The following is a 144,179-nucleotide window of genomic DNA, read 5'->3' on the forward strand; positions in this document are numbered from 1 at the left end:
CTACATTCACATGCAATTTTATAACACGGAACGAGAGGTGATGTCATTATCGCGTGGGTAGAACTGACATAAAATCGATAGAATTACCAAAAATGATGGAAAATACATGTAAATTGAGGGAATATACACCAAAATGCAGGGAAATTGAGAAATACTGGCGTGTCTTCTGGTTGGCGCAGAACAATTTGTACATGAGAACAAGTATGCGACTTCAAGAGGAATCCAAGAAATCATCGATGTGGAAGCGAAGAGAACCAGGGAAACAGTCACTTTTTTCTGTCGAGGCAGCATTCTACTGTATGTCTATTGCGGTAACTATGATACACGCAAGTTGACAACTGTTTTTGACGCTTTTCAGGAAAAAAGAGAACCATCTGTCTCTAAACTTACGTGCATCTGCGTTATATGATAACACAGAGTGGACAGGGTGATCGATTGAGATGGAGCTGTAACGAAATACTATTTAATGGCAGACTGATGATGCATTCTAGAGAGGGAGGGAGATGCTGGCACAGATCATTTGAACTTTTTTTCTGCTGTTCTGTCAGGATGCTTCAGTCATGTGACATAGCCTGCGTTCAACTCATGGACAACCACGTCTTCTGTGTGCGACTTAGAGCACTATCTACTTTTGATCGTTAACAGCAAACCTCTCGGTCATCAGAGGACTTCCACCTCATTTGTGATGAAACGTAATCATCCTGTTTCGACACATTCTTCTAAACGAATGAAGATTTACACGATGTACTCCATTCCACTGTCGCATATTGGGTATAAAATCGTGACTTCAGTTTCATAACTAAGATGATTCTAAGTTAGTGATAGGTGTTTGTGGAGCACTGCAATCCCCATGTATTCACTTGCTTGGCAGATGTGCTATTTACAGAGTTAGTGGCAGCATGTCGTGTAATATCACATGTCAGACGCCGCTGCTACCACAGCATCCACATATTATACCTCGGTGCCTCTGACAACAGTACTTCAGACTGTAACATTGTTTTTTTCTGGCAGTGTATATTCACACTTTTGTGTTGGAGTTCGCATATAGAGAATTCAACTCACACGTCGGCAAACGTGCGTGTGCGTCAGCCCTACCCCTCAGACAATGAAATAAAATAGTAATATTCAAAATCCATGTAGTGTGATTCTAGATTCAGGATCCTTTGATAATGAACAGCAAGCATACCGGTGTATTCACTGTTTCGTATAAACTTTATTTCGAGTTCTTTTAATTTTCAATTCAGCTCGTTAACAAAGATTTCGAGGGAAGAGAGAAATTATAGTGATATTCCTGAAGTACTAAGGAAACGAAATTAGGAAATGAATTTTTTCACCGGTCTTTCTGAGTGAAGTTGTTAATTTACTCCAAATAGGAGCAACTCTTCAAGTTTTAGGCGTTTCTTTCTTCTCCCATATACAGGGTGTTACAAAAAGGTACGGCCAAACTTTCAGGAAACATTCATCACGCACAAATAAAGAAAAGATGTTATGTGGGCATGTGATCGGAAACGCTTAATTTCCATGTTAGAGCTCATTTTAGTTTCGTCCACCTACGCTCAATGGAGCACGTTATCATGAATTCATACGGGATACTCTACCTGTGCTGCTAGAACATGTGCCTTTACAAGTACGACACAACATGTGGTTCATGCCCGATGGAGCTCCTGAACATTTCAGTCGAAGTGTTCGTACGCTTCTCAACAACAGATTCGGTGACCGATGGATTGGTAGAGGCGGACCAAATCCATGGCCTCCACGCTCTCCTGACCTCAACCCTCTTGACTTTCATTTATGGGGGCATTTGAAAGCTCTTGTCTACGCAACCCCGGTACCAAATGTAGAGACTCTTCGTGCTCGTATTGTGGACGGCTGTGATACAATACGCCATTCTCCAGGGCTGCATCAGCGCATCAGGGATTCCATGCGACGGAGGATGGATGCATGTATCCTCGCTAACGGAGGACATTTTGAACATTTCCTGTAACAAAGTGTTTGAAGTCACGCTGGTACGTTCTGTTGCTGTGTGTTTCCATTCCATGATTAATGTGATCTGAAGAGAAGTAATAAAAGGAGCTCTAACATGGAAAGTAAGCGTTTCCGGACACATGTCCACGTAACATATTTTCTTTCTTTGTGTGTGAGGAATGTTTCCTGAATGTTTGGCCGCACCTTTTTGTAACACCCTGTAAAGGCACAGGAAGACAGTGAGGGCCGCTTTTCCAGCTGCCGGTACTTAGCTAGAATGAGGTACTTCTGTTGTTTTCGCCCCACCTGGTCACAGAGCGAGTCCGACCATCTCGCGGTATGGTCAGAGACTGAGGCGGCAGCTATGCTGTAAGATTCCACAGTGACCTCTTTAGCATCTGATTCGGCGTCTTATGGTTCATTATCCTCTCTCTGATTGAAGCGAATGTCATCCAACATCCTCCACTAGCACACCACCACCCAGTAGTTCAAGGAAATTTGCGTCGAGCTATGTAGTTCCAGAGCACTTGAGCTAAGTTCGCAATTCGTGCAATCTTTCACAGTAACGCTCAGCGTCTGTGAAGGCTGCTATTTGTTGAATATCATGACCCTATAACCTCGAATACAGCTATTTTTTTCTGTTAAAGATGGTACACGTGTCTCGTGATGTGATAATTGTGACAAAAACGTTTGTGATTCGTGGTACCACTCAGTTAGCAACCGTTCCGACGTCGACTTCATCGACATCTCTTTCACTCTCGCAGTTGTAATGGAGATTTAGGGATATAAATTGATGTTCTTCATATACACAAGCGAAACTAAAGCCAATCTCTTTTATCACACTCTTTTTGTGAACTTCGTCCTATGTGGAGGCGGTTAACTCCAATCATAACTTATAAAAGGAAAAAGTGGTGCGCATTATGATAAAGTTATTGCGTCTCTCTGATAATTATAGAACTGCCTATTACACTTTGCAGTCACAGAACTCCGTCGCGTAAAACTAGCTTCTTGTGTTATTCTTTTCTCAGTGGGACTTTTCTCCCGCAATACGTACGCCAAGTACGAATTATGGAAAAGCCGCGCAGGGTAGCCGGGCGGTCTAGGGCGTTTTGCCACGGTTCGCAGGGCTCTCCCCGTCGGAGGTTCGAGTCATCCCTCGGGCATATGTGTGTGTGTGTGTGTGTGTGTGTGTGTGTGTGTGTGTGTGCGTGTGTGTGTTGCCCTTAACGTAAGTTAGTTTAAGTTAGATTAAGTAGAGCATAAGCCTAGGAACCGATGACCTCAGCAGTTTGGTCCCATAGTCCATACCACAAATTTACAATTATAAAAAGTTCGAGGTTTGTTATGACGTGCGGTCATGATTTTTCTCAGATAAAAGTTAAAGATTCACATCCCAACAGACCATTCAGTTTCGTAGCTTCATATTTTTCTGGACGGAGTAAATTGTCACTCAAGGTGTTATCGGAAACGTTTCAAGCTCCTACCTTAGTAGAGATTTCAGAGAGAGTTTCAAGGGGGAAGTAGATGTTTCGTAAACAGGAAAACGCCTTAAAACTAGCCATGGATAATTGGATTCAGTTACTTCCTGAGATGTCCAATTGTGTCACAGACGTACCGTAGAGTTGTTTTATTTTTTTGAATGTATGCGTTAGTTGGTTAATGATAGCTTCGTAGAAGCATCCGGAAACAGCGGCGTGTCACGAATTGCCCGATCAGCGGCTTCTTCAAACTCTGGACTGGTGCTAAAAAGAAGTCATTCCACAAAATTGTCTGTGAGATGTATTTGACTCCATTACCTTGCAATCGAATTACAACAGCGTGTGTGTGTGTGTGTGTGTGTGTGTGTGTGTGTGTGTGTGTGTGTGTGAATTCCTAAGGGTTCAAACTGCTGAGATTATCGGTCCCTAGACTTACACACTACTTAAAACTAACTTATGCTAAGAACAACACAAACATCCATGCCCGAGGGAGGACTCGAACCTCGGGCAGGATGGAATGAACATTTGCAACGAGTCGATAACGACTCCCTAAAATTATATTGGTTCCTAAAGGACCTCCAAAGTGCACTAAACAGTATTAAGGACTGTAGAAAGCTATACCAAAGAAATGCGGCCTACTGCAAAGATAATGAGAGTAAATGATTAGCTGGATATGAGTTGATATGCAGTATCTAGAAACATGTTATTTCTAATCATTTCATTAGCGTTATTCAAGGGAAACAAAGAGCAGCGTAGTTCCAGAAGACTGCACGAGAGTGTTTCGGACAGAAGTTACAAAGCTCTGTTTATCTTGAAACGCATGCAATATCCTTCAGTTGTTCCACAAAAAAACACAGAACCATTGTAAGGCGCGAATAGCCACAGCAGCGCTTGTTTCACCTCGCAAATAACAGTGTATCGAACAAAGTTTTCTCGCCAAAGCAGCAGTCACACCTGGATCTGTTTTCGTATCTGTAAACCTTTATATGCCAGTCTCCATCAAGAGGGTTAGAAGAAACAATGTTCGTAAGAGCTCAGGAATTAAAGCATGTGAGTGATACTTGTAATTTACTTTTGAGTACATTTTTCCTTTGCAAAATAGTAGTGTGTTCTAAGCTTCTGTGTGCATTTTGAATGTTTTGTGTTATGGATAAATTACTGCAGAGTGTTTGATGAAAACTATATTGAGAATCAACCGTTTATCTTGAAGTTGTTTCAGTTTTTCGTAAACATTGTAAAACAAATGTTATGATACCGTCAACTGAAACAAGGATAAAATAAAAATGTAACATCTCAGTTGCTCGCTCCCTGCTACCTACAAAATTCATCTCACTTTCAAACTCAAATATGTTAAATTTAGAATGAGTAATAGAGAACTATGCTAGTAAAATGGAGTTACACTATTTTAAAACTGTTAGAATGAGAAGTAAGAAACGTTAGCTGGCCAATCGCTCAGCAAAAACTGAATGAAGTAACGAAATACATAATTGATTCTGCTATCAGAAATCCGACGGTTTGTTGGTATGTATGTGGAGGTATGTGGCGTTAGATGTCTACGCACTGATCATGTAACTCGCGTAAATAAGAGGCCGTAGATTTGCGACACAGATGTAATCCACAGGGTTTACATCAGGCGAATTTGGTGGAATTTGGTGGCCGAGACATCAACACGAGTTCACAAATTATGCCTCTCAAACCACTGAAGCGCGGTTCTGGCTCCGAGATACGGACGATTATAGTACTGGAAGATGACATCGCCGTCGGGGATGCACGAAGGGATGCAGGTGGTTCGCAACAGTCAGTGTGTCTTCGACGGGCGCAGGAGATTGTCTCCCGTCTGCTTCCACTAGTCTGCGTTCGTGATGCGCTGCGCTTTTCGAGCCGACGTTCACCCCGATCACAGCGTTTGTGGAGATGACCGTCGACCTAGTCCAGCAATAATGTGATTCACCCGAAGAGACAACACGTTTCCATTGATCGACGGTCGAATCCCGACGGTCCTGTGGTCTCTGCAATCGTAATCGGTGATACCTTTGGACCAAGATGTGAACATGTTGGAGTGGTCTGCTGGGGAACTCCATGCTGAAGAGTGTACGGTGAATGGTGCGCTCCGAAACACTTGTGCGTGCACCAGCATTGTACTCTTCCGGAAGAGATGGCACAGATCACAATCTATCCTACTTTGCAGAGCCGACAAGCCTCCGAACACCACGTTCCGTGACTAGTCGTGGACGTCCAATAATTTAGCGCCTAGTGGTACCTTCACTGTCCTTCTACTTCTTTCCATACATGCACACGACAGTAGCACGTAAAAATTGGGTCACTTCGCCGATTTCGAGATACTCGTTCACAGGCTCTGCTTAATAATAATCTGTCCTTTGTCAAAGTCGCTTATCTCAATGGATTTCTCCACGTGCATCCCATATCTTCGATAGAGTTATCCTCTGTCCGTGTCTGATCCGCTTACACACTTTTGTTACCGTGTCACATGCCAACAACACCAGAACGCAGCATCCAACGTCGGGGTGGGCAGTGGTCATTATGTTTTGGCTAACCAGTTTAATTGAGGCGAGGAAGCTCTATGATCGCTTTGGTGCGAATGCACACTACGTTCGAGCTCATACGGAAATCGGTGAAATGCCGCGAATAATGAGTATATTGGGCTAGGAGCGGTACAGTAGTAACGTGCGGATGGGTTGAGAATTTTGGTGTGACGGGAGGCGTGCTGTGCAGCTATCGTGACCACTGAGTCCAGATGTCTCAGCGGTCAGCTATTTGCCGAGTAAGCGGGAGACCCGGTGGCACAAGATTTCAACTATTCCCATTTATTTAATCAATGCCACTGTTTGTAATTCCATTGTGTCTTAATACCGACAGAGTTGTAACGGCTCCCAGCTTCCGTACCGGTCTTCGGACACTTCAGGTATGATTACGGTCCTGCCACTAGGTTATAGCATGTTGTCGACATTACATGTACTGATATTGAATGCTTCTTATTTTCTGTAGATTCTTCACAATCACAAAGTGATGCTATAGATGACAGCGAACAGTAGATACGACTTGTGATAACTACGGTTATCTACCGATGACAGAATCAGGCGTAATGTTGTACAGATACTCTCGCTATGTCATCCTGCTTGCGCACGATAGGACTACTGTGTAATAAAAGCATATAACAGGGAGTCACAACTCCTATAGTCAGTACTTTTACCCATAAAGCCTGTTGAGTACACACTAACAAGTGGAGTCTCCGACTTTGACCTCGGTTTCCGAAGTAAAGGAAAAAATAGAATCACATGTGATGGATCATTCGAGTATGTACGTCTCACCGTGAAAAACTGCAAAGTGTAGTAACATTTTACTCTCTACTGTTAGCTTATTTGATAGGTTACGTGTTTTGCCAATCTCTGTGTAACTGGCGTTACGTACAGACAAGCTGCTGCTTTAGCCTTTCGAGGAGCAACTCAGCACTAGGTATCCCAACCGGAATGTCAGCCAATGTGTAAAACTCGTTGATATCACACAGCACTCACAGTATTTCATTACAAATCAAAAGACGAGCGCCATCTTTTTAAAACTGATTAATGAAAAATAATAACACCGTATCCTCGCTGTTTGATGTTGTCTGAATGACCGTACTACTCCTTGTTTAAATAATATCACAAGTCTCACAACTAAAATAAAGGGGGTTTCCTGTGGTATTCGCAGAATGCAAAATAGTCGTTTCTGGATTTATATTTTTGTTTCCAGTTCTGCTCGGAAACATACCTTGCAGCATTATTCCACAAATATGAGAATCGAGAAGCCATATCTTAGAACAGTGTTGTAGCTGGCACTGAAGCGAGCAGAAGGAACGTATGCACCGCTGAAAACGCTAAGCGCGATCATACTAGGGGCGACTTCCTCATACATAGAATGGCCAATGATGTTACGATGAAACACATATTTTATTTTATCAAATAAATTATCTGTCGTACGCTATGGTGTTATTACACCTTTTTGTGCCTCTCTATGAGACCTACCTGGAAATAAAAATAGTACAACTTGTTTTGTGAACAAACTACTGAGACGAAGTCTGCACAAATTTGCGGACACATTATATTCACTATCCTCCGCATACAGCTATGATTTAGTAAGCATCGAAGGTCAAGAACCCAAAGGAAGACTCCGTTTGAAATTCATCACGCTCTGGCGTGCTCTGAATCCACGTATTTCTTGTCGTGCCACTCAGTTCTCGAAGAAGTGCTGCACAGGTTCTTGAAATTCACGTAACTTGAGACTAAGTGTACCGCTAGTACTAACAAAAGTGGAGACTGCAGGAGGAGGAAGCTGCCTCATGATGCCTTCCACTGACAGACTCCTCTACTCAGACGTTACCTACTTAGCTACACTGCCAGGAAAAGGTTCAGTAATCTCAAGGACAAGATCATTTTATTGACGGGGAGATGATGGGCAGTTCATCATTGTAGAAGCATATGATAACAATTTGGGACCAAATGAAACACTCATGTCACAGTAAAGAGTGGCCAGACAGTCGCAGTAATACACAGTTCTCGAATGAAAATGATCACAAAGGAGCCGAATGCTATCCTGCGATCCATTGTCCCAATAATCTTGCACCTTTTGTTGCAATTTAGCTATGGTTTTTGCAGTTCCTGTAGAATGATTAAATTCACTCTTCATCGTGTTCAACTGGTGACAGATCTGGTGGTCTCGCTGTTTTAGTACCCCACGATGAGTACATTTCGCTGCAGCAGCCGATGTCAACATGCATTATCCTGCTGAAGCGCATCCAAGAAACAGCACCAGCACATGGATAGCAGCCTGTGCTATGTAGGCGGCACTAGTTACTTAACCCTGTTGAAACACCAAATTCGACCGCAAGTTGTAACTGATGGCCTCCCACGCCACGAAGACTAGGGTGGTAGAGGGAGAGTTCCGTCTCCTAAATGTAACTTGAGAATAGCTTCAGTTATTCGTTTGTCAATGGATCTTCGTTTCCCGCAATGCATTCGTCATTTACGAATTTCGAAAAGTACGAGTTTTGTTATGATGTGTAATTGCCCTTTTTCTCGGACAAAAGCAGAACATTCAGTTTCGTAGGTTCATTTTTTTCTGGAGGCGGTAAATTGTTGTGCAAGGTATTATGGGGAAACGTTGCAGTTCTTATCTGTGTCACTGAGAATTCAGAGGAGGGTAATTCGTAGAGGATACTAGCTATGTCATAAATGAGAAAACACTTTACAAGTGGCTGTTGAGAAACGGCATCCGTTATTTGTTTAGAAGTTCAGCTGTGTCACAGACGTATCGTAAACTTCGATAGAAATTCTGTGATGTATATTTGCCTCTTTTGGTTTCCAAATCCATTACAGTAACCATTTCCCCAAATCTTAATCAAAGAAAGTTTCCCGCCTTCTAGGAAAACACGTGCCTTACATCAAGTCAATTGCAGTGTTTTCTGCTGTGCTACGAAGAGCTACAGATTTCGTCCACCATCACTGCAAAAAGGTCCATCTCTCCTATATTGTTGAAACATATACCATTTCAGGACACATAATTGGTCATTTCTTAATCAACATTGCTGAGTTAGCTTCCAGACGTACCAAACGCATATTAACAGAATTAAATGAGGTATACTTATGCTGACTAGATCATGTAGACTGCAGCAACGTTTGTTGATACAGTCCGTTGTACCATAGCTACACCACCGCTTTTCCTACGCAGTACGTTCAAGAAAATTCTGATTTTTGTTATTTGACTTTCTACACTCAAATCATCTATAAATGTACTAACAATCTTCAAATGTTGTCAGGAATTATTAGAATGTGGGAACTGTGGAGTGCAAGTGGTAACTTTAACCAATGATCTGCTTACTACGTAATCTTTACGTGTGTAAAAACGTTCGTCAGTTTTAAGCGAGGATCATAATACATCGCTAAAACAGTTATTGTGCAATACCACGGTAAGAAAAGAACTTGTATTTTAAGAGGAAGGGACAATAACTAAAGCGTTGTCTGAGACAATGTTTTAAACAACGCCGGCCGAAGTGGCCGTGCGGTTAAAGGCGCTGCAGAGTACTTATCAATATTAAAGATTGCAAGGACAGTTGTACCAAAGAGAAGCAGCTAACTAGATGTCGCACACGTTTACTTCGGGTTACTCCACTGTTCCTCCGATGTTTTAATACCCGACAATGTATTACGGGCAAATAAAATTTTTCTCATATTTGATATTGTTGATATCTAAGATACTGTGCGTGTTACAAGCTACCATCGATGAAATTTCAATTTCTGCCAAGTATATTTAGTTTATTCAAAGATAATGAGAATAAGTGATTACCTGGCTATCAGTGGATATGCAGTGCCTGGAAACGGATTATTTATAATCATTTCATTAGCCCTATTCAAGCGAGACAAACAGTAGCATAATTTCAGAAGCTTTCATGAGGGTGTTTGTGGACAGAAGCCGTGGAATTCTGTTTATCTTGTAATGCATGCAAGATCCATTAGTCGTTCCACAAGAAACGCAGAACCACTGTAAGGGGTGAAGAGCCCCAGGAGCGCTTGTTTCGCTTCCGAAATAACAGTATAACAGATAAATTTTTTTCTGCAAAATAGCTGTCATAACTGGATAAGTTCTCATATCCGTAAACGTATTTGCACCGGACTACAACGAGTGGCTCTGAACAGAAAAATAGTGGTAAGTTGTCGACTTGAAGAGCTCAGAAATTAAAGTATCTCAGTTACACTTGTGACTTATTTTTGAATTTACTTTCCCTGTGGGGAATAGTTGTCAAAGAGCTACTTCAGTTATTTCACAGCACAAAGTCAATGCAATGTGTTCTGGGCTTGTGTGTACATTTAGAATGTTTTGCCGACTTAACAAATTACTGCACATTATTTGATTAAAACAATAAGTAGAATCAGCTCTTGAAGGCCAGATAAGATCGAAAATGCCGTGAAGACAGACTAGGCTGCTTGTGGCAAGACGCAACTTAGAAAATCAGAAAGAAGGATTATAACGGGACATACCTTCTCCGAATTCACTCGGATGTCCAACACTCATCGATCCAGGATTCCCGGTGAGTACAGCGAATGTTAGACTACAATCGTTACCATCAATATTGTACAATAGAGTAACCGTCTGCAGCATTTATGAGCTCAACGGACCAGAGATTAGTAACCCCCTTAATCCTGCACCTGAATCGTTAGTTGAACTTGAATAACATAAAGTTGTTTTCGTATGCTACCAAAAACGTGAGAACTATAGGAGAAATACCCGCATTTTCGCCAGCCGTTGTGGCCGAGCGGTTCTAGGCGCTTCAGTCCAGAACCGTGAAGCTGCTAAGGTCGCAGGTTCGAATACTGCCTCGGGCATGGATGTATGTGATGTCCTTAGGTTAGTTAGGTTTCAGTAGTTCTAAGTCTAGGGGACTGATGGCCTCAGATGTTAAGTCCCATAGTGCTTAAAGCCATTTGAACCCGCATTTTCCATGCCCAAGGCCTGTATCCAACACTCAACAACTGACTAATCTATTTAACTGAAAGGCTGAAATACTTGATAAAAAACTTGATAAAAAAACTAATTTGGGGCCCAAGCTGCTAACCATCTATACGAAAGTCCACAATAGACTAAAACTACTACCCAGCAGAAAATAGTGACTAAAACTCGTAAATACATTCATTACATACAAGACATTAATCCATCCCATTGTCACCAGTGTAAATGTTGTATGCACCTTTGGTTCTCCTAATGTAGCAGCTTTTTCCAAAATCTTTCACTTAATCTGTTTAATAATTCAGTATACATATACGACTAGTAAATCAAATCAAATAACTAACACTGCATTAAAATGGCAAGCATTAATAACAAATGACAATTATTGCAGCTCTTTTCGTCTTGTACAGTGAAGGAGTCTTGTAAATAGGGCAGCCTTGGGGCTTTCAAAAGGTTGGCGAAAGGGAAGAGTTACTTGGTGGAACCACACAGGTCATAAGCATGTTTCAGCTGAAAGCCAGACTCTCATGCATGTAAACGGACAGGAGAGCCGTCTGCGAACAGAGTGCGGTAGCAATGACCAGCGAGTATGGCTAGTCCATAATAAAGCTTCATTGTGCATGACGCAAAAAGAATCGCTTTTAGCAAAGATAGAGATCTGAAGGATGGAACATGAGGCTAGAATCATGGGGCCAGCACTTAGGCCCGAGTAGGCTAACTGGAATGTTTGTTCAGAATTTGCAAGGAGATCTGTGATTGTCTCATGGTAATTATTTTGACAGCGTGGTACAGTTCCCACGCACGTGTACATCAATGGTTTCTCATGGCGATAATTAGAAATCTGTTGATTAGGGGGGGGGGGGGGGGGAGGGATATTTTGTACCATCTTCCCCGTTCCAAGGGAGAAACATACTTCATTGGTTAAAGAAGTGCAATCTGTAAGAGTAGTAAATTTGTTGACATCTTTAATAAATCATCATTAGTCAGAACTCACAAGGTCTATTGCAACTGGCTGGCAGCACCAGCTAAGTTTTATAGAGGAGAGTAAGAACATACTTCTCATCACGGCGTCATGGAAGACACTTCTCCACAGGTCACCACAGAGAGCTGCAGAACGTGACGTCTCCAACTTAAAGCAGAACTCAAATGCTGGGTCTGAACGTAGAATTCTGACAGCACCCATTTGCTCTCAAGCACCATCAGATTGGTAAGCATTTGCATCTGCCAAATATGGCAGGCGTGAAGTCATTTATGTTGCAAAATGTTTTTGTTTTACTGATCTAATTTTCATAGCCAGCAGCTGCACCCACCATGAACTTAGGCGAGAGTATTGGTGTTTGTTCATACTTGGTGTTTACTTAACTCATTAACTTTTTCCGCAGTCAGTGGTCACATTCGCGACACAGTTTTAAATCGTTTCTATTATGTATCCACACACCTGCGTCAGGGCTTTACTACGTATTTTCAACGCCTTGTTTCCTCAATAATTGCTTGTATTCTAGATTCAACGGACAAAATTTTTTTGATACCCTTTAGCAATTAATCAGATTGTTATAGTGACCCTTAGTTTCCTTTTTTAGGTTGATGGATCCCATTACTATCATGTCCATGTGAGATGCAGTACCCATACTCTCAAGATTAATTGGGCCAAACCTGGTAATTTCATTAGAAGTGACGTTATTCACTGTGCGACCTTGTTTTCTTTCAGTTCGCATGCTCTTTTGGGGAATTTACCATCACTATAGGTCCTTGTGGATAGAACCTGTAGCATCTCAGGAGTATACGAAATCACTCAACCAGCATCTCACATAATGTAATAGTGTCGAGGGTGCGGACACTATTATATGCCATGATGGCCAATTCAGGATGACGTGCAGGACGTTCGGTGCAAACTATCAGTTCGTCAGCAGTCATAGAGTCAGAATTGCTTCAACAGCCAATACATTATTTATTCAGTGAGATGCTCTACAGTGGCCGTTGGCCGTGACTCAACGGCAGCAGTGGTTACCTCACCAAAGTCCAGGGCGGCTCACAGTATGTCTCGGTGCTGACAGCAATCGAAGACAAGACACTGCCGTGGTCAGAGCGACGAGTATTTTCACTTCAAAAAATATGTGTGAATTCCAAAGGGACCAAACCGCCATGGCCATCGGTCCCTAGACTTATACACTACTTCAACTAACTTATGCTAAGAACAACACACACACCCATGCCCGAGGGAGGACTCGAACCTCTGGCGGGAGGGGCCGCGCAGTCCGTGACAAGGCGCCTCAAACGGCGCGGCCACTCCGTCAGACTATTTTCACTTGCTCGGCCCGATCTTGTCATGGCAGGGTGCCACTTTTGGTCATGTAGTCGACCAAAGTTGCTCAGCGTTGGGCCGCGGCATGAGGTATTTCAGTTCACCACAGCATTAAGGTGGGGCATTGCACCACGCTGTGTCAACAATACTGCAGCCCTAGCTTTCAGTGACAGTTGGGTGCCCACCTGGCCATGGGTTGTAAAGTCCGTACAGAGGGTGTTGGCAAACAATACGTTTTACCATATATCCCAAATGCTTGAACGACATCCACACCACCTTTTTTTCCTGTAGGTGACTATCTTCTCCATAGCGTAGCTTGTACCACCTTATCAAGTTTCCTCACCTCCTTAAGCATCATAAAAACCATCGCCTACCATACATCTCTCATAAAACTGAGTTCTAATACCCTATATTGTGCCCAATCCATGAGATCCCTCGACTGCCGCCTCGTCTATATCCTGTCACATGTGTATTTTAATTCTCGCTCTCTCTCATTTAACAAGACAATCCCTAATATCTACCCACTCCACCAACTGTAACCTACATTACATGCTTATCCCAGATGAAGACCCAAAGCAACATCCTTTCTCTCTGTCGGAAATCCTCGCATCTGTATCCCAACTATTACTTCTTTCCCCATGCGTAACCCACACCCTTTCTCTTACACCATTCCTTACCATACAGTTACCGGGAGATCCCATCACCAACATCACCAACAATGAGAAGAGAAACGCGCATTACAGACATATAGTCATAGATATCATCACTGTTTCACCAACATAAAATTTATTTTCTTAGTGTACCTACAGAAGAATGGTAATCTAGCCGTTGCCTAACCGCTCCCAGTAGGACGAATGTAGGGCGAAAGTCACACTTTTTTAAATGGGACATTACGTATAGGAATCGAATGAACTGGGTCCTGGCTGTTTCGTTCACGCTCTGTATCTTTGACTTTTTATAGGTTTCTGATTACTGTTACTATTGTAGTCAGAGTTCATTCTAATTGTGGGTCACAGTCAAGCATTTGTGTCGTGGATTTTGGCTAATCACACTTAGGATTTCTAGCGTTTAAAACACTTCTGGTTAATTTTTTTCTCTACATCTGATAGGTTCGTTAAAGATCATAATCGATAAAGTTAGTGCTTAGACGGATGTATGAGTCGAAATGTCAAATTCGTCCTTCGTTCGTTCATGTCATTACTGTCGCAGCTCTCAGTTTTTTTAGTCTTCTTTGTGTTCCAGCAAACTTGTCCAGCCTCTACTCTTTCGGTCAGTCCTGTGTTCAGTCATGTTCCTCATTGCCTTAGGCGCATCTTCAATTTGCTTCCCACACATCTATGTTTAGATCTCATATATTCAGATGGTCAGTTTGTCGTTTTACACAAACGGAGGATTTGTTTGTTTTGTCAGTGTTGTGAGCTTGGCTACCGTTTAGAGCACACTTTGTTACCAGTTTTCACCAGGTTGGCTAAAAGTCTCTATTGTTTACTGAGAGTTAAGAATTACATGATTTCATTGGGATCGTCGCCAATTTATACTACGATTGCTGTTTTCTCGTGTATACAGTTTTGTCAACTAGTTGATTTGCAAGTGATACTGCGTAAGATCGTTTCTCAGACATTTTGCTTCTAAAATGTGTAGTCATTCGTTATTTCCTATGTCGTTCCACTCCTCTGCGTCTCACATGTTTTTTTCCGACGACCTTTTATTGCTACTCTGCCAATCAGTTTCTCCTATGTTCGTTGTCAGTTGCCTATACACGTATTGTTAACGTCTGATTTACGAAGTAGTAACGCTGCTGTGGAACCCTGCTCATGATGTGTTGATCTGATATGCTGAAGGACTAATGATACTTGTCTTCCAGACGGGCCATTATTTTTGCTGTTGTGGGGATCCCTGACCAGTAAGACGCTTAAGCCTTGCTCTCTAAAATCACGATAATCTTACTTTGCTCACCTGTTTCGGCCTAATAGCGCGCATCAGGGCGTTTTGTCGTGGCCGCAACGTGAGAAATGCGTATGTTACAAACAAATAACGACATTACACACACTAAACACACAAAGATTCTAGTATCGACGCAATTTAATCCACCACATCCTGTGTCCGTGGACCACACCCGAGCGTGTTGGCGCTGTGACGAAGACATGTTTAAAGCTGCCTGACGCAATCACAACTTTCAGTACTGATTTTCTTTCGCATATTCTCAATCTCAGGCGTTCTGTAAAGATATATTCTGTACCTATCAGTCGATCTCTGCAAGTATGAGTGTCTCTAACACGCTCAGTATGATGCTAATAAGGAAAATTACTCATCGCAACCCCCTCAGATTTAGTGGTAAAATGACCCAGTGGATAGCCTGTCAAAAGCTGAACACAGATCAAGCATAAAAACAGAAAGAAGATGTACTGAACTGTGAAAAAAAAGAAGCAAAATAGAAACAGTGAAGGATCCAAGCTCAAGATGTGCAACATGGAGCGACTTCTAGTATCCACAGCGTCGTGGTTATGTGGTCACGGTGATGGACTGCGATGGGGAGATCCGTGTTCAGACCTCCCACGTGCACACTACTCTTTCTTCTCACAAAATTATGAACAGTCCGCCCTGTCATTGACGTGCCTGTTGGCTGTAATCAAATTTGTGTCTGAGTCGTGGTGTAGCGTCCATTTGCAACAGCGATGTGCAAGGAAGGCTCTGGACCCAGTACCTCCTATTTGTTCAGCGCAAGTATGACGTGTTATGACTCTTACGTTCCGTTTTGTAAGTTTTGACCCTCCAGTTCCTTTGTTGCAACATAGTTCAAATCCGTTTATTTGTTGTTTTCATTTCTGTGAGAGGTCTATGCAGCGCCTGGCCTGCTCTCACAATTCATCACATTTACTTGCTACGGTAATATATTCTTACCACAAGACTCACATTCTGTAACCAGTGTGTAGTATGACAGTTGCCAGCACTGTAGAAGGAGAACAGACACGTCCGTGACCGGACGGACAGTTCATAATATTGTTAAAAAGAAAAGAAAAGAGGGACGCTAGGAGGATTTGAGCACGGATCTCCTGCTTTGCAGTCCAACACCGTGACCACATTACCACGAGTTCGCTTCTTTTTCCACGGTTCAGTACACCTTCTTCCTCTTTTCTACTGGACCATCTTACCACTAAATCTGAGGAGTGTGTGATGGGAAGCTTCCCTTGTAAGAGGAAACACTTTGACGTGCCGGTTACAGGTGTACGCGGCGCGTTGTCTACTCGGAAACGTGCAGTTTGTCTGCCCAACGGACTGGGAATGGGAAACTGATGTCGGCCTGGGCTGGTGTGTTAAGACGCTATTACAACTGAGTAGTACTTAAGTATAACTGAAAGCAGAGTCTGTTGCTAATTCACAGACCTCGCGTTATAAACGTACGCCTCTTTTCTGGTTCGTTTTACTAGGCTTTGTGGTATTTACAGCATTTTCAGAAGTTTAGCATGGACTTGTCTGTGCTGACTCAGTACGTTTGTTGCTTGGTGACATGTATAACTTCCGAAGCATGGTATAGAATCAGGTTTATACAAATCCACCTGAATATTAGGGCATTTTAGTCATCACATTCCCATTTAGTGAGCATCTTGCAATACTTTTCAATTCACATAGAATTTTTTTGTGTAAATATTTCACATGAAGTCATTCATTATACGAGGGCTATTCGGAAAGTGAGGAACGATCGGTCGCGAAATAGAAACCACTGTGAAAATCCGACGAGGCTTTTCACAGACGTTTTGGGCAGAGTCTCTAGTGTGCCCATCGATCGCATCAAGACACTCTTTTCAGTTGTGAGCGCACTGTGAGCGAGTAAAGGTGCCTAGAACAACGATGTCTCCCGTCAAGTAGGAGGGCCCGCTGAGAGGCTTCGCCTTGCTGAATGCAGCCCACCTAACACAACTGCCATGCACGTCCCTCTTCTTAGCCGCACTCTACAGGAGCAGCGAAGACGCTCCTGCAGCCTTTTCAATGGGAAGTGTTCGATCACCCACAACACAGCCCCAATTGTCTCGTCCTGAGTGTCATCTCTGTTCACATGAAACTCTGGATACGAAGACAACACTTGGGCGCAGGCTACGTGCTATAGACCAGCGTAGAGAATTATCGGAAAGCACAGGCGGCTGCCTTCTAAGACGACGGTGTTGGAAATTTGGTATAACGCTCCGACAAATGTCTGAGTCGGAGCGGCGACTATGTAGAGAAGTACCTGGAAGGTGTAGCTAAATGTGCAAAGAAAACAGTTTTGATTTTCACTGTGGTTTCCATTTCGCGGCCGATCATTCCTTACTTTCCGAACAATCCTCGTACCACGTCTTTTACACACGGATGCTGAGTACATCATTGCGGCCATAATTATGCTTTAGATACAGTTACATATTTTGTTATTCAAAGATTTCAAAGCTTATTCGTGATCCCTTGCCGCTGATTTAAAATGTTGGTATCTTTGCGGCCGAGTTCCACTTAAGAAGTGGCATCGAACAATCTCAGGTAATATTCTTCATGTCTCCAGGAAGAGATACCAATTTTTCTGAACTACTACTGCAATCGACATTTATATTTCAAAACTGCGATGAGCGGTACACAATGTCTATTTATTTATTTATTTTTCAGACCAGAAGGTAAGTCAGCAGTTGGACTTGCAGACGGAGCCGGCAGATCGTCACTTCATATAAAACATGATAGCTTTGTGTCTTTGAATATTCAAATTTCTAAACAGAAATATTCTAACAGGCTGGGCCAGACATACCCTACCCACAGCACGTAACTTGGCAACAAGTTCGGTTGTTCATGTAAGTTCATGTGCTCGTCACAAAAAAGTATATTCGTGTAATCTATCAAATATCTACTTATGCCCATTATTATTATGTTGCGTAAAGTAAGGAACTTCTGTTCGCCTATCATTATATTGCTTTCAGAAAATGTAGTCAGACAGCGTTATTATATGATTTCATGTGTTAAGGCTTTATGTAGAAGAGGGTATTCTATTCAGGTCATGTTTCAAGATACATTCTTACATATAATTCGAAGTTGCAAAGAAGGCAGGAAGTTTACAGTGTAGCTCGCATCCGGATATCCAAATTTAGGTTATTGTGTTACTAGGTTATTGCGTATTACCTAAGGCAAATGCCAGAATTGTTCCCTTGAAAAAAAAAAAAAAAAACCACGGCGTATTTAGTTCCACAGTCGCAGAGTATGTTCCGTATCTAATGAACTTATCGTCTGAAATGACGACGTACACTGAGGTAACAATAGTCAAGAAATACCTCCTAATACAATACCTCCTAATACAATGCCCGGCGTAGTATAGCATCTCGATGTGACATGGACTGAAGCCCCTGCAGAAACACTGAGTCATGCTGGCCATATAGCCGTCCACAGTTGCGAAGATGTTGCCGATGCAGAGTGTTGTGTACGAACTGAGTTATTGATTATGCCCTATAAATATTCGATGGTACTCCTGTCGGGAGATCTGGGTGGCCAAATCACTTGCTCGCATTGTCCAGAATGTTCTTCAAAACCAATTGCGAATGAATGTGGCCTGGTGACATGAAGCATTGTCGTCCACAAAAATTTCATAGTTGTTTGGGAACATTAAGTACATGAATGGCTAAAAATGGTCTAAGTAGGCGAACGTAACCATTTCAGCTGGACCAGAAGACCCAGTCCATTCCATGTTAACACAACTCATACTATTACTGAGGCACCAACCGCTTACACAGTGCCTTGTTGACAACTTGTGGGGTGTGCGCCACACTCGAACCCTACCATCAGCTTTTATCAACTGAAATCGGAACTCATCTGACTTGGCCACGTTTTTCCAGGCGCCTAGGGTCCAATCGCTACGGTCAGGAGCGCAGGGGCGGTGCTGCAGGCGATGTCGGGCTGTTAGGAGAGGCACTCGCGACTGTCGTCTGCTGTCATAGCCCATTCACGCCAGCTTTCACCGCACTCTCCTAACGGATACGTTCATCTTACGTCCCACAGTGATTTCTGCGTTATTTCACGCAGTGTTACCTGTCTGCTAGCACTGACAACTCTAAGCAATCGCTGCTGCTCTCGGTCTTTAAGTGAAGGCCATCGGCCACTGCATTGTCCGTGGTGAATTGTATTACTTGAAATTTGGTATTCTCGGCGCACTGTTGAAACTCTGGATCTCGGAAAATTGAATTCCCTAACGCCTTCCGAAATGGAATGTCCCATGCGTCTACTCCAATTACCATTCCGCGTTCAAAGTCTGTTAGTTCCCGTCGTTCGGCCATAATCACGTCGGAGACATTTTCATGTGAATCATGTGAATGGAAATGACAGTTCCGCCAATGCACTGTCGTTTTGTACCTTGTGTATGCGATACTACCGCCCTCTGTATGTATGCAGATCACTATCTCGTGCCTTTTGATACCCCACTGTAACGTGGTGCAGGAGGCCTGCGACCGCGAAGTCAATTGAGAGCACCTTCTCTGGCACTGCTGAATGGGTCGTTTGAAATGAACAGCTAACTTCTTGTTCAAAAAAATTTATATCGATATGTTTCGGGCGCAGCGCATCCTCGGATGGTGGGACAAAGTGCCTTCATGTAAAGTATGACGTCACGTGTGTACGTACACGTCATCAGTGTTAAACTCACTTGAGCACTGGCAGTGAGCATGTACACGGCGTTTCTGAAATCAGAACTGCTCGATTAGCAGATACAATCTTTATTCACAAAGTCGCTCGTGCGGCGTTACGGTGGCATTGACCTGGCAAAAGTGAGCAAAGGCGGCAGGCGCAGGTGTGCTGGACAGCAAGGCAGCATGCTGGCATGGTGGTCGGTTAGACACGTGGCGCGCTGGCTCGCAGGCGTCGAACCCAAGACTCCTGGAAGGCACCCAGATACTGGTTGAAGTCACCCTGGAGGTGGCTCACTTTTAGTGGTTATCCCTCGAGCCCCATGATCAGCATGTCTAACAGCGGCTCGTATAACAGCAGCAAGTAATACTGCATGCATAGATATAGGGTGCGGCGCTTGGATCCAGGCTAATGAAACTTTTTTGAGCAAATTTATTAAAACAAAATACAAATGAAAATAAAAATCCTTTTACGTATAAGTAGTGGTATCTTTCTATAGAAACATTACTCTGTGTAACCCCCTGCAGCTCCAGTGACTGCCTCCAATCTTGTCCTGAAGTGATCGTACGCACTCTTTAAGACAGCGCTGTCCATATTCGCGAATGCTGCTTCGATAGCGGTGCGTACAGATGCGACATTAGGGTGCCTCGTTCTATTAATAACTGTTATGACTATGCTCCAAACACTGTAGTCGAGGGGGTTCAAACCCGGACTATTCGGGTGCCAGAATTCCTTTGACCAGAACATGTCAACATTATCCGAGAGCCAATTTTGGTTCAAAAATGGTTCAAATGGCTCTAAACACTATGGGACATAACATCGCCAGTTCTGGACTCGTACGAGCCGGTGCATCGTCCTGTTGACAGGCATACGGCTCACCGAGGCCACACTTACCATCCACGGTTTCACGACATTCGCCAAAACTTGCAGATAAATGGTTCAAATGGCTCTAACCACTATGGGACTTAACATCTGTGGTCATCAGCCCCTAGAACTTAGAACTACTTAAACCTAACTAACCTAAGGACATCACACACATCCGTGCCCTAGGCAGGATTCGAACCTGCGACCGTAGCAACAGCACGGTTCCGGACTACTTGCAGATAAACTTCTTTTGTGTCAGTCTGACCCTTTTCAAAGAAACGTGGCGGTATGGTATCACCCTCACTGGACATAACACTAGGATGTGAACCTCAGACTTCTCCGAAGCATTATACCGGCCACAACATCGTAAACAGTTCTTTTTTAAAGTTTTAAATTTTGTTACGCTACCCCATTTTTCTCTTTTTTTCCACGGAGGGGAGGCGTGGAAAGTAGGGCGGGGAGGGTAGAGTGGGCAGGGGTCGTAATCCGAGGCCTGGCCACAGTGTGTCCCTCGCCTGTCAACGCATGGGGTATGCTCAGGGTAATCAACAGTAGCAATTTTTTCTCTTTATTTATTTATTTATTTATTTTTCTAAAATATATGTGATATCTAGTATTTCCTTTATACCACACCGAAAATAAATGTATCTAGCACAGCGTCGTGCACTAAGTAAGCAAAACAAAAAACTCGGTACTTTGCCACACCGAGGTAACATACTCTGGAAACGAAAAGTGCTCTTCGTTCACGATGCAGAAGGGTGTGTCGCTGCTTTCCTAACGCTTCATCATCTAGGTACGTCTTCACGCATGTCGTATGTTAGTCCAACGACAATCGGACATGTTCATGTCAGCTCAGTCAGTGGGTACCTTCTCCTACCTGTTGCTGATCCAGCTGCGTCGAGGGTCACGTAGGGCACTCCCTAAATAATTAGAAAAATGTTATCCATATTTTGGGTTCCGTACAATCTTACAATGACGTTCTTGTAGGTAATCCCAAAAGTCCAGTACATCTTTAGGTCCATCGTGAAATAAATATTATACCGCAGGCCCACGTACCCGCGTGACTGCGTTGGTTTTGGTGCCAGTGAAATACTGTTCATCCAGAAATAGTAGAAGCCGAGATGTGATGTGTTCTGGAGTCAGTCGTAGAAAATACGACAAAATTTGTCGCACAAAGTGTCATACGTCTTCTGCCGCGCCACATGTGAGACGGTGCTCGTCCGTGTCCAGTACTCCGCAGTCTGCAGATAGAGATGAGTCCGCCGTATTTATCTTGAGGAGGCGTGATCGGGTGATCTGTTTACCGTTGACTGTGATGTACCATGTGGATCGGACGTCTGTATCCAGAGTAGCCGCGTGTATCGTCCACCACACCACCTTCCAACTAACATGAGGGTCTTTGGCCTCCACGATGTTTGGTGAGCGCCTGTGTTGTAGGACGCGATATATATCGCGCGCCGTCGCCTGTTTCGTAGGTGGTACTGCGACACGGATATAACTGTGTTCAATGTAAAAGTGCGTGAAGCAGTAGAAGGGTGGGGGTATGCCTTGCGTCGCCAGTGGGGGCATAAGGGAGGACGGAGCTAAGGACTCCACCTGCAAACCTGTCAAACTTTCCGAGTGGTGGCGCCAATGCTTGCTGACAAACAGGGCCACCGCTCTGTCGTGGACATGGACTAGACCAAACTCTCCCCTTTCTGGGGGAAGGGTCAGCACCTCATAACTGTCTTTGAAGAGCATACGTGTACTGACGTAGGCTCCGAATGCCAAACCATCAGTAACGGTATTGGAAGGCGCGATGCGAGATAAACATTGACGAAGTATGTCCTTTGAAGAATGTCGAAGGCCCGTAGACGACGGTTGGAGATCTGGACTCGAATTTATTGTAATAAGCGGCGGTAGTTAAGGGGCGCAGTGTGCCGTATGCAGTCGTGAAACTCTACTCCAAGACATTTGATAGTTCCACAGAGCTGTAGGGGGTCGACACACGATGGGGTCAGCACGTATCCTATGGCCATGGCGACCGATTTGGCGACATTTAGACAACTTCTTGCGGTCAGACCGCATGTGGTAATCCATTCTCGTGCGCTGGTTACATCGTCGCGATTGCGGGTCACGAGAACCAGGTCGCCTGCATACGCTGCAGTGTCAGAGCGTACAGTAAGGTCGACAGAGGGCAGCCTTGACGCACCGATCTGAAAATTGGGAAGGACTGCGTGTGTTGGAGGTCGGACGTTAGGTACGCGTGATCCACTCGATCGAAAGCTTGGCTAAAATCTAGTGAGGCCAGCGCTCCCGGGATGCGGCATTCCCTCGCTAGGGCTATTATATCACAGTATGGACACAGTGCTGCGTGGATGTTGTTGATATCCCCTAGGGAAGCCTCATCTGGTGCGATGACGTGAGGCAGGGTCGGTCGCACATGTATTCGAGCCCCACATTTAGGTTTGTGTATCGGTATAATCATTCTTTCTACGAAGGTCGCGGGGAGTGGAACTACGGGCGACATAAGCTCCCGACAGACGTGTGTCAACTTGGGAGTCAGTAAATACTGGAAAGTTCTATAGAACTCCTCAGGAAGCCCGCCGGGGTCAGGAGACTCGTTCGCCGGTCCTTTTCCTACGGTGTCGATAATTTCGCTCCCGTAATGTCGTTCAATAGAAAATGGCTCTGAGCACTATGGGACTTAACTCCTGAGGTCATCAGTCCCCTAGAACTTAGAACTACTTAAACCTAACTAACCTAAGGACATCACAAACATCCATGCCCGAGGCAGGATTCGAACCTGCGACCGTAGCGATCTCGCGGTTCCAGACTGTAGCGCCTAGAACCGCACGGCCACTCCGGCCGGCTCCTGCAATGGGGGCCGCCGTCAGCGCCGCCGTAAATATGGGGCCTGTAATCTGCAGGCCGCGTCCGCGTCGTCATCTGTTGCTGCTCGGAGGTGCCGAGGTGTGCGAGGACAGACCTCCTCCTCATCCTCCACAGGGGCGTAGAATCGTCTTCAACGTCGTCTGCCCAAGGTCCGTAATTGAACCGTGGCTATGGCAGGACACTTGTGAGTTGAGTGACCAAGGGTGAATCCGCAGGTGTTTCTGGTTGTGTACCAGTGGCAGCCTCTGTGTTTCTGATCTGATTGCCCGAGAGAGCGGAAACGGGAGTGTCGAATTCGGGGAAAGTGACTGGTGAGTGCGATCCTGTGTCATCCATGTTTCTCGTCTCGTCGGCCGTCCGGTCGTCAACTGGAGCAGACGTCCGCTGGAGGCAATCGTCTGAGGGTGTGCGACGTCGCTTCCTCGGTGACCGTTTGCGGACGTGGGTTTCTGTGTCCGAAACAGTGTGTGGTTCCCGCATCGCATCCCCCTCAGGGAGAAAAGCAGAGGTCGGCACAACCCTAACGTCGAGTTCCATTCTTTCGTCCGAATCTTCTTGTCGAGTCGATGGGCGGCTTTCTGCAATCTCTGTGGACTCCGCAATGATGTTGGTCAACCCAGAGCTTGCGACGGGTGTGAATTCTAACGCCTCCTGTCTTCCAAATGGTGTTTCGTCTGCCATGACGGTCGATCGTGTCTCCTGCGTAACTGAGGGGGAGGGCCGTGAGGGCAGGGTGTGCTGCTGCGTCATCTAATGCGATTTGTTGAACCCGACGATGAATACAAGCCGAGCGTACATGACGCTCCTGGCCGCAACCGTAACACGTACGAGGCTGTCCACCGTACATTACGATTGCTCGACATGCACCTATGACTAAGAAGGATGGGACGTGTTTTTTAAATTCAATTTTGAATTGTCGTACGCCGTTGAGGACCTGGTATGTCTCGAAGGTGTCCCATTTTTCGGTCACGTGACTAAATACCGTCGCATACCAGCGGAAAGCTGCGGTAACTACGTCCGGCGGTACTTCGAATGGGAGTCCGAAGACTCTTAGTGTGCGCAATCCTAGTCCTGCATGGTCGACGGTAACCGCCCGATGTGACCATAGGAGTGTTTGAACTTGTAATTGTTCGTACATCTACTCACAACAGCGTGACATAACTCGTTATTGGCCATCTTGACGTAGACGACGCTACTTGTGATGGATAGGTGGATACCGATAATGTGCTGCGGTGGTATTTGAATTTCGTCACGGATGCATCGTTCGATTTCAAAAGCTCGTGGTCTTTCATGGTCAAGCTGGAAGCTGATCTCGATTGTAGCTTTTCTGTAGGAATGAATCATAGTGACTCAATGTCAACGGACGCGAGTACTAGCTGCGGCGAGGAAATAAACAAACTACGTGCGCTCGCGACTCCGCGGACGGGACGCATAAAAGACCTCCTCGCTGCTCACCTGCCGAAAGCAGACAGAACAGTTGATCCCGGGTATCCGAAAAATCGAAGTATTTCAGTGGGTGAACGCCCAATGCGAAGACTTTCGATAATTGCGGCTCTTTGGTTGTACTGTGTACTTGTCCGTAAAATCTCGGCCATTGTGATTTTTTGACTCTTTACTAGATGCCTATGACTTTCAAGAACGCGAATCGCGACCTCCGGTGGAATTACGATATGGCGGGAAATTCAAATTTAAATTTTTCCGGATTTAAGCGCCGCACACTGTAGATGAAGCTGGTTGGTCCGCTACGGGACCGTCCTCTCGCGTGTTGTATGTCTCGGTGTCGGTAGTATTGCTAGGAGCTGAGCGGCGAGTATTTGTAGTAGCTCTGTCCAACTTTGTTGTCCCGGAGCCCCACCTGCGGCTCACAGGAGACGAAGGCGGTGCAGCGTTGGACCACGGCATGAGATGTTTGAGCTTACTACTGCACAGGATTGCCGCCCCAGCATTATTCTAGCCCCGTCAGCAGCATTTCACAGGGAGCCTTTCCGTGGGTTGTGCACGGAGTGGTGGTGCCGCAAAAACTGAGTGTGTGATAACAGGACACAGATATGAAGATAATCAAAGAAGACAGAAGGAATGAATAAAAATTTTTACAAGTGGCTACTTTTGAAAAATACAGAAATTCTTCTCGGAGAAAGCAAGTAGTTACAATGTAAACTGGAAAAGAGACCTGACTATCGTCTGCCTTTAAGTAGAAAGAAATAAAGAGTCGTAAAGCATAGTTGGCAGGGGCTACTCAACGGCTTAGTCGCAAAGGATTTTTCGTCTCCCGAGCACAATATCCCTTTGCACGTTGTGTCTGAGAGCTGTGTCTGAACTGTATCCGTAGGATGTAGGTGAGTGTAATGGGCATTTGTATAGTGTGGTCTCGTATTCGTGTGTTATCAAGGTGAGACAAGGAAGAGGATGAAAGCCGTTGCCCTTACACAGCCTACGCTTTTTTATACCGCAAAAGGAACCGCCGCGGTTAACGTCCCCATGCGGTGGACTGATACAATCAGCGGCCTCACATGCCTTCACTGCACCAGACACTGCGGAGAGACTATTGTTTCTTTTAATCTTTATTCAAACAACAACTGATACATGATTAACCCAATACCTAACTGCGTTAGTGGGTCTTAAGTTTACATTTACATTACAATTACTGCAGCTACATACATTATGTAGAACAGGTTGTATTTATATTTCTACTACTATTCCACTATGGGCGTCTCTAGGTTTTGCTACTATTAATTCTACATGTTGCTTTGACTTTGAGTTACTTACGAGGTCTAATAGTTTACGTCTATTTTTATTCGTATACTACATTGTACAATACTTAAACTAATCTACACTACCTGGAGAGTTACAGGTGTGCCAGCATGAAATACAAACGTACATTGACGGCCGTGCCCACCAAGCTAATGACAGTGGGCATTCCCCTGGCACCGGGCAGGCCCACGATGTTAGATTCGTTGCAGTTCTGTCCAAGCAAATTATCCTATCTTAACCTAAATCAAACCTAATTCCTATTTCTACTGCATGTTCGGTGCTTTATCGAGATCAGTAGATTGTACACCCTCCCCTTTATCCGAGACGTGGCGGATCCCAGACGTGAGGCGATTGGCCAAGTGGACTGGTGCACGGAGTCTAATTTGGGTTTTATATTAGTTTTGATTGCTCCTTTCAAATTCTCGCAGGACTTTGCTTGCTATTTCATTTCATAGTTCGTCCAAAAGGTGCTCCTTGATATTTGGCAGCAACTCGTATGTTCTCCGCCCTGTTTCATCACCATCGCACTGCTCCTGCCACAATTCCTCATCCCTTCTTTTGATTCCAGCTTTATCCCCTACGTAAGCTCCCATTATTCGAACTATTTTTTACTCTTTTCTTTCTTTGCTCAATACCAGGCAGCCTGCTCTCTGACCTTTATATCAAGGGGACAGAGCCCCATTAATACTAACAATGTTCTATATACCCCTACCGATCGCAGGAGCATATTTCGCTGAAACCTTCTTACGGCCAGGGCAGGCATGACCCTCGTGAGCCTGTACGCCCAGACTGCTGACCCATATCCTGCAATGGAAGTTAAGATGTTGTTGTGGTGTATCTTTATTAGATTCGGTGGCAGGTGAGAACGTTCGTGACCGATTCCAATTAAGTTGTTAAGTGTTTCAAGCGACCTCTGTGTTACAGCACCAATATGCGTATCGTAATTCCACCTTTCGTCAATGACTACACCCAAGTATCGGGCCTCGCGGCGCCGAAGAACTGTTGGGCAGTCTATTCTAACTGTGATATTTCTAATAAGTTGTCCTTATAATAATAGGTAAGTAGACTTTATGGATAGCCAACACCGTGTTACTAGAGGAAGCCGAAAGGCACGCGTTTTAGCTCACGCAGGCTGGCGTGAGGTCTGGAACAGCACAAGGAAATTACAATTTAGAAAAAACGGACGTAGTTGGTGGAATACTTAACTTTAATCCATTAATGGTGAACGTCGCTCTTGACGGTACATGATTCACAGTATCAATAGTAATTGGTAATGGCGTCTTGCTAGGTCGTAGCAAATGACGTAGCTGAAGGCTATGCTAACTATCGTCTCGGCAAATGAGAGCGTATTTTGTCAATGAACCATCGCTAGCAAAGTCGGTTGTACAACTGGGCGAGTGCTAGGAAGTCTCTCTAGACCTGCCGTGTGGCGGCGCTCGGTCTGCAATCACTGATAGTGGCGACACGCGGGTCCGACATATACTAACGGTCCGCGGCCGATTTAAAGGCTACCACCTAGCAAGTGTGGTGTCTGGCGGTGACACCACATTCCTCCCCCGCAAATCGGCGTACGGTTGTGGCATATGGCTTCCGCCCGCCGTGGGGAGGACCCCATGTTGACGTATGCGACGAGGTGGGGAGCCTAACAACAGGCGAGGCTGTGCCACCCGCACCCTGCCATTCGGACCGCGGGGAGCTAGGAAACGCCTGAAAACCTGCTCCAGGGTGCACGCCAACATGCGGTGTATGCGCCCGCAGAGAGACAGGAGGGGCCGAAGGGTCGACCTCCATCGGGCCGGGGCACCCGACGGGCGAAGACGACATGTGGTCTGTAGCGGGCAAGAGTTCCATGTCGGAGGACAACTGGTCACGGGAAGCGATCGGCGGCGCGTGACCCAGGGAGGCGCCCGGCGGCTGCAGCGACGCGTCCACTGCGGGCGTCGCCGGCGGGAGAACAGGCGGCGGCGGCGGCGGCGGCGGCAGCGCGTCGCCATGGGGCAAAATGGAAGGCAGCGTCGGTAACACCTGGGGCCGAGGCGAGCCAGTAGATGGGTCCCCAGGGCGCTGACCGGACTGCACCGTCGCTGAAAGCAGACGGGGAGCGGCAGATCCCGTGCGACGACAGAGGCGCAGCTGATTGAGATGCCGACGCACCTCACCAGAGGCCTCCAAAACCAGATACATAGCGCGACCGAGGCAGCGAAGAATGCGCCCTTCTAGCCAACGCCGTTACCTCGATAGTGGCGGTAGTAGACAACGTCGCCTGGGGCAAAAGCAGGTGTCTGCCGCTGCACAGGAACCTGATGCGGCGGATGTAGCAAAGACATGAAGGTTCGATGAGGGCGACCGTGGAGCAACTCAGCCGGCGAGCGACCATCTCGGGGCTGAGAGCGATACGAGGACAAAAAGAGCAATAACGCGTCCTCCCGAGAATGCGACTCTTTCAACTTCAACATCTGTGACTTGAAAGTCCTGACCAATCGTTCAGCGGCACCGTTTGACTGAGACGAAAACGGCGCTGACGTCAGATGTTGAATACCATTGGCTTTGCAGAATGACTGAAATTCTGCGGACATGAATTTTGGGCCATTGTTGGAAACAATAGTCTGTGGAAGACCTTCAATGCAAAAGATAGCAGACAACGCTTGGATGGTGGCAGATGACGTCGTGGAAGACATCCGGACAACAAAAGGAAAATTACTGAATGAATCTACCACAACCAACCATCGAGCATTCCAGAATGGACCAGCAAAATCGATGTGTAAGCGTTGCCAAGGGGAAGTGGCTTTTGGCCATGCAAAGAATGTCCGCGGTGGTGCTGATTGTTGTTCGGCACACATCATGCAAGAAGAGCACATATTCGTAATCGCGGCATCGATTCCGAACCAAGTACAGTGCTGACGAGCAAGTTGTTTCGTTCTCACTATACCCCAATGTCCTTGATGGAGAAGCTGTAAGACAGAGGACTGTAACGAATGTGGGAACACGACGCTGGACTGATCATTATCAGAACGCAACAGCAAAACACCACGTCGTACAAAAAGACTCTCCTGGTGAGCAAAAAATCTGCGAACCAACGGATCCCCGATCCGTGACTTTGACAAGGGCCATTGCGTAGCAACAAAACGCAGAACGGTAGCAAGGACAGGGTCGGCAGCTGTGGCTGTAGCTACACGACGAAAATCAATCGGAAACGATTCGACCACGTCATCGGTTTCCGAATCAATGAACATGCAAGCAAGTTCGGAGGAATCGAATGCTCTATCCTCAGCAACAGGCAAAGGGGACAACACATGGGCGTTTCCGTGGTTAGCAATGGACCGATACAAGATACCGTAGCGGTATTGCGAGAGGAAAATAGACCAGCGAGTGAATTTCTGTGCTGTACGTGGAGGTACAGGCTTGGTCGGATGAAAAAGCGATGTCAAAGGTTTGTGGTCTGTGATGATGGTAAAGTGACGACCATACAAGAAATCATGAAACTTTGTAACACCAAATACGAGACCCAACGCTTCTTTCTCGATCCGTGAATAATTTCTTTGCGCAGACGAGAGCAATTTGGACGCAAAGGCAATAGGGCGATCGTGCGATCCATCTTTGTGCGCAAGCACAGCACCGATCCCGAAATCCGAAGCATCCACCATCAACAAAAGGGGCTTCTGGGGATCGAATGGCGTAAGGCAAGTATTGGAAAGCAACGCCGATTTCAACTGGCGAAAGGCGCGATCGCATTCCGTCGTCCAGACGGACGGAACACCTTTACGGCGTAAGCGATGAAGCGGAGCTGAAATGGAAGAGGCATGCGGCACATATCTGTGATAATAGGTAATTTTTCCCAGCACACTCTGTAGCTGCTTCAAATTCTGCGGCGAAGGCAAGTCTTGTATGGCACGGAGGTGCTCGGGACTGGGATGTATGCCTTGGGCATTGAGTACATGTCCCAGGTAGGGCAAGAGCAAAAAACACACATTTGTCCTTCCGCAAGCGAAGACCATTTTGTCGCAAGACCTGAAATAATGTTCTGAGATTGGCTAAATGTTCTTCTTCCGTCTTTCCGGAGATCACAATATCGTCCTGATAGTTTGCTGCAGTAGGGACCGACGCACAAACAGTTTGCTGAAACAATGCAGGGGCGGATGCACACCCGAATGGCAGTCGTTTGAATCGATACAAACCAAGATGCGTTTTAACCACCAAAACGCGCTGGGATTCTTCGTCCACCGGTATTTGCAAGTACGCATCTACTAGTTCCAACTTCGAAAGATATTTGCCCGGGACCAGTTTGTCAAAAAGATCTTCCGGGTGGGGTAAAGGAAAAGTTGCAGTCACTAGTTGTGGATTCACTGTTGCCTTGAAGTCCACACAAAGTCTCAATTTTCCGGAAGGTTCTGGCAAAATTACTAAGGGTGATGCCCAGAGAGAAACCTTTTTTTTTTTTTTTTTTTTTTACTGACTGGTTTGATGCGGCCCGCCACGAATTCCTTTCCTGTGCTAACCTCTTCATCTCAGAGTAGCACTTGCAACCTACGTCCTCAATTATTTGCTTGACGTATTCCAATCTCTGTCTTCCTCTACAGTTTTTGCCCTCTACAGCTCCCTCTAGTACCATGGAAGTCATTCCCTCATGTCTTATCAGATGTACTATCATCCTGTCCCTTCTCCTTATCAGTGTTTTCCACATATTCCTTTCCTCTCCGATTCTGCGTAGAACCTCCTCATTCCTTACCTTATCAGTCCACCTAATTTTCAACATTCGTCTATAGCACCACATCTCAAATGCTTCGATTCTCTTCTGTTCCGGTTTTCCCACAGTCCATGTTTCACTACCATACAATGCTGTACTCCAGACGTACATCCTCAGAAATTTCTTCCTCAAATTAATGCCGGTATTTGATATTAGTAGACTTCTCTTGACCAGAAATGCCTTTTTTACCATAGCGAGTCTGCTTTTGATGTCCTCCTTGCTCCGTCCGTCATTGGTTATTTTACTGCCTAGGTAGCAGAATTCTTTAACTTCAGTGACTTCGTGACGATCAATCCTGATGTTAAGTTTCTCGCTGTTCTCATTTCTACTACTTCTCATTACCTTCGTCTTTCTCCGATTTACTCTCAAACCATACAAACCATATTTTATTTCCATCATTGCTTCCTCGATGTACAGATTGAAGAGTAGGGGCGAAAGGCTACAGCCTTGTCTTACACCCTTCTTAATACGAGCACTTCGTTCTTGATCGTCCACTCTTATTATTCCCTCTTGGTTGTTGTACATATTTTATATGACCCGTCTCTCCCTATAGCTTACCCCTACTTTTTTCAGAATCTCGAACAGCTTGCCGCATTTTATATTGTCGAACACTTTTTCCGGGTTGACAAATCATATGAAAGTGTCTTGATTTTTCTTTAGCCTTGCTTCCATTATTAGCCGTAACGTCAGAATTGCCACTCTCGTCCCTTTACTTTTTCTAAAGCCAAACTGATCGTCACCTAGCGCATTCTCAATTTTCTTTTCCATTCTTCTCTATATCATTCTTGTAAGCAGCTTCGATGCATGAGCTGTTAAGCTGATTGTGCGATAATTCTCGCACTTGTCAGCTCTTGCCGTCTTCGGAATTGGGTGGATGATGCTTTTCCGAAAGTCAGATGGTATATCGCCATACTCATATATTCTACACACCAACGTGAATAGTCGTTTTGTTGGCACTTCCCCCAATGATTTTAGAAATTCTGATGGAATGTTATCTATCCCTTCTGCCTTATTTGACCGTGAAGTCCTCCAAAGCTCTTTTAAATTCCGATTCTAATACTGGAGCCCCTATCTCTTTTAAATCGACTCCTGTTTCTTCTTCTATCACATCAGACAAATCTTCAGAGGCTTACAATGTATTCTTTCCACCTATCTGGTCTCTCTCCTCTGCATTTAACAGTGGAATTCCCGTTGCACTCCTAATGTTACCACCGTTGCTTTTAATGTCACCAAAGGTTGTTTTGACTTTCCTGTATGCTGAGTCTGTCCTTCCGACAATCATATCTTTTTCGATGCCTTCACATTTTTCCTGCAGCCATTTCGTCTTAGCTTCCCTGCACTTCCTATTTATTTCATTCTTCAACGACTTGTATTTCTGTATTCCTGATTTTCCCGGAACATGTTTGTACTTCCTCCTTTCATCAATCAACTGAAGTATTTCTTCTGTTACTCATGGTTTCTTCGCAGCTACCTTCTTTGTACCTATTTTTTCCTTCCCAACTTCTGTGATGGTCCTTTTTAGAGATGTCGATTCCTCTTCAACTGTACTGCCTACTGCGCTATTCCTTATTGCTGTATCTATAGCGTTAGAGAACTTCAAATGTATCTCGTCATTCCTTAGTACTTCCGTATCCCACTTCTTTGCGTATTGATTCTTCCTGACTAATGTCTTGAACTTCAGCCTACTCTTCATCACTGCTATATTGTGATCTGAGTCTATATCTGCTCCTGGGTACGCCTTACAATCCAGTATCTGATTTCGGAATCTCTGTCTGACCATGATGTAATCTAATTCAAATCTTCCCATATCTCCCGGCCTTTTCCAGGTATACCTCCTCCTCTTGTGATTTTTGAACAGAACCCTACACATGTTCAATTACGCGTTGTGATTCCAAATCGTGTAATGTTTTTGCGACCTCATCACGCAATGCGTGGGGAGCATTGCGCGCTCTGAAAAATTTCGGTTGCGCGGTTACTTTCAGTTCCAAATGTGCTTTATAGTTCTTAGTGCAACCGAGGCCCGGTGCAAAAATGTCTGCAAATTCTTCACATAGACGAGAAACACTGTCTGAAGGCACAGTCTGGTTCACTGATAGGACCTGATTTACTATAGACAAGTTAAACAACTGAAATAAATCGAAACCAAACAAGTTCACTGCAGAAGAAGAACGAAGGACGTAAAATGGCACAAGTTTTGTTTGTCCCTTGTATGTTGCAAGAAGGTTGCACTGTCCTAACACAGGGATCTTGTGACCTGAATAGGTAGTTAACTTAACAGTTGCGGCACGCAACGGAGGTGTGCCCAGCAGTTTGTGTCTTGAAACTGCAGCCCCAGTATCGAGCTGGAATTGTATCACTTTGCCGTTAATTTCCAAGTCCACAAAAAGTTTATTGCCCTGCTGACGACAAGAGCGACTGTCTCGTGCAACGTGAACTGACACTGGTACAAAATCACTTGTGATTTGACGGGAGTTCCGGCGATGTCGACACATACTATTTGTGGGACGAACACAGTCACTGTTAGAGAGAGTGGCACTGGGCAAAGTGGAATGAACTATATGAATTTCCATTGGCGAAGTTTCGCGAGCCTGAGTATCCTTGGTTCGATTCCAATTCCGGCGCGAAGCAAAGAGCCTGGAATGATTTTGAGTTTCCGATCTGAGCTTTTTCTGGCAAACATTTTGAACATGTCCTTTTTTATTACAGTAAAAGCAAATAGCTTGGCGTGACGGGCAATTCTCATGCGAATGTCTAGTAGCACACCGCCAGCATGATTTTAGCACTGCATTTGCTTGCCGGCATGGTACACGTGGCTGAGGGCCTGGCGGCAGCGGCGCGGCCAGGCGCGAGGGCTGTTTACTGTTCCGTGCAGCTCGCCCGGCGGACCGGTTAACCTGACACACGGGTGGCGAAGTTTCAAATGAGTCCTGAGCAAAGTCAAGTGTGTCCTGCCAATCCAATACGTCCATCACTTGTTGAAGGGAGGGATTGACTAGTTTCAAAATCTGTTCCCTTATACGAACATCAGAAACGTTCTGTGCAATTGCATCACGTACCATAGTATCTGAATAAGGGAGTCCACATTGACACTCAAAAGCACAATCCCTAGTAAGGCCTTGCAATGTTGCAACCCACTCCCAATTAGTCTGACCCGCCGTACCTTTCTGCACGAAAGAAGGTATACCGTTTGGCAACTACATTGACTGATTCTTTGAAATATGCATCTAATGGAGACAAAATTTCGTCATAAGACAGAGTTGCTTCGTCGCGTCGGGGATATACTTTGACTATCACACGGTACGTTTGTACGTCGACCGAAGACAACAAAAATGGCTGCCGATCGTTACCTTGAATTCTGTAGGCGGCGAGATGGAATCCAAATTGGCGTGACCACTCCGTCCAACTTTCCAGCGCAGCATCAAAAGGTCGAAAAGTTGGTGCAACAGCGTGTTGTGGCTGCGTTAGCGGTGGAGCGGCGGCTGCCGCATCGCTTTGCATTGCACGTTGACCCTGGATGAGCTGTCCAAGGGCATCCAGTAAGGCCTGCGTCTGCTGATTCTGTAAGCGATAACATTCGGACAGTACATCTGGAGATGGTGGCGAAGCCATTACACAAGTAAATCAGGGCAGTATAGTTAAGAACGCGATCCCATTCTCGTCACCAATGTTGTGGTTGGCAGGAGAGCCAACACCGTGTTACTAGAGGAAGCCAAAAGGCACACGTTTTAGATCACGTGGGCTGGTGTGAGGTCTGGAACAGGACAAGGAAATTTGAATTTAGAAAAAACGGACGTAGCTGGTGGAATACTTATATTTAATCCATCAATGGTGAACGTTGCTCTTGACGGTACATGATTCACAGTATCAATAGTAATTGGTAATGGCGCCTTGCTAGGTCGTAGCAAATGACGTAGCTGAAGGCTATGCTAACTATCGTCTCGGCAAATGAGAGCGTATTTTGTCAATGAACCATCGCTAGCAAAGTCGGTTGTACAACTGGGCGAGTGCTAGGAAGTCTCTCTAGACCTGCCGTGTGGCGGCGCTCGGTCTGCAATCACTGATAGTGGCGACACGCGGGTCCGACGTATACTAACGGACTGCGGCCGATTTAAAGGCTACCACCTAGCAAGTGTGGTGTCTGGCGGTGACACCACAGACTTGCTGGGTGCTACTGTCATTTTCGCTCTACGGCACCATGCTGTCAAAACTGACATGGCTCTTTCCACATTCGGCTCTAAATCTTCACGACTACGACCGCCAACCAGCAGGAGGAGGTCTTCTGCTCAGGCTATGACCTCTAGCATATCTTCACTGCTCTTCAAGCTGTCCAGGAGAGGTTCCATATTGACATCCCAAAATAGTGGCCCCAGGACAGAGCTCTGTGTTATTCTTTTACTGATTTTCCTGCTAGGGGACGATAGCCTGACCTCTCTTTCTTCACAATAGCTCCTAAGACAGCCATATATCGGCCCCGAACACTCCTTCTCCCGCAAGCAAGAGAAGAGCGAAGGCTACCACAGATTTTCAAAGGCGCCACTGATGTCGACCATGATGCCGACTACGTACTTGTGCGGGGCTGATTCACAGACCTCCACCGCCAGAGCGATTGCGTCAGACACCGATCGCCCCGACCGAAAGCCGAATTGTCTGTCATTCATCCCGCACAGCACGAGGTGCTCTGTCAGTCTGTCTGCCGGCAACCTCTCAAAAAGTTTCCCCAGCAAGCAGATGGGCCTATCTGATTTAACTTCTTTCGAGTCTTTGTCTCAACCTTTCTTGATTATCTCCACATTCACCTTTTTTCATGTGGAGGGGAATTTCTTGAACCTTAAGCACTCATTGTACAACTTTGAGAGAGGCGCCATCAACTGGGGGGGGGGGGGGGGGGGGGCGAGGAATTGCACCACTTCCGCTGTAATGCCGTCCGGGCCGGGAGCTCTGGCCCTCTTAAGGGTTTTAATTTGAACAGCAACTTCCTCTTAAAAGAAGGGGTAGACCGAGGTGCTATTCTCATATTCTTGTTGATTCTCCATCCCAATTTGTCTTTGCTCATTTGAGTCCTCCTCTTCTCTGTCATCAGGCAGCAGGTTGGAGAGTTTTGGAATTGGTTCAAAGTCTCGTGAACGTGAAATTTATGTCATCACTTCTCCTCGCTTGACGACCAACTATTGGCGGTAAAAATTTATTTCACCAACACGATTCGAAACGGATAGTTCCGAGTGGAGTGCCACCATACACGTGTGCGTTAGCAGCCTCTGGTACGGAGACGGGTACTTTTTAAGCAAAAGACCTCAAGTCACCGCGACATTGCGCTACCTGATGCTGAGCCGAAGATAAAAGTAGAGAATTACTGTAACCATGCCTCTGCTTTTCTGCGATATATTAATTTTTTTCTCATGAATCTAAAGAGCGAATGGAAACAACCGTATAAGTAGCCATGTTTGTCAATATTTAAACTGTCATTGTTTTTCAGACTTCCATTAACAAAGAAAGATACTTGTGTAAATGCACCACACTACTCGGACGTTAAACTGCTGTTTAATGGGAGGTTAGACTGGTCGTCGTTCTGTACTATAGCTTTCAGCGACTTCATTTCGTGGAATAAACGTTTAAATTCCAACAGAGTAACAAGTTCGAATGCTTCGTCTTCAAGTATTACGTGATCATACATAAACTCCTGCGGGAGGTTTAACTGTTTGTCTTCGCAATGGCTTCTCAAATAATTCGAATGGTACAGAGATTCACTAAACAAAATTGTCACGCCAGGTACTGACGTTTGTTTCCAAACGGAAGATTTTGTTTCATCCACTGTCTGGCCACGCCGTACGCTCAAAATCCTGTTCTCAGCCAGCGACGGATGCCAAATACCTTCAAAAAAGTCTGGAAGCATGAGAATCCAACTTCAAATCGCAAACAGCTAGTCTCTATTACTCCCCTGTAAGTTTCCTGTGGTAAAGATTGCAACTAATAACTGCAGAGATGCTGAAACTCTGCGCGACACTAGAGAGGACTACGTGTTACTCATTACAGTATTATAATGTTTTTAATGTCATTCGGATTATAACCATAGCAGTGGATCGAAGATGAGAGTGAAATATACTATGGGTCCAACGCAAGTCTACAATCATCGATGGTTTTTGTGTAGCATTGCACAATTTGTACTTAGGTAACCATGAATTAGTGAAGTACTTAAAAGTAGCCGTGTGGAAAGGAAGGAAGATTAATGTTTAACATCCCACCGACGACAGGATCATTGGAGACGGAGCGCAAGCTCGGGTCAGGGAGAGGATAGGGAAGGAAGTCGGCTGTGTCAGGAACCAACCTGGCATTTGTCTTAAGGGCTAACACTACTGTAGAATTTTCAAAAAATCATTTTCTTTGGTTGACTTAAAATATGAGGCACCAAGTTTAATCCATGAAAAAATTTATTCTATGGAATTCCCAGCTCCTCTTGTAGCACCTCGGATGACCCGAAGCGGCCTATCTGCGCTAGCTCGATATCCCCTGTAGTGTCTGGGTACAATTAGAAGCATTTCACAACAATAATACGTTAGCTTGGCGTCAGCAAGCGTTATTACGTGTCCGATTTTTGTGTGCAGTATTGACTTTTGATAGCGCATTTGCGACCTTATACTATACAGTTTTGTACTTCAAGTAATAACGATTGATAAGAAAGTGTACTCTGGTAGAAAAGCTACGAAAACTTCGTATCCAACGCCCTGTCGAAGCAGTATGTCATCGAAGCGTCCAAAGACTAGATATGAGGCTGAGAGCGATTCGTGCAATGCATATATCACGTTGCAAGAACGAAGTATTCGAGGCTTAGGTTTCACAATAACTATTGCTTGTCTAAACTGCCCAAGTAGTAAGTTTATGCGGAATGCATATGAAATCAACCGCCGAATCGTACTATCGATACGCTCGCTTGGAATGAGGCTAAACGCAGTTGTTAAGCTTTGTGCATTAATGGAATTGCCAAGACCGATTTTCAGTGGTTGTGTTATAAACTAGTGGGTATGATTTCAACTGCAACGGCAACAGTACAGCAAGCAAGTCCTAGGATAGTAGATTAATGCTAAGATTTTTCTAAAAGTAAATTTTTTTCATTTGTTCATGTCTATAACACATTTCAAAATTCGAACGCATTTTTGTTGGACGATAATTTTTCAAAACGGCCACGCAGCAAACCTCCAACAATTTTCAGTCTTTCTATTTCAAAATTAAACCACGACTTTGAAATAACCTTTCAAGCTTAACCACCTAGGAGATTTTCGATTAGTTAATTTAAACACGAGTTACTAACTAATGACTGTCGTTTTGTTCGGTGAAAATCGAACGACTTTATTCAAACACACGCCAATCATACAAAAATCAATATTTCTAAAATCTCCTAAGTGGTTCGCTTGTTACACTCATGTACACAGAGCCAAAGAAACTGGTACTCCTGCCTATTATCGTGTATGGCCCCCGCGAGTACGCAGAAGTGCCGCAACACGACGTGACGTGGACTCAATTCGGCCATCTGCTCAAACAGAAAAATTCATCTTACCAACATCAGCTAATTCGATTATGTTCCATTAGCTTTATTTTAGTTTTGCTGATTTTCATCTTATAACTTCTTTTCAACACACTACCAATTATCTTCAATTGCTATTCGAAGTCTTTCGTGCCTTTGACGGAGTTACAATGTCATCGGCAAACCTCAAAGTTCGTATTTCTTATCGCTGAAGTGCAAGTCCCTTTCCCAGTTTCTCCTTGCATTCCTTCACTGCTTGCACAATCTACAATAAGAATAACATCAGGAAGAAATTACACCCCTATCAATTAGTGTTTCTCTTCCGTGCCCTTGTACTCATATTAATTTTACGCAAGTGGTTCCTGTGAGGTTCAGAACAGACTGGCCGGCCGGGATGGCCAAGCGGTTCTAGGCGCTTCAGTCTGGCAGGGTATTCTGATAAGTAGATGGACACTTTCTTGGCAGTAGACGGACTACATTCGCAGTCTCCTCATTGCTAATACACTCCTGGAAATGGAAAAAAGAACACATTGACACCGGTGTGTCAGACCCACCATACTTGCTCCGGACACTGCGAGAGGGCTGTACAAGCAATGATCACACGCACGGCACAGCGGACACACCAGGAACCGCGGTGATGGCCGTCGAATGGCGCTAGCTGCGCAGCATTTGTGCACCGCCGCCGTCAGTGTCAGCCAGTTTGCCGTGGCATACGGAGCTCCATCGCAGTCTTTAACACTGGTAGCATGCCGTCACAGCGTGGACGTGAACCGTATGTGCAGTTGACGGACTTTGAGCGAGGGCGTATAGTGGGCATGCGGGAGGCCGGGTGGACGTACCGCCGAATTGCTCAACACGTGGGGCGTGAGGTCTCCACAGTACATCGATGTTGTCGCCAGTGGTCGGCGGAAGGTGCACGTGCCCGCCGACCTGGGACCGGACCGCAGCGACGCACGGATGCACGCCAAGACCATAGGATCCTACCCAGTGCCATAGGGGACCGCACCGCCACATCCCAGCAAATTTGGGACACTGTTGCTCCTGGGGTATCGGCGAGGACCATTCGCAACCGTCTCCATGAAGCTGGGCTACGGTCCCGCACACCGTTGGGCCGTCTTCCGCTCACGCCCTAACATCGTGCAGCCCGCCTCCAGTGGTGTCGCGACAGGCGTGAATGGAGGGACGAATGGAGACGTGTCGTCTTCAGCGATGAGAGTCGCTTCTGCCTTGGTGCCAATGATGGTCGTATGCGTGTTTGGCGCCGTGCAGGTGAGCGCCACAATCAGGACTGCATACGACCGAGGCACACAGGGCCAACACCCGGCATCATGGTGTGGGGAGCGATCTCCTACACTGGCCGTACACCACTGGTGATCGTCGAGGGGACACTGAATAGTGCACGGTACATCCAAACCGTCATCGAACCCATCGTTCTACCATTCCTAGACCGGCAAGGGAACTTGCTGTTCCAACGGGACAATGCACATCCGCATGTATCCCGTGCCACCCAACGTGCTCTAGAAGGTGTAAGTCAACTACCCTGGCCAGCAAGATCTCCGGATCTGTCCCCCATTGAGCATGTTTGGGACTGGATGAAGCGTCGTCTCACGCGGTCTGCACGTCCAGCACGAACGCTGGTCCAACTGAGGCGTCAGGTGGAAATGGCATGGCAAGCCATTCCACAGGACTACATCCAGCATATCTACGATCGTCTCCATGGGAGAATAGCAGCCTGCATTGCTGCGAAAGGTGGATATACACTGTACTAGTGCCGACATTGTGCATGCTCTGTTGCCTGTGTCTATGTGCCTGTGGTTCTGTCAGTGTGATCATGTGATGTATCTGACCCCAGGAATGTGTCAATAAAGTTTCCCCTTCCTGAGACAATGAATTCACGGTGTTCTTATTTCAATTTCCAGGAGTGTATTTGAATTCAGGTTCTATGTAGAGAAAGTTCCTATCGAATTTCATTGCGTTGAGAACGGTGCTGAGATTCATGGAGTAAAGGAGGCATTACCCTCGACACACGAACAATGAAAGTCCCACTAGCACTAAAAATATTCAGGAACGTGAAACAGAAGAACAACACCTTCGATATTGATCAGTATTTACGTTCTTTGTCATACTTAACAAGAGCCCCATGGCCATATCATGGCATCGCAGAATTGACACTTCTTCTAGACTTGGTCAGATCATAGCTATAATATGCTATTGTGTTAATCGTTTCATTTGGGTTTTTGACGGCGGTTTAAGCATATCCTGAAAACGTGTCTGTATATAATTACATTGCGTCATAGACATAAAATTGCTGAGGAGACAAACGGCGCTTCGAAATGACACTTTCTCACCTTCAGCTGGCGGACGACATGCCCCGTGTGTTACGGCCGCAGCTGGAACTGATTTGTGGCTGAAGTATATAGCACCTTGCTACCAGACACATCTCCTTGCGTGTGCAGTATCACAGGCCTGTCCAGTACTTCACACCGCGCTATTCTCATACACCTTTGTCACATACTGGTGCAACTTTTTTTCCAGGCTGCTCTTCCCGTAGTTCCTCAGATCCTCTCACCACTTTCAATGCTTATTCACGTGGCAAAAAAATTCTAGTGACTAAATGGGATAAATATTTGAATCATCACAACATTGATGCTAATGCCTGAAACAGTATCAAACAATCGGGACACATACAGGAGGCAACGTTAACTTAATAATGTTAACGCAGGCATCAACAGTAGATATACTGACACATGATTTATATTTTCAAATTATGTTTATAACTGGTTTTACTGTGTTGTTCTAATCAGAAGAGATGTGAAAAGTTGATAAAAGCAGCCTAATTACACGTCCCATTTGTCGAGGGAGTTTATAGGCTTCCGATGAGATCTTGCAGTGCACAGCCCCTGAGTTACTCACACACGCCGCACAGCTCGATGCAGGCACCTAACCTGCGCTGCAGTTCGTATTGCATCTGTAAGATGACTCTTAGGTCAGATGCTATTCAGATCCCCGTCCGAAAATCCTGATTCAGGTCTTCTGTAGCTTCCCTAAATAACTTAAAGGGTAACACCGCCGTAAAGGCCTAAAAAATGTTTCCTTGATAATTTTTTTTGGCGGCAGGAAAAGTATTAGAGAAATAGTACTTGGACAGTTACTGAACATATATTTAAGCATATTAAAAAAAAATATGTCGGAAAATATTAGAAAATGGTGACAACGCAGCAATTCTTCCGAAGCATGTTGTATTTGACGCGATCTGCGGCACTCAGCATAACTGGAGTCAATCTGAATCTGGAAAAAGCAAAACAAAAAAACCATGTAATATACACTGAAGCGCCAAATAAACTGGTATAGGTATGCGTATTGAAATACACAGATATGTAAACAGGCAGAATACTGCGCTACCAACCTCAACGCCTTTATAAGGGTCTGGAGCAGTCGTTAGATCGGTTACTGCTCCTACAATGGCAGGTTATCAAGATTTAAGTGAGTTTGAACGTGGTGTTACAGTCGACGCACGAGCAATGCGACACAGCATCTCCGACGTAGCGATGAACTGGCGATTTTCCCGTACGACCCTTTCACGAGTGTTCCACAAATATCAGGTATCTAGTAAAACATCAATAGCATAAAAAGCGTTTTTGGAAAAGGGAAATTTGCTAACATCGAATATACGTTAAAGTGTAAGGAAGTATTTTCTGTAGTTATTTGTACAGAATGTAGTCTTATACGGTAGTGAAACGTAGATGATAAGTAGTTAAGATAAACTTTTGAAACGTCGTGCTTGAGAAGAATTTTGAAAATTAGATGCCCAGATATAACAACTAATGAGGAGATACTGAATCGATTTGGTATCAAAGAATCGCCAGTTTGGTAATGGAAGGAAGTGTGTGTATGTGGGAGGGAGGGAACTGTAGAGTGAGATCAAGACGTGAATCTAGGAAGCATCTTCAAACGGATGTAGGGTACAGGTGGCTACGGAGAGATGAAGAGCCTTGCACAGGATAGAATAACGTGGGCAACTGCATCAAACCAGTCTGCGGACTGAAGACCATAACAACATTATTATACCCCCTCCACACACACACACACACACACACACACACATACATAAACACACTGCCTAACATGACATCTTCTTCTGGTCAATCGATCGCCATTAAAAGGGTCACATTCCAGAGAAATCTGTGAGATTTAACACAAGACAGTTGCGTGGTGCGCAGTGTAATGCTCAGGAACCTTACGTTATCACCTCTGTGCCTGCTAATGGCCAAATACTGACGACAAAAATTTTGTCTACTATTAGTACTGGAACCAAATATCGCCAACTAGTGTGAATTATCGCTCTCGCATCCGGGGCAGTACTGTCCATACCACTGCTTTAAGCGTAAAATGGGCATCCTTTTCTACAAATATTTCATTCATCTGATTAGATGTCAGTCTGTAAATGTAGAAGCTATCAAAAGCAGAGGATGGTCCAGATGTGCTAGAAACCGTTGCATCGAATGCAGAGTGCGCACAATATAAGCTGATCCTTAGCAACACAGATAGTACGGTACAGGAGGTGGCTTCGTTGTGAAAGACTACCCTGCCGAAGGGAAGGTGCACTTGGACAGCTGAAGCCTAGGCACAAACATACGTCTTGCGTAACTTGTAAGATACTGCTAGAGAGTCAGAAAACGATCGTATTAACAAGTTATTTCAGAACGACCAAGAATTCGACAAATATAAACTTCAAAACCAATAGTTTCTCACTACAGCACCGAAAAAGAAATAATCGTACAAACAAAGCATGAAACAAAGAAAAACAACGTCGACCACTCACTGCTAGAAGGAAATCTTGCAAACCAAAAACGAGGTAAAATTAACAAGATTAGGTACACGGAAATTATGCTTCCTTCTCTTGCCATCGTGTTGTGCGATAGACCCTAAAAATAAAATTTTCTTCGTCCTCTTCCACATTTTTCCCAAGCAGTGAAGTCCCTTATTCTCTTTATTGAGCGATTGGAATAACCAGCGGTTCCAGCAATCCTCTCAAACACAGTTTTTAATGATATTGCCTCTTCAGAAATAAAGCTTTATGCCATTGCATACAAACACAGTCTGACTATGAAGAACGTTCCCTGCACTTACGGCGTGCTAAGACTGCAGTGTGATGCCATGTAGTGAACAGACAGCGACGAGAACGCTCAAAGTGTGCACTATTTCAGGTGGGTCCCCAGGTACTTTTAGACATTCAGTTAGCAAGAACTACAGTAATCGTCAATCGAATCCATCGAGAGGGTAGTGCTGTGGCTAATGTACTGGCCTCGCACTCGGCTCCTCGGCTTAAGAGTATACCACATAAGATGAATTTTGAAATTATGTACATGGCTGAGAATTTCTCCCATCTTCTTGCAGCTAAACTAGTGCTTCGACTGTAATGAGCCCGCACTCGAGCAGATGTTTAATTCCGACTTTGAAGGCGAGAGCTGTATCGGTCAGCTGTCTGTCCAAAAGACACACTGTTTTCTCGAGTCGATGTTTATCGGGGATCAAAATTCTGATGAGAACCAAAGACACAAAGCTATCCATCTAATAAACCCTTCACTAAAAAAGAGACAATACAACGTGTGCTTAGCTGTAGTATTATTTCTCCAGCAGAACATGCAGATTATTAATTCCTTCTTCGTGGCACTATGACTAGTCAAAAACAAACATATGAGTCTTCGATTTTTGTTCTAGAAGAGAAACTAGAACGAGAGGGAGAAATCATTAGCCAACCCTGCAACATGCACCTTACGCAAGCTAGTACAAACAACAACACAGCGTCCAACGGATGGAGTCATCAGCAAAGTTTATGCACTTCTCGTCTAATCTTTGCGAGACGCTATGGATCGACAGCTGCGTAATTGGTATGTGTGCGACAGCATGCGCACCTAGTGAGTCCCAAAACGCCGCGCAAAAGAACAGGATTTTCCGATGCTCGGATTCTTTTGGTGACAGAAAGATAGGATCAAGTGTTTTGGATAGCCGATGTACTTAGGACCATTTGTATACCGAACAGAAGGGTCGTCTTAGGGTCACTATCCCACGGTACAGAGTCAAAATACAGTTTTCCGTAATTCATTCACAAAGGAAGACGCAGTAAATATTCCAGAATTCGAAACCAGAACAGCTGTTAGCATGAGTGACATAAAAGTAGATATCTCAGGTGTTGCGAAACAACTCGAATCACTTAATAAAGGCAAGTCTTCCGGTCCAGATGGGAGGCCTATACCAATCAGGTTCCTTTCAGTGTATGCAGACACAACAACGCCTTTCTTAGCAATCATATACAACAGCTCACTTGAAAGGTCTGTTCGTAAAGACTGGAGTGTAGCACAGGTCACACCAATATTCAAGAAAGGAAACGGGAGTAACCCATTGAATTACAGACCCATATCACTGGCCTCTATTTGCAGTAGGATTTTGGAGCATATACTGTACTCGAATATTATTAATCACCTTGAAGAAAATGACTTATTGATACATAACCAACACGGATTCAGAAAATATAGTTCTTGTGCAACACAGCTAGCTCTTTATTCCCATGAAGTAATGAGTGCTGTCGACAAGGGATCTCAGATCGATTTCATATTCCTAGATTTCCAGAAGGCTTTTGATACCGTTCCTCACAAGCGACTATTAATCAAATTGCGTGCATATGGAGTATCGTCTCAGTTGTGTGACTGGATTCGTGACTTCCTCTCAGAGAGGTCACAGTTCGTAGTGATAGACGGTAAATCATCGAGCAGAACAGAAGTGGTATCTGGCGTTCCGCAAGGTAGTGTCTTAGGCTCTCTGCTGTTCCTGATTTACATAAATAATCTAGGTGATAATCTGAGCAGCCCCCTTAGATTGTTGGCAGATGCCACTGTAATTTACCGTCTAGTAAAATCATCAGACGATCAATTCCAATTACAAAATGATCTAGAGAGAATTTCTGTATTGTGAGAAAAGTGGCAACTGGCACTAAACAAAGAAAAGTGCGAGGTCATCCACATGGGTACTAAACGATATCCGATAAATTTGTGTATACGATAAATCGCAAAACTTTAAGGGCTCTCAATTCGACTAAATACCTAAGAATTACAATTACGAGCAACTTAAATTGGAAAGACCACATAGATAATATTGTGGGGAAGGCGAAACAAAGATTACACTTTGTTGGCAGAACACTTAGAAGATGCGACAAACCCACTAAAGAGACAGACTAAATTACACTTGTCCGTCCTGTGCTGGAAAATTGCTGCGTGGTGTGGGATCCATACCAGGTAGGATTTACGGAGGACATCGAAAAAGTGCAAAGAAGGGCAGCTCGTTTCGTGTTATCGCGCAATAGGGGTGAGAGTTTCACTGATATAATACGCGATTTTGGGTGGCAGTCACTGAAACAAAGGCGGTTTTCTTTGCGGCGAGATCTATTTACGGAATTTCAATCACCAACTTTTTCTTCCGATTGCGAAAATATTTTGTTGACACCCACCTACGTAGGGAGAAATGATCATCATAATAAAATAAGAGAAATCAGAGCTCGAACGGAACGGTTTAGGTGTTCCTTTTTCCCACGCGCCATTCGAGAGTGGAACGGTATAGAAATAGTACGAAAATGGTTCGATGAGCCCTCTACCAGGCACTTAAGTGTGAATTGCAGAGTAACCATGTAGATGTAGATGTCAAAGTATGAATATTACACACTTCCCTCTGCTTAGATAAATGGAACAAATCAGTTCGTTCTTTTTGTACTTGATGTGGGCCACAGTGTGCTCGATGGAACAGTGTGAGAGAAAGACAGGGAACAGCACTAGGAAAACAGTGAAGGAGACAGTGCCAGGGGAGGAGGAATAAAGGGAAAGAGGACGTGGGTCACAGACAGTGACAATGAGAGACAAAGTCTATGACAACGACAACGAGAAAGAGTGATACAGTGACAATGGCCGGCCGGAGTGGCCGAGCGGTTCTAGGCGCTACAGTCTGGAACTGCGAGACCGCTACGGTCGCAGGTTCGAATCCTGCGTCGGGCTTGGATGTGTGTGATGCCCTTAGGTTAGTTAGGTTTAAGTAGTTCTAAGTTCTAGGGGACTGATGACCTCAGAAGTTAAGTCCCATGGTGCTCAGAGCCATTTGAACCATTTGAACAGTGAGATTTATGGAGGCACCATTGGTTCCTGAGCAGCACCTTGGGAAACCCCAAAAAAGAGTTTTTTTTTACTGTATTTTCGCCATCAACAGCAGACCAAAACCCAGCCGATGATTACAAGACGGCTACGGACAGTAAATGGCTGAAATTTTTACAATATATTCATAAGATCCAGATCTCTAACTGTTTTGGAAAATTTCTTGATGTCATTATCCGTTTCCAAGACACAGAGGTTAAAAATTATCCTACTTCCACACGTAAAATCCGGTATGAGGTGAAGTGCAAGTAATAAGTAACCGCAGCAGCCTGCTTTAATTTTAACCGTATATTCTCTAGGAACTTATCTAGAAGAGCCATCATCCGATTTTCACAATTATTTATCCGTTATCGAGAAACATCCAACAAACAAGTTTTTTGGGTGCCAAAATCCAACGGTGTATTCTGAGACGGCGATGCACAGTAAATGTCTGAAATTTTTACGACGTATACGTAAGATCCCGATCTCGAACAATCATGAAAATTTTCTTGATATATGTATCCCTTTTCGAGAGACGGAGGTTCAAAGTTATCCTAGTTGTACACTTAAAATACGATCGTAAAATTCGGTGCGAAAACATAATTTATAAAGTGACATACTACGGAGAAATATGCTGTAAACAAATATGCTGGGGAAGTACTGAAGCATTTTTTTGCAATTAAAATCCGTTCTGAGGTGTAAAATTAGTTTTTCGTTATATCAATTTCAAGTAAGTAAACTATCTAAACATGACTGATCTATACATTTCTTTTCGTATGAGTTACATGCCTTGCTGCAACAGGGAAAAAAAGGGAACCAGCGGAAAAATGCTACTGTTTACTAAGAAAAAGAGTCCATTACTGGAATCGAAACCTAGGTAAACGAGTAAAAATTATCTTGCAACTGAAGGCTGAAAAAATTGTTTATTTTCTATACATATACGGTTGCTGAGGCGCTGCATGATGTTAAAGATTTGTAAACTAAGAAGAATGACTGAAATGTGGGGTTTCAGCTACCTCATCCCCCCTTCTTCAGGACCTTTAAAAAATTTCCCAAAAATTTGGTCATGCGAACATATTCACGCTTTTTCGTTCTGAGGGGGAAGACAGTGGTAATGGCAAAGAGACGGTGATGCAATAAATACTGGAAGTTAGTAGAGACTCGTTGTGTTATATAAAGAGCCAAGGAGACGATGGCAGTGTGAGAGAATGAGAGGGACACGGTGGAAGTGGAATATAGTCGACAGTGACAGAACAGTGCTAGGAAATGAGTGAAGCAGATAGTGCGAGGGGAGGACGAACAAGGAGAAAGTGTAAATGTGCCACAGCCAGCGATAATGAGAGACAGAGTATATGACAACAGCAACGAGAAAGAGTGAGGTAGTGACAATGGAAAGAGACAGCTACAGTGGGAAGAAAGGAATGAGGAATTGGCAGTAACAGAGAGCAAGAATGAAACAGTGCCAGTGAGATCAGACTACAGAACGAAGAGGACTGTGGCTGTGACAACTACACACAAACAGATAATGACAATGATTTGGGTAGTTGAGTGAGAGCAATTGTGAGTGGATGGTATAACACTTTTACTGGCGTTGCGCGTGCGTGCGTGTACTACACTGTTTCCTGATAACAGAATTTTCTAACCTGTCACAAAGAACCCAAGAATAGCACTATAGCAGCTCATTTGCCAAATATGTCATAAATTAACAAAAAGAGTTACCTTCTACGAGGATTTTTTAATTTGACCGTGTGTTACCTTATAGGAAGAGGGTACCGAACATGAATTTCGCAATGGTAACAGTTAGTAGATGACAGAAAGACTAAAATTTTGTAAGAAATTACATTACAGTAACAGAATTCCTGTAAATGAAATATAAAACGGTTGCCAGCCTAATTAGGCATAATAATGTGGAAACATTATTTTAAATGAATCTATCTTTACTCTTGCAAAAGGGATTTTCATTAATTCCTTCTCATTAAAGTGCAATGAACACCTATAATAACCAGACGAACTACACAGTGAATAGAAGTAGTTATAAACAGCATATGCAAGCAATTACAGAATTTAAAAAAATGTTATCCCTGTTAATCACAATCTTCACTCCTACCTTTCAATAACTTAGCACAGGAATTGTTCCCAAAGGCATACACAAGATTAAGTGGCATCTGATAAGAATTAAATCTTGACTAACACACATATACACATCACAAATGCGATGAGATAACAATGTACATACCTTTTATATATACTCCTTTAAATGATCACTTCAGGTTTCTGTAGCTATAAAACAACTATTTAGTTTGGTTTGGACCGATGGCCTTTGTAGTCTGGTGCCTTCAACTCCCACAAACCAATCAGTTTGCTTTTTCTGACATAACAGATTGGAAAGGGGGGGTTGGGGGCACAAACTATCCCAATTTGATTAATAGTCGTTTGTGAGGAACGGTATCAAAAGCCTTCTGGAAATCTAGGAATAAGGAATCGATCTGAGATCCCTTGTCGACAGCACTCATTACTTCATGGGAATAAAGAGCTAGCTGTGTTGCACAAGAACTATATTTTTTTCTTTATATAAGAAAACTATACACACCTTTCAGAAATGTTTTGAATTATGTTAAAAGCTGAATTATTGCCCCACTTAAGATCATTTATCTTGCAAAGTTTTAACATTATTTACACTGACAAACTTCAGAAATGACCTCAAGTAAAAGTTCGGCTTCAGACAGCATCAAAACAAAATGCTTTATAGCACCACTTGTGAAGCAAGTGATTTTCACCTACAACTTTTACTACTGCTAAACATTAAAACACTGACATTTGTAAAATAGGAGCATAGAAAAACCCATTGGAGATTTTTATAAATTCATCAATAAGTACCTCCCTTGATTTCAATGGAACCATTTACCTGACTATCCACATTTATATACTTTTGCACTCAGAAATTAGGCAGAATCAAATAACACAGATTATTTTCAGTTTTCACACACAGGATACTCGGTCTTTAGTCATTTTGAGGATTGGACCCTGTTAGGTACCATGAAAGGAGTAAATTCATGGTTCGAACACAAAGTTCAGCAATATTTGAATTATTATAGCAAATTACTTCACACAAACACCCTGGTTCATACTGTTATACAGTTCTAATCTCTTGGATCTGGTGAAGTAGTGGCGCAATAGAGGTGGCTAGCACGTAGCGAATACCTGGTGTCTCCTTTGGCAGTAATATTCTCTGTTTAGTTCTTCTTGGCGACTTGAATATCATTTTTAGAGCCATTTCCAATGTGAGAGCACCACTTTACAGCCGCAATTACACCTGAGGCCATTCCAACTCAAATTTGGTACTGGATGCCTCGCTCGGCACCTGCGTTGTTGACTGCTCGGCTGCTGGCTACTGACTGTCTATTGTGCTCTCTCGTTTCCCGCTCAGCCTGACCGCCACTTCCACCTTTTATTTGTGGGCCAAACCACTTCTGTAGTAGAGGGGAATCATTATGTCTCTTATATTATACAATACAAAATTTCTAAGTATGAACTAGTTTTTTCATTGCAATTTCTCATACATAAACAAACATATTTAAAAAAATTCCATTATTTAAACACACTATTACGTTAACCAATTCATACATCGTAGAGCACCACCTCTCTCCATTGATTCAAAGAACGTAACTAGTAGCGAGTAAACACTTCTTAAATAAAGTTGCACAGTACCAATTGCCCACAACCGACTGTGGTATTACAATGGGTATGAGCGACTTACATCGATAGACGGTGGGTGTGAGTGAGTGACAGTTAGGGGAGCTTGTGGGAGTTTGAGGTGCGTTGAGTGTTAAAAAAGCGTGAATATCTTCACGTGCTAACATTTTTGGAAATATTTTTAAACGTGCTGAGGGAGGTAGAATGAGGCAGCTGGTACTCCACTTTTCAGCCTAAAAAAGCCTACCCTTGCAGGCAGCAGGCAGCAAAAAAACCGCCACTGCTCCTGCAACTTGACCCAACAATCGCAGAGATTTCTTTCCCTTGGGTCTTATCTTGGCACTTGCTTCTCCTCTGCCCTTCAAACCGCTACCCTTCGTTCAGCTTTTGACCCAATGTATCTAAAATGGTTCAAATGGCTCTGAGCACTATGGGACTCAACATCTGAGGTCATCAGTCCCCTAGAACTTAGAACTACTTAAACCTAACTAACCTAAGGACATCACACACATCCATGCCCGAGGCAGGATTCGAACCTGCGACCGCAGCGGTCGCGCGGTTCCAGACTGTGGCGCCTAGAACCGCTCGGCCAAATGTATCTCCAGATGAGCGCAAATTAATGGTTAACCTTAACCAGACGTATGAAAACATCGCAGTACCCACATCCTGCTTAACCTCACTTTAGTGAAAACTAACCCTTACGCTGTGATGGCAGTAGACCTTTTGTGTTGGCCATCATCCCGGTGTGGGCGTGGAGGGGCTCCATCTCTTATTAAATTTAACTATTCAGTAAGAGTGTTTTAAATAAACAGGAATAAAAAAATGGCTCTGAGCACTATGGGACTCAACAGCTGTGGTCATCAGTCCCCCCTAGAACTAAGAACTACTTAAAACTAACTAACTTAAGGACATCACACACACCCATGCCCAAGGCAGGATTCCAACCTGCGACCGTAGCAGCAGCGCGGCTCCGGACTGGAGCGCCTAGAACCGCACGGCCACCGCGGCCGGCAAACAGGAATATATTCACATTGTTTGTGCTCCGATAGGAGCATTTTTCCGCTCGCAAACCTATGGGTAATTAATCGATAACAGTTGCATAATGCCATCTGCAGCTGACAGTTGCATAAAACGGCCGAGATGTGTCACGTTTAACATAATATAGACTGATTATAATTGTTATTAGAACTCACCCTAGATTTTTTGTTGTGTCTTTATATTGTCACTTTCAGTGAAACATGTTGTAACACTATCTTGAGGGTTTAATGCATCCTATGAAAATGAACATGTTTCAAGGTTTTTCCCCCACATAAGGGATGCCAATTGTAACGCTATCACATGAGGACTACAAAAGCACTTGTTCAAAATGTAGTCTGCCGCTTTAGTTACACATCCACGCACAAGGATGCTATGTGTAACAGTATCACAGTAGACAGGGGAATGAATGTTGCCGCGCGGGAATAGCCGAGCGGTCTGAAGCGCTGCAGTCATGGACTGTGCGGCTGGTCCCGGCGGAGGTTCGAGTCCTCCCTCGGGCATGGGTGTGTGTGTTTGTCCTTAGGATAATTTGGGTTAAGTAGTGTGTAAGCTTAGGGACTGACGACCTTAGCAGTTAAGTCCTATAAGATTTCACACACATTTGAACATTTGAATTTGAATGAATGTTCGAAATATCGCCTGCTTTAGTATGTACACAGGGACGCACAGCGATGCAGCTTGTGATTTGCGGGTGAAAGTCTAGTGCGTCCGCTCCCTATTTCTCGTAAGTGAATTGTATCCAAAAGTTTCATACCTCGCACCTCGTAGTTGTTGCCCCAGCTGGTTTCATGTTTGTCGGTCGCGAGCTCATGGTACACCATGAACAGTGCATAATGACGTGACACGTAGGTTGGTTTAAATGATAAGCATAATATGAATCGTAAAATGTTACGACGCCAGCTAGCTTTGTTTCATTTCACCAATCGAAAAATTAGTATACCAATTTTTAGAGCAGCTTGCCGGTGTGGGCGAGCCGTTCTAGGTGCTTCAGTCTGGAACCACGCGACCGCTTCGGTCACAGCTTCCAAATCTGCCTCGTGCATGGATGTGTGTGGTGTCCTTAGGTTAGTTAGGTTTAAGTAGTTCTAAGTTCTAGAGGACTGATGACCTCAGATGTTGACCCTATAGTGCTCAGAGCAATTTGAACCATTTAATTTCTAGAGCCAGTCTCTCGTTTATATTCATAGTTCCCGAGCACCGCAAAAGTCACAAGAATGCTTCACACGATCTTACAATCAACATGCGATCGCACAAATATGTTTTCCGAGGCAACTTTAACAATTTATTCCGTCTTTACACGAAGTTGAACTTCACACACTAGTTGGCGTGTTGCCCCTTCGAGAACCGATGGTAGACCGCCTTGAATTAACACAACATCGCGCAAGTACGACGTTCGAAACAATTTTTCAAGAAACTATTCCGTCTCTACACAAAGTCAAACTTTATTCCCGGATTCACGTATTACCTCCTCGCAAACCGATCATAGACTAGTAGTGAGTTGTTTGGTGGCTGCATTTGTGATTGATCCGTCATTTTCATCAATAATCACTGACAATAACTAAAATTTGTAATTAACAGTGCAAGTAACGTCATCAGCAGGGTTGGAGCTGTATATTAACATTCAAGCAATAAATGTAAATAATAAAATATTCGCTTCTTGGTGCCCAGCGTGGTACGTGAATCCCCATTGTCTCTCTGTGCTCCTCTTGCTCGCCCGGCCGTTCTCACGGTATGTGCACATCTGCAGGGCCGCTTGATGAGTCTGCCTTGTCATCTACCTACTTGCTAGCCTCCCTATAATAAAGTATTCCTATACTGAGCATTAAAACACAGCACCAAAAATGTAATAAACATGGGCAGCGGTGCGGCATAAACGCCACATTCTTATATGATCTTGTCGTTTTCATAGTTTCAAAGTGTATCCATACTATTTTTTCAATGGGAAGTATGGGTCAAAATTTCTTTGTGCGTTCTCCAAGTTATTATAACTATTGCCTTCATAACCAATAACTTCCTCCATCTTTAAAGTCTCGTGCCTCCGTTTTCATAAGCAGTACATTCTTTCTGTGTTTTAACGACGAGTCATAATGGCCGTCACAATTTCCTTTAATAGGCTGTAGATCCACATTTCTTCACGACAGGAGTATACATCAGTGAATCGTAGTTTACTGTCTCATACTTTTCCTTTTTGCTACCTCCATAACAAACCTGTACTTGCATATTTGGTCTAGCCTTTCTTCGTTTCTTCGTTGACGAATCAGAGTTTTGGATCTATCGTTCACTGATTTGTCTGTAACTACGTTGGCAATGAATTGCAGCTGCGCAACCACGTCGTAATAAGCAGTTCTCGGCTACAAGGGGACGGCAAGCGCAGCGCTCCCCCCTCCCCTTCCCCCCCCCCCCCCCCCCCAGCTTGTCACTTCATAGAACAATGACGCCTGGCTGAGTACCGCAGACAAAGGATGTTGTCCCCAAGGCGTGTATGACATGGGAAATCGTTTGTAAACGAGCCAGGTTTGCGAGGGGTTTATCGAGTTCACCCGTTTCTCCTTGTCTGTCACATCACAGCCGGCTGCGTCTTTGGCAGGCCGTACCAGCGTAGCAAATTCTGCCAAATAGTAGTTGTTTACAAAGAAATTTCCAGTATTGAAAAGGAAGTATAATCCGAATAAATGCAAGTAGTGGGGGAAAGCCTGACCAGTACTGAGCGCGATGTGGGTCGAGAAGGAGAGAATGTATACATGTAAGATGCACTGCGGATCGATCTGGTTATTCAGAACGAGAATCATGCAGAACCCAAAAGAACATTTATTTTTCTCATTCGTTTCCTCGGTACTCTTGGTATATTTATTAGGTTAGTGCATAAGTTCGTACCCTTTTTGTTTTGCATGTTGGTATTCAGGTTGTGATGGGTTTATTTATCGATTGTTATTTTTATTTGCAGTTCACTGTTGCTATTTGAGTTTACATATTATCGTTGTGTCATTTGGAGATAATGAGTGGAGCTGAGGACGCTAGAAAATAGAGTGGCAAGCGGAGAAATCGGAACATTTCCGACATATTCTTTGGTTTGGGTTCAACAAAGCGGTGAGAGCAGCGGAGACAGCCAGAAACGTGGCGCCGTGTATGGGGATAATGTCACTGGACAGAGCACGGCAAGAAAATGGCTTTCTCGTTTTAAGGAGGACCGTTTCGACATTAGTGATTCTCCACGTTCAGGAAGACCTTCGGTGTTTGATTAATATCGTTTAAACCAATTAATCCACAACGATCCACGTAAATGTACTCGAGAACTGGAAAATGTGATGAACTGTGTGAATTTTCTATGGAATGGGGAAGGTTCAAAAATCTGGTGTATGGATACCAGATGCTCTAATCCAAAATCACTAAAATCAGTGTGTGGCCGTATGTGCATCTCTGCTTGCTTCTCATCGATTGACTCTTGAACAACACAGACCATTCCTATCCTGTATCGTTACTGGTGACGAGAAATGTTGTCTTTATGCTAACGTAAGGAAAAGAAATGAATGATTGAGACCAAAAAAGCAGCAACTCCCTGTACAAAGATTTGCGCGTATCTACAGAAGATACTGTTACATCTGGTGGAACAACGGCGGTGTGAGGAGACGGCGTGAAGTGACGCTTCTCCACGATAACGCCCGCCCGCAATCTGCTACACCGACAAACAACACTATGTAGAAGTTGGCCTGAGAAGTCATTCCGCACCCATCTTATTCACCTGATCTTGACCCCTCAGATTTTCGCTTTTTCTGCTCTCTATCGAACAACCTTCAAGGAACTTCCTGTCCAGATGAAAGTCGCTCCGAACATGACTCGACGATTTCTTAGCGTCAAAAACCCCTGACCTCTTCAGTCACAGAATCGAAAAGTTACGCCAGCGTTGGTCGACTGTTTTCAGAGAGAACATACACTCCTGGAAATTGAAATAAGAACACCGTGAATTCATTGTCCCAGGAAGGGGAAACTTTATTGACACATTCCTGGGGTCAGATACATCACATGATCACACTGACAGAACCACAGGCACATAGACACAGGCAACAGAGCATGCACAATGTCGGCACTAGTACAGTGTATATCCACCTTTCGCAGCAATGCAGGCTGCTATTCTCCCACGGAGACGATTGTAGAGATGCTGGATGTAGTCCTGTGGAACGGCTTGTCATGCCATTTCCACCTGGCGCCTCAGTTGGACCAGCGTTCGTGCTGGACGTGCAGACCGCGTGAGACGACGCTTCATCCAGTCCCAAACATGCTCAATGGGGGACAGATCCGGAGATCTTGCTGGCCAGGGTAGTTGACTTACACCTTCTAGAGCACGTTGGGTGGCACGGAATACATGCGGACGTGCATTGTCCTGTTGGAACAGCAAGTTCCCTTGCCGGTCTAGGAATGGTAGAACGATGGGTTCGATGACGGTTTGGATGTACCGTGCACTATTCAGTGTCCCCTCGACGATCACCAGTGGTGTACGGCCAGTGTAGGAGATCGCTCCCCACACCATGATGCCGGGTGTTGGCCCTGTGTGCCTCGGTCGTATGCAGTCCTGATTGTGGCGCTCACCTGCACGGCGCCAAACACGCATACGACCATCATTGGCACCAAGGCAGAAGCGACTCTCATCGCTGACGATGACACGTCTCCATTCGTCCCTCCATTCACGCCTGTCGCGACACCACTGGAGGCGGGCTGCACGATGTTGGGGCGTGAGCGGAAGACGGCCTAACGGTGTGCGGGACCGTAGCCCAGCTTCATGGAGACGGTTGCGAATGGTCCTCGCCGATACCCCAGGAGCACCAGTGTCCCTAATTTGCTGGGAAGTGGCGGTGCGGTCCCCTACGGCACTGCGTAGGATCCTACGGTCTTGGCGTGCATCCGTGCGTCGCTGCGGTCCGGTCCCAGGTCGACGGGCACGTGCACCTTCCGCCGACCACTGGCGACAACATCGATGTACTGTGGAGACCTCACGCCCCACGTGTTGAGCAATTCGGCGGTACGTCCACCCGGCCTCCCGCATGCCCACTATACGCCCTCGCTCAAAGTCCGTCAACTGCACATACGGTTCACGTCCACGCTGTCGCGGCATGCTACCAGTGTTAAAGACTGCGATGGAGCTCCGTATGCCACGGCAAACTGGCTGACACTGACGGCGGCGGTGCACAAATGCTGCGCAGCTAGCGCCATTCGACGGCCAACACCGCGGTTCCTGGTGTGTCCGCTGTGCCGTGCGTGTGATCATTGCTTGTACAGCCCTCTCGCAGTGTCCGGAGCAAGTATGGTGGGTCTGACACACCGGTGTCAATGTGTTCGTTTTTCCATTTCCAGGAGTGTATTATTGATGACTAAACCTATTGTTATGTGTCATGGGAAAACGCTATGAACTCATGCACCAACCTAATAGAATATCAGTTTTACATGCTCACGTACGCCTGTACACGTTTGTGTGTGTGTGTGGGGGGGGGGGGGGGGGGGGGGAGGGGTGGGTTAATGTTGCACGCGCACAGACATATCAGAGATTCTGTCTCTTTGTTAAAGCAGACAGATAGCCACACATCTTTACTTTTCAATGTTACTTGTACGAGACCAGCAAACATCAATCTGTATTTGCGGATAGGGATGACGTACAGTAAAGCTGGCCAGGTGGCACACACTATGCAAAGTGGTTCAAATGGCTCTGAGCACTATGGGACTTAACATCTGAGGTCATCAGTCCCCTACTTAAACCTAAATAACCTAAGGACATCACACACATCAATGTGTCATGGGATTCGAACCTGCGACAGTAGCCGTAGCGCAGTTCCGGACTGAAGCGCCTAGAACCGCTCGGCCACAGCGGCCGGGGCACACACTATGCAAACTAGCACAAGCAAAGCATGTCTCCACCTGAGTACTCAACATAACAGCAATGCATATGGATGTCAAGATACGTTAAAATCACCCCTTAACAGTCGTTACCATATACGGCATGGAGACACCATCGTTTCTCGCACTCGTATTTACGAAAAATATTCTGGAGCACCTAAGTTAGATGAAAACACTAACTGACCGTGTATTTATGCATCGTTTACTTCTGAATTAAAGAGAAGCACAATAAATGATAGGAGTAAAATATTCATAGCGTTTGCATCCGTTAGCCGTCCGCTGTGGCCGACCGGTTCTAGACGCTTCAATCTGGAACCGCGCGACTGCTGCGGCCGCAAGTTCGAATCCTGCCTCGGGCATGGATGTGTGTGATGTCCTTACGTTAGTTAGGCTTATGTAGTTATAAGTTGTAGGAGACTGATGACATCGACACAGGCATCCATGACTTGATGCACGAATGCAACAATTGTTTGGATAACCACAGTAACTGTTGAAATGTGATGTGTACTAATATCATATTGCACTTTATTTATGTAACTGCCTGAAGAATAAAATTCGTGCTCGAAAACTCTTGTTATCACATTTTGTGAATGCACCTCGTGTAGCACAAAAATTTAACAGATGTCTTCTCTGCCGTGCACTGTCATTTCACTAACAGATATGGGTAGTATCACTGTTGTAGATAGTTATGCATGGAGACTTCAATCAGACTCAGAGATTTTTAAATTTTGTTCTATCCACAGTCGACTGAACATTTTATCTGTGTCATGGGAAGTGCCACGTTTGACTGTCCACTCAGGCTTGACAGTAGCACTACATTGCAAGGGTACGATATCGCCGCTGTCTGTTTTAAAGTCGTTGTATACATGAAAAAAATCGTCAGTAACAGGCATCGTGTTCTGTCTATCAAAAATTCTTCCAGTCATTTCATCCCAGTTTATACTTGGAAACATACTCAGTATGATCGTATGGTTGGTACTGGAGTACAGTGAGACATACTGTCCATGCAAATCGAAAATCTAAATCTAGGCTTACGAAATGTTCCTGCTCGCTTGCATCTACTATTTGAAGTATTTTGTGTATGAAGAGAACGATTTGTGTTTCCCCGCGTTTCAAAAAGCGGTGCTGACTGGAGACAGGCAGTGAACGCCACGTACTGGTCTACTGGCACGGAGACTAAAATGGGTTAACCAGGATACTAGAACACATGTCAACAAAAAACAAAAGGATTAACAATACACAGCATAACTCAAATCAACTTTTTTAATGTATAGGATTTTTTACTAGCAGCTGTAGCTGTCTTCGTTTCTTCTATCATATTGCAACTAGCCATAAGAAACGCTTGTATAAGCTTCGCATCTGTTCTGAGTCATTGGAATTTGCAGTCTGATTAATTACTTCTCCACTGAGTAACTGCAGAAGAAGGCTTCCAACAGTACAGATGTCAAGACACTCTGTGCTTTGACCGAGAAGCACTCAAAGTGTAAACAAGTGTTGACTTTTTTCACTAGAGTATTTGTTATGTTATGCATTTCTTCCCTGAAGGCCTTAAGATTACATTCATACCGGTTTGCAAAGAAAAGGGCAAATAACTGTGTTCTATTAATTCAGTGGCAAGTCTTTACTCTAAAGAAAGAAAAGGAACATGTAATATTTGGCATCCATCTCCTGAAAGTATACCACTCATCATTAAATGTAACCACTGTGAGGCGGCAGGTGTAGGGAGATTGAGGGTGCTGGTGCAATTTTGATATCAAATTGATATGCAAATTAATTAAATTGGTCAATTAATTAGCCCACACCACCACGCCCACTCGCAACACCACCCACATCCACCCAGCCAAATGGATGAAATCATGTTTTACCTAGCCTGCACGTGGGTTCCCAACGAACTCCCCCCCACCCCCCTTCCCCACCCCTACACCTTCTCCACCTACTGTATAGTCGGGAATTTAGAATTTTGGATGGAGTTTCTAATTTTTGTGGGAATCAGGAATTTTTGAAGAAATTTCAAATTTTGGCGAGAATTTCGAATTTTTGTGGGAATTTTGAATTTTTTTGGGGAATTTCTTAGTCCTAGAGCTCTGCTGACGTCCCATCCCACCCTCAACCGGGAATTGTCAGGAAGTTAAATATGGCGGTACCCTGTCTGGACTCGAACCCTAGTCCTTCTGGACGGAAAGCCCTAGTGCACCTCCAACACGTGGAAACTGGCCAGATGCTGGGAATAAATTTCACAACACCATTCAAAACTAGTGGCAGACAGACTCAAATTCTACACTTCACCTACAAGCTGATGGCAAAATGATCGGAGTGTAAGGTAGTATCTTTACTTTATTGTCACGAAATATATTCAACTAACAAGATGCTGGTGTTGGACAGAGAGGAGTTTAATACGTTTATTACCTCTAAGCAAACAGCTGAGGACTGTGTCTATCACTGTTTAATGTCAGAGTTTGCAGTATCACCATTCTAAATACATGTCGAAACAGTCGTGAAGAAATACAGCACTTATAATGAACAAGTCATAAAGCAACACATGTACTCTAGAAAATCAGCATCCCCAAAGATTGTGGAGGGGGCAGTAGTTGGACATGCACTCTCCTAGATGTACGTTCACAAACCTCCCCTAATCGCTCCACCTCTCTCCCTCCCTACCTCCGTCCCACCACCTACAAGGAGATACAGCCATTATCAAATTGCGAGCTGCTACCGCCGGACACCTCACAACATTTCTGCGGCCTACTACCATTCCACCGACAGCGGCTTGAGGTGACAGACTTTCTCCAACACAAAAGATCATAAACCTAACTAAATAATGGGAAATAAACGAAGCCCACACCGACCCACATCCCCCTGGTCAGAGGACAGCTGCCTAAAGTTCACACACACACACACACACACACACACACACACACACACACACACACACTGGACCGTCATTCACATTGCTCCCGCGCAAGTGCCTACCATTCTGTGATGAAGAACACTTTCATTTAACATCAACGCACCCCCTGTAACAGAGCATACATTAAAAAAGAAAAACAAATGTGAGGATAATAAATGTCCTCTTTCACGAAAATAGGAACAGTCCGTTTTATTTTAGTTCTATGAGCAAAATCAGTTAGTTTATATATTCGACAGCAGGCTGCAATTCACATCTCAATATTTTCTGATGTCCAACGAAGTGCACCGCCAAAAATTACATATCACCAAATTTCAAAGGTCCGGCTATACACCCCTTATACATGTCCAACCTGCATAAAATTGGGAAAAAAAGTTTGCACTATTTTGCTGCAAGAACTACAGATCACCACAGAATGTCCTCATTATTTCGAAACCGTCACTAGAGTAAAGGAAAGTGCATGAATTAAAAATCCAGAAAAAGGAAAGCATCTAAATTAAGCAATTTCTTTCAGCTCGGTGGATAAATTACATGACCTGGGAGTGTCTCCTGCGTTCAAATCAGTGTCTGTAAATAAACTGTTACGCATATGTGTATTACAAACATTTCAGGCTCATGAAATAACGTTAAATAGTACAATCTTTCCCGTCATTTGTTCACATGTGGAAAAAAACACTAAAATTTTATATTCGACAACAACAAGCTATAATTCAAGACAGCGTTGCTGTTTTGGACACTGTGGCAAGCCTCGTTTTACTGACGTGAAGCTGTATCACACTAGCATTTACGAAACAAATCATGAGCGCCTGTCTTGTAATAGAACCTCCTTAAGATTTAAACCCATCTCTCTCGCTTCCATTACATCAAAACCAATTACCACCTGCATGCATACATTCGACATTTTTACTTCTTAATTCCCCTCTACCGACATGTGTCTAAAGTTTCTACCATACAGCAGATTTTTGCATTATATATTTGTAAGCAATTTGATTATCACAGCCTGTTTCATGCAATCTTCTCAAATGTCAGGAAAAACACTATCATTTCTAGTTTCCAAAATGAGCTAGAATTCAAGTGGTGTCTAGTTTATAATTATAGGTTATGAAGTATGAAATAACACAGGACTGGTGGTAACACCTATTTTTAAACATGTAGTCGCAGCGATAATAACAAAAACAGTCGTGACTCCACAAGAATAGTTACAGCCAATTTCTATTAGTTTTGTGAGCAAAATTGGAGTAGTTTTCGGAGAACTATCTGCATCCAAATTGTAACCAGTTATACCATTTCTCGTAATAGCACCTCCTATAAGATTTTACCACATCTCTCTCTTCAGATATATCGAAAAAAACAAATGTTGTCTGTGTGTTGACACCAAGCATAGTACATGTACATATATTGCTCCTTTGAAGTATGTGGCCAGTGCTCGAAGCCACTTGCAAAGATCTACATAATGTTTTGTCCACTGTACTGAAGGAAGACTGTATCCAACAGACTACCAACCACAAGAGAAACTTCCTGAATTAGTCCTTCACAAGCAGTTTAATACATCATTTTTTTGCCGTAACACGTCCAAGCAGTGTACGACTACAGCTTTGTACGCTTTGTTTCTCTACCATGACTTTGAGGTCTGTACCAGCTGTTAAACCGACATTAACACGATTCAATCCTTTGGCTGTCACAGAATCGTGAACATTGCATGTTGTAAACTATGCGGCTCCGACAACACGCTGGTTGGTAGAAATAAAACACAGAGGCGATGTTTCTCATTGATAAAAATGTGGAAGACCCACAACATATGGAAACTGGAAGAGTTTGCGGAATTGTAGAGCATTTCCAAGAGGCATCCGAAGGTGGTGACCTATACAGTTTATCTTGTCTTCCACACTGACAGGGTAGCGGATGCCTTGGTGTCCCATTCTGAAGAGGATACTTACTTAATTCTGCAGTCATGTTTATGATTACTGCTCCAGTGTTGACCATCACCAGAAGGAGCTGTTCACAACACAAGGTAGGAAGTAGAAATAAAGAGAGGTACTGTTATCGTATTAGGAAAAAATAAATAAAAAAATAGAAACATGTAGAGGATAACGCAGCATATGGAAATAGGACCTGTCTGCAGCATTGAGGAATGCTTCCAAATAATTGTCTGAACGTGATGACCTCTACATTTAATCCCATACTTGACAGTGAAAAGTAACAAATATCCAGTGTTCCACCAACATCCCTTCACCTCAACCAATGTTGTCTTTCAGTGATGGAGCAGTAATCACCAGCATCCAAGTGGACAGACAGGATGGAAAACACAGTGTTGTATGGGACAATGTACGCTAATACATACCGCACTTCATAGCATTTTATCTTTTGTTCCTTAATTTCAACACTGTGAATGACATGGCAGAATTCTTCCCAATTTCTGTTTCATCAGTAAATCAACCATCCACTACTTTGCAGATACTGGATTACGAATGCAGAGAGACACCGTTCGTTAAGTTCGTTCGGCCATATACACCAAAGTATACCAGACAGCGTCCGATACCGGTGCAACTGGGTTATATACATATTTCCAGCGCATCAAACACAGGCAGAATTTGCGATTACAACCGCCAATCTTTCACTTGTGTGGATCATTGTCACAGAGAATTCTCGCATTCATAGGATAAAGTAGGAAACTGACAGATTCTTCCCACATTGTTCTTGATCAATCCTCCCGGCAACAGCAATCTTACTCACTGCGCCCATCCAAAGGCACAAGACCTCTCCAGATGCGTGCGTGTCAAGGACGGTAGCATCCCTTATCGGTATACAGTAGACATGAAAGTGTTGTGGTGATATAATAGAAGGTTAAAAATAAACATGTGGGTTATACATGTTGGAGCTCCACATGGATGGAGATTGAAATATCTCACGTAAATCAGCCGTACTATCAATTCTGGAGCATTATTCCACCGTCTGGATCAATACCAGGAAGATACCGGCATGTGAGAAATGATTATACAGCATAAGCACACGCTGCCATGGTTACACAGTTCTGCACCAAAAAATGCTATATTGTTGAAGCCATACGATTTCCAAAGTATTAGTCGTGCCGAATGCAACGCTCTTAATACTCTAACGGAGGATAATTTGTCCAACACGAGACATACATCAACCCTGAAACTTTCCTATCCCAATTAATACGGTGACAAACTTTAAAATGATAAAACTACTTCCTTCTACACTATTCTGCTGTCCTAGGAAGGCATGGTCTGTGTATATCCACTGTTCGAGTTGCTTATAAACCGGCTTGAATGAAGTCTACAGACTGCTGTTCTGTCTGTTTGGAAATTAACGGATCGTATACGTCTTTTTAAGTCAGAAACGTATGTACCCTCAATCGCACTTCCTACGTTAGTCGTGTTTATCATATAGGTAAGAAACGGTGGTTGCCTTGCTTGCAACTACCTAGTTTTAACTACTTTTCAAGGTCATCCCAACTACCCACATTCCATTTAAGCAGACCATCGTAAATAGCAGTATTTTTCTTTGTGTTTTTCGGTAGGGTAGAGACAATTTGAAAACCAATATTCTTGTACAAAATTTGTATTAGCTCCTACACGTATGTTTATACACGGAAAACAACTCTCTATTTTTGCTTGCTTTGGTTTTAGTAACATCCACATTCATTTTTATCTTATAATTTAAATCTACGTTAGACTCCTCTAATTCTTTCTCCAACTAGTAATTTCACAGCTACAAAGAAGGAATGTTCTCGAATTCGACAACATAGCTCGTTTTTTCCTGTGAACTATGTCTTTTATGACTTTAACAATTGGGTCTGTTCCAGCCATCAGTTCTTCTAGACGACAGCATTCGGCTATTTTAATTCCTCCCACGAATACCTCACATCCAAAATAGCGCAATTCGGCTAGGAGTTTACTATTGGATTCCAAGTATAATCAGATTTAGAACGTATGCCCGAAAGATCACCTGACTGGAAGTGCAGCCATCTTGTATCTTTAGAGCATAAAAGGGGTCTCAGTTAACTATTAACCATGTAGTAAATTCTCCAAGATCGCCACTGCAAGACATGGTGTGAAGACGAAGCTACCATTTCTCCTACAAGGAAGCGACAGTTCGTCAGCAAGAGGAATATTGGACAAATGGTTCAAATGGCTCTGAGCACTATGGGACTTAACTGCTGAGGTCATCAGTCCCCTAGAACTTAGAACTACTTACACCTAACTAACCTAAGGACATCACACACATCCATGCCCGAAGCAGGATTCGAACCTGCGAGCGTAGCGGTCGCGCGGCTCCAGACTGTAGCGCCTAGAACCGCTCGGCCACTGCGGCCGGCCTATTGGACAAAACCGGCAAGAAAGCACTGGAAAGCATTTCGAAGAAATACAGGGTACATCAAAAAGAATCATCCGATTTGGTAAGTGTATATTTCTGAAACAAGTAAACATTTCACAGCTACAAAGAAGGAATGTATTCGAAATACAGGGTACATCAAAAAGAATCATCCGATTTGGTAAGTGTATATTTCTGAAACAAGTAAACATTTCACAGCTACAAAGAAGGAATGTTCTCGAATTCGACAACATAGCTCGTTTTTTCCTGTGAACTATGTCTTTTATGACTTTAACAATTGGGTCTGTTCCAGCCATCAGTTCTTCTAGACGACAGCATTCGGCTATTTTAATCCCTCCCACGAATACCTCACATCCAAAATAGCGCAATTCGGCTAGGAGTTTACAATTGGATTCCAAGTATAATCAGATTTAGAACGTATGCCCGAAAGATCACCTGACTGGAAGTGCAGCCATCTTGTATCTTTAGAGCATAAAAGGGGTCTCAGTTAACTATTAACCATGTAGTAAATTCTCCAAGATCGCCACTGCAAGACATGGTGTGAAGACGAAGCTACCATTTCTCCTACAAGGAAGCGACAGTTCGTCAGCAAGAGGAATATTGGACAAATGGTTCAAATGGCTCTGAGCACTATGGGACTTAACTGCTGAGGTCATCAGTCCCCTAGAACTTAGAACTACTTACACCTAACTAACCTAAGGACATCACACACAACCATGCCCGAAGCAGGATTCGAACCTGCGAGCGTAGCGGTCGCGCGGCTCCAGACTGTAGCGCCTAGAACCGCTCGGCCACTTCGGCCGGCCTATTGGACAAAACCGGCAAGAAAGCACTGGAAAGCATTTCGAAGAAATACAGGGTACATCAAAAAGAATCACCCGATTTGGTAAGTGTATATTTCTGAAACAAATAAACTTATGAAATGAACTTCGTTTTTTTTTGATGAACAAGCATCTCGAAAACCTTTTTTTCGTACCTTTTCACAGGTATTCAATATGTTCCCCTTGAAATGAATGGCGCACGTTAATGCGTTATGCAAATTATTCCCACGCTGCAGCGAGTATGTCTTGAGTTACAGATTCCATAGCTGCTGTTACGTGATGTCGCAGTTCATTCATTGTTGATGGTAGTAGAGGCACATAAACAGTGTCTTTTATAAACCCCCACAAGAAATAATCACACACAGTCAGGTCCAGAGACATTGGAAGCCAGTAATGTAAGTCTGAATCATTTGATCCAGTGGGACTGATCCATCGTTCAGTAATCCTTTGATTTAAAAATTCCCGCACTTCCAGATGACAGTGTGGCTGTGCCCAATCCTTTTGGTAAACGAAGTCGTTCGAATCAGTATCTAACTGTGGAAAAGGAAGCATATCGAGAGATCTGCTTCCTGTAACAGTGTTTTCGCCAAAGAGTAATGGACCAACACCTTTTCCCGTTAAACTGCACAAAACACATTAAATTTTGTCGAGTCCCTTTCATGGTGTACAACTTCATGTGGTTGTTCTGTACCCCATATTCTCACATTATGACGTTTCACCTTTCCATTTAAATGGAATGTTGCCTCAACACTAAACACTAAGCATGGAAGAAAACTGTCATCCTCCACCTTGCCAAGAAGAAATTACAGAACGCCACACATTGTTGTTTGTCTCCTTCCCGAAGAGCTTGCAGTAGCTGAATTTTGCATGGTTTCATGTGTAAACGTCGACGTAATACACGCCGGACGGACATCGTGGTCATGCTGAACTGCCGAGCTGCACGGCGAACGGATTTCTGCGTACTCCTCGTGAAACTACGGCGGATGCGTTCGACGTCTGTGTCAGACACTCGGGGACGGCCGGGCGATTTACAACCTGCTTCTCGGAATTGTTCACACCATCGTCTAATGCTCTGCGCTGTATGAGGATCCACACCATACCTAGTACGGCTGTCACGCTGAACAGTTATCACTGACTCGCACTGCGCAAAACGTGGAACACAAAACGCTTTCTGATGTCCCGACACTATCTTTACTGGAAACGAAGTGGGCGCACACTACCGCTATCTAGCGGGTACCATGTAACACTCGAGAGTTTGCTCTTTCCAACAGTGCACGTACATTTTTCAAATAACATAATCGTTATGATTTTTTGAATTAGAATGATTCTTTTTGATAAACCCTTTATGAAAGTCCTGTGATTATACCATGTAAAGTGGAATTAACCGACGCTAAACTGTATTTTCTAAAGAAACAGTTGCCTGGAATATTGCAACGTTACTTGTAGACGATTATTACTTTTTGGATTTAGACATAATGCAAGACTTTGTCGGAATTTTTAATAAAATCTGAATGTGAGACTACCTAATATCAACGCACGACTTCTGCATGGAAGGAGACTGCTAGGAAAGCAGCAGTATGATTGCGGACACGACAAGACAGCTGGAATAGACTGTTTAACCTGTATGATTTCCAGTCGTAAAGATTTGTAACAAATTTATATGTCAAACCACAAGTCGAGGAGAAAACAAAGTTATCGGTATCCATCTTAAAGATTCTATAAAGTGTGCAGACACGTGACTTTTACGTCTTTTTTGGCTAACGAGCATGGTATTACATGGCTGGAGGCACCAATATGCAACTAGAGAATGGATCGCGTTTTCGGCCCAGTGCAGGGCTGTTTAAGTGTATTAGACACCAACAAGCAGTATTTACAATGTGCCAATTGCGTCCATGTGGTGTCAGTTAACTAATAACTTACAGAACAGTTGCTGTGCGGTGTTTAACAACGTTCTGCAATTTGTCTGCTGGGGTAATAAGAACACCCAAAAATTGACTGGTGTGCAAGTAAGTTTGTCGGACTCTCAAGACTGAGAAAAGCTTATAAGCTATGCTCTGTCTGCATGCAATTTTAATGTTCTACCTGCAAAATACGTGGAGATTCTTAACTCTGAATCCAACAAAGACAACATAAGAATAACATAAAAGTGTTATGTTAATGCAGGAAAAACGTATTTCCCTCAGTCTAGAAAGTTGTTCTCCACAATACCGTCAGATATACGCGGAAGCGCCAAAGAAACTCGTATAGGCATGCAAATACAGAGATATATAAACAGGCCAAATATGGCGCTGCGCTCGGCAACACCTACTTAAGACAACAAGTGTCTGGCGCAGTTGTTAGATCGGTTGCTGCTGCTACAATGACAGGTTATCAATATTTAAGCGAGTTTGAACGTAGTTTTATAGTCGGCACGCGAGCGATGGGACACAACACTCCGAGATAACGATGAAGTGCCGATTTTCCCGTACAACCATTTTACGAGTGTGCCGCAAATATTAGGAATCCGGTAAAACATCAAATCTCCGACATCGCTGCGGCCGGAAAAAGATCCTGAAAGAACGCGACGAACGACGAATGAAAAGAATCGTTCAACCTGATAAAAGTGTAACCCTTTCGCAAGCTGTTGCAGATTTCGGTGCTGGGCCATCAACAAGTGTCCGTGTGCGAACTATTCAACGAAACATCGTCGACATGGACTTTCGGTGCCGATAACTGCACGACACAAAGCTCTACGCCTCGCCTGGGACTGTCAACACCGACATTGGGCTGCTGATCACTGGAAACATGCTGCCTGGTCGGACGAGTCTCGTTTCAAATTATATCGAGCGGATGGACGTATACGGGTATGGAGACAACCCCATGGATCCACGGACCCTGCATGGCAGCAGGGGACTGTTCAAGCTGGTGGAGGCTCTGTAATGGCGTGGAGTGTGTGCAGTTGGAGTGATAAGGTACCCCTGATACGCCTAGATACGACTCTAACAGGTAACACGTATGTAAACCTCCTGTCTGATCACCTGCATCCATTCATTTCCATTGTGCATTCCGACGGGCTTGGGCAAGTCCAGCAGAACAATGCGACATCAGCCGCGAGGGGTAGTCGCGCGGTCTAGGGCGTCTTGTCACGGTCCGCGTGGCTCCCCCGTCGGAGGTTCGAGTCCTCCTCGGGTATGGGTGTGTGTGTTGTCCATAGCGTGAGTTAGTTCAAGTTAGATTAAGTAGTGTGTAAGCTTAGGGACCGATGACCTGAGCAGTTTGGTTCGCGACATCCTACACGTCAAGAATTGCTACAGTGTGGCTCCAGAAACACTCTTCTAACTTTACACACTTTCGTTGACCACCAAATTCCCCAGACGTGAACATTATTGAACATATCTGGGATGCCTTGCAACGTGCTGTTCAGATGAGGTCTCCAGCCCCTCGTACTCTTACCGATTTCTGGACAGCTCTGCAGGATTCGTGGTGCCATTTCCCTCCACCACTACTTCAGACATCAGTCGAGTGCATGCTACGTCATGTTGCACACGATATTAGGCCTAAAGGAATGGGTTGAAGCACGTGTACTACATTAAAGGACACACGGGGAACTGTTCCCACCTGCATCGGCTTAAAAGGATGGTTACGTTGCATCTAACTGGTCGGGACTGGATGTTGTGCATTTACCAACGGAATAACCGTTTTTCAGAGCTTAAAACCGACGACGTAACAACATTTAATGGCCACTCATTTGCAAAAGATGTAAACTTTAAGTTCTATACGTAAATTCCACAAAAATGTGCGGTAGAAAACCTGGGAGCGTACACCCAGGAAAATGTGGACATATATAACAACAGTAATACGTTAGAAATATGAGGAAAGATTATAATCGCCGAATTCCGTCGCCCAGAAGCACTCGTGGAGGGAAGAGAGCCAGTTGTTGAATCCATAAAAGACATAGTTCACGAGATATGCTTTGGAATACGAGAACATTTTTTCTTTGTACCTGTGAAATTGCTGATTGAAGAAAGAATTAGAAGAGTCTAATGTAAAATTAAACTATAAGATCAAAATTAAGGTGGCTGTTACTAAAACCAAACCAAGCAAAACTAAAGAAAGAGTTTTTTCTGTCTATAAATATAAGTGTAGGAACTAATAACGATTTTGTACAAGAATATTTGTTTTCAAATTCTCTATACCCTGCCGAATAAAACATACAAAGAAAAATACTGCTATTTACGATGGTCTGTTTATTTGGGGTGTGGGTAATTGAATGACCTTGAAAAGTAGTTGAAACTGGATAGTTGTAGGCAAGGCAATCCTCGTTTCTTACGTATATGACAAGCACGACTGACGCGAGAAGTGTGATTGAGGGTGTGTACGTCTCCGACTTAAAAAGACGTATAAAATCCATTAATTTCCTAACAGGCAGAACAGCAGTCCCCAGACTTCGTTCTAGTTGGTATACAAGCAACTCGAACAGTGGATATACACTGACGATGCTTTCTTAGAGCAGCGCAGTAGTGTAGAATGAAGTAGTTTTATCATTTTAAAGTTGGCCCCCATAGTGATTGGGGTAGGAAACTTACATGGTGATTGTATTTCTGATGTTGGACAAATACAGTATATCCTGCATTAAGAGTATTAAGAGCGTTGCATTCTGCACGGCTAATACTTCAGAAACCGTATGGCTTTAACAATATAGCACTTTTAGGTGCAGAAAAGTGTAACTATCGGAGCGTGTGTTTATGCTCTACGACATTTCTCTCATGTCGGTACCTTCCTGTTATTGACTCCAGACAGTAGAATAATGCTTCAGAATTGATAGCACAGTCAATTACCGTGAAATGTTTCAAACACCGTCCGTCTGGAGCTCCATAATGTGCAAAACACTTATTTCATCTTAACCGTCTGCTGTATCACCGCAACACTCTCATGTCTATAATACATTGATAATAGGTGCTACCTTCCTTGACACGCACTAATCTGGAGAGATCTTGTGCGTTTGGATGGGTGTCGTGAATAAGATTCGTGTTGCAGGGAGGACTGGTCAAGGATAATGTGGGAGTGATCTGTTATTTTCCAACTATATCCTACGTATGCGAGAATACTCTGTGACACTGATCCACACAAGCGGAAGATTGGCGGTTGTAATCGCAAATTCTGCCTGTAATTGATCCGCTGGAAATATGTAGATAACCTAATGCATCGTTATAGGATGCTGTGTGGTGCACTTTGTTGTATATGGCTGAATGGACATACTGCACAGTCATCTATCTGTATTCGCAGTCTAATTTACGATGTCTGCAAAGTTGTGTACGAGTGATTTGGTGATGATACAGAAAATGGGAACCATTCTGCCATGTCACTGGCAGTCGTGAGATTATGCAAAAAAATGTAAAATTGCTAAAACTGTTCATGCCATCAACTGCATTGTGTATTACCATAAATTAACCACATATCAACAGTGTGTTTCCCATCCAGTCCAGCCACTGGTACGCTTTTGATTACTGCATAATCACTGACTGACACCATTGGTTGAGACGGTTCAGACAGTTGTTTGGAAGCATTCCTCAATGCTGCAGACTCGTCCTATATCCATATGCTGTGATGTCCCCTAATTGTTTCAACTTCTTGTACTTTTTTTCACCAATAAGGTAGCAGTACCTCCTTTATTTCTACCACCCCCCGCCCCCCAAGTGTTGTGAATGACACCTTACAATGATAGTTAGCACCGTAACAGTAATCATGTATACTTTTGCAAAATTAGGAAACTATCCTCTTTGAAATGGAACACCAAGACATCTGTTACCCCGTCACTGTGGAAGATGAGATTAACTGTATAGGTCATCACCTTCGGATAGCTGTTGGAAATGCTCTACAATACCGCAAACATTTCCAGCTTCCATATGTTGTGGGTCTTCCACATATTTATCAATGAGAAATATCGCCTCTGTGTTTTATTTCTACCAACCAGCGTGTTGTCGGAGCCGCGTAGTTTACAACATGCAATGTTCACGATTCTGTGAGAGCCAAAGGATCGAATCGTGTTAATGTCGGTTTAACAGCTGGTACAGACCTCAGAGTCATGGTAGAGAAACAAAGCGTATGAAGCTGTAGTCGTACACTGCTTGGATGTGTTACAGCAAAAAGAATGATGTATTAAACTGCTAGTGAAGGACTAGTTCAGGAAGTTTCTCTTGTGGTTGGTAGTCTGTTGGATACAGTCTTCCTTCAGTACAGTGGACAAAACATTATGCAGATCTTTGCAAGTGGCTTCGAGCACTGGCCACATACTTCAATGGAGCAATACATGAATATGTACTATGCTCGGTGTCCACACAAAGAGAGCATTTGTTTTTTCGATATATCTGAAGAGAGGCTCTGAGCACCATGGGACTCAACATCTGACGTCATCAGTTCCCTACAACTTAAAACTACTTAAACCTAACTAACCTAAGGACATCACACACATCCATGCCCGAGGCAGGATTCGAACCTGCGACCGTAGCAGTCACGCGGTTCCGGACTGAAGTGCCTAGAACCGCACGGCCACTGCGGCCGGCTCTGAAGAGAGAGATGTGGTAAAATCTTATAGGAGGTCCTATTACAAGGAATGGTATAATTGGTTACATTTTGGATGCAGATAGTTCTCCGAAAACTACTCCAATTTTGCTCATAAAACTAATAGAAATTGGCTGTAAGTATTCTTGTGGAGTCACGACTGTTTTTGTTATTATCGCTGCGACTACATGTTTAAAAATAGGTGTTACCACCAGTCCTGTGTTATTTCATACTTCATAACCTCTAATTATAAACTAGACACCACTCGAATTCTAGCTCATTTTGGAACCTAGAAATGATAGTGTTTTTCCTGACATTTGAGTAGATTGCATGAAACAGGCTGTGATGATCAAATTGCTTACAAATATATAATGCAAAAATCTGTTGTATGGTAGAAACTTTAGACACATGTCGGTAGAGGGGAGTTAAGGAGCAAAAATGTCGAATGTATGCATGCAGGTGGTAATTGGTTTTGATGTAATGGAACCGATTAAGATGGCGTTAAATCTTATAGGAGGTTCTATCACAAGACGGGCGCTCATGATTTGTTTCGTAAATGCTAGTGTGATACAGCTTCACGTCAGTAAAACGAGGCTTGCCACAGTGTTCAAAACAGCAACGCTGTCTTGAATTATAGCTTGTTGTTGTCGAACATAAAATTTTAGTGTTTTTTTCCACATGTGGGCAAATGACGGGAAAGATTGTACTATTTAACGTTATTTCATGAGCCTGAAATGTTTGTAATACACATATGCGTAACAGTTTATTTACAGTCACTGGTTTGAACGCAGGAGACACTCCCAGGTCATGTAATTTATCCACCGAGCTGACTGAAATTCCTTGATTTAGATGCCTTCCTTTTTCTGGAGTTTTGATTCATGCACTTTTCTTGACTCTGGTGACGGTATCGAAATAATGAGGACATTCTGTGGTGATCGGTAGTTCTTTTACCAAAATAATAGAAGCTTTTTTCCCAATTTTATGCAGGTTGGACATGTATATGGGGTGTATAGCTTTATCTTAGAATTTTGGTTATATGTAATTGGTGGTGGTGCACTTCATTGGATGTCACAAATTAATGAGATGTGAATTGTAGCCTACAGTCGAGCATAAAAACTAACCGATTTTGCTCATAGAACTAAAATAAAATGGACTGTCCTATTTTCGTTAAAGAGGGCGTTTATTATCGTAGCATACATTTTTCCTTTTTAATAGATGCTCTGTTACAGGGGGTGCATTGATGTTAAATAAAGGTGTTGTCCATCACCGAATGGCAGGCACTTGCGTGGGAGCAATGTGAATGACGGTCCAGTGTGTGTGTGTGTGTGTGTGTGTGTGCGTGTGTGTGTGTGTGAACTGTAGGCAGCTGCGCTCCAAGCAGGGAGCGCCATGTGGGTCAGTGCAGACTTCATTTATCTCCTATTGTTTAGTTGGCCTTATGTGCTTTTGCGTTTGAGAGGGAGGGAGGCTGGAGGAGGTAAGACGGGCTGAAATTTTCGGCAGTTTGTGATCATACATATAGGAGAACACACGTCCAATTACCGCCCCCTCTGCAATCTCTTGGGCTAACGATTTTCCCGAATACATGCGCTACACTACGACCCAATCATTATGAGTGCTGGTGTATTTTTTACAATTTCGATGTGCAATTAGAGCAGTAATGCAGGTATCTGTAGCAAATTCTGATGCCAAACAGTGATAGATACAGTTCTCGCTGTTTGTTTGCAGGTAATACACTTATTAAACTCCTCTGTGTTCAACACCACCATCTTATTAGTTGATTATATTTCCCTCCAAAAAAAAAAAAAAAGAATGTACCTCACACTGTAGCCTTTTTCTCACCAGCTTGTAGGCGAACGGTAGAGTTTGAGTGCGTCTGCTACTAGTCTCGAGTGGCGCTGTGAATTTTTTTTCCCAGCAGGGTAACACCAGTTGTATGACATCGTCAATTTTTGAACTGTATTGCGATTTTAGTCCTTGCATAGCCTTATGCGTATAGTTGTGTAATTAGGACTGATCTTTATGATTAATTACATACTTAAGATTGATCTTGACTTCAGTTTCTCAAACAAAATAAATGAAATACACTAAGCTAACATTCCTATCCTGTATCTGGGCAGTTTACACATGTTGGGGGCTTCACTTGGGCTTTCCACCCTGAAGGACCAGTGTATGAGTCACAGAAAGGGTACCACCTTTTTTAATTTCCCACAAATTTCCGGATGGGGGTGGGGTGCGTTCGTCAGCACAGCCCTGGGACAAAGAAAATTCCACCAAAATTCGAAATTCCCAGAAAAATTCGAAATTTCTGCCAAAATTCAAAACTCTCACCAGAATTCGAAATTAATGCCAATAGGATAGGTGGAGGAGGTGTCAGGGCGAGGAGAGGTATGGGTGTGGTGACCACATGCATCTGAGGAAAACACATGACATCATCTGGGGTAGGGGTATTTGTGGGTGAGGGTTGGGGTGGGTGGAGTGGGGGGTAATTAATTGTTCAGTTTCATTAATTTGCATATCAAAATTGCACCAGCACCCCCGTCACCCGACTACTGGTAGCCTGCAACAGACATCTAACTGACGTGATGCGTACTACACTGAGGTGACAAAAGCCATGGGATAGCGATATGCACATAAACAGATAGCGGTAGTATAGCATACACAAGGTAATAAAGGACAGTGCATTGATGGAGCTGTCATTTGTACTCATGTGATTCATCTGAAAATGTTTCCGATGTGATTATGGTCACACGATATGAATTAAGGGACAACGAATGCGGTATCGTAGTTGAAGCTAGAGGCATGGGACATTCCAGTTCGGAAATCTTTAGGGAATTCAGTATTGCGAGATCCACAGTGCCAAGACTGTACCGAGTATACCAGATTTCAGGCATTATCTCACCACAGAGAATATAGCGTTTGCGCACAAGAAATACTACGTGAAATAACCGTAGAAACCAACGCAGGACGCTCAACGAACGTACCCTTTAAGATACTGAGGCGAAATTTGGCGTTAATGGGTTGTGGCAGCAGGCGACCGAGGCGAGTGCCTTTGCTAACAGCACACATTGTCTGCAGCGCCTCCCCTGTGCTCGTGACCATTACAGGTGGACCCAAGACGACTGGAAAATCGTGGACTGGTCAGATGAGTCCCAGTTTCAGTTTATAACAGCTGATGATAGGATTCGAGTGTGGCGCAGACCCCACGAAGCTATGGACCTAGGTTGTCAACGAGGCACTTTGCAGTCTCATGGTGGCTCCATAATGATGTATGCTGTGTTTACGTGGAATGTATTGGTCCTCTGGATGTTCGGTTACTTGAAGACCATTTGCAGCCATTCTTGAACTTCATGTTCCCGAACAACGATGGAATTTTTATGCGCGACAATGCGCCATGTCACCGGGTGAAAATTTGAAGAACTTGGCCACCCAGATCGCCCAACATGAACCCCATTGAACATTTGTTACATACAGGGTGGAGAAAAATTGTGTCACGAAATTTTAACCCAGGATAGCTGGTGCCAGTTGGAACCAAAATTACTAATGTCGTGTAGCTCAACATCGCACCATTTTCAAACTACAGAAACTTGGCACCACGCGCTGCGATTGGCCGTGCGATTGCTCTGCTGCCGGATACTCTGGACAAGGCATGATCACGAATGCTTTGCCTGCCGGAGATCGCCATGTATCCGAGGCGGCCTGCACGCTTGGTGGTAGCGCGACAGTCTTCCACTCTGGTGGCCTGCGGGCAAATCCGCCGAGTTCCTCACACGTCCATCTTGATAAGACGTACTGGGAACAAACCTGCCAACAGCTGTTAGTTCGCGTACACAAAGTCTTTTACAAATTGTGTGGGACCTGAAAAGGGTCATTTTTGTAGCTAGGACATGTTTACTTAAAGCAGGTGCTCGAACTGGCGACTCTCAGACGCGACACAACAGCAAGACGTATTCGACACGTGTGCGGATCACATTGGGGCAGTGACGGGGCGAGGGAGGTTTGCATGTGTGAACCGACACCCATAGTGCTGGCCGCCAACCGACGGACGGCAACAGGGCAATCCCACGGCCAATCGGAGTTCGTGGTGCCAAGTTTCCGTAGTTTAAAAATGGTGCGTTGTCGACCTACACAACATTAGTAATTTTGGTTCCTACTGGCATCAGCTATCCAGGATGAAAATTTCGTGACACAATTTTTCTCCACCCTGTGTAGTCGAGAGGTCAATTCGTCCACAAAATCCTGCTCCGTCAACACTTTCGCCATTATTGAAGCCTGTAGAGGCAGTATGACTCCATATTTCTGAAGTGGAGTTCTAACGACTTGTTGAGTCCATACTACGTCGAGCTGCTGTCCTACGCCGGGCAAAAGAAGTATTAGGAGGCACCCCACGACTTTCGTCACCTCAGTGTGGCATCAAGAGGGACACTACGAGGAGAACGAATTTCCCCAGCCTTCTGTCGTCATTGTCATATAGATCTAGTACCTGGCGTGATAGTATAGGTACCCAACATAATCACTTCTGGTATTCAAAGCTGGTAATATGGACAGCATCATTCCTAACGTGTTAAGGCTAGTGGTTGCTCGCTGTCTGGGAGGTCACCGTTGTGTTATCTTTCAACAACAAATCGTTAGACAGCATGTTGCTCATATTGTACTAACCTACCTAGATAAAGAGAGCGTTCGACTTTGCACTGGCCAGAATTTTCTTCAAAGCTCTCACGTGCTATAGATATCTCGCCAAGCGTTGCACGGCATCACTGGTAAGCCTCTACAACTGACTGACTCTGACATAGGGTCAAAGCTGCATGTAAATACATATCTGGCATCCAAGCTCAGTTTGTTTCGATGACCAGTCGGGATAGAGCCACTGTTGCTACAAGAGGTAGCAGCTCCGTCTACTAAACTGCATACCCTGTATACTACCAAATAACCTGCTAATTTAATCGCTAATTTTTCTCGATATCTGTACATGCACAGTAAGAAAAATTTCGTTATTTCCCGACTTTCATGATGTTTTTTTAATGGCCAGCAATGTACGATGCCCTAGTCAAAGGGCTTAAAAACCTCATTGATCGTAAGTGTGAGCACTCGCACCTGCTGATGCTCCTGCAGTTGCAGCGAGGTGAAGAATAAGGGAAATGCGCACGCACAGTATGGTCGCTACAACAGTGAAGTGGGACCTACGACGGACATATTCATTAGGACACCGCGTCGAAATTTGACGTTAATGGGCCATGGCAGCGGACGACGCGAGTACCTCTGCTAACAGCACGACATCTGCAGCGTCTCTCCTGGGCTCGTGAACATGTCGGTTGGACCCTAGGCACTGGAAAACCGTGCCCTCGTCAGATGAGTCTCATTGCAGTTGGTAGGAGCTGATGGTAGGGTTCGAGCGTGGCGCAGACCCGACGAAGCCGTGGACCCATGTTGTCAACAAGACACTGTGCAAGCTGGTGGTGGCTCCATAATTGTATGGGTTGTGTTTGCATGGAATAGACGGAGTGCTCTGGACCAACTGAACCTATCATAGACTGGAATTGGTTATGTTCGGCTACTTGCAGACCATTTGCAACCGTTCATGCTCCCAAACACTGATGCAATTTATATGGATGACAACGCGCCATATCACCCGGCCACTGTTGTTCGTGATTGGTTTGAAGAACATTCTGGACCGTTCGAGCGAATTATTTCGCCATCCAGATCGCCCGACATGAATCCTATCGAACATTCGTGGGACATAATCGAGAGGTCAGTTCGTGCACAGAATCCTGCACTGGCACTCTTTCGCAATTATACATGGCTATGGAGGCAGCATAGCTCAGTACACCTGCCAGTTACTTGAGTCCACACCACGTCGAGTTTTCACTGTACGGCCAGAAAAAGGAGGTCAGACAAGATATTAGGAGGTATCTCAGTACTTGTGACACCTCACTGCGTAACCAAACGAATAAATAACGTTCATTTGACTACGACAGGCCTTCATAGAAAACGTATTGGCTGTGAGCAACGAGTACTCGACCCTCTACCCCCTCCATCGTTATAGATAACACTGTGGGAGACGAGCAAATCGATACTGGTAGAGAAATTTAGAATGTGTCTCCATGCCCTGTCGCAATTATTTTAAGCTTCAGGGCATCACATTTTGGGCACTGGAACGTTTTTCATTTTCCCATTCATTTGCGCTACAAATCATGATTTATTTCCGAACATGACTGGCGCTCCGTCTGTAGACACACAAACTAGTAAACTCCATGAAAAACCTGTATTTTCCACACTTTCTTCAACGCTGCTAAGGATGACACATGCAGCTGTGTACCACTGATATCTACACTTTCAATACTATCTGCTAAGGATCTCATACCACAAAGAAACTCTCTAACATAGGACGGGCAAGTGTTCTGTAGGCAGTCTCTTTAGTGGATTTTTAGCATCGTCTTAGTGTTCTGCCAATCAAACGCAGTCTCTGGTTCACCTTCTTCTCGACGTTTTCTAATTTTATGTTCCAACTAAAGTTGTTCGTACTTGTAATATCTAGGTGTAACATTCCCTAGGCCGATGTACCACTTTGTAACATCCCCGCTGCGGAATGACAAACCTTAACGTACTGGACCCGCTGGACTGTGTGGTACGGTAAGCAGTAGATGTACAGGGGTGCGTGGCAGGTGCTCTTTGTGACTTATCTGCGCAGTGGCAGCATAGTCAGCCTCCACACATTCTGGACCTGTAACCTTACCTGCACTTACCCACAGTTCAGCCGTTCGTACGTTATTCGGCACCTTTTGGGTTCTGGCCGGCCGAAGTGGCCGTGCGGTTAAAGGCGCTGCAGTCTGGAACCGCAAGACCGCTACGGTCGCAGGTTCGAATCCTGCCTCGGGCATGGATGTTTGTGATGTCCTTAGGTTAGTTAGGTTTAACTAGTTCTAAGTTCTAGGGGACTAATGACCTCAGCAGTTGAGTCCCATAGTGCTCAGAGCCATTTGAACCATTTTGGGTTCTGGACTTAGCAAATACGTAGAACTAAGGTTTGGGGAGGAATTTCGATGCTACTAAATAATGCAACGCAACTCTGATAAAAGCAGCTATATTCTAGAGACACGTTGGCCTCAAAATTCTTTGATACAAATTATGACACAAAACTTGCAAAATCGTAGTTTACACGCCAGATAGAGGTCAGACGGATATTCCCCTCTAAGTGGGTTCAAGACCACTGTCGCATAGCGATTGCATTTGCTTGTTGTCTCAACCAAATTAATCCCAGTTGTGATCGTATAACTCACTCAGCTGCCACGCGGGTCTTTTAATGCACAAGGCCAGGATCTTGTATTACCGGATACCACAGAACCCAGTCTTTCGTAAACTTCATACCTCACATAGAAATAAGCACGATAATAACTGTTCTGTATGGTGCAACGTGCCATAAGGGGGCAGCAGCGGCTGCCCGCCGTCCAGACGAGGGAAGAAGGGCCGTGACCGCCAAGCAGCGCGCACGCTTCTGCAGCTGTGTTTCTCAGTGTAGTCTACAAATACAGTCGTTTATGTACTTTAATGTCAACCGCTCTTCCTTTGCAACGAGTGAGATGCATTCGTTTGAACTGTGGAAGGAGCGAGGCAGCACAGAACTTACCGCGCGTTTTGTGGCTGCCTACATTTTGGTCCTCCGGGCCGGATATAACTAGTCGAACATCTTCCAGTACAAACGTTATGTGCTTTGATTTGCACGTACCGCGAATTACGAGTATCCGGGTTATCGTGGCTTTTTGTGTGATTCTTCGAGATTACCGTACGCTCCGCATGTCTCTCAAGCATCAGCAGTGATAGACGTCCGTGCTAGAGCTCTCCACGGTACGAACGCCGTGAGAATAATGCTGTGAAGTGCACTTGAAGCCAGCAGCCGACAACACGACTGCAGTGCATCAGCGGGCGCCGACCGTCGCCGTCTCCGCCAGCAGCTGCAGCCCAGTCAGCTCTCTACAGGCATCGTCGTCCTGCTCTGTGAGCAGCCTGGTTCTATTTCCTTAACCTATTATCCTTTCTGCTGATCTCCTGAAACATGGATCCTGTGGAGAAACGACATTTCGTTAAGAAAAGGGCAGTTATCAGCCACGAGTGTCTAGACTCTCCACATTTATTAATAGCTTTCGAGAAGGATTCAATCTCAACGACATCAGAGTAAGGCAGTCACTGCTAAATACAAGCAAGAATGAATACAACGACATCCAAACTCACTTAGAGATTAACGATGTAGAATAATCTCATGATGCAGACAGGGAGTCTTTTGAAAACTTGTGCTTAGATCTAGAATCGAGGATAGCGGCACTGCTCCAGTCAAATGTTGTGTTACCACCTAAGTCTGCAAGTTCGTGCAGTGCACGTGAAATAAACCTACCAGCAATTTCATTACCAAAATTGAATGGCAACATAGCAGAATTCGTGTACTTCTTCGATACCTTTAAGGCATTAGTTATTAACAATGAAGCCTTAACTGATTCCAGCGATATTATTATTTATTGTCATGTGTGTCTGGTGAACCTCGTAAGCTGGTTTAAAACTTACCGATTACAGAAAGTAACTTTATGATTGCATGGCATTTGATCGTTCAAAGGTATAACAATCCCAAGTTAATTGTTGATACACATGTAAAGGAACTTCTGAATCTGCCCAACGTCAAAGTTGAATCTGCTAAGGACTTACGGATGTTAATTAATCAGCTAATGACAAATCTGAACGCGATTGAGCTCATGAAGGTCGGCATACCACTGCATGAAATACTGCTATCGCACATTTTGTTGGATCATATTAGTGTAACTTTGAGGAAACAGTGGGAATGTAGAACAGCTGATACCACGTTTCCGTGTCTGAAAGATCTGGTGGTATTTCTAGAAACCAGCTGTCAGACGTTAGAGCTCACTCATCCAGACAAAATGCTGCCCCAGTCCCAGCAGCCGGCCGCGAAGCATGCTAAGGCAGGAGGGAACAGTTTTCGACGTACATTTCTCGCGACTGCTCTCGATTGTGCATTCTGCAACTCAGCACATAAGGTAAGTAGGTGTCCTAAGTTCAAAGAGAGCGACACTGCTAGCATAATAGACTTCGTGAACAGACAAAAACTTTGTTTCAACTGTCTGGGCGCGAAGCATAGGCAGAAGGAATGCCGTGCCGGTAACTGCCGCATTTGTAACAAGCCCCACAACACATTATTGCACAAGGAACAAGCCAGTAGTAGTGACAGTAGAAACCGAGAAGCGGATGAACAACAGCAGCAAACATACTGCACAGTGATAGGAGACCTCCAACGCGCAGAAGTATTATTATCTACTGCACTTGTACACATCGCCGACAAAAATGGGGCCGGCCGGAGTGGCCGAGCGGTTCTAGGCGCTGCAGTCTGGAACCACCCGACCGCTACGGTCGCAGGTTCGAATCCTGCCTCGGGCATGGATGTGTGTGATGTCCTTAGGTTAGTTAGGTTTAACTAGTTCTAAGTTCTAGGGGACTGATGACCTCAGATGTTAAGTCCCATAGTGATCAGAGCCAGTGTTGATGCAAAAAAAACGCACAGAAAATTCTGTTCCACCCAAATCTCGACTTGAGTAAAAGGAAATAAATATGATCTCTCATTATGAATCTGTTCCCACTCCTCCTGGAAATGCACACGGGAAGTGTGGACGGAAACAACGGAATCGCACAACGGAAGTTAAGTCCCATAGTGCTCAGAGCCATTTGAACCCACCACAAAAATGGGAAGTTGTACAAATGCAGGGCACTTCTTGACAGTGCCTCACAAATGAACTTTATGTCTAGGAGCTTAGTAGATCGGATGGGACTACAGCTCAGTCGGCATTCGATACCAATAAGTGGCATCAGCGACGCTCAAACGGCAGAATCGTCGCGCGTTTGCGGTGTGTACATTTCCTCAAGAATTGCTGACTACGTCACACATGCTGTCTGTGCATTACTGCCGCGTATAACAGGGCCACTGCCAACAACATCCCTTGAAACCTCCACCTGGCAGCTTCCTAAGCACCTAAGGTTAGCAGACCCATCATTTAACAAACCTGGTGAGATCTTCTGCTTGGAGCATCGACATTTTTTGATGCACTGCAGCCTGGTCAAATGAAAAGAGATAACCACTCAACCTTACGGGACACATCATTTGGTTGGATTGTGTCAGGAAAGATACCTCCTCATTCAGTTAAGTCCAGTGCTCGAAGAGTACTGTCATGCCTTGCACGCAATACCAACCTTAACATTCAGGTAGAAAGATTCTGGCAGCGAGAAAAAATGAAATCTGTTTCTGTGCAAAGAAAAGAAGAGAGTGAAGAAGAGGATGGTGGTGAGGATGACGCGGATGTTGACGGAGAAAACAAGTCGGGGGATGAAACAGTTCCATTGCTGGATCAAAGCCTGGAAATATCAGAGACAAAGAAGGTGGAGAGACTGACAGAAGACTTCAATGAGCTTAAAGAAACGGAGGCAATTAAAATACCAAAAGGCAAAGGAACTCCCGTGGGTGAAATACCAAGAACTGACGCATTTATCAAGAAATTCAAGGCTGATGCTGTAACGCAGCTTCACAGAGTTCTGTTCAACAGAGCTGGGAAGGTCACTCTTGTGAGAAACAACATACGGGAATTCTGTGGGTTTGACTCTGACTAAAGGTCAGACCAGTATGAAAAGAAGAAACACATTCTGAGCAGGATGGAAGTGAGTGTCTTGAAAACAATTTGGTGTATTTTAGACTTTGAGAAAAAGAGAAAATCTGATGAACTTGTAGAGAGAATTTCAACATTTTTGTTAGAGCCCACAAGCTCTGGAGCGCCTGTTCCTGACAGCAGACCAAAGCGCTTTACAGCCCAAAAGACCAACAACAAAAGATATTCAGAATCGGAAAATGAAACACAGAAAAGAACACCTCGTTCAAAAAGGCAAAAGCGCATAGAAAGAGCTTAAGGGAAGATTCATCATGTGGCGAAGACAACATTGATTGAGAAAAAATAACCTCCGAAATCAGAAAATGAAGCAACAGACAAAGAAAATGAAAGGGACAAGGAAGATGTGGAAGATGAACCTGATGAAGAAGCTAGCAGTGATGATTCAGAATCCAAGTCAAAATCAAAGGAAGATCGCAGAAGCCAATCTAAAAAAGACATCCAAGAAGGCTAATGCTAAAAAGACTCCAAACAAAATGTCTGAGAAGAAATCTTCAGCTAAAAAACGGAAATCCTCTCGTAAGAGTGATGACGGGTCTTCGTCTGCAGACGAATCCCTCTCAAAAAAGACCAAGGCACCACCTACAGATGGAGAAAAAGTCGTATGTCAAGGAATTTTTGGAAGGAGCTAACCTCGAAGAAATAACAATGAAGACTGTTTGTAAACAAATATAGGCTCATTATCCACATTTTGACCTGGCACACAAGAAGGATTTCATTAAAGTAACAGTAAACTCATTGATATCTACATGAAGAATTTGCTGCTGCAAGTTTTAGTGATTATTGTACTTGCACTTCACTTCAATCTTGCAGAATACTATTCAATTTGAAATAAAAATGACCGCATCAATAGAATGTTATTTGACTTGGTTATTTGATTTGGTTTATAAAGTAACAAGAAACAATCTCTTGCAGTCGCAAAACCAAAAAACTTTAATAGAAATACCACGGAAATTAGTGCAGATGTCTATTGAATTGTGCATATTTGTTCCAATGTTTCAACATTCTAATTTAATAGAACTGTATACTTTTAAGAGCAATTTTAGATTACTTTTATTAACGGAAGCCTTTTCGTTTTAGTGATAAATTTTAGAAGATTATTATGAACGTAATATTCCAGAGAAGCTATAACTCGTCAGTTTCTTCAGACCTTGATGTTCCATACTTAATGAGAGATGTATAAACAACCTTAGTTGGCAACCCACCCAGAGTCATAGTGGAAACCTAACAGCAGGAAAACTTCACACAGCATCTAAGGCAGTCACTCGCATGGGGCAACAGCAAGATTATCACAAGGTAATTAAAGAATTACAACATGGCCGACCAATCCCCAAGAAAGGCAAACTGAACTCACTTCATCCCTTTCTGGACGAGGAACATTTGTTAAGGGTGGGCGGCAGATTGGAACAATCAAAAGTTTCTTACAGTCAGAAGCATCCCACGATTCTTCCTCCGAAGCATCATGTCACTAAACTAATAGTCACGAGCGAGCATCTTCGATTGTTGCATACAGGATCTCAGCTGCTGTTAGCAAGCCCCCTGACAACCTAGACGAATTCTCGTACCTTACTCCATGCCATTTTCTTATTGGTGAACCCTCAACAACTATACCAGAGCCAGGCTCGATTTCAGAGCCATCATCCAGGTTGTCAAGATGGCAGCTCATCCAGCGGTACAAGCAGCACTTCTTTAAACGGTGGTCAAGGGATTACCTGTCACAACTACAACAGAGAACTGACTGGTGGTCAACAAAGGACAATCTACAGCCAGGTACATTGGATCTACTGAAGGAAGACAATTTGCACCCCTCGTGTGGCGGTCTGGGGTCATTGTTGGTACACACCCTCGTCCTGGTGGTATGGAACGAGTTTTTTCAGTGCGCACTTGTGGCTAAAATGGTTCAGTTGGCTCTGAGCACTATGGGACTTAACATCTGAGGTCATCAGTCCCCTAGAACTTAGAACTACTTAAACCTAACTAACCTAAGGACATCACACATATCCATGCCCCAGGCAGGATTCGAACCTGCGATCGTAACGGTCACGCGGTTCCAGACTGAAGCACCTAGAACCGTTGGGCCACACCTGCCGGCTGCGCACTTATAAACGATCACTGTCTAAGGTCCGTGTTGTTCCACAGGAAACATAGACTCTAGTGCACATCACTATCAAATTACTAACTGAAGTGTTTCTTTTGTTTACAATGGACAATTTCTTCAATCATTTTATTTCCTTGTCTGTTTGTGTTATATGTGCTGCATGTGATTATTTGTATTTAGTGTAATTTATATAAATTAGGTTGGCGAAATATTCTGTATGCTGCAACGTGCCACAAGGGCGCAGCAACGACTGGACGCTCGCTGCAGGTAAGGATTTTTTGTGCGCGCCATCCAGACAATGCACGGCCCAACTGGCCGGAGTAGCTCGCACCCTTCTGCAATGTGTTTCTCAATGTAGTCTACAAATACAGTCCACTTTTACCAGTCGTGTATGTACTTTAATTTCGACCGCCCTTCCTTTGCAATGAGTGATATGCATTCGTTTGGGCTGTGGGAGGAGTAAGGCAGGACAGAACTTAGCGCGCGTTTTGCGGCTGCCTACAACAACCAATTGGTCATAATGATCATTTGCAGAAAACAAAAACAGAATTGCAACAACAGGGGGAAGCACAGCAGCTGAATTGCCGTTTTCAATTACTGTCGTGCTGTTGCACGCAATAAGCTTTGCTTAATTACCTATTTTCGTCTATGCCTCAGTAATTGTCACATATTAAGATAAACATTCATTCACAGTCAAAATCACTTCACCACCTAAGCGAACGTTACTTTGTCATGGCCTTATTCAGATTTACCAAAAAGAAAAGCATAGTTTGTTGCGGGAGCGCAACTGCGGTCCATCCGCACTTCTCCCCGGTCGAACAGAGCTAGTGCTCAACAATGGCTTGCTGTGCGCCCTTCTCCCCCACTAAACCGCTTGTGACATCAGCCACCATCTTTTCCCTTAAAACAGACACGTTTTACCTTATACTTTCCCTGTTGATTTCTGCGCATATACACTTTTGATTTACACTCTTCCTCCAATTTTACTCTGGCCCTCCGCTCTAATTTTAGTTTTTTCAAACGAACTACTTTTTTACCCTTCGGCAGCCTCTAGTCGGACCAGTCCACCTTTTGCATCTCCGAGGGTGGATACTGCGTCTTATTTCTAAGTTACCCCTGGATTTTCTGCGTACTTCTGCCTTCACGTTCTTGCAAGTCACCACGCCTGACTCGGCTTTTATCGTAATCCTTCGGCACACTATCTCCGCTCTGGCCGTCCTTCTGTCTGCTATCCCGCCGCATTTTAATCGGCGCTCTCTTAATTAAAAAGGCTATAACTTTAGTCTGATTGCCCGTAGAACAACCGGGTTCCTTTTTGAAGCCACATCACATTCTTAGCTGTCGAATGAAGTTCTTAAAACTATCGCTTATCTGAAGCGCTGTCATTCGTGCACAGCACATTGCCACGTTTCGTAGGTATTTAGTTGAATTGGCAGGCGTTAGATTTGTGTAATTTACCGTGTAACCGAATTTTAATGGGTTTCCTTTAGTGCTCATGTGGATGAACTCATACCATTCATTATTTACACGCAACTGACACTTTTCGCACTATCCAGCTATCTTGGTTCAAATGGCTCTGAGCACTATGGGACTTAACATAATTGGTCATCAGTCCCCTAGAACTTGGAACTACTTAAACCTAACTAACCTAAGGACATCACACACATCCATGCCCGAGGCAGGATTCGAACCTGCGACCGTAGCAGTCGCGCGGTTCCAGACTGAGCGCCTAGAACCGCGAGACCACCACGGCCGGCCAGCTATCTTGTCTAAATCATTTTGCAATTGGTTCTGATCGTCTGGTGACTTTACTAGACGTTAAATAACAGCATCATGTGCAAACATTCAAGCAGGCCTGCGCAGAATGTCTCATAAATGGTTTGTATACACTAAGAACGACTGAGGGCCAACAACACTTCCTAGGTGAGTCAGATATCACTTCTGATTTACTCAATGACTTTCCATGGGTTACTACGAAATGTGTCCTTTCTGCCAGGAAACCACGAATCCAGTCGCGCAACTGAGACGATACCCCATAGGCACGCAATCTGAGCAGAAACCACTTGTGAGGAACTGTATCAAAAGCATTCTGCAATGCTATGAATGTGGAATCAATTTGAGATCCTCTGTCGATAGCACTCAATACTTCACGAGAATAAATAGCTAGTTGTGTTGCACAAGAACGATATTTTCTGAATCCGTGTTTACTGTGTGCCAACAGATCAATTTTTTTCAAGGTAATTCATAATGCTTCCAAGTATAAAGCTATTTTGTCAGAGTACTCTGAAAGGAACCTAACTGGTATACAATCTGGCTTGGAAGACTTGCCTTTATTAAGTGATTTAAGCTGCTTCACGACACCGAGAATATCTATTGATAGATAACACCTGGGTGTGAGGGCGCTTCGGTCGGCTTATTGTGAGTTTTTATCGTGATATTTCATTAGAGCACCCTGAACCACTTGATAGTATATACACAATAGTGTCTTAAAATTATTCACAATGCGATGTGTTTCCCTTAGTCAGCACTGTACTTGTTTCCTTAACATCACCGCGTCTTTCTCGTGACGGCCAAGAGAGACCAACTGCAGTAATATCGTGGTAGAGTAATACTTGAAAGTTACTCATGTTTTCGTTAACAAACTGTAATGCGCGGTCGCAAATCAGGATGAGGAGCACGTTCCGTGTTATGCACCATCTCGTTTCTTAGCGTGCAGCTACATTTGGTGTGCTTCACAATGAGAAGCACGTTAATTGTGAGTACGACTGATGCCAATGTTGTGTCTAGACAAGACAGCCTAGACACAATGAGAGGAAGCCGAAAGGCACGCGCTAAGTTAAAGCTGGATGGCGTGAGGTCTGAAACAGGATACGTAATGAATGCTATAAAGAAAAGTACGTAGCTTCTGGAATACTTAACTTTAATCCATCCTTTTGGTACATCTGGAGATTGTGGCGATACAAGTGAGACTCTTTAGATACATGCAATGTTACTAATGGCGCCTTGCTAGGTCGTAGCCATTGACTTAGCTGAAGGCTATTCTAACTATTGGCTCGGCTAATGAGCAATGCTTCGTCCATGTAGTCGCTAGCAAAGTCGTCTGTACAACTGGGGCGAGTGCTAGTCCGTATCTCGAGACCTGCCTTGTGGTGGCGCTCGGTCTGCGATCACACAGTGGCGACACGCGGGTCCGACATGTACTAATGGACCGCGGCCGATTTAAAGCTACCACCTAGCAAGTGTGGTGTCTGGCGGTGACACCATAGACAACTGCTCTTGGTAAGGTGGTAATCCAAGGGTTAAACCGGTCCGCAAAGGTTTTGATTTGTCATTAAATATTTATAAACGTAATTATCCTATTGAGCCATGCAGCCTCTATAGCCGTCCATAATGGAGAGAGTGTCGCCGGTGCGGGATTTTGAGCACAAACTGACCTCTAGAATACGTACCATAAATGTTCCGTGATCTGGCTGGCCAAACGATTTGCTCTAACTGTCCAGAATGTTTTTCAAACCAGTAGTGAACAACTGTGGCCCAATGACGTAGTGCATTGTCATCCATTAAAATTCCATTGTTGTTTGGGTACATGGTGCCCATGAATGGCTGCAAATAGTCTCGAACATAACCAGCACCCAGTGCATTCCATGTAAACACACACCACACCATTATGGAGCCATCACCAGTGCCTTTTTGACACCTTTGGTCCATGGCTTCGTGAGGTTTGCGCCACACTGGAACCCCACCATCAACTCTTACCAACTGAAATCGGGACTCATCTGACCAGGCTACAGCTCTCTAGACGTCTAGGGTCTAGGCAGGATAGGCGCTGGATGCGATGTCGTGCTATTAGCAAAGGCACCCGCTCCGGTCGTCTACTGCCATAGCCCATTAAAGCCAGCCGGCCGGGGTGGCCGAGCGTTTCTAGACGCTTCAGTCTGGAACCGCGCGACCGCTCCGGTCGCAGATTCGAATCCTGCCTCGGGTATGGAGGTATGTCATGTCCTTAGGTTAGTTAGGTTTAAGTAGTTCTAAGTTCTAGGGGACTGATGACCTCAGATGTTAAGTCCCATAGTGCTCAGAGCCATTTGAACCATTAAAGTCAAATTTCGCAGCACTCTCCTAAAGCACACGTCCGTCGTACGTCCCACATCGATTTCTATGGTTATTTTACTCAGTGCTGTTCATTAGCACTGACAACTCTACGCAAACGCCGCTGCTCTCGGTCGTTAAGTAAAGGCCGTCGACTACTATGCTGTCCGTGGTGATAGGCAATGCCTGAAATTTGGTATACTCGGCACACTCGTGACACTTTCGATCTCGGAAAATGGAATTCCCTAACGATTTCCGAAATGGAATATCTCATGCAAGTAGTTCCAACTTCCATTCCGCGTTCAGAGTCTGTTAATTACCGTCGTGCGCCCATAATCACGTCGGAAAAGTTTCCACACGAATCAGCTGAGTACGAATGACAGCTCCGCCAAGGCATTGTCAATTTATACCTTGTGTACGCGATGCTGTTACCATATGTATACGTGTATATCGCTGTCCCATGTGTTCTTTCCTGTTTAAATTCTAGCGCATTATTTCTTTTAAAGCTGCTAGTAAATGTTAATTAATTTTTGATCAAATGTCTGAACGGAGTGAAAACACGACTCTATAAAATACACAATGGATTTTTGTTCGAATTTTCGTAGTCAGACGATTAGTGGGAAATGGACGAACGGGGTACCAAACTAACCAGTGTGTGGTCTAGTTTTGGGAAAAAAAGGTTTAATTGCTTGAAAGTAATCAGGGTCATTAAGAAAAACTTAATTAGTTACTTGAGGTAAAATTGAAATATTTGATGAACAGCTGCTGCTAAACGAAGTATCGAAAAATGTCAAATCAAAGCATAAATTGAAACTTCTCTTCTTTCTCTTGATCTGTATACTGTTAATAATGATAACAGAATACCGATCGATATTAAAACGTGTAATATATCATGCTTTCTGAACAACTCTCGAAAATTAAAAAAAGTGAGAAAAAAGCAATCAAATGTCCTACGAAATGATTTGTCTAAAAGTGAGAAGACAAATAAATCAGAGAAATATTTGATGCGTCTTTGAATAGTGCTCGAAATCATATACAGGAAATGAGGTACCGATTGATAATTTAAAGTTCAATGATAAATTTAAAATCTTAGAATTTTAAAGTGTGCTAGATAACATTTGTCTGGTGGAATGTCACTCACGAGGAGAGCAACTGCCATAACCTGATCTCCCAGAAACTTCGCTAAACAGAAGAGGGGTCAAAATAAGCGACCACGAGTCTCGACTTACCTGTAGACACTGCACCGCTTCTGAGAAGTGGCTAGCGTCGGAGCTTCACAGTTCTGCTCCTAGTTTGCGGAACCCGAGTATTATTTGTAATTTCAGTTTTCGTTTATCTACCCATGTCCGCAGAAGATTACTGCATGAATGTTTTGCAATGTATACTGAAATAACGTTATCTTTATTCGTCTACTAATCGTATGTCTGGTTAATTACTTAAATAAACAATAGAAAAACGAAAAAATTATTTGAAATTCTTTTCGTTGAATTCCTGGCGTGTATTTTGATTCGTAATTAATTGCAAGCGCCAGTTTTCAGAAAAGTGATTCGTTATGTGTGGATTGCCACGAAATTATTAGCAACACGTGAAATCTTCATCAATTGGTATAATCCAAGGAAATGGATAATATCTACCAGAAGAATAAACATAAGAATATAATATAAGAATTAAGAATTTCTATAAGAATGAAATGTAAGAATATGATAATTTATAAAGATTTTAACCCGTGAAAGTACACAAAGTATTATGTAATAAATGTGCAACAGTTTTTGTGAAACCCAGTTACAATTTTACAATTAATATAACGCCCTCGTATCCCCTAATCTGATAAGAAAAATTCGTGTAGTTATCTTCTACGGACATGAGTGGATCCATGAAAAAATAAAACAAAATAAATAAAAACAATAACCGAGTTTCGAACACGGCACGCAAAAGTGAGAAGCCGCGACAGTAGTAACTGTGCTACCAGTTGAGCTGAACTTGTCGACCGCTAAGAGACATCTAAATTATATCGAAAGCTTTGACATTCGTTTCCTCGGGAAAAGTCGAGTATCTACACAAAGCCGAGACACGTGTTCCCTTCTTCTGATTCCTCTTCCACTGAGCGAAGTTTCTGGGAAATCACGTTATGGCACCTGCCGTGTTCTCGTCGTCGGTGGTCTTCTTGCATCATAACATGTTAGCACCTCAGCTGCTGTGGATGAATTCGAGAGTAATTCAGGGGCGCCTCAAATGTAGTTCTTACTTTTAGGAAAATCTTTATACACAATGTTTGACCCTTTCTTTTTTTCACTTTTTTTCTTCATTTTTTTCCTAACATACACGCAGAACACGAAGTGTGTCTCTCGTTCGACTTGAGACAGGAAAAATAAAGGAGTAAAGTAGAAGAATGTTGCGGGCACACTGCGCATGGGACGACGTGGGAAGTGAGGCAAACAGGCGCGCCGCAAGCCGCGTATCGACCGGACAGGTGGCACCCGCTAATTCGCTGCCTCTGCCGCCACGCCACACCTCTCACGAATCCCTCGCTTGTAACAAAAGCTACGTTGGCGTTAGTCTAAAGCGCGACAAAGGAACATGCGACTGAAATGAGTTCGTATCACGAATTAGATGTTTAATACGCCCAGAAAAGCCGGTATAACCTGTCGCGAAACGTGGGTAATGTACAATATGTACGAGAATCGGGAGGGAACAATAAGAATGGAAGAGAGAAGCAGTAGACTGAAGAATGGCGTAAGGGATAGGTGCAGTTTTCGTCCCCACTGTTCATCCTGTACACCTCAGAAGCACTGGCGGAAGTTAAAGGAAGTTTCAGGAGTGGGTTTCAAATTCAGGGTGAAAGGATAACAATGACAAGATTTGCTCATAATATTGCTATCGACAGTGAAAGTGAGAAAGATGGAGCGTATTCGCAATTGTGAATACGAACAACCGTCGGCGGTATAAGGGAATGACAATGAAAATTGGTGCCGGACCGAGACTCGAACCCGTATTACCCACTTTACGAAAGCGGCTGTCTTAACCTTTCTTTACAGATCCAAATAAAAAATGACAATTGACTCAAGTTAGATTTTTTACAGACACTACCACTTTTTTCCTTTTTTTGTTTTTTGTCTTTTTTTAATTTATTTATGGTTCAAGTGGCTCTGAGCACTATGGGACTCAACTGCTGTGGTCATTAGTCCCCTAGAACTTAGAACTAGTTGAACCTAACTAACCTAAGGACATCACAAACATCCATGCCCGAGGCAGGATTCGAACCTGCGACCGTAGCGGTCTTGCGGTTCCAGACTGCAGCGCCTTTAACCGCACGGCCACTTCGGCCGGCTTAATTTATTTAGATCCCATAGGACGCCCTACAGGCGAAAAATAATTATGTGCAATTAGCATCAATAACAAAAAAAATAAATGGAGTTAAAAACACCCTCCTAGCGAAACAAACAAAATGGCATCCGCACCCAGCCAACTTGTGGTTAGATACACTCAGAATGTTCTGGGTATATATTTGCGAAGAATATTCAAAATGATTCAAATGGCTCTAAGCACTATGGAACTTAACATATGAAGTCATCAGTCCCCTAGACTTAGAACTACTTAAACCTAACTAAACTAAGGACATCACACACATCCACGCCCGGGGCACGATTCGAACCTGCGACCGTAGCAGCAGCGTGGTTCCGGTCTGAAACGCCTAGAACCGCTCGGCCACAGCGGCCGACACGAAGAATATTCCATTTTGCAGGCACACTGGAGCGAGTCCTGGTATTGCTCACTCACAATGAAATCGCCTCATCATACTCGGGACACCCAAGCTGCAGGAGAGAAGGGGGGGGGGGGGGGGGGAGGGAGGTTGTCGAAGAAGTCACTACCCAGAAAGTTAGGATAGTACTGACGGTATCTCGGATTGCGCATGAGAAACGTAAATCGATCTGGCGGGAATGTCCAAAAATCAAGAACACTCTTATCTCCTTCATGGAACAAATAGGAGATGTCTCCGTACATGGAAAATAAGTCTCATCTGGGAACAGAAGTGTCTTCGGTGTAATGGTATGGGGAGCCGTATGTAGAAGAAAGACAAGCATCTTCTGAATCAGCTGCCACACCTCTGCAGAAGATCCAGATCCACACATCAGCCCGAGGTTCGCCCGCATCAAGCGTATGACAATAGGGACAAAGTGGCGAATCTGTCATTTTAATGGCATGTAGACGAAGTTGTTCGTGTTCGCGGAGGACATGATGCAGAACGAAAAACCACGGGCTACGCTTTCCACGACGTTCCGGGTATGATTTCCCATCATCAGGTGACAAATATCACGTGCCGTAGGGTTCGTGGTACTGGGAAAGTCGGCACGGACGTAACTACATTCGATGAAAAAGGTCTTGACATGTGTGAGAGAGAGGAAGAAATATGTGATACTGCTCAAATGGCTCTGAGCACTATGGGACTTAACATCTATGGTCATCAGTCCCCTAGAACTTAGAACTACTTAAACCTAACTAACCTAAGGACATCACACAACACCCAGCCATCACGAGGCAGAGAAAATCCCTGACCCCGCCGGGAATCGAACTCGGGAACCCAGGCGTGGGAAGCGAGAACGCTACCGCACGACCACGAGTGCGGGCTATGTGATACTGCAAAGGGTGCCACTTGGGAGGGAAGGGCTAGTTCATCAATCAGGCTTCCCGATAATCCGGTACGGCGCCGGGTCCACGATTTAATCTCCATGCTCTAGCATGGACGTTGACAAGATCGCTGCCGCCGTCTCGAGGAGGAAGTGCTAGCGTGTCGTAGATGACTTTGACGATAAGATCGGCACTTACACAGTAGCCTAACACCGCCTGAAGCCTGTGTGCCAGTGCCTTTGGCATTGGTAAAATCTGCACCAAATGGGGTAGTGGTGAAGCCAGGTGAGGTTAACAAAATCCACCTGTCGTATCATGTGTTCTGCTCGCAGGAGGTTACCATGCACGTTCGTGCAGATAGCCTGAAGCAGGTGTTTACAGTTAAATGAGGCCGTGCGCTGTATATCACACATGAAGGTGATCCCCAAACATTTGCCCTTGTCCATTAATGACGAAGGAGCCACACTCCTTGCTGGAAGACCTCTACCAACGAACATCGAAACAAATTTCGTCAGGTTCGCACGGCTTCCTGCAGCTGTCCCATATTGGTTGATCTATCCCAGTGCCTCTCGTACCTTATCCCCTGATAGAACCAAGAACACCAGGTCACCTACATATGCACGGCAGATGAAAGCATGTCCCCTCATTGTGAGCCCAGTCAGCTAGCTCCTCAAACCGTGTAACAGCGGCTCATGGGCGATGGCATGATGGAGCATCGACAGCGGACATCCCTGGCGGACAGACTGCATGATAGTAACAGGGCAGCCCACACAGCAATTGACCAGCACCCGTGACGTGGCACCTCGGAGGAGTCGCAAGTTCTGTGCTGCAAAGAACTGTTTGTAGTGGTCCTCAAAGGCGTCTGCGATATCATTCTGGGACGTCAATTGGCGACCATCTGGCATGTCGAGAGCGTTGACCAGCTTTCACCAACACCGCTGCTTTTCTCGGATACGATGCATGGACAGGGGCTCTCCTACTGCTCAATCGTGACATCTTGCATGTACTATTTCACCCTCAAAGCAGCGACGCATAAGAAAAATTATCTTCGCCATAATCCATTGAATTTCAACCCGTCGTTGAACAGATGAGGAACCGCCTGAGAGTTCGCAGAGAACTGTGAAATAATATTCCATGGTACGTCGTTGGCACAGCTTTTTGTCACGACCGTAATTCATCGTCGAACGACGTAAAGCAGGCTTGGTGCACTAGAGCCACCAGTTAAATGTTGGATACGCTGGAAGGAGTTTCACACATTTGTTCCACGTGGTCTCTAGGTCCTGTTAGTATTTCGGATCCTTGAGATGGGCGACATTCAGCTTGCACGGGCCTTGACCATGCAACACCTTCTCGCTCTGGAGGGAAACAGTTCAAATGTAGGCGGTATGGTCGGAGGCGGCCGTAGGCCACAACACATCGTCAAGCCTGGCAATTACGATTCCTTGAGAAACATAGACAAGGTCAAGACGACTTGCTGACTAGCTGGTGACGTATATATGTCTACGCTGATCACCAGGCATGTGGTCCCAAGTAGCGGTGAGTTCCTCGTATGTGGTGAAATGTGGATGTTGGTCCTTCTACGGTAACACACAACTGAAGTCGTCAGCAAGAATAATATGGTCATAGCGGCCAAAAACAAAGGAACGACCTCTTCTGAACAGATTCGCGACCGTTCCCGTCGCTTAGCTGTGCCCGAGGAAGAGTAAACATTGATGATTCGGACACCATGGAAGGTCACAGCAAGACTGATAGCCGATGGTAGGTGAACCACTTTGTCTATCTCAATGCTTTCCTGTAAAAGGGTAGCCGTCCCACTACCACTGTCAGCACACGGCGTGAGATAAGGAACATACACTATGTGATCAAAAGTATCCCGATACCTGGCTGTAAAAGACTTACAAGTTCGTGGCGCCCTCCATCGGTAATGGTGGAATTCAATATGGTGTTGACCCACCCTTAGCTTTGGTGACAGCTTCCACTCTCGCAGGCATTCGTTCAGTCAGGTGCTGGAAGGTTCCTTGGGGAATGACAGCCCATTGTTTACGGAGTGCTGCACTGAGCAGAGGTATCGATTTCGATCGGTGAGGCCTGGCACGACGTCGGCGTCCCAAAACATCCCAAAGGTTTTATATAGGATTCAGGTGAGGACTCTGTGCAGGCCAGTTCATTACAGGGATGGTATTGTCGTGTAACCACTCCGCCACAGGCCGTGCATTATAAACGGGCGTTCGATCGTGTTGAAAGATGCAATCGCCATCCCAAAATTGGTCTTCAACAGTGGGAAGCAAGAAGGGGCTTAAAACATCAATGTAGGCCTGTGCTGTGATAGTGCCACGCAAAATAACAAGCGGTGCAAGCCCCCTCCCTGAGAAACACTACCACAGCATAACACCACTGGCTCCGAATTTTACTGTTGGCACTACACACGCTGGCAGATGACGTTCACCGGGCATTCACCATACCCACACCATGCCATCGGATCGCCACATTGTGTACCGTGATTCGTGATTCCACAGAACGTTTTTCCAATGTTCAGTAGTCCAGTGTTTACGCTCCTTACAACAAGCGAGGTGTCGTTTGGCATTTACCGTCATGATGTGTGGTTTATGAGCAGCCTCTCGACCATGAAATCCATGTTTTATCACCTCCCGCCTAACTGTCATAGTACTTGCAGTGGATCCCGATGCAGTGTGGAATTCCTGTGTGATGGCCTGCAGTAGGTGGCAGCACAATGCACCTAATATGAAAAATGTATTTTTTTGGGGGGGGAGGGGTTCCGGATACTTTTGATCACATAGTGTAGTCGTAGATAATAGGAAACGTCGTTAGGTGAACTTCCTGCAGAAGGGCAACATCGAGCTCCGACACCCTCAACGTTTGGCGGAGCAATTGTAGTTTGACAGAGGCGTCAATGGTGTTGACATCGGTGGAGCCAACCCCATAAGCTTGTCACGGAATTGTGACTACTGGGACGCTCATTGAGTTAGGAAGAGCAGCAACGAACAGGAATGTCGTTCTAGGAGGCGGCTTATCCCTATCCACAGCCGATTAACAGTCGTGGCTTGGAGCAGCAGCGTTCGCTGCTGCCACAGTGATGGATGTTTCGTCTTCTACATCATCAGATCACGCAAAGGTTCGTGGATGGTGTGCGTCCAACGCCTCGTACCTGTCGAGTCCTAAGGCATTGTTACGTCGGCGGTGAAAGAGTGGTGGTGGCTCAGCTGCTGTTCAATGTCCACAGACACAGTGCCTGTCGCGAGCAGGCTGGTGCCTCTACCACGGAATCGTCCACTGGGAAAACATCTTGGTGGGTGTGACCTTCATCGTCTTGAAATTGCGTCCTGCAGGTGTTCAATGGGGCGTTCCCCAAGGAAGTGTTATATGCCCTCTATTGTTCCTGATCTATATTAACGACGTAGGAGACAATCTCAGTAGCCGTCTTACATTGTTTGCAGATGATGCTGTCATTTACCGTCTTGTAAAGTCATCAGAAGACCAAACCGAATTGCAAAATGATTTAGATAAGATATCTGAATGGTGTGAAAAGTTCCAATTGACCCTGAATAAAGAAAAGCGTGAAGTTGTTCACATGAGTACTAAAAGAAAATAAATTTCGATTTCGCGGTAAGTCACACACACCTGAAGGCTGTAAATTCAACTAAATACTAAGGGACTACAATTGCAAATACCCTAAATTGGAACGATCACATAGATAATGTTGTGGTTAGAGCCAACCAAAGACTGTGATTCATTGGCAGAACACTTAGAAGGTGCAACAGGTCTACTAAAGAGATTGCTTACACCACGCTTGTCCGCCCTATTCTGGAGTATTGCTGTGCGGCGTGGTATCCGCATCAGATTGGACTGAGGGATGACATCGAAAAAGTACGAAGAAGGGCAGCTCGTTTTGTATTATCGCGAAGTAGGGGAGATTGTCTCACAGACATGATACGTGAATTGCAGTGGCAATCATTAAAACAAAGGCGTTTTTCGTTGCGGCGGGATCTTCTCATGAAATTTCAGCCACCAGTTTTCTCCTGCGATTGCGAAAACATTCTGTTGGCACCCACCTACATAGGGAGAAATGATCATCACAATATAATAAGAGAAATCAAGACTCGCACAGAATAATTTAAGTGCTCGTTTTTCCCACCCCCGTTCGAGAGTGGAACGGTAGAGAGACAGCTTGAAGGTGGTTCATTGAACCCTCTGCCAGGAACTTTATTGTGAATAGCAGAGTAATCATGTAGATGAAGACGTAGAAATAGCTCAACCGTTTCCGACGTCACTTCGGCGAACATTGCTTGTGTACGTGATCTTCAGAGTCCGAAGAAACCTGGGGATCCTGTTGGTCAGGCACAAAAGCATCGATAGGCACAACCATAGAGTCAAGGGCCATCCTCTGCACCAGAGATTGCTCACCACTGCACAAAACTGGAGGAGGGGGCAAGGGCGTAGGCATCGTTCCGTCCGGAAGAGCCTGAGGCGTTACAGTAGATGGCGATGTTTCAGTACTAGGAGCCAGTGGTGATCACCGTCGGAGGTTGTTAATGAGAACCTCGAAAAACGTCGGCAGTAATGTAGTCGGGGCGGTCGTGGCCTGCTGGCCTCCAGGCGGTAACTACGCGATTCTGCGTTGCATACAGCTGGAACGGACATGTCCTTCTTGGCCACATCCCGAGCACATCTTCGGTTGGCCATCAAAAATTATAATGGCATGGCATCTGCCATTATGCAAGTAGGACGGCACATGTTTGGTTAGATCTATGCGAATCTGTTGTATTTCATTGAGAACTGGGTATGTGGTGAGTGGAACCCACTTTTCAGCTGTATGGCTAATCACCTTTCCATGCAGGCAGAATGCAGATAATCAGCACCTCTGAAGGCTCCTCAAAAGTGAGTTCAAATATACAGATCGTCTGCAGTCCAAGTCCCACATGTTCTGCAGTTAAGTCAACGATGTGTCCATCAGAGTGACGGAATTTAAGACTACGTCTAGTAGCACACAGAATTCCGGCACATACTTCTTCACTAATCAGTTGCAGTACACCACACTGCTCACTATAGGTAGGTGGATGCCAAAAAAATCGTTGCAATCAATCTTCATTTTATCTCTGATAAATTGTTGGATTTCAAGTGCTCTTGGTCGAGCGTACTCAGGTGAAAAGCTGATCCTCAGTCTCAATTTTCTGTGGGCATAAGCCATTTTTTTCTAAGACGTGAACAACTCTGCCAGCGAGGTGCGCGGCGAGGACGTAAACGAGACGTCTGTGTCGCTAGCCTAACGAAAGGCGACTGCCGCTTTGATTATCCGTGCACAAGTCACGGCCAGACCCAAACTTCCGTATGGAGTCGTTCATGCGTCACAATCTGTACCGCTATACGCAATACGTAATTCCTGTATAGGAGAGGACATTTTAATTGAAATTAGCTCCATGGTATCGGCGGACAAATACGATACTGCAGTGCCTGTACCGTTAAGAAAAACGAGGCAATGTTCCTTCGGACATGGATGTATGGCCAAAGGAACACCGCATCGTTCTTCTTACCGACACAGGCACTGCAATATCTAAAGCGAAAAACAATTTCAGGACCTGTTGAACTGTGCGGCTGGTCCCGGCGGAGGTTCGAGTCCTCCCTCGGGTATGGGTGTGTGTGTTTGTCCTTAGGATAATTTAGGTTAAGTAGTGTGTAAGCTTAGGGACTGATGACCTTAGCAGTTGAGTCAAATAGGATTTCACACACATTTGAACATTTTGAATCTGTTGAACGAAATGAACAGTCTAATGAACAAACAACATGGACTGAGTGTAAACCAATGATGGATTAAGGTAATGAGGAGTAGCAGAAATGTGGCTAGCAATGAACTTAAGATCGAAAGTGGTGACCACCTGGTAGACGATGTGAATGGATTCGGCTGATTTCGAAGGAAGATAACGCATGACGAACGAAGGGAGGAGGATGTAAAAAGCAGATTAGCGCAGAAAAAGAGGGTATTTCTTTCTAAAACAAGTTTAATAGTGTCAGACTTCGGGCCTCATTGAGGAGTACATTTCTGAGAAAGTTTGTTTCGGGCACAGAATTGTGTGGAAGCGAATCATGGACTGTGAGGAAAACTGGTGAAAAGACAATCGTAGCCTTCGAAGATGTGGTGTCACAGAAGGATGCTGAAAATTACATGGACTGATGAGATGAAAAATGAGGAGATCCTTTGTAGAATCGTCAAGGAAGTGAATATGTAGAAAACACTAACTGGAAGAAAAGTGACAGGACGATAGGACATGTGTTAAGATATCAGGCACTGGAGAGAGCCGTAGAGATCGAAAACTGTAGGAGAAGACAGAGATTGGAATATATCCAACAAATAATCCAAGACATTGGGAGCAAGTCCTCCCGTGAAATGACAAAGGTGCACACGAGAGGAAGTTGTGGTGGGCCACATCGAGTCAGGAGACTGGTGTCCAAAACAACAATACAAAAAAATTAGAACCATGAAAGTGTACAAATTATTAGTATTATATTATTTCGTATTAACTTTCATTGAGAAATCAGAATAATGTGAAACACCCATCTCCTCCAATCAGAGTCTCTAAACGACGTGGAAATGTTTCAGAGATGAGGTGGATACGTTCGTCGATAATCTCACTTTACAGAGTTTATATTCAAGTCCACGAACTTTCAACAATGGTTGTCGGAAAACCGTGAAGAACAACTACCGACAAATCACATCTAACAGGGAGCCCCCTGGAGTGCGAGGTCGCAAGTTGAATCCTTAGTAAGGCTCATTTGAAAATGTTTTGTTAACAATTATGACAGGGAGGATACTAACTGCCAATGGCTCACAATATGCATCTGGAGGGCGACAGAAAATGAGTGTCTGGGAGGTGTAGAGATCAAACTTCTATGGAATATATGTAACACACTTCACAAAAATGACATCGTCGACATTCAAGAAATGTTCAAAACAAATCAAGTTACACCTCGGACACTGAACGAAAAATAGCGCACTACAGTGATAACAAAGACGCACACCGTCAAGATCTAAGGCAAACTCCTTGGCAGTTACAAACCGAGAAGGACGTTCAGTTACCTATCCACTCTCAAAGAGAGCATATAGAATCAGACTGGTGTAACGGGGTGATGAGAACTGGTGCAGTATGATGACATGCACTCGAATACAAAACAGTCTGTCGTGGAGATACTCGTGAAACTGGCTATCCTTGAAGGCGTAGCTGCAGATACTGCGATAATGTTTTTTATAGGCATGGAGAAAAGAAATATCCAGAGGCTGAATTTGTCCCGTGGTTCCAGTGGTATGAAATGCAATGTCACGCACTATTCAGGAGGTATAGTTCGCTTTAAAGTAGCATGATTTTTATATGCACAGCAGGAATCAAGAAAAGCAAGTTATTTTGACCAGCCATTGGCCAAAAGCAGTGCTCATACCATAGTTGTAGTTCCCTTACGCCGGTTTTCCCATTCTTGTTTGCTGTTACATGAATAACTTATTGTCCTTGGAAGATCACGCACACGAGAAAGAATCGTGGGGCGCAGATCACCTCCAACTTCTCGCAGGCCAATAAATAACTTCCCAGCCAATTTAAGAATCATGTAACAGTCGGCATCATTGTATATGAAAGCATTAAGGTATTGATGTTTGTTGATCTTAATACAATTCTCTTGTTACCTCCAATTCCCAGGGTCCTTTCATACACATTTCCTCTTCAAATCTCGATTGGTCGGGGTTGATAACAAATTCGTTACTGAACGACGGGATAAGCTTGTTTACCTCATCTACAAATTTTGGGGTCGATTGTGCACATTTCTGTGCATCGTCGAGTTGACGGTTTGTTTGAAATTTCGTTATCTTCCGCTTCCAGTTCAGTAGCGCTGTTTGAAGTGATACAGCCATCCACTGCTTCCCTTGAAATCACTGTAATGTATGTAGCGCGCAATTTGATGTGCATAACGTAGTAAAACACTATTACGCGCATCCAGTAAATTGTATCGAGCATCCTTGAAACACACATACACCAGCTTTTGTAAAAAGTGCGCCTTTTCTTATCTTGAATGTCCGTAGCTTTTCTTATGCGCTAAACAGTCATATTGCTGCGGACTTATTCGAAATCTGTTCATAATGTTTTTTACTATATTGGGGATGACTTTACATGTACGTAATTATGGGTAGTACCCGCACGTTGGACACCGATTGTCCTTTACTACGTTCCTCTGGAGACGAGATTTGTGGCTCCCTATCTGACAAGGCTGAAATGTTAAGCGAACTTCTATGACATGGAAGTATTGGTATCCGTCGTTCTTCGAAAGAAGCAACTGTCATGCAAGAGGACCAGTTATTCTCCTGCTAGAGACTCTTTGAGACACAGACGTCGCTGCTCAGACTGACCTCTTTACGTAAGAACTGGGGTCCCATGTTGGATCCAACGAACGTACAAGCAATCATACTTGCGTTTGCCTGGTATGCCGACCAGTAATGCAGTCTGTCAGTTTGTGGTCACGACTATACCATATGATAAGTATGCTACCATCAGGGTACGATAAATTAAAAGCAAAATGTCAGAAAACACTAAATGTATGAGACGGTGGTGATTTACGAACAATGGGACCCGAAAAAATTACAAGTTTCGGCAAACTAAGAAGAAAAGTAACGTAATAATGAGAAATAGTATGTGTACATTACAAACACCGTGAAAACTCAGTAATACGTCCGCCGACGGTGGCGCAAAAAATGTACAGGTACCAATGATTGAACAAGTTCATTTATGAAAGTTTAATAGGACGTCTGCTTTGACATGCATTGAAACAAAACATAAAATATGTCACTCCTGGGAGCAGAATAGTAATACTTCCAGTAGCTGAAGGCCAGTTAGATTAGCATTGAGTCTAAGTTCTTTAAACACACACTACATAAATATCAAAGTCCCGTAGGACGCTCAGAGTTAAAATAAAAACTGAATGAACAAAGTTTAAGTTACATACGGAGCAAAATTGTCTAAGTCCGACGTGTAGCCATTTGAAAGTCAAACAGGTTTAAATTTACAAGTTCACAAGTCTATCAAGACGACGAAGGCCCTGTCTTCTTCAGCGAGGAGGCCACGAACACTCCAAGCCACAACTGGCATCTCACAGGGTCGCGAAGTCACGTGTGAACGGCAGCGACGTAGTGAAGGCGGTTCTCTGGTGATAATCCAGATTGATAGAATCATTACGGGATCCTGGTCCAGGAATGCTCACTCGCATTGAACGATCTGCTCTGGCGCGTGCACTACCCCAGTACCACACAGTACTATAATACAGCTGGGCCTATTTTAGGTCTCTTGTTCTGATGAAGAGAAAAGATCCGAGCGGCCTGTGTCCTGTACCGGTGCTTGGGTCGCCTCCTGGTGGACGTTTGGAGCATGCTCGTCTCTCTTCTGGAAAATAGTCCGCTATGTGTTCGGCATCTTCGAAGCACTGATGTGATGTTGGTTGCTGACAACACAGATGTTAAACCTCAGTACAGCATCCACCCCTCCTGCGGAGGGGAGGAGGTGGTCTTGACGTGGCATCTAGAGCTGTTGACGTTCCCTCCAGCTAGCTGGCTGCTGGCAGTGGTTGAGATGGCCCGGCAGTGAACAGGACTCAGATGGCTCTGTTTCTGGAACAAAAGAAAGTTCTTGTCTTTCAGTGTCAGGAGATGGACTATGGTGAGGTTGTAACTGGTTGACATGTTTGTAGCACAGCGTGCCATCATGAACTGTGAAATTAGCCATAGCCCTATCTAGTAATATGTTGGCGCACCTTGGTAAAAAACAAGGGCCCACACTGGTTATTTAAGCGGAAAACAGTGGCAGCTAGATTGCCGAATTATGGGGCTGTGAACTATGGGGTGAAGGGTAGAAAGTTGGGAGCAATGAGATCAGCTGTGAAGTATCTCGGCATGGATGAAGCAGTCCTCCAGGATTGACCTTTATGATACTAGAAAAATGGTGAAAACCTCATCCAGAGGATGGTGATAGTGCAGTTCAGACATCTGGTTTTTAAAAGTGCGAACGGAACGTCGATTTAGTCCATTTGGGGCAGGATGGAAGTGCCCTGTGTCAACTGGTGCTCCAGAATGTGGTGACTTCAGAAATTCAAATTGAAGACCAATATCTGTGGCAAATGTGTCAAGAGGTCCCTCAATGGGAAAAAAATGTGATGTATGGTCTAAGCAGCTTTATCGTGGCAAACACGTGTCAAATATACGAGAACCTGCTGCCCACATCTACTGCAATGAGCCAGGTGCGGCCTAAGAATGGTTCCACAAAATCCAAATAAAACCTCGACCAAGGACTTGAAGAGTCTGGCCAATGCAACAAATGAGGAGGAGGATCTGCTTATTCTGGCAGGTGGTAAAAGAAGATATAAGTTGAGTAATAGCAGTGTCCATTGCATGCCAACATACATTTTGGGTTAGTAAGCATCATACTCCAGTGCCCCACGTGGAGAAGCGGCAAAAGAGAGAGAGAAATGCAGGGGAGATGCACCGATGACCACCTGGGTACAACTGTTTTCTTCTTGGAGCAACAGCATGGTGTTTAGTGGCGAGAGCTAGTTTCGATGTTGCCAGCAGGCCTAGACCTCAGTCTGCCAGATGTATTTGTGGCCTGGTGGCTAGCCACAGCGTACCAGGCGGAGGAAAGTGGGTCCTCCGCGGTGCAGGATGCAAAGAAGGCAGCCTGCGAAGAGCTTGGCGTACAGTGGGAGGTTATCGATGGCTTCTTCTTCAATGATGTCCAGGTGGAAATACACTTTTGGAACCTTGTTAAACTCTAGATCCTGACCCAGGGGTAGGGGGAAAAGAGATGAGCATCATCATGTTGTGTGGCAGAGCGATACTGAATATCATAATTAAAACTTCACAGGAACAGGTCCCGCCACTGAAGGCAGCACGCGGTTTTGATGGGAACGTTGGATGAAGTCTTGAAAAGAGGAAGCAAACATTTATGGTCTGTGAATAATGTGAAATTCCTACCATAAACATACTCATGGAACTTTTTAAGGCCAAAAAAATACCGCTAATGCTTCTTTCTTAATCTGGCTGTAATTTCGCTGAGTAGCTGTGAGGATTTTGGACGCAAAAGCGATTGGGCGTTCCACCCTACCAACCTCATGGGACAGGACTGCCTCCCCAGACTGACATCTGCAGCCAGGATAAGAGGTTTGCCAGGGCCATATGCAATGGGACACGAGGGGCTGAGAGGGGCCTGTTTTAAGTCTCTCAAAATTCTGTCACATGCTGGTGTCCATTGCCAACGGACGTTTTTCTACAGTAGGTGGCGTAGTGGTTCGATAATGATGGCTGCATGGGGAACAGACTTTCGCTAGTAATTTAATTGTCCCAGTATTAATTTCAACCAGCTGGTATCGGTAGGAGCCAGAAGTTTTTGTGTTACCTTGACGTACTGAGGCACGGGGCAGACACTGGAAGCACTGAAAATATCTCTGAGCCGGCCGAAGTGGCCGTGCGGTTAAAGGCGCTGCAGTCTGGAACCGCAAGACCGCTACGGTCGCAGGTTCGAATCCTGCCTCGGGCATGGATGTTTGTGATGTCCTTAGGTTAGTTAGGTTTAACTAGTTCTAAGTTCTAGGGGACTAATGACCTCAGCAGTTGAGTCCCATAGTGCTCAGAGCCATTTGAACCAATATCTCTGATATAATCAACTTCACAAATAAATAAACAACATTTGCTCTTGTTACACTTCAGATTGGCCTGTTGGAGGACCGTGAACAGAGCATCCACGTTGTTGGCCAGGTCCAGGGCAACTTTGCCTGAGACGAGAACGTCGTCTGAGTAGTGTGCTGCCCCGATATATTGCGAGTCAGATGCTCCATATACCGTTGATATATCGCCAGGACGCTAGCTATACCAAAGGCAAGTCTGTTGTACTGGAACAACTTTAAGAGAGTGCAGATGATTAGGATACATCAGGATTCTTTGTCCAATGGTAATTAAAGTGTACGTCCCTCCAGTCAACTTCTGTAAACACTTTTACACCCAGTAGATGGGCCAAGATGTCCTCTACCTTAGGGATCAAGTTTGCATCAATGACTGGTTGGGTACTGATAATCGTCATGAAATCTCCACAAATGTGTAATGCACCGTTTTGGTTTTTCTACAATGGCATTTGGCATGGCCCACGGGTTGATGGGGACTGAAGTGAGGATGCCCTCATCTTGTAGGCGCTTTAATTCCCCGGGAGCATAACCCTGAGCGCAAAATGAACATTGCTAGCCATAAAAACTTCGTCGTTGTCGAGGGAAAGAGGGCCAAGTGGGCCTGAGAGCCTCTAAAACCCAAAGAAACTTGTGAAAATACAGAGCTGAATTTGGAAACAAAATCGTTGAGGAGTGGGTTTGTAAGTAGGGAGTTAATTCTGGTAGTGGAGTCACGAATTTTGAACCCGAGCACATTACAAAAGTCCATGCCTAAGAGACTGACAGTTTTTTTGTCATCAACCACCAAAATCCTGGCCGTGATGTGCGACCGATACTGTACGTGGGCCGTGAATTGTCCATTAATTTTGATAAGGTCATTGCTATAACTTCGCATTAGGGTATCAAAGAGTTGGAGAGGAGGGAACCCGACCCTGCAATACGATTCTGAATTGATAATGGTCACAGCGGGCTTGTACCTATCTGCAAGGAGATGGGTCAGTTACTGATTTTGGCAGTCAATGAGTGACGTTCTGTAGTGTGTGGGAACACTGACTGAATACGTGCCATTTCTCGGTACAGTTAATCAATGTTGTCTACCCCCATGACTGAGGGGTCCATGTGGATGCAGTCCACTGACTTCTTAAAAGCTGACTAACACACTTTGGTCCTATGTCCGGATTTTCCTCAACAGGTGTACTTTGCTCACCAGTAACGGTAATGGTGTCGCTGGTGACATAAAACACTGACTGCAGGAAGGAAGCTGTTGCCAGGGTGCCTGAGCTTTGTAAGCCCGATGCGACTGGGTTTGAGCACGGTGTGTTGTCCGAGCTGCGAACACTTGTCAAGTGTGTTGCAGGGTAGCTGATGATGGGACGACACGTATCTGGAGATGGGTCCTTCAGTTTCAAGAGATCATTTCTAAGACCGTCATCTGGGGCATGCACTAAAATCATAGAGGAAGCAGCATATGAGTGCTTGGACTCGGGGTTACTACACGGAAAGGAGCAGTCCCGCTGGGCGGGGTAGCCGCGCTGTCTTAGGCGCCTTGTCACGGTCCGCGCGGCTCCCCTATCGGAGGTTCGAGTCCTCCCTCGGGCATGGGTGTGTCAGTTGCCCTTAGCATAAGTTAGATTAAGTGGTGCTTAAGCTTAGGGACCGATGACCTCAGCAGTTTGGTCCCATAAGACCTTACCACAAATTCAATTTCCAAATCTCCAGAGCAGTGTCGACATAAACCCTGCAGATAAGCAATCCATTCGTTGTATGACTGTGCACGATGTTTATGAGAACGAAAAAACTTGTGGCCGCCTGCCACCACGTGCATGTGAGAGTCAAGTAAACTGGTGTGTGTGTGTGTGTTTGTGTGTGTGTGTGTGTGTGTGTGTGTGTGTGTGAAATCCTATGCGACTTAATTGCTAAGGTCATCAGTCCCTAATATTACACACTACTTAACCTAAATTATCCTAAGGACAAACACACACACCCATGCCCGAGGGAGGACTCGAACCTCCGCCGGGACCAGCCGCACAGTAAACTGGTCCTCAGCTTGTCATATGGAAAGGCATTGGGCTCCACTTCCGGATTTAGTTGTTGTAATAGATGATAACTTTGCGGGCCCATGTATGCCAAAAGGAAAGCGCTGTTGTTCGTCACCTGAAATATTGTGAACAATCGACCTTGTTTACCCACTGTTCGACCTTCCTGTCGAACAGCTGGAAAGATGGTAGCCCCAACTGGAAATCTCTGACCGCGTAGCCACTCTCGGAGAGGCGGGAGGACAGATCGTGGGTGCATTGCATCTGCTGGAATAATATCAACACTTGGGCAGGGGCACCCACCAGTTCCGTCATGATGTAGGTAACTTTATAATGACCATACTGTCAAGTGGAAAGCACACACAAGCACTGACTGCTGAAATCCGAGCATATGAGTGAGCCTGACGTGAACACAAAACCTTGTTGCCGACCTATATGTCCACTGACAGCCGCACAAAAAGTATCGAGATAGCAATGATTGAAGAAATTTATTTATCAAAGATTAATAAGACGTCTACTCTGTCACGGACTGAAACGAAACATAAAATAAGTTGTTTCTACAAACTGGAACAATAATACTTCTAGCACCTGAAGACCAGTTAGACCGTCACTAAGTTCATTAAGTGCTCACTTTACAAAAATCATAGTCCTGTAGGATGCTCGGAGTCAAAGTGGAAAGTGAATGAACAAACTTTAAGTTCCATATGGAGCCCAATCGGCTAAGTACGGCGTGTAGCAATTTGAAAGATACCCTAAATAGAAATTAATTCATAAATTCACAAGTCCGCCGCGACGACAAAGTTCCTGTGTTCTTCAACGAGGAGGCTACAAACACTCTAAATCCACAGCTGGCAGCTCCCAGGGTCGCGAAGTCACACGTGAATGGCAGCGACCTCGTGGGGGCGGTTCTAGAATGAGAATCCTGATTGATGGAATCATTGTGGAATCGGCGTGTGGCCTAAGAATGCTGACGAAGAACGAACTGGTCCGGTCTCGCCTGAGCGTTACCCTAAATATCACACAACGCTACAATATATCCGGGCCTATTTTAGATGACGTTTCCTGCGGAAGAGAACAGGTCCGGGAAGCCCGCGGCGCGTACCGACACTTGGGTCGCCTCCTCGTGGGCGGTTCGAGCACGGCCGTCTGTCTTCCGGAAAATTGGCTCGTGTGTGTTCGGCATCTTCGAAGCACTGATGTGAAATTGTTTACTGACAACACAGGCGTTAAGCTTTGGTGCACCACACACTCACGAAAATTAGGACTTTCGAAATAATATTTAGTGTCAGTATACAATAAAACCTACCCTAAAGCAGGGAGTAAAATGCAAATTCAGCTCGCACGTTTTAACAAGTGCAAATGTCAATCAGAGAGCAACACCTATTCAGAGGGCAGTGCAAAGATTCCATGTTTCGATTACCAGTCTAGCCGAGGATTCTTTGTGTCACTTATCACTTCTTTTTCCTCTGTTAACGTGAGAAATGTCAAGTTGCACAGTACTTGGGAGTCCCCCTATAACTGACAGGTTACAGAGCTCGAAGGTCAGAGACATACCACCTCCAACAGGACGATGCGTAGTTAAGTGCTGTCTTGTTCAATTTAACCTCCTGAGTGTGGACTGCGGAGGGCATCATTTTTTTTACATACACGAATGATAAGTATATGAAAAATAAATAACTGATATGAATGATGTTTGATAGTGAAACAATGACAACACATTGTTACATTTACGTATATTCTCATATGTGTTATACTTATCGCTCTTATTTGAAATGTTAACTTTATTTGCACTTATCTTTCTTCCGATCATGCTTTTTACGTTTGTAATCTGCCTGTGAGGCCTATAATCTGCAGCCAAGTGATCGGTTGGTAACGCGGCAGCTCACGTAGTTAGTGTGAGGATAGTTTAGGTAACCAATGGTAGGGAGAAATTACGGTTTGCTTTGAGCGCTGAAACATATTTTTTTCCTGTTTTGAAGTTGCTCGTAGAGGTTAGCTTTAATTACTGAACAAAGCGACCGTTATTTTGGTTCTGCCGCAGACTGCTGGCCGACGTTTCCTCGAATAAAAATTGCACATCACAAGGTTGTGGCTAGTTTAAAACATGAGATTAAATTCAGGGCCACAAAACGCGTCGTCTGCTCCAGTTCAGTCATTGGCCACTTAAACTCATTTCCGACATACCTCTGGGCAGGCATTTCCAGCATTGCTGCGGGTTATACATTAACACACCGGCCGTATGTGTGTATTACATAGAACCGAATGGTAGTCGGTAGCCGATGTGGCAACGCTGTAGCGGCAAATGACAGACGTCAACTATCAAGTAATTTTAATTGGAGGACACCCCAGGGGGACACCACCCCAGTGGGGACACCACCCCAAAGTACCATTGTCTAAGATGGCGGCCGTGACGTCAGCTGATGATGCAAGTACTATTATCCAAAATGGCGGCCGTGATGTAAGCTGATGATGATGATACGAGTACCGTTATCCAAAATAGCGGCTTTGGCGGGAAGATAGGTCAATTGTGCCACCTCTAATGGCTAATGGCTCTGAGCACTATGGGACTTAACATCTATGGTCATCAGTCCCCCAGAACTTAGAACTACTTAAACCTAACTAACCTAAGGACGTCACACAATACCCAGTCATCACGAGGCAGAGAAAATCCCTGACCCCGCCGGGAATCGAGCCCGGGAACCCGGGCGCGGGAAGCGAGAACGCTACCGCACGACCACGGTGCCACCTCTACTAACCTAAGAAAATGGCGGTAAAGAAAGGGCACTTTGCCTATCTCTAATAACATAACTCACCTCTTCGTATGAACTGGACATAAGTCCTTATTTAAACGATTAGAGCCACTACCACCATCAACTGTCTTCGCCATCGTCTTAGAAAATATTGCTCTAAGAGCTTACTCCTCTAGCTGAGGGGGGTTAGTATGGTTTCGTCCCCTCTACAGGCTGCTCATTCAATTCTAATATAATTTCTATAAATTTATTTAAATTTCTGTAAATTTGTATAAATATATTATCTACCTACAGCATTAGTGTTTGTTAAGGCCACAAGAGGCTTAGATATCAGTTTCTCAGTGTTTTAATAGCTGTATTACATGCACTCATTCAGCGCTCATTCTTTATCGAATTATTTAAACAATTAGAGCCACTACCACGATCAACTGTGTCTGCCATCCTCTTGGAAAATGTGCACGAATTTTGCTCTAAGAGCTTACTCCTGCAGCTGAGGGGAGTTTGTATGGTGTCGCCCCTACTAGAGGCTGGTCATTCATATAGGCAATAAAAGGTGTTCGCTATGCTTTCAAATATCTAGTTTCAACTACTTTTCAAGGTCATCCAACCACATTTCCTACATACATCGAATTACGGATGTCACCTAGTTTTTTTATTTATTACACTGATACTAAACACTCACGCTGCCAGCGGTCTGGAGAGGGAAACAGCCTGTTCTGTGCTGCTGGACAGAGGAAGGAGAGTACTTTTTTTTTTTTTTGAACAATTTATTTAGCCACGGATTTTACCTAATTTATTTATTATGCTGATGCCAAACACTCACCCTTACGTGCTTTGAGTCACAATATACAGTTTATAGACTTACAAACTACTCGTAAATAACACATTACGCTGATGTGTAGAGACGCAAACAACTCGTAAACTACCAAAACAATCCATTACACGCCATACAGACGCGCATATTACTCCTAGATCATCGAAATAATGCATGCAAACATCCGAAAATAATTCAACCCACAAACACTTAGTTCATGTAAAAAACCCAACTTATTAGCGAACCGAACCCTGATTCTACTGGATGGGAAGCCTAAGTGCACCACCCTAACACATGGAAACTGTCCACGTGTTTGAGAGGAATGTTAGGTTAGTGTAATTTATTTATTTTTGCTCGGTAAACAGACTCAGTTATCGAGCCTAATTACTTAATTAATCACAAAGATCGGTCCTAATTTCACAACTATATGCATAGCGCTGCGCAGTAACGGCTTAAAATGGCAAAAAACTAACTATACTATACAACTGATCTTATCCTGCTTGTAAAGAAAATTCGCAATACCACTCGAAACTAACCACAAAGATCCGTCCCAATTACACAACTATATGCACAGCGCTGCACAAGGACGGCTTAAAATCACAAAAATTAACTATACCATACCACTCGTGTTATCCTGCTGGAGGAAGAAAATTCCCAATACCACTTCAAACTTACACAAATATCGAACCTATTTAATCACAAAGATCCGACCTAATTACACAACTATATGCATAGCGCTTCACAAGGATGGCAATACTCCGCAAAAACTGACGACTCATGTTATCCTGCTTGGAATAAAATTATAGCACTCTAAACCAGCGATAGAAACACTCAAACTCTACCCTACACCTACAAGCTGGGGGGAGGGGGGGGGTGATGGGGGGGGGGACGTTTTACTGACCTCGTGTTGGACAGAGACGAGTTTAAAAAAAAAATTATATTACCTGCAAGGTTAGCATCTATCCCTGTTTGACGTCAGGGTTCACTACACACATCTATTAAAAATCACCCATCCTCGTCATAAAAGACTGCATTCTGACCCCCGTACAATCACAAACTAGGTCGCCGAGCGACTACAGCACAGGCTCAGGTCCCACGCGGGCCAGTGAGTGAAAGCCCCAGCGGATTGTGCACACCGGCCACCACCTGAACCGATTATGCACTTCACAAATACAACAACACGAAAGCTTTCTCCCCAAACGCGTTTGCTCTACTTGCGCATCTGGCCCTAATGGTTACAAGCCACCCATGCCTATCATTCTCAGACTTTCTTTGAGGACACACCAGCAGGGGGCCTCGTCCGCCGTTCTGCGCTCAATTATTATTTATTTGACATAAACTTTACTCCTATAATAAAGCAAGTATTAAATAAACATTTCCGACCACAATAAATGTCCTCTTTCCACAAAAATAGACAAAGACCAGTTTCATGTGCAAAATCGGTATAGTTTTTTACATTTGATTGAGAAACGTGTCACGTCTGCGAAGACATTTTATCTGGAAACCGATAATTCTACTCCCGAATACCGATGTTGGTGATGTAGCAGATTTCAAATCACCCCTATAATTTACAAAGTGAAATAAGGTCTTTCTCATATCTAGAGAACCGACAAACGTGTCTTCCATCTGCTAGATGTGCACACCACAATCCATCTTCTCTCCCAACTAAATAAAGACGTCAGATTCGAAGCAGCAGTCAACAGAACAAGGTACATGGGTGGGAATAATGACCCAGTGCAGGCACACATCTATATTCAATCTTCTCAAATTTCCACTTGATCACGAAAGCTGTTCAACATACATACGAAGTATTTGTTCGCTACTCGGCCGTCCAGAGGACGACGCGGTTATCTGAACTACATTTGGACGGCCCCCCCCCCCCCCCCCCCGTTATCAGGAAACCGTCAATCATTCCCACCACTAGCCACGCATAGACAGAATCATCCTACGAAATTGGCCACATATATATTTGATCGCTATACTTACAATTAAATGTTACAATTGCGGTTTCAGCTGTATGACATTCAACAATGATCGAAGTATCGGAAATACACCCTGCTGACAGCTGTTGCTTTGGAAATAGAAATATGAGAATGGTAAAGATATTTCTATTACCAGAGCAACAGCTGTCAGCAGGGTGTATTTGACGTACGCCATCACAGTATTGAACATTAAATCCATACCTTCCTTATGACTGGACACAGTCATTTCCTTTTCACATGTTGGAACACAAACACATTATGCTAAGGTGAACCAATCACACATCCCCTACTACTAAGTATAATACTTTGTCAATAACTGATTGCCAGCAATACGAAATAATACTGACCGAAAATCAACCGTGGGTGGACGTGTCTAATAAGTTATCTTGCTAGTGGTACCGCTGTGTCCTAGAAAGAGAGACCTAATCGTCTTACAAACAGCGAGATGTTAAGAAACTATCCATGTTAAAAGCTATACATGCTTTACAAGTCGAGGTACGGAATTCCCTCTGAATGAGGTGGTTTTTTGTCCAGACAAATACCGTCCAGCAGCGTGGTTAGACGTCGCTGAAGGTGGAAGCTCGTAATAAAATTACCCAATTTAGAAAATGATTCGGCTAAGGAACGTGGTATGAAGTGGGTATTTTCAATCCCCTCAAGCCACCGCCGCTAGATATTCGTTCAGTATCTGTAAAGCATTCTGTTTCGATACCATGTCAAAGGTTCGGTGATATATCGACTGGGCTATAGGCGATGCTTGATTGAGAAGGATCACAAACAGTGTATGATGTGTTGATTCAGGTCGTAAGAAATTTACACTAGCTTTTCAAATCTCTAGTGCTATGCTGTCCGCTAGAAATGCTGTCTGGGATTTGGAATCAAGTCCTCCCATTCAAGCACACACCTACGTAGGATCCTACGGAGAAGTCCTTTATTCGTTACACTAGTAAATCATATTTCTAGCACTCTCAGATCTCGAAACTAGTCACCTTTCTCGAACCTATCTGCTTCAGTAAAATTCGAACCTCGTGTTAGGTAGCCCCCATGCATCTTGCAACTGCTGCCATTTCTCGAGCCTTACACATGTGATCGTTGCTATTTAAGTCGGAACTGAGTGGGAGTCGAGGGAAAACATATCTACCACGTTCTGCAACCCATGTAGAACCAGGCTAAGCTGCATTACTGTGACAGGGCCGTGTTTTGACCATTCAATCGAAACGGTAACTACGAGAAGGACAACGATTTTTGCTTGCACACTGTGGTACTCCCCAAAACTACATACAAGTACTACAGATCTGCATCCATTCACATCTATCTTCCCAACATGCTATTTTCGTTATTCTGTACCATCCAACAGAGAAAAATTACGAACTATAAAAGCTCCACTAACTTCATCCGATAGAGAACTCGATAGGATTTTTACTGCCTCTATCTCCTCCCATATATCCAAAACAAATATCGCATGCATGCAGGGATCGAGCACATGTGACGATCCTATTAAATATACAGCTATTGATCAGCTGCAGAGACCAGTTTAAAGTTTCATCACCTGTACTGTAAGAGGATGATCATATCCCGCGAACTATACTGCAGGTCGCAATAGACGCTCCCTGTGACCCTGTCTCATTGTTTGAAACATTGTTTTTTCTGCTATAAGGTACATTGCCAAACGTTTTGTTTTTCTGCCACGACTTCAAGGTCTGTGTCAGCTTCTAAACTGACATTAACACGCTCTGATACATGGCCTCTTGCAGAAAACCAGACATCGCACGGTAATGCGATTGACATAATTCAAAATGGCTGCCATCACGTCTGCCGCTACCCAAGATCACGGGAGAGTGCCACGCCTCCCTGCGAAGCCCCCCTGGTGGGAAGTTTGGACTTTGGAGAGAAGATAGGTCAGTTGGGCTACCTCTAGACGTCGTACAGTGTAAATCATGTTGTTACTACTGTTACCATAACACACTAGATGATTTTAAATAAATGTGAGTTACAACATAAGGAAATTGGATGAGTTTTGCCACGTTGGTGTGGGCTTCCAAATTACAGTCCGAATGTGATTCACGAGATCTACATTTAAACTCAATTGTCACAAAGACGGAATAGCTGATGGCTCTGTGTTCCGTTCTGGCTGATTCCTCACACTGCAGTCATGTACATGATCACTGTTTCCATGCTAGTCACCCCCAGAATGTGTCATCCCTCCACAAAACTCTTTCTCCAACTCAAACAAGCATTGTCAGTGGACAGAAAAAGACACCATAGATGTGCTGAAATAATAAGCATCACAACTGATAGTTTGAACAATTTTACCAATTTTACATTAATTTCAACACCGACCAATGATGTGACAGCATGTTCCCCAATTTCATAGCTAAAAACACTGCTTCTCCACTTTGCGAATGTGCGTAGATGACTGTGCAGTACGTCCATTCATTGTTAATTCTCGAACATATACATCATCAAAGTATATCAGACAATGCTATACATATGTCTAACACCTGGAGCATAGTGCTTAATTTACGATCTATCTCTATGCTGATGGGAGTCATTGACCAACCCACCCTATGGCACCGTTACCTATTTAACCTGCAACCAACCAGAAGTAGACAACTACATATCACGTCTCGTGAATGAATCTTGCTTGCTGAGTCCTCGCCCATCCAAGTGCCCAAGATTTCTCGAGATGTGCCCATGTCGAGGAGGTTAATACTCCTTGTCGATGTGTAGTAACAGACTTGAAAGTGTTGTCATGTAATAGCAGAACGAAGAACAAGAAAAGGGTGATTTTTATGCTCAATGGAGCTCCAGATAGATGGAGCTTGAAGCATTTTTACGTAAATTAACCAAGTAATCAATTTTAAACTATTATTCCAGAGTCGAGATCAGTAGCTAGAAGGTATTGGTAAGAGAGAACATAAATATACGCACTCCTAAGGCTACAACGCTCTGCGCTAAAAACGAGCTATAATGTTAGATCACTTACGTTTCCGACCTATCACTCATATGGAATATTCCAATGTAAGAAATATATTTCAAGTACTTGACATACATCCTTGTCCCCGGTTTCTCTACGATAAACTATGTTATCAAACCGTAAAACGAAAAAAAACTACTTTCTTAAAATATTGGCTCTATGTCATACAAGCACAATATACCTTTCCAGAGACGTATAGCGTCCACTGTTCACATCCGATCACGGTTCAGAAATTATACTATGCCTGCGTCAGCCCTATATAAAATGACTGTTAGTAACGGGGAATACCTCTTACAAGGAAACAGATAAACGCATAGTAGCAGCGCCCAAGATGTGAAAATTACAAGTCATTCCACCACTATCTCTGTAAACAGCACATCTGTCAGGCAAATGTATATACATGGTGCTTGGAGTGCCTCGCAAGTACCTGTCACTAACTTAGTTACGAAGCTGAAGTCTCGATTTTACACCCAAGATGCGCCAGGGTGGTGGAGTACATCGCATAAATTAAGAAGAATGTGACACATTTCATCACACGAGATGGAAGTCCTCTGATGAACGACAGGTTTACAGTTAACAATCGCAAGTACACAGTGCTTTAAATCATATACAGAACAGGTGGCTGTATACTAGTCGAACGCAGGCTATGCCACGCAACCGCAGATGCATGTAAGTTTAGAGGCGGATGGTTCTCTGTCTTCCTGAAAAGAATCAAATACAGTAGTCAACTCACGTGTATCACTGATACTTCAATAGACATACTGTATTATGCTGCCTCAATGAACAAAAAATTAACTGCTTCACCGATTCCCTTATCTTCCATGCTGACATTTCCTCGGCTTCCTCTTGCTGCCACATACTTGTTCCCATGTACAAATTATTCTGCGCCAACCAGAAGATACTCAAGTACTTGCTCAATTTCCCTGCATTTTGGTGTATATTTGATCAATTTATACCTATTCCCATATTTTTCACAGTTCTGTCCATGTGATCATGACATAACCTCTCGTTCTGAGTTCTAAAATTACTTGTAAATGTAGTGTAGCTCGCAACATCTAGTCCAAATTCATTGATTGGGAGGCATATTAAAAGACTGTACTCGGTTGTTACCAGTCACCTCCACATTTGGAGAGCGTCTGCGCTGTATTCTGGATGTCTGTGTATATGCATGTGTTGCGAACGGCTCCCAGAACCTGAGTTAGCTTTCGAGTGTGCATCTGCCTCTGAACATCAGTCCAGAGCATAGTGCATGGCAGATCCACAATATGCCACATCCGAGTTAGCATTCGTGTGTGAATCTGCTGTGCACTATATATATCTGGACCGATGTTCCGAGGTGGATCCACCTGCGGGGAGGCTGTGTCCTGTGTTAGGGGGGTGCATTTAGGCTTTCCATCCAGTAAAATCAGGGTTCGACTCGCTGATAAGTTGGGTTTTTTATATGCACTGAGTGTTTGTGGACTGAATTATTTTCGGGTGTTTGCATGCATTGTTTCGATGGTCTGGGACTGGTATGCACGTCAGTATGGTGTGTACTGGACTGAGTCTCTACACATCAGCGCAATGCGTTATTTACGAGTAGTTTGTAAGTCTGTAAACTGTATATTGTGATTCAAAGCATTATGTGAGTGTTTTGCATCAGCATAATAAATAAATTAGGAAAAATCCGTGGCTAAATAAATTGTTCAAAAGAATAGATAAAGTACACTCGTTCCTCTCTTCAGCAGCCCAGAACAGGCTGATTCCTTTTCTCACACCAATTTCTCTCTCCAGACCGCTGGCAGCGTGAATGTTTCGTATTAGTGAAACAAATAAAAAAAACTAGGTGACATCCGTAATTCGATGTATGTAGGAAATGTGGTTGGATGACCTTGAAAAGTAGTTGAAACTAGATATTTGAAAGCATAGCGAACACCTTTTCTTGCCTATATGAATGAGCAGCCTCTAGTGGGGGCGACACCATACAAACTCCCCGCAGCTGCAGGAGTAAGCTCTTAGAGCAGAATTCGAGCACATTTTCCAAGACGATAGCGAAGACAATTCATGGTGGCAGTGGCTCTAATTGTTTAAATAAAGACTTATGTCCGGTTCATAGGAAGAGGTGAGTTAGGTTAGTAGAGATAGGCCAAGTGTCCTTTCTTAGGTTAGTAGCCCAACTGACCTATCGTCCTCCCATTTTTCGTAACGGGACTTGCATAATTATCATTAGCTAACGTCACGGCTGCCATGTTGTATAACGGTGCTTTGGGGTCGTATCCCCACTGGGGTGGTGTCCTCGTTGCCTCACTACACCCGCAGTCCTCCCGAATTACGAGGAGTTGACTGCAATGTGTCACCAGCTATTCAAAGTAGTATTAGAAATTTTTTACGGGATTAGGATCGGATGATCAAAGGGGCCATTCTAAGTGCGACAGGGTGCCTTAGTATCAAATCTGGGACCACTGTCATCTCGGAAGACGAGAGTATCGAGAGCAGACTCAGCACGAAAATGTAGAAGAAAGGACAACACTTGGTCACAAAAAATGCTGAAGTAAACGTACTGTTTGATGTTCATGGTATGAGTGACCCCAAGCCATAATACGAAACAAATCCCTGAAATATCACATCTCCGTTTCTGGTCTGAACTACACCCTCTATACAGTAAAATCGTAACTCATCGACTGCGTTACACGGCTTCCAGTGAGATACTGTCCAGTTTCTGCACGGGAGAAGAGCAGATTTTGTGTACCACGGAGGGCAATGGTCTTTAGCGAGATTCCCGTGTTCAGATGTCGACTGCAACTGTTGCCTTTGCAGCGTTCTCTCAAAAACTGGTTGAGATGTACCTGCATTCACTGTCAGCAGCAGCTACTGTCGTGTTGGAAATCGATTGACACTGACAAAACCTGACAATAGTCTCCGGTCCCTGTCAGGATTTCTTTACGACCACTGTTCTCATCCTGTGTTAGATGACTGTTATAGGTACAATATCCCTTGTAGTCACGTTGGACACTTCGTGTTGATACTTCAACAAATCGCGGTCTTTCGTTCACGGTGTGGTCTCGGGCGTATCCAAACAAGACAATTCCTTTCGTCACGTCTCCACGTCGACCATGTTTGTGGTATCGTCCAGAGATCGCAGTGTCACACTGAAGTCGGCAACGCATGTCGATAGCGAACACATTATAGAGGGCTGGCTGAAATCCACAACGGCGTATTTGATGCGCTCCTAAAGCCACGCCTCTCCCCTAGCACTGCAGTGCCCTCGCACTGAGGTCGATATAGCGTCGAGCACGCAATAGTTACGCCCAGTTTGTGACCTCAGCTTCAGGAGTCAACAACATCGTGATGGAAAATTAGTCGTGAAGTTTCTGATGAATGCGCACTTTAACTAAAGTTGAACATTGTCCTTCCAGAGAACGGTTTGTGACTGTGTGCACCAAGCGACGCTTTCAGATTCAACGACAGCTGTAAATCATCCAGTACTCCTGTGCCAAAGAAGTGTGACAAAGTAAATCTTTTATTCATTTATGTAATAAAGTCTGTTGAAGTTAAAAATGAGCCACCTACCAGAGCACTAAAAAAAGCCATAGTTGTGGCCAGATGGTTATAGTTTCGTCTGGTCACAATAATGTGAACGGGCCGACTCTGCGCGTGCACACGCCACTTTACATCACATGGCCGCCTATAGTTGATTCATGGCAGTTGCAGTGGGAGCTTTACAGACCTACCCCAGCCAAGAGCGTACGCGGTTTTGTAAACTTCTCTGTGGCGACACCTTAGTGTTGTCACAGCTCTGTAGATAATTACTGTTTTCGCCTGCAGCCGTTAGCGCTTTGCAGTTGAGATCGGCGCTCCAAATTGACCGGTAAGCCCTTTTAAATTTCTGACAAATATTTTGTGCAGTGAGATTAAATTACAACCGTGAAAACTCACCCACCAGAATTAGAGCTTTCGAAATAAAATGCAACGTCAGAGTACAGTAAACCCTATACGAAGCAAGTTGTCAACTACCAACTCGCTTCGAACGTTTAGATAGATGCAGTAGTGGAATGTGCACTTTTCTGGTCATATATGTATATAAATCATACGGTGTACGTTTAAAATTGCAAATACCACAAGTGAAATTACAAAACTGATTCCATGTAAGTTACGTAATTTACCACCATTCAAACAATCTCTTCGGTCCTCAGCTACCCACCCTTCACATGTGTTTGCAACTGGACAACACTCTGTACTCACACCAGTTACAAACACCTGCCCAGTCGGACTTACAGAGCTCAGGCAAATATATGCCCAGTATGAGCTGAAATATCACGATGTAAAGAACTCATTTCACGGAGACGTGTTACTCAATCCCGTTTGAACTCAATGTTTTACTGATATTGGGCAGTTGATGTTGACGAGACACGTTTGAAACTTCTTTCACTTCACTACGTTGGACGTCTCGACATTGTCTGATGTTGGCGTAACACCGATATTTCCAGTCACGTAAGTCTGTACTGGAATTCATCGCTCTTAATCACTGATTGCTAATATTGCTGTTCTACTCAACCTCTAGGTCTGGGTTTTGTAAAGCCATTCGTTCCCGGTGAGACAGTGTTCACTGACGCTTGTGCACGTTACATTAATACAAATTTTAATTTATTGGTCCGTCCTGTGTGTTTCACTAACAAGGATGCCAGTCTTTTTCTCAAAATACCTCCAATACACTTTCTTTGCACGCACATATACAAGCACATTATTATATAACCTTACATATTTTTTTACATCTTAACTGTACTGGTCATTCGGCCAGAGGAATAGTACCATGTTTCTCATAAACAATGGCCAAAGAGTCTTTCCTACTTTACTGGACACCAACAGGAAGATGTACAGTCTTTCAAGTGTAGTTAGTTAGTTTTTTCCTCCAGAACGGCAGTCATCGATGACAAAAATTCGTGGCTATAAATATTTCGTACACCTGACAAAGAACTGTAGCGTGAAAGTTCAATGCTGTTTGCTAGAAAACATCTTTCGTACTAAATATCACTACATGAGTTGTAAGTCACTAACAAGGTGCATTGTTGTTGTCGGCTAGTGAAGTCACATCTAGTGTAGTGTAGTGTCGCAGCCCTACTGACCAGTCACGTGACTGGACGGTTAAGATTTGAATTAGCTGAGCCATATGGTCAGCCAGACAATGTACCGCTCCTCTTCCGCTAATCTTTCGGCCTGGTAGTATATTTGTCTTCGTATGCACGCAGCGTGCAGCCAACATTGTCCATTTAGATAAGTACTGGCGCCTTTGTGTTGTATAGTGCCAAGGTGGTCGTTTCTAAGCTTCATCATTGAAGACTACATGGTGAGAGCGTTTCTCGCTAACTTGCTTTGGTGTAATATTCTGTTACATGATTTTTAGCTTTACAGATGTATTTTATTTGTTAACAAAATTAAATCTGTTTGCTCCGATAGAGGCCTTGTCCCATGTACAACTATTAATATCGGTCTTTCATTAAGTCATCCGTTGATGACCTTTCTGAACATGTTGAGAGTGGCTCTTGTCATTCATGCTTTTTACGGACCGTACAAAGTGCAGTCTACGTCTATATGGTACGCGTTCTCTTTGTAAGGGAATAAGTGTTCGAATGTGTGTGAATTCCTAAGGGACCAAACTGCTGAGGTCATCGGTCCCTAGACTTACACACCACTTAAACTAATTACTGAGAACAACACACACACCCATGCCCTCGGGAGGACTCGAACCTCCAGCAGGAGGGGCTGCGCAATCCGTGATATGGCACCGCAAATCTCGCGGCCACTACGTGCGGCTCTGTAAGGGAGAAAATATTTACAGCAGCCTTTGTACGCCTTTTACTGGATCGCGCGAAACGCAGTCTGTGAATAATTCTCTTTTTTCTCGTCTGTCGTTGCAAATATTCGTCCTTTCGGGGGGGTTTTCAACTTGGAAAAAAAGTCCGTAGGGGCCAGGTCTGGATAGTACGAAGGATGAGGCAGCACAGTGATTTCGTTTTTTGTGCAACAGTCACGCACCAACAGGAATGAATGTGCGGGTGCGTTATCGTGATGTCTGCACACATTTCAGGCCGTTTCCCTCTCACATTTACTCGCATGCACCCCAATACCTCACGATAGTACAATCGATTAACCGTTTGTCCCTGTGACTCGAATTCATATGAACTAATCCTTCAAAGTCAAAGAAAACTATCATCATGACTTTGACATTTGACCTGACCTGGCGAGCTTTTTATGTTCTTGGGGAACCTTTCCCGACCCATTGTGAAGACTGAACCTTGGTCTCAGCATCATAACCGTGTACTCATGTCTTATGATTCTCTTAAGGAAGATCTCGTTCCGATTTGCGTGATCCCAAAGCTCTTCATAAATTACGAGGCGAAGGTCTTTCTGGTCTTGACTCATGAGCCGTAGAACAAACTTGCAGCAACGCGATCCATTCGAAGATGCTATGACAGGATTTCGTGACACGATCAAACTGAAATGTTACATTCTTCTGCAATCTCTCGGACAGTCAGCCTTCGACTGACACGCACAATTTCGTTGACGTTCCTGACATGAGCGTCGGTAAACGTCGAAGGGCGTACTGAACGAGGGTCACCTTTAACTTCCGTCCGGCCATTTTTAAGTGTGTGAGCCATTCGTAAAACCGCGTACGGCTTAAGCACTCTTCACCGCAGGCATCCTGCATCATTTGGTGTGTCTCTGTAAAGGTTTACTTGAGATTCACGCAAAATTTAATACAGACACGTTGCTATCTCGAAGTTCGCAAAATGTGCAACACAACGTTCTACTCAATATAGCACTGAATAATAACTAACAGACATACAACAATTAAACTTCCGGCAGCTACACATTAAACACATGGTTGTGCAGGGATGCCAACTGAATTTCGCTCCAATACACCATTGGCGCGAAATTACGAATGTTCCGGAATGTTTTTTGAACAGACTCCTACTTTCCACCGACCCATGAAAATCTTATTTATTACAGAATATTTTGAGCAGCACAACTCAGATCGCATTGTTGTTCATCCATGGGTGAAGCTTATGTCCACGAAAAGGAATATTTTTAGGGCATAAATACTGATGTTATACCAGTTGTTTGCTCAGTTTAAATTTGAATAGGAAGTATGACACTTTCAAAGTACGGTTCAAATTTGAATTTTTTGTGCACTGAATAGCACGCTACATGGTGTAACAGTAAGGTGGGAAGAACTTTTTAGGAGATATTCTTCACACATAGAACAAGAAAATACGTTATATGGACATGGGCAAGTGAGTCACCTTCTATAACTCCCAGAGTACATTGATCTTGCGAAAAACGTCGAACATAATGTTCAAGTACATCACATGAAACTCTTCATTACATGAAACTATCCAAAATCCCTCTGTTAGCATCGCAGTTGCGCTGGAGTATTAGATATGGTTTGAGAATACTAATTGTATCTTCTACCAGAATTCGGTAGTGCCCCCACTAATGAAACCAAAAGATAATCCAGAGGATCGATGCCCCTCTTCCTGTCTATCTGTAATGGAATCTGCAATTTAGTAGCCGATGAACGTTAAATTTCATTCCTGGAATCATTTTCAATCTCTTGTCTATCGAAGTAGAGAGTAATTGTGCCCGTATTTTGGAAGATTGTAAAACAACACACACTATTTCAGAGATACAGCAGCACATCAAGGCTTCAATTCGACGGCGGCTTGATGCACGTTTAAACGATAACAGAGGGCATTTTCAACATTTAATGTAAAGTCGAGTTCCATTTGGTGTTCTGGTACCTTTTGTTTGTCTGTCGTCTATCGTCTAGGAAAGTCATCAGAAGATCAGAACAAATTGCAAAACGATTTATAAAAAATACCTGTATGGTGCGATAACTGGCAAATAGCCCCAAATTATGAAAAGTGTGAGGTCATCCACATGAGTGCCAAAAGGAAGTCAAATCTAAAGGCTGTAAATTCAACTAAATACGTAGGAATTACAATTAAGAACAACTCAAATTCGAAAGAACACATAGAAAATGTTGTGGGGAAGAGGGACCAAAGGATGCGTTTTATTGGCAGAACGCTTAGAAAATGTAACAGGTCTACCAAAGAGACTGCCTAACTACGCTTGTCCGTCCTCTTTTGGAGTACTGCTGTGCGATGTGGGACTCTCACCAGATAGGATTAAGGAAGTGGACAGAGAAAGTTCAAAGAAGGGCAGCACGTTTTGTACTATCGCGAAATAGGGAAGATGTTGTGACTAGGAATTCTGCATACTCGGTTCGCTGGACAAACAATCAAACAACTCGAATTAATGAGTTTTATTGCAACAAGACAAGTACAAATACTTAGCTTTGATCTGAGAATTCTTGTAGTCCTTTATACATGATCATCCACAAGTGCAATTACACAGATCTGTCACAAGCAAATGGCGAGATACAAAATAATCATTCTGCTTCAGAACAGACAAACACAAGTGACACTTCTCGTCCTAGCGACCGCTTCTAACAAAAGTTTATCAACTGAACTACAGTGACCGCTGATCTCTAACTGAGATACGTAGAGATTGCTAATGAAGAGGCTACGATGCGTTGGCTAACGAAGAGGCTAACGTCGAATCTGCTATCGAAGTGGGCTGCCACCAGTCAGACATGGCGCTTATGTCGTCTTCACCTAGTGACTGATGCTGTTGCGCTGTCGTCCTGGAGCGAGGTCGGTCAGTGTGCGATTGGCTGACGAATAGTCACAGCCGTCTCTTCTCTGTCGTTCGCGACTGGCGTGCTGCCGCCATAGCAGAAGAGAATGTCACTGAGATGATACAGGATTTGGAGTGGACATCACTAAAACAAAGGCCTTTCTCGTTGTGGCGGAATATTCTCAACGAATTTCAATCACTAACTTTCTCCTCCGAATGCGAAAATATTTTGTTGACGCCTACTTACATGGGGAGACATGATCATCTTCATTTTCTTTCGCTCTTTGTCCCGCTTGAACGCGGGGTCGGCCTCGAACTGTGGATTTGTCTATGTTAGTGTCATAGGGTGGCCTGATGCCCTTCCTGTACCCCAGCTCTCTGCGTCTAGTCTAACTCATGAAAGATTTTGAACGTTTTCAAGTGTCTGCGCGTCGTGTAACTGAGGCAGACGCGGGGACCAGCCTGGTATTCACCTAGGTGGATGTGGAAAACCGCCTAAAACCATATCAAGGCTGGCCGGCACACTGGCCCTCATCGGTAATCTGCCGGGCGGATTCGATCCGGGGCCAGCGTGCCTACCCGAGTCCAGGAAGCAGCGTATTAGGGCGCTCGGCTAACCTGCCGGGTATAGGGAGAAACTATCATCATAATAAAATAAGGCAACTCAGACCTCACACAGAAAGATTTAGGTGTTCGCTGTTTTCGCGCGCTGTTCGAGACGGGAATGATAGAGAATTATTGTGAAGGTGGTTCGATGAACCCTCTGCCAGACACTTAAGTGTGATTTCCAGAGTATCCATGTAGATATAGATGTAGAATTTATGTATGTCTGCTGTTAAGAGTTCCATCATGAACGTAAAGGGTTTCCGAGTCCACACCCGTATAACATTTTTTTCGTTTCGAGACAGGATTGGAAATAAATACCGAAAAAAGCAAATACTTTGCCGTCTCACAGAAAACTAATGTAGTACACGTCTTAAATATTGTTACAAAAAATTGAAAAAATTTGTCACATCCTTATTAACCACAGCCGAGAATGACAATGAAGAAATAAATAGTAAAATACAAGTACATGGGTGTTATTTTGCACTAATAGGCAAAATTAAAAGCAAATTTATGTCGAAAAATTCGAAGATACACAAATATGAAACTCGTATAATATCTAACATTGTTTTAAGAATTTATGGAGAGGTGAAATCGAAAATTTTATAAAAAATTTTGAGAATGATATTTCGATTAATCCAAGTTAAATCCATAGCAGAATAAAGGAAACTTACAAACACAGTAGTCTACAATTTATATGAAGTGTCATACATCCTATCCTAAATTAAAACTAGGAGACTTCACTGGATTAGCTACGCACCTCGAATTTCGGAGAAAAGGAAAATCCACCAAGTATTAACAGAAAACCCTCAAGGACCTCCGAGGAACTGAGAAATTAAATGCCGAGGTAGATCAACCTGCTAAAGTATTGTGAAATCAGTTTGATGATAATAACAACAATACGTGTAAGGAATGTGCCCTGAAAGTCTGGGCATACATTTTTGTTACAGTCTATAAATAGCGCTGTGAAGGGATATATAAGATGCCGAGATCAGACATTGTATATTGCCCTGTATTTTGGAATCAGTGACCACGTAACCATGTTTGTTATGTGTCGTGTTGAAATTCATTTACTCTCTGTTGTTCACGACTTCATTTAACCTACGATAGCAACAACCGACGAAATCCAATCCTGAATACAGTTATACTTTATAATTTGTTGTCAGAACAACAACAGGTGCGTCACTGAAGTCGTCTTATGCAGAACTGCTGCTCAATCCGTAATAATCAAAAAATTCATTCTGAGAAAACCTACACCATGCCCTTATCTCGATCGTTACCAGCGTGTCGAAAATATATAACCTTTTTATTTACAAGCATTCTGTCACGATACGTCAAAAGGTGAATCTATTACATATTGGTGTGCAAAACATAAGAACGAAAGAAACTTTCGCATCACGTGTTACTGCCTAGTAACATAGCTCGATAAAACTTTGACCATATATAGAAAGAACTGCTACCCAAAGTAACTGAAAGAAATACGCAATGAAACGAACAGAAATGACACTTTTATACAAAGACAATAATTATACTCAAGTCGCGTGAAGCATAATGGTCCACTGGCCATTCCAAAAGTCGGCACTGGTTCCTAATAGGAAATGTGATAACGACGGACAGAAATGCATGCTCTGCAATTTACTCCCATGCCGGCCAGAAGATTGCTAAGGAGATCTTCTGGTTGGGTACCAATTCTCCACCAGCGCAGTTGACAACTGCTGAATGGTTGTAGGTGCTTGTGGACGTACTGCAACATGTCTCCCACACGCACTCGATGTGATTTCAGTCGCCGGCCGATGTGGCCGTGCGGTTCTAGGCGCTTAGGTCTGGAACCGCGTGACCGCTACGGTCGCAGGTTCGAATCCTGCCTCGGGCATGGATGTGTGTGATGTCCTTAGGTTAGTTAGGTTTAAGTAGTTCTAAGTTCTAGGGGACTGATGACCACAGATGTTAAGTCTCATAGTGCTCAGAGCCATTTGAACCTTTTTTTTGTGATTTCAGTCAGACGAATGTGCAAGTCAGTCCATCTTCTCCTACCTAGAGGTTCTCCACCTTCGCTGTTCGATGCAGTCGCGCATTGTCATCCATGAAAATGAAATCAGGGCCCTGAAGAGACGCACAGTGCGAAACAGTACAGTGTCACAACAACGTTGAACGGTGAGTGCATCGTGTTCAAATATCTGGAAGTCCGTATGCCCACGCAGAATCGTGCCTCCCCACGCCATAACAACTGGACCACCAAAACGGTCATGTTCAACGATGTTCCTGCACTAAGTATTGCCACCTCTCTCCATATGACAGAACGTCACTCACCTAGAAACAATGTCGAACATAGTCGTTTCGCTGGTCCAGGTGTTACAGTGTGGGGAGGCATACTCCTGCATGGGCGTACTACCTCCAAATCTTTGAACGTGGTACAATCAGCGCACCGTAGGTGCAAGAGCTCTTGGGACGGGAACATATTCGGCGAATGGACTGACCTGTCCATTCTCCCTACTTAAATCCCATCGAGGTCGTGTGGGATGCGTTGTGGGGACGTACTGTAGTACGCCCCTACACTCGTCTCATTGCGTATTTCTTTCAGTTATCTACTGTACTATACTGCAGCAGTTATAGTTACGTATGGTACAAGTGTTGTCGATCTGTGTTACTTGGCAGTAACATATTATGCGAATGTTACTTTCGTCCTAAAGTTTTGCACACCAGTGTTAATATCTTACATACACTTATCGGCCAGCAAATAGCCGGTACGTCCACCTTTCGTACAAATAACAGCAGCGAAGCGTTGTGTCGTGGAAGTAATGAGGTACCTGGAGGTAGCTGGTACCACATCTGCACACACAAGTCACCTAATTCCCGTAAATTCCGGGGAGGGGGGCCATAACCTCTGATGTTACGTTCAGTCACATCCCAGATGTGTTCGATCGGGTTCAGATCTGGCGAGTTGGGGGGGACGGGGGGGGGGGGGGGCAAGCACATCAACTGGAACTCGCCACTACGTTCCGCGAACCACTCCATCACACTCCTGGCCGTGTGACATGGCGCATTATCCCGATGAAAACTGCCTCTGCCGTGAGGAAACGTGATCGCCATCAAGTGGACTGCAACACGTGGACTGCAACACGTAGACTGCAACCACGTTACGGTACTCCTTAGCCGTCATGGTGCCTTACACGAGCTCCACTGGACGCTCGGACGCCCACGTGAATATCCACCAGAGCATAATGGAGCAGCCATCAGTTTGTCCCCATCTCGTGGTCCAGGTGTCAAGGACCTGTTCTGCAGGAAGATGACGGATTCGCTCCCTCCCATCAGCATGATGGAGATGGTATCAGGATTCTTCAGACCATGCAACTCTCTGCCTCTACAACGACGTCCGTCGCCGTCAGTCACATCCCCATTTTAGTCGCAGTTGCCGATGTCGTGTTGTTAACATTAGCACATGCATAGGTCGTCAGCTGCGTAGGCTATCGTTGGGAGTGTTCAGTGCACTGTGTGTTCAAACACACTTTTACTCTTCCCAGCATTAAAGTCAGATGTTAGTTCCCCTACAGTTCGGCACCTGTCCTGTTTTGCCAGTCTGCCCAGCCTACGACTTCCGACATCTGTAGTGAGGGATGACCGCCCAAACTCACGATGTCTGGACGTCGTTTCGATTCCCCACGTGTTGAAGACACTTACCACAGCACTCCTAGAACACTTGACAAGTCGTGCCGTTTCCGAAATGCTTGTGTCGAGCATCCAAGCCATTACAACTTGCCTTCGTTCAGATTCAGATAGACCCGCGCCTCCCTTATTCTACCTGTACATACGGACAGGACACTCTCCAGGCCAACACAATCTGCCTTCGGTCAAATTCACATAGATCCGCGCCTTCCTTATTATAAACACGGACAGGACGCTCGCTGGCATACAACCCACCCGCCACCTAGCAGGTGTGGCCGGAGGTACAGGTGGTACAGGCAGTCGGTTAGCGTTAACGATGAAGACATACACAACAGAGCGCAACATCGGTGGGTTACAGCTCAAAGCGTGATAAATGACAGCTACCCTGACAGTGACTTGTCTGTCTAAACTGCAGCTATACCCCACTGTCCCCCATGCTGCCAGTATACCTTCCCCACAGGTGCCCACCATTGTGCGGTGAAATGATTTCAGTGTAACTACTCTGTTCAACGTCAACGCACCTCCTACAAGCGTGCACCTGTTAAAAAAAAGGAAAACACAATCATGACGATAATAAATGTCCAGTTTCCACGAAAATAGGTTCAGTCCATTTTGTTTTAGTTGTATGAGCAAAATGAGTATAGCTTTACGTAGGACTGCAGGGTACAGTTCGTATCTCTCACCCCCCCCCCTCCCCCCCACCCCTGGCTCCAGTTATCTTGCAACATCCAAAAAAGTGGAAAACTAAAAAACTACAACACTGCCGCCCGTTACAGATGCCCAACTGCAGAGGATAGTGCTATACATCTCATAGATGTATTAACTTATCTCACATCTCCTATACATTTCCACCCTGCATAAAATTGAAGAAAAAAGTTGCAACATTTTGCTGCGAGAGTTACCGATCACTGCAGAATGTCCTCATTATTTTTAAACTTTCATCAGGGTAAAGAAAAAGCGAGAATTTAAACTCTGAAGAAAAGATATCAAAGTTAAACTATATCTTTCAGTTTGATGGACAAAATTGCATGGTTTTAGAGCATCCCACACGTCCAAACCAGTGTCTATAAATAAACAGTCATGCATGTGTGTATTACAAACTTTTTGGACACATGAAATAACATTACAGAATACAGCCTTTCGCGACATTTGCTCATATGTCGGAAAAAAACACAATCAGTTTACTTCCGACGACAACAGAAGATGTTGTTTTGTACACTACAGCAGGTTCTGTTTTACCTATGCTATGCTGTATCACACTGCGTTTATGAAACATAAAAAAGTCATGAGCGCATGTCTTGTAATAGAACCTTCTAATGTGATCTAGTAGAGAACTCTATAAGATTCCTCCAATACACTGAAAAAAAATACCATCTGTTTCCTGACATCTCACATTTTTGGTCCATATCTCCCCTCTACCGATCTGCATGTAAAGTTTCTGCCACCTGTACTTGAAGAAGAAGCCGAAATACAGCAGACTATAATTCGCAATAGTAGTAGATTCTTGCATTGTAGTTTCGTAAGCAATTCAGACAGTTAATCTCATCTACCACAGTGATAGGTAAGCAGATGTCTTGGTGTTCCATATTGAAGAGACCAAGAGCATTGTTCCCTCATTTTGCAGTCATGTACATGTTCAATGTTCCTGTGTTGACCATCGCCGGAAGGTGCTGTTCACAACACATGTGGGTTAGTATAAATAAGTTGTCTTACCTCATTGGTGAAAAAAATATGGAGGATATCACAGCATATGGAAATAGGACGAGTCTGCAGCATTGAGGAATGTCGCCAAACAACTGTCTGAAGGTGATGGCCCCTACATTTAATCCCATGTTCCACAGTGACAAGTAGCAGATGTTCAGCGTTCCGCCAAGGCTCTCTCCATCTCAAACAAGTGGTGTCAGTCAATCATTATATGGAAATCACCAGTGTACGACGAAATGGAACGATGTACTGTAGTAAGCACTACAGTTGAAAGTGCAATCAATTTTAGAAATTTCACCACTTGTTCCATAATTTCAATGCCATCCAATGACACGGTAGAATGCTTCACAATTTCTGAATTATCGTTAATCCACACATCCACTACTTTGCATCTACCATACACTATAGGGCGAGTTAGTTAGATGATTGTCCAGTATGCCCATTTGGTCATACACACCAAAGTATACCAGACAGCGTCCTATACCGATGTAGTCGGTTATGTACACATTTCTAGCAAATCGATCATAATGCCGAATTTACAATATGGCTCGCCTTCTTTATCTGCATGAATGGGAGTCACAGAGTATTCTTGGCTTTACAGGATATAGTCAGAGATTGACAGAACCCCCCACATTGTCCTTGACCAGCCATCCCTGCAACACAGACGCCGATTTAATCTGCAACTGACCAGACGTAGAGGGGTAATTTACCCGCTACATTTCATGTCTCGTGAAGGAAAAGTGCGATCTGTGTTCGTAATTGCTGCTCTGCAAAGACTGTTACCAGTCTCTACCACAGCACCCATCAAAATGCACAAAGGTCTCTCCAGATGGATACATGTCGACGATGGTAGCACCCATTATCGGTGTATAGTAGACACGCGAGTGTTGTTGTGATATAACATATGGTTTATACATTATGGAGCTCCAGATGGATGGATTTTGAAACACTTTACATAAACCAACTGTGCTATCACTTGTGGAGTATTACTCCAGTGTCTGTAGTCAGTATCAAGAAGATACTGGCATGAGAAAAATGATCATTGAGCATGAACACACATTCCTATGACTACATGGTTCTTCACCAAAAAAACGCAATATTGTTAATGCCATATGGTTTCTGAAGTATTAGTCGTGTGGAATGCAAGACTCTTAATACTCTAGTGAAGGAAATACATGTCCAACATCTGACATCTTTCTCTGCACTATTCTTGTGTACTAGGAAGTGATCAAGTTGTTCCTCACAATGGAGATATCGCCAGTGTATAACCACCACTTGAGCTGCTTATAAAGCAACTAGAAAGAAGCTGGGAGAGTGCTGTTCTGTCTCTTAAGGAAATGGATGGATTTTATACCTCTTTTTAAGTCGGAAAAGTATGTACCCTCAAGCACATTTCCTGTGTCTATCGTGCTTATTAATAGTATAGCAGTTTTGAGGGAGCTTTAGGTCTTGCTATTGTGGTCTCAATGATTCAGTTTCATGGTACTGATTCTTTTGATTCTTTTGGTTTGTCTTTATGTTAAAATATTTATTTATGACTGTTTTTAGATCCCTCTTTGTTTATTGAATAATTGTTGATAGTTGGTTAATTTTTTGATGTTTCATTCAAGTTTTGTTTTTATGATTAGTGTATATTCATATGCTGATTTCAATATAATTAGATATTATTTTGCTGTTGATAACTTTTCTTTTAGTTTAATTTTATAGAGTTTTTGGATTTGGTCATTAATAATTACTGCTAGAGGTTCAGGTTATTTAATTTCATATCATTCTAATTTTTTTATTTTTATGGTTTTGATTTAATTATTACACTTTATTGTTTATCTTCTAGATCGAGTCTTCTTTCTTTTGATATATTTTTTGAGGCTAGATTGGTTCCCACATTACTTTTAAATTTAGGTATAGATATCAGACTAAGCATTTACAGGATGGTTTTTTATACTTAGGTTGCAGATTGTCTTTATTGATAGTTTTATTTAACATTTATGATTATGTTAATACTTTATATTTTCCTTTATTGTTTAATTGTGGTTCTCATTATTTTATGTTTTTATGATTTTGGCTTTTTTCGTTAAGACACCTATACTTTTGGTTTATCTATGACTTCCTCCGGCTCATGTACAGGTCCCTATTTCTTGCAGGTGATTTGTTGAAGTTAGGTAGTTACGGTATTTTTTGTGTTTAAAGGTTATTTCTTATTTTGTTTTAAAGTTTAATTATTTCTGGTTATCTTTAGGATGTGATGTTATTGTTAGATTCATTTGTTTTCATCATGTTGATTTAAAGTCTTTGATTCCTTATTCTTTTGTTGCTCATATGAGAATAGTTATTGGTGGTTTAATAACATTGAATTGATGAGGTTTTCTAGGTTCACTTTTTTAATGGTTGGTCATGGTTTACATTCCTCTGGTTTGTTTTGCTTATCTAATACCATTTATGAGCATTTAGGTAGGGTAAGACTATTAATTAACAAGGGTATAATTATTTCAATACCTGGAATGACTGTGTGGTGATTCCGTTTGAGATTATCAAATATGGCTGCTCCTCCATCATTGAATTTGGTAGGTAAGTTGAGATTATTAAATATACACTCCTGGAAATGGAAAAAAGAACACATTGACACCGGTGTGTCAGACCCACCATACTTGCTCCGGACACTGCGAGAGGGCTGTACAAGCAATGATCACACGCACGGCACAGCGGACACACCAGGAACCACGGTGTTGGCCGTCGAATGGCGCTAGCTGCGCAGCATTTGTGCACCGCCGCCGTCAGTGTCAGCCAGTTTGCCGTGGCATACGGAGCTCCATCGCAGTCTTTAACACTGGTAGCATGCCGCGACAGCGTGGACGTGAACCGTATGTGCAGTTGACGGACTTTGAGCGAGGGGGTATAGTGGGCATGCGGGAGGCCGGGTGGACGTACCGCCGAATTGCTCAACACGTGGGGCGTGAGGTCTCCACAGTACATCGATGTTGTCGCCAGTGGTTGGCGGAAGGTGCACGTGCCCGCCGACCTGGGACCGGACCGCAGCGACGCACGGATGCACGCCAAGACCGTAGGATCCTACGCAGTGCCGTAGGGGACCGCACCGCCACTTCCCAGCAAATTAGGGACACTGTTGCTCCTGGGGTATCGGCGAGGACCATTCGCAACCGTCTCCATGAAGCTGGGCTACGGTCCCGCACACCGTTAGGCCGTCTTCCGCTCACGCCCCAATATCGTGCAGCCCGCCTCCAGTGGTGTCGCGACAGGCGTGAATGGAGGGACGAATGGAGACGTGTCGTCTTCAGCGATGAGAGTCGCTTCTGCCTTGGTGCCAATGATGGTCGTATGCGTGTTTGGCGCCGTGCAGGTGAGCGCCACAATCAGGACTGCATACGACCGAGGCACACAGGGCCAACACCCGGCATCATGGTGTGGGGAGCGATCTCCTACACTGGCCGTACACCACTGGTGATCGTCGAGGGGTCACTGAATAGTGCACGGTACATCCAAACCGTCATCGAACCCATCGTTCTACCATTCCTAGACCGGCAAGGGAACTTGCTGTTCCAACAGGACAATGCACGTCCACATGTATCCCGTGCCACCCAACGTGCTCAAGAAGGTGTAAGTCAACTACCCTGGCCAGCAAGATCTCCGGATCTGTCCCCCATTGAGCATGTTTGGGACTGGATGAAGCGTCGTCTCACGCGGTCTGCACGTCCAGCACGAACGCTGGTCCAACTTAGGCGCCAGGTGGAAATGGCATGGCAAGCCGTTCCACAGGACTACATCCAGCATCACTACGATCGTCTCCATGGGAGAATAGCAGCCTGCATTGCTGCGAAAGGTGGATATACACTGTACTAGTGCCGACATTGTGCATGCTCTGTTGCCTGTGTCTATGTGCCTGTGGTTCTGTCAGTGTGATCATGTGATGTATCTGACCCCAGGAATGTGTCAATAAAGTTTCCCCTTCCTGGGACAATGAATTCACGGTGTTCTTATTTCAATTTCCAGGAGTGTAATTATGTCTTGATCTTCTTTTAGATTTTTGGTCCTTATTTCTTATCTTTCTTTAGAGCTGTTTATACTATATATATATATATTCTCATTCTCAGTATGGTAATTATTATTCTGTGGTTTATACTTGTTCTCTTGGTTATTTTTGGGAGTATCATCTTTTACATTGATACCTTTATATATTCTTTGTTTAAAGGGTGAATACTTCTTTGTTTAAATTGCTTAAGTATTTTAATTAAAAATATCAGTGATATGAAGTTTTTCATCTTAGGCCATGTATTTGTTTTCTGCTTGTTCGTTGAGATTTTTCTTAATTTTGGTTATTTATAATTTAATAACTGATTATAGAGATTTTGATGACTGAGAACTTTTTAATTTAATAGTTCTATAGTTATGAGGACTTTAATTTTGGGTTGAACATATCTTATTTTTACGTTTTTTGTTTTGTGATTCTTTGGTAGTTTATTATAGAGAGGATTATATATTGGGTGAGAGAAATATAAATTGCATTATTATTATTTTAATATTTATTCTTTCAATAGTGTTTTTAGTTGTTAGTCCTAATTTGATTAGAATTTTATTAGGTTGAGAATGTTTGGGGTTGGTTTCTTATCAATTAGTTATTTATTATCAAATTGTAAACTTTTATAGAGCTAGTATATTAACTGCTTTATCTAATCGAATTGGTGATGTTGTTATTTTAATTTCTGTTCCTTGAATATTAAATTTTGGTTGTTGGAATTATATTTGTTATTATGACTTTATTTTGAGTTCTTTTCAACTATAGCTTGTTGCTATATTAATTGTTCTGACTACTATAACTAACAGAGCTCAGATTCTTTTTTCTTCTTGACTTTCTGGTGCTATGGCTGCTCCTACCGTTGTCTCTGCTTTGGTTATTCTTCTACTCTTGTTACTGTGGGGTTTTATAAATTAATTCGTTATAGTCCAATATTAGAGACTTATAATTCTGGTTGATTTTTAATCTTGATTGGTTGCATAACTAGCTTTATGTCTGGCTTGGGAACTAATTTTAATTTTGATTTAAAAAAGCTTATTGTTCTTTCTACTTTAAGAAAACTTGGTTTAACAGTGAGAATTTTGGCTATATGTTATCCAAAGCTTGCTTTCTTTCATTTGTCAGCTCACACTTCATTTAAGGTGTCGCTATTTATATGTGCACGTTCAATAATTCATAATTTAAAGGATTCTCAGAATATTCGTTTTATAGGTTCTATTGTTAATTTTATACCTTCAACATATGTTTGTTTTAATGTTTCTAGGCTGTCTTTGTGTGGTATGCCTTTTTTCGCTGGATTTTATCCAAAGGATTTAATTCTTGAGATTGTTTGTGTATGATGAATTAATTGTTTGATTTCCGTTTTTTTTTTTCCTACAGGTTAAATGCTTCTTATTCTTTTCATTTGTTTTACTATTCAAAATCTGGGGATAATAATTTTTATTCAAAATTTTCTTTTGATGATAGTAGTTATTATGTTTCATTTATTGTAATAGGTTTATTATTTGTTGCTATTTTTGGTGCTACACTTTTGACTTGAATAATTTTCCTATTTTTCATGTGATTACTTTAACCTATTATCTGAAATTTTTAATAATTACTGTTGTTGTCTTAGGTGCTTATTTGGGTTATCTTATTTCTAAATTTGATCTTTCCCATAGTTAATTTTCTTTAAATATATTGTGTTTTGTTAGCTATGCTTGTTCTATATGATTTATATCTTTCCTTTCAACTAAGTTTAATAGATATATACCTTTGAAAATAGGTTATAATTCATCAAAGTCTTTTGATTATGGCTTGTTCTATATGATTTATACCTTTCCTTTCAACTAAGTATATTAGATATTTACCTTTGAAAATGGGTTATTATTCATCAAAGACTTTTGATTATGGCTGGGGTGAATTATTAGGTGGTCAAAGTATAGATAGCTTGCTTATTTATTTAATTAATTATATTCAAGGTTGGTATGACTTAAATTTTAAGATTAATCTTTTAACTTTTATTTTTGAATATTTATTTTAGTGATATAATTGTTCTTATACCTAAATAGCTTATAATTAAACCGTGACACTGGAGATGTCAATGAGATATTTTCATTTTTAATTATTTATAAATGTAATTTATATTACATTTACAATGAAAATGTAATGTTTTATTTAAACTATGTAAATGTTCCACATTTTAACAGAATGTAACCGCTCATATAAAAAGTTAGCAGCTTTAATACTGGCTTTACATTTCCTTAATTGTACCTTTATAGTTCAATTATATTATTAACAGTAATATACCTCTTTTTGGCTTCAGTTAATGAAGGAGTGATTATTTACTAACTTTCCAGGTAGAAATTGACTCCAATATTTCTCTTCTTATTCTGTGTAAGGGTAATTGATTATATCAGTACTTTTTGAATGCAACTCAAATGTTATACTTAATTATAACCCTTCGATTCTGCTCACTGTGGGGCTCCTTGATTTCATTCATGATATAGTCCTCCTAATATGACTAGACTTAAGAATATTGTTGATACTGTTCAGATTGTAATAGCTAAAGTTTTTATAATAATTACAATTGGTAAAATTTATAGATCAAAGATTAGAAAAATTACAGCAATTAGAAAGAATTCGAGGGAATATGGTATTCGTGCCAATCTTTTTGGATCGAATCCGCTTTCAAATTGCGATCTTTCATCTTAATTTTTTTGATAGTGTTGTTGTGAGGTTTATAACAATTATTAGGATAATAAATCTAATAAAAACGTAGATAATACTAGGATTGCTTTTTTGATTTATAGTAGTCTTTCTGATTGGAAGTCAAATGTACTACTTATACTAGAAGAGCAATTATCTACCTCATCAATAAATTGAGATATATAGCAATATTCATACTACACCCATTAATGGCCAATATAATGCTGCTGCTTCCAAAGTGGTGTCTTGGTGGGAACTGATTTATTGAATGTCGATGTAAACATGTTGTTATGAAGATTGTTCCAATAATTACATGAATTCCATGGAACCCAGTTGCAACAGAGAATGTTGATCCATATACTGCATTGGCAGTAGTGAAAGGTGCTTCTCAATACTCTTATGCTTGAAGTATTGTGAAATATACTCCTAGTAATACTGTAGAGAGTAGTCATTACAGTTACTTTTGAAACTAGAAAAATTGCTGAATTAAGTAGTGGAATTTGTATGGGGTTGAAAGTTTGAATTCCTACTGGTGGTCATAATATTCGTAATTCAATTGTTAGTGCTAGTCTTCTGCTGCAGAAGGCTCAGAAGAATGAAACAAAGAATAAAACTTCTTATGCAATAAATAAAATTATTCCTCATCATAATCCCATATGTAATCCTTGATATGTTCTTTCACAAACTACATCTAATCATCATTGAGTTATTGTCAGTAAATTAATTCCAAACCCAATTATGAAGAGGTTAATACTGAATAGGTCAAATCATTTTGCTAATCCTGATACTGGAACTATTGCTCCAGTTGCTCCTGTTAATGGTCATGGTCTATAACCTACTAAGTGGAATGGGAGGTTTGATTAAGTTGTTAACATAAGTTTAGTGTACTTCTCTAGAATATAAAGTTCTTAAAATTGAGGAAACGTACACCTAGATTATGGCTAGTGCTGATTCTAGAATTAATAGTAATATTTGTCCAATAATTAATAATTTCATTAAATTCATTGCTATAGATGGCCCTGTCTTTCCTAATAAGGTTAGTAATAAGTGTCCAGCAATTATATGTGCTGTTAGTCTTACTGCTAATATGCCTGGTCAAATAACATTTCTAATTGTTTCACTTAGTACTATATATGATATAAGTGCAGGTGGTGTACCTTGAGGTACAAGGAGTGTAACCATATGATTAGTGTGATTAATTCATCCAAAAATAGAAATCTCAATCATATACGGTAGGTGACTGCGAATATTAGTGCAAAGTGTCTAGTTCAAGTGAAGATATAAGGGAATAGTCTTATGAAATTATTGCATAATATTATAGTGAAAATTGAAATAAAGATGACTCTTGTTCCATTAAATGATTTTTGTCCAATAATGTTTCAAATTCATTATGTTGGGTTAAGTTTAATTTATTTCAGAAAATATTAATTCGTGATGGTGTAAGTCAAAAAATGATGGGATTAATGACAGTTCTAAGAATGTTCCAGTTCAATTTAATGCTAAATTAAATATTTTTGTAGATGGATCAAATGTTGAGAATAGATTTCTTATCATTTTCAGGTTAGATCTTTTGCCTCAACTGCTATTTTTTCTGCTTCTTTGATAAGATTAGGTTTAAAAGAGAAAAAGTTCATTTGATTAAATAAAATTAGAGTGGCTGAAAATATAATAAATAGAGCAAATCATGTTTGTGGTGATATTTGAGGGATTCAGATTAAAATTCCTCATCAGACGTAGGTGTTAATTTAATATAATTTGGTTTAAGACACCATTACTTACTTTCACTCATCCAATGTTCCAAAGTATACTAATTATGTAGTTACTTTAGACTGACACTCTAATGTTATACATTTTAACTAACTCCTTAAATTGTCTTAGATAATCACTTGATAAAAAGATTTAATGAAGTTTTTTCAATTACAGTTGGTATAAATCTGTGGTTTGCTCCGCAAATTTCTGAGCTCTGACTGATAAATAATTCGCATTGATTTATTGTAAATGTTCCTTGATTTACTCGACCAGGTGTCGCATCAGTTTTAACTCCTAGATTAGGGGCTGCTCATGTGTGGAGAACATCAGAAGCTCTTGTTAATACTCGTACTTCTGTATTTATAGGTAGAATTGTTTGATTATCTACATCTAATAGTTGGAATCCATCATTATATAGATCTTTTTCTGGTGTTACATGTGTATCTAATTCTATGTCTATGAAAACTGAGTATTCATACCTGCAGGATAATTGTCATCCAGTTGTTCTAATTGTGATTATTGCATCTACTGAATCATCAAGAATGTATAATAGTCGTTGTGAGGAAAGTGCAATAAAATTTAGAGTAATTGCTGGTAATGCTGTTCAAATAGTTTCAATTAAGAATCCATGAAGTATATTTCGATTTGTGTAGGCAATAAATAGTATATATCTTAGGGCATAACCTACAATTACTGTGATTAGCAATAATACAACTATAGGCATGGATGAATGATAATTGCTCCATTAATGGTGAAGCTCCAAGGTAAAATCTTTATTTGTAGAGCTTAAATCTACTGTCTTAATCTGCCATATTAGAATCTATAAGTTAATGGTAATTCTGAGTAACTATGTTCTGCAGGGGGATTATTTTGTAATCGTTCTGTTGATCTGCTTGCATTAGCTCTGAATATAATCGCTCGGTTTGTAACCATTCTTTTTCATATAATTACAATAAATATGGTGATTCCTACAAGAGAGATTATTGATCCAATTCGTGAAACTACATTTCATGATATGTATGCGTCTGCATAGTCTGAATATCGTCGTGGTATTCCTGCTAGACCTAAGAAGTGTTGAGGGAAGAAGGTTAAATTTACTTCAATAAATATTGTCACGTAGAAGAAGGTGTAATTACGTGAATGATGAACACTAACTTCACTTAACGAAAGTTTATTCAGCTCTTGCCCATACAAGAGTGTGAACAAACTGCCTCTGGCCAGAACTCATACAGTATATATACAGCTATAGAACATTGCAGTACAATGATTCTTGATATTTGTGGATACTTCTAAAATGTACTTTAACTAAATATAGAAAATAAAAATTGTACAGTCGAGCTGAGTTTTGAACTCACGACCCTCGATGAAACAGCTTAGTATCGTAAACACTACATCACGGAGCTACTCAGCTTCTGGTGTTATATTGTTCCCTCCTTAAGAGAACAGCGTCTCGGTGTTACATCCTAGTCCAGGAACGAGTCATCGGTCCTGCATACTCCGACTCCCGATGACTGATGTTCGCCCTAGCGGTGATCCTCTTAGAACTTCTTTTGCCGCTATGCTCTCGTCACCTTTCCGCTTGCTGATTATCGCTGGAGCTTCGAATTTACCCTGGGTTGCAGGATCCTTATAGGGATTCATTCGAAGGATCTGGATCGTATCTCTGATCTTTCGTCATCTCGTGTCGGGGTCGGAAACTTCAACTTCATAAGTAAAATCAGACAATTGCCTTACAACCTTATAAGGTCCAAAGTAGTGCCTGAGGAGCGTCTCAGAGAGACCAACCTTCGAACAGGAGTGAAGATCCAGACGAGGTCACCAGGCTGGTAGGCAACAGGGCAGTGGCTCGCGTCATACCTTCGGCGACCGTTTTCTTGAACCTGCAGCGTGCGGAGTCGAGCTAATTGCCGAGATTCCTCAGCTCTAGTCTGGCCGATGTAGTCATCGGCCACGTCATCAGAATGTAACTGAAACACAGTGTCCATCGTCGCAGTCGTCTCACGCCCATGCATCGGGAAAAATGGCGTAAATCTGTAGTGTCTTGTTTCGCGGCGTTGTAAGCAAATGTTACAAAAGGTAGCACCTCATCCCAGTTGCTCTGCTCAACATTGACGAACATTGATAGCATGTCGGCCAAGGCCTTATTAAGGCGTTCAGTAAGCCCATTAGTTGCGGAACCTGACTCCAGTTGGCAGAGATGAAGCCGGGGCCCACCACGCCGTATTTTGTCAGGAGACCGAGCAAGTTCAAGATCGTCGAGGGGCAGTGCAGAGTGATACAGCGGTATTCGGTAACATTCGCTTATTCAGCTAATTTACAGTACTGAATGGGTGAAGCATGATGTCGGCACGCCACCGCGCGCTGTCCCACGAGTCCAACCAGCTCAGTAAACTCGTGGTATGCCGACGCCGCTACTGCCGTCATCGAGGTCGCACACCGATGGAAGTCGGCTGCGCTCTCTCGGTCGCCGCCCTCTGGGGTGTAGCGACTGGCGCCGCTCCGCTGCCCACGATTCCGGAGACTGTTACAGTCCCTCCACCTCACCGCCCTCTGACCCCTTTGGCCTGCTCTGTTCGACCGTGGGACGAAGATGGGTGCACTGGTCACCCGTCGCCCTCGGGCCGCCTTGCTCCCAGGACAGAACCGGACTCGAACCCGCGTCCTCCTGGACGCATTGCCACAACTTGTCGCTAGCGGTGCTTGCCGGATGGCAACACCCGCTGGCATCTCTGGCGCTGTCGCAGTACTGCTGCGCCTCCCACAGCGTATGCCTCGGCCGGACCCCAGTACGCCAGGTACACGTTGTTGTGTCCCCGGAGGCGGAATATAGCCCGTACGAGTACATAGAAACAAAGTACAGAAGGTCGAAATACTGAATTCAGTCTTCAGAAAATGTTTCCCCGCAGGAGATCGAAACACGGTCTGTCCTTTCAATAGTCGTACGAATGTCGAAATGGCAGATACAGAGATAATCGATGGCGTAATATAAAAATAACTACAGTCGCTTAGTATTAGAAAATTATAACATTGCTGCGAGACTGGTCCCTATAAGCGTAGACCAGCACAGGTCAGTCCCGACGCTCGACTGACCCGGCACCCTCTGTGCCAAGCTAAAATTGCCCATCTATTTATATTGGTTTCTCCGTCGCTACTGACGTAGTGTCAGAGAGAGACAGAAACTATGGCAGGGGTAAATTCCCACGCGCCAGCCACTTACAAATCGCCACTCTTGGCTCTGGCCTAGTGTCTCCCTCATACATCGCAATAACTTAAAGCAACGCTGCAGTTTCCTACCTCGTTGTTGCTCCACTGAAAACAAATTCTGCGTGCAATATCGCCGTCGCAGATCCGCGCCCGTGAGTGCCACGTTTACCTTGCCTGGCTCGCTGGCTGTCGACTGCTACCACACTCTGCCAGCGGCCCCAGACTTCATAGGCGAACCACGCCTTCACTGAATTTTAACAAAATTCCCCTTTCCTACGACTAAGACTAATACTAGCGCAGCACACCTCCCTCCTTTCAACAAGATTCGTCCCAAATCGAGATAAAACAGACGTGGCCTGTGGCTGCGTAAACATACTTTGTTCACAAAACTTACATCTTACAGACCAAAACTAACGAGAACATCAAAACATTAACTCTACAGCTATATACTGTTTACACTGGTTTCCCATGCCGTAGGCAACCGATTTGTTGGCATCACCACTACTGCACGTTTCCACATTCTCCACAAAGTTATACTCAAGAAAAATAGAAAATCGGCACACCCTGTGGTTGAAATGCTCACTGTCATTATCGTGCTACTCCGATGCTGTTGTAACGTTCGAACGTGTTCCAATACATTAACCGTGATTGATAGATCCTTTCTGTGCATTAATAAAGGAATGCAACATTTCCAAAAACTCTTTATTTAACGTGCAGTTCCAGCATGTCAGATTCTACAATGGTAGTATCTCCAGAATCCCTTCCGGATAACAACGTTCCCTGTGACAAAATTAAAGCTGTTTCAACTGTACGTGATGCTGGAAGACGTAAATCCTCCCTCAAAATCTCACAAACCGTACCATTTATAATTACTCCATTCTCCCGTAGTTGCAACCTCCTTATTTTATCCAATCTCTGATTGGTATAACAAGTGACCATCATCCATATCGGCGTAAATACCGAAGAGAAACCAAGTAGGAAGTAGGAATGTGTCGATAACACGTCTTCCTCTTTCTCACAATCTGAGTCTTTCGTAACCCCCAGGAACAATCCAACTTCGCATGTACTACTATCCGAAAAAACTGGTCGATTAGGGCAAATCATCACTCCGCCTTGCGTACAATGCTCCAACTCTGAAAATGGTAGTACTCCGTGAGCTTCTCTGTTCGCCGAAATAAAAAGTACGTCTCGCATCCTAATTTGCACCCATTTGCCGAACTCCTTCCATTTCACTGTGCATGGATGAATAGTGTAATACTCATAACGTGGGTCAACTCCGACTACTGGAAAATGACATCGATGTAAACTCGCGTCCCATCCGTCCTCCCCTGTACCAACGATACATGAAAGAATATTGGTATAGTGGCCCGTGTTACTTCCACTACATGTTCTATGTCTGGCGGAAATTGTAATCCTCTGAAAACATCATCTGGCGAGATTAATACTGGACTAAGATGCCCGTTTACCGCATGGGATACTGCTTCCTGTAACATCGTAACTTCTGTTCGTGCATCACTTAATCGGTGTGCTAATGCCCTGAGCAACCTGGCAATAGCCAACTTACCATCCAATATGTTTAATCGTTTCTGCAGCATCTCTAAATCGCTATTTATAATTTCCCGTGTCTCTCCCGCGTATCGAGTCAACTCCTCCGCTAAGGTTCGTATGAGCTTGGTGTTATTCAAGACCCTCGTTTCCAGGCTTGACAAGCGCGTTGCCTGCCATTTTAGGGTTCCTCTAACCTCACTGACCGCTTGCTCCACCTGAATTACCAATTGATTCAATGCTCGGACATCATTGTCATCCGCTGTACTGAATACCGTTTTCAATATCTTTCCCCCTGCACTTATCCATCCTCTCCTGCGCCTAGTTACCACCTGTGGCACACTCTCCACTAAACGAGTCAATTGCTCCCTAAGTTTACTATAAGAGAACCGTAATTCTTGATACTCCCCTTGTACTTCTTTTAATATGTGGTTCCTTTCCCCCTCCTTATACAATTCTGAAAATGATTTCTGTAATTTTCGTACTTCATTCCTGATCTTCCACACCTCTATTGTTG

General features: G+C 43.7%; 1 protein-coding gene across 1 annotated transcript; it reads left to right on the forward strand.

Annotated features, from left to right (window-relative positions):
* Positions 1-23,589: 23,589 nt before the first annotated feature.
* Positions 23,590-83,188, forward strand: LOC124555837 (DEK domain-containing chromatin-associated protein 2-like). The gene is made up of 4 exons (XM_047129902.1): positions 23,590-23,753; positions 82,330-82,636; positions 82,824-82,950; positions 83,037-83,188. The coding sequence occupies exons 1-4, from the start codon at positions 23,590-23,592 to the stop codon at positions 83,186-83,188; spliced, it is 750 nt and encodes a 249-aa protein (XP_046985858.1).
* Positions 83,189-144,179: the final 60,991 nt, after the last annotated feature.

This window comes from Schistocerca americana, chromosome X, assembly GCF_021461395.2.
Source record: "Schistocerca americana isolate TAMUIC-IGC-003095 chromosome X, iqSchAmer2.1, whole genome shotgun sequence".
Lineage (NCBI taxonomy): Eukaryota > Metazoa > Arthropoda > Insecta > Orthoptera > Acrididae > Schistocerca > Schistocerca americana.

Excerpts from the sequence above, each read along its gene's own strand:
- LOC124555837 (XM_047129902.1), top strand. The coding sequence starts at position 23,590 with ATGGGGGCCGCCGTCAGCGCCGCCGTAAATATGGGGCCTGTAATCTGC. Across the intron at positions 23,754-82,329 it reads TTCAACGTCGTCTGCCCAAG|AAAAGAAGAGAGTGAAGAAG; the intron begins GTCCGTAATTGA and ends TTCTGTGCAAAG. Across the intron at positions 82,637-82,823 it reads GAGCTGGGAAGGTCACTCTT|AGCCCACAAGCTCTGGAGCG; the intron begins GTGAGAAACAAC and ends CATTTTTGTTAG.